Source organism: Fundulus heteroclitus, chromosome 12 (genome assembly GCF_011125445.2).
Source record: "Fundulus heteroclitus isolate FHET01 chromosome 12, MU-UCD_Fhet_4.1, whole genome shotgun sequence".
Classification (NCBI taxonomy): domain Eukaryota; kingdom Metazoa; phylum Chordata; class Actinopteri; order Cyprinodontiformes; family Fundulidae; genus Fundulus; species Fundulus heteroclitus.
This window is the reverse complement of record NC_046372.1, coordinates 37,818,968-37,947,033: the sequence shown is the minus strand read 5'-3', so window position 1 is coordinate 37,947,033 and position 128,066 is coordinate 37,818,968. Positions and strand designations below refer to the sequence as shown.

The 128,066-nt window shown below is 41.5% G+C and overlaps 6 protein-coding genes across 8 annotated transcripts; 4 read left to right on the top strand and 2 right to left on the bottom strand.

Annotated features, from left to right (window-relative positions):
• The first annotated feature begins 2,273 nt into the window (after positions 1-2,273).
• Positions 2,274-8,155, top strand: npy8br (neuropeptide Y receptor Y8b). 2 transcript variants are annotated; one of them, XM_012849456.3, is made up of 3 exons: positions 2,274-2,464; positions 2,693-2,880; positions 5,675-8,155. In XM_012849456.3, exon 3 carries the CDS (start codon positions 5,823-5,825, stop codon positions 6,924-6,926), a length of 1,104 nt encoding a protein of 367 aa, XP_012704910.2. In that variant the 5' UTR covers positions 2,274-2,464; positions 2,693-2,880; positions 5,675-5,822; the 3' UTR covers positions 6,927-8,155. The 2 variants fall into 2 exon arrangements, with proteins under 2 accessions (XP_012704910.2, XP_012704911.2); XM_012849457.3 differs by lacking the exons at positions 2,274-2,464; positions 2,693-2,880 and adding an exon at positions 3,770-3,788 and having other exon boundaries at positions 5,947-8,155.
• A 7,654-nt stretch (positions 8,156-15,809) lies between these two features.
• gnrh1 (gonadotropin releasing hormone 1) lies at positions 15,810-16,647 on the bottom strand. Its single transcript, XM_036143550.1, has 4 exons — positions 16,484-16,647; positions 16,225-16,369; positions 16,038-16,136; positions 15,810-15,890 (listed from the first exon to the last, which is right to left on the bottom strand). The coding sequence occupies exons 2-4, from the start codon at positions 16,366-16,368 to the stop codon at positions 15,843-15,845; spliced, it is 291 nt and encodes a 96-aa protein (XP_035999443.1). The 5' UTR covers position 16,369; positions 16,484-16,647; the 3' UTR covers positions 15,810-15,842.
• A 2,069-nt stretch (positions 16,648-18,716) lies between these two features.
• kctd9a (potassium channel tetramerization domain containing 9a) lies at positions 18,717-25,372 on the bottom strand. The gene is made up of 12 exons (XM_012849451.3): positions 25,181-25,372; positions 24,817-24,938; positions 24,688-24,731; positions 24,504-24,600; positions 23,488-23,546; positions 23,260-23,388; positions 23,087-23,154; positions 22,914-23,009; positions 22,679-22,828; positions 22,469-22,574; positions 22,259-22,392; positions 18,717-20,168 (listed from the first exon to the last, which is right to left on the bottom strand). Exons 1-12 carry the CDS (start codon positions 25,226-25,228, stop codon positions 20,052-20,054), a joined length of 1,170 nt encoding a protein of 389 aa, XP_012704905.1. The 5' UTR covers positions 25,229-25,372; the 3' UTR covers positions 18,717-20,051.
• Positions 25,373-26,245: 873 nt separating this feature from the next.
• On the top strand, positions 26,246-32,518 carry ankrd39 (ankyrin repeat domain 39). Its single transcript, XM_012849455.3, has 4 exons — positions 26,246-26,596; positions 26,742-26,845; positions 28,992-29,195; positions 29,294-32,518. The coding sequence occupies exons 1-4, from the start codon at positions 26,506-26,508 to the stop codon at positions 29,495-29,497; spliced, it is 603 nt and encodes a 200-aa protein (XP_012704909.2). The 5' UTR covers positions 26,246-26,505; the 3' UTR covers positions 29,498-32,518.
• A 5,124-nt stretch (positions 32,519-37,642) lies between these two features.
• LOC118565025 (fibroblast growth factor receptor 1-A-like) lies at positions 37,643-58,051 on the top strand. The gene is made up of 6 exons (XM_036144556.1): positions 37,643-37,828; positions 38,996-39,156; positions 44,087-44,259; positions 46,931-47,054; positions 56,090-56,280; positions 56,943-58,051. Exons 2-6 carry the CDS (start codon positions 39,069-39,071, stop codon positions 57,168-57,170), a joined length of 804 nt encoding a protein of 267 aa, XP_036000449.1. The 5' UTR covers positions 37,643-37,828; positions 38,996-39,068; the 3' UTR covers positions 57,171-58,051.
• An 8,959-nt stretch (positions 58,052-67,010) lies between these two features.
• Positions 67,011-123,159, top strand: LOC118565024 (fibroblast growth factor receptor 2-like). Of its 2 annotated transcripts, XM_036144554.1 has the most exons (11): positions 67,011-67,276; positions 68,972-69,127; positions 72,884-73,056; positions 78,262-78,385; positions 103,208-103,380; positions 105,445-105,568; positions 107,307-107,479; positions 109,526-109,649; positions 116,543-116,733; positions 116,820-116,879; positions 122,058-123,159. In XM_036144554.1, exons 2-11 carry the CDS (start codon positions 69,040-69,042, stop codon positions 122,256-122,258), a joined length of 1,431 nt encoding a protein of 476 aa, XP_036000447.1. In that variant the 5' UTR covers positions 67,011-67,276; positions 68,972-69,039; the 3' UTR covers positions 122,259-123,159. The 2 variants fall into 2 exon arrangements, with proteins under 2 accessions (XP_036000447.1, XP_036000448.1); XM_036144555.1 differs by lacking the exon at positions 116,820-116,879 and having other exon boundaries at positions 67,019-67,276.
• Positions 123,160-128,066: the final 4,907 nt, after the last annotated feature.

Sequence of the window (128,066 nt, the reverse complement as noted above, 5' to 3'; positions counted from 1 at the left end):
CTGTCTTCACTAGTGTGGAGACAGATAGATACAGGCACATGCTCAGATGGACCCCTGGTGGTGCTCAAGCACCCGCCCTTTTCCCCTGGATAAGAAAAACACCCTTTCTGTTGGAAGCAAAGGTTTTCTCCATTTATCAATATCTAAAAACGATGCACTCTGTCATCAATTCCCCCAAGGTGTTATGAAATCGGAGGAGAATTTATTCGAGTTGTTATGGGAATTCTGCCCCGACCTGATCCACAGCGTGGACAAGCCCCCGCCCTGCCCATCCCTCATTCCCTTATCCCTCATGCAGTGTTTCATCCAGCAGTATCAGACAGAGAGGTAATGACAGTGTTTGTGCAATCCGTAAGCACAAAACTTAACATTATATCACCACCGAAAACATTACGTGGCTATTGGCACAACTTTTCCTTTAAAAAAGGAAAAAGGTTGGGGGTGTAAGGCGTCTAGGAGTCACAACCGCTGGAAATATTTGCCTTTTCATACAATGGGACATGAAATATGACAGTGGTCTGCAATTAGCAGACTCCAGTCCAGATAGGGGAGACTTTAATCCTAACTGCGAGGAAGTGTGTAAAACCTTTTTTTTCCCTACTGCTAGTCGCAGGTGGTTTTTGAACAGGCACTGCAAGGACAGCAAAAAATGCATGGGACCTGTACCAAAAGCGGAGTAAAGTAACTAGACAAATGTCCGAAGCTCAGTGATTGGAGGCTGGGCATGTTAATAGACAAATGTGTCTTCTTAAATGTAAAGTTGTACTATTCTGTGAAATGTTTGCAAATATTTTAAAGTCACCGATGATTAACTTTTTAAGTTAAAGTGGGTTTCTGATTTAAAATGTGGATTAACTTTTTAAGTTAAAGTGGGTTTCTGATTTAAAACGTAAGGTTTGTAGGTTTGAAGTTGCCCTACATGACAGTCCAGTGAGGTGTAGTGATACTGATAATGGTATATTATTAGTTTAATACTTCCTGAACACTCCTGCTCCCATTACCTCTGTAGAGAGCCTCGCCTCCTTTGTAAATAGCTGTATTTTATATGATTTATTTAGTTTATTCAGAGCAGAGTCTTGAGGAGTCTTAAGTTACAATATTTTTCGATGATTATTTAATATACTATTTGTTTATTTAAATGTATGCACAATATGGACTTTTTCTTTCTGCTTTTGCCTGTTATTCATTTATTTATTCCATTTGGTTATTTGAGTTGCCTAACTTGATTAGAGGTGTTTTGATTGGGTTAACCAAAAGTATAAAATAAAATAGTTGAATACATATATCCTACAGCGTTTTTCATTTTAGGAATAATTTTTGTCAACGAGTGCCCTTATTTTGCCTTGAGCACCATGCCTCCCAAAAATGTATGTGCATGTGCCTGGATAGAAATGTAGATAGTCAGTTATAGATAAATCGTTAAACAGAAAGGTAAAGATAGGGAAGCATCATATGAGTTAAAGTGACTAGAAAGGGTTGGCCGATGAATTGATGCAGAATTTGAGAGAAATATCCAGGAGGAGGATGTAAAATAAGTTTTGGGTTGTCAAAGAACAAGGTGACTGGCTCAGCCGGATCCAGTCAGATTATTCTCTCACACAGCCCTACACGCAGCTGCATCCTCATATCGGATCCTTAAACAGAGGGATGAAACATCAAGGTGGGTGTTAGTTTTCAGAAAAAGAAAATGTTTGGGCCACATCACAACTTTGTATAAAATTTAGCCTTAACTTAGGCACTCACACATGTATGAACACACACCTATGCTTAGTGTGAAGGAAAGTCATTTAAACAGCCCACTGACTTAGATTTAGTTCAAACCAGTCTGTTCAAAATGGAAGTCTAATGAGGAAAATAAAAGAATAACGAGGCTTCTTCTGGTCTTGGTCAAAATGTTTGATTAAAAGGACCAAAGCTGTGCTTTTAAAGTGTATTTAGTCTAAGAGGTTGATTAGGGGGAAGATAACGTATACAGCTGACAAAATATGGTTTAATTCACTGCTGTAGCTACACTAAGTAGTACCTATGTAAATATTACATTAGCTGGATGATGAAGCGCCTTCTCATTCGGGATATTTTAAGTTAATGTCCCCCTTTTTCCCCCCCTGACGTCTTCACTGATACCTCTCTGGTCTTCAGGTGGGGTGAACGGCACCATGCTCAGCCTGCAAATTTCAGGCAACTCCATTTCCTCATTGGCCCCACCGTGTTCTGGCGCACGCGCAACGAGCGGCTGCGCCGCGCGTGTTCACGGCGGGCGCGCGCGCGCGCCGGTGCCTCGCAGAAGTTATTATGTAAGATGTTCCCAGTCAGTCACATCCCCGCCAGAGTCGGAGGCATGATGAGGGCGCTTTAAGAGAAAGCTCAGCTCCTGTCCGGGATCCTGGCAGGACACACACCTTCTGCTCCTCCGACACAACTCACCTGATGCACAGCAGAGTCCCCAGAGGAGAAGAACGCGGCGGTAAGACAACACAGCTAATTTGGCCGATAATAATAAAAAAATATTATAAATGAACATTTTACCATTGGTTTAAATGGGCTTTAATCTGTTTATAATAAACACCACCATAAACCTTAGGGCTTTTTTTTTTTTTTTTGTCCCCCGGTGCATATGGAGACTTACCTTTAATTAGACTACTGCCATTAATTTCGGGACCTGTCCTCTCTGTTTTACCTCTGATCATCACAGTCTTCTCCGCACAGCTCTCTAAAAGTGGAGAGCAAGTGGCTCCCGTTCAGCGGCCATCCATCAGGTGAAGTGGAAATAGTGTTGCGTCTCCTCCCTGACTCAGGGGTGTCCCATATCTGCCCCGGAGCTTTAAAAAGGTCCGCCCCACAGCGAGGAGACAACACCGTGGCGTGGATCCAGGAAGACGGGTAGGTCACACGCGCAGCAGCCGAGACTCGCCTCGCTGTCCATCGCCTCTTGTATTTGATGCTTACTTCAAATTAGATTTCTTTGATATAGCCTATATCAAGAAAAAAATCTTTAAAAAAAAATCAAAAACTAAAAAATTAAATTAAATTTTGCTCTTTATTTAACTGTACTGCTAAAAAAAAATTAAAGGGAGCACTTAAACAACACAGTGTAACTCCAAGTCCCTTTATTATTATTATTTTAGCAGTATATTTCCCCCCTGCAGGTTCTATTCCTTTGCGAAAATTACAAGTGCAATCTTCTAAGCTTCAGGTGACTGCTTTTGTAAATTTCCTTGCTTACACTGCTACTCCTGCCAGCAGCAGACACAACACACAGCACTGCATCGCTTTAAATGTCCAAATTCTGCTACAAATATTCAGCATCAAGGCTGCAGCGTGCGAGCGCCAGTCACACAGCCAGAAAATAGGCCAGGTTAAGCTCCAGATTGTTTTCTTTTCTTTCTTTTTTTTTTCCTGTCTCTCGATGGGAGGATTTTAAATGGTACTCTAACTTGTTTTGTGCGCGTACTTCTTTGATGAGGAACACTCAGTCTAATCACCACAAATGAAACAGCACATCCTAATAGGTCATTACAGCTCATAACAGAGACGGCCACAAGCCATTAATGTCCCACCTGTCAACATTTATCATCGTTAAGGAGTCATCTGTTAAATATGATAAATCCTGCAGATATAATTCTGTTTGCATAGCTGTGTTGCAAAACGACTAATACGGGGGAATGGAGCCATGGGCAAATCATATCAGCCTATCAGTAATGATTTTAGTGCTGTGCGTGCACTCTTAGAAATGGGCACGTAAATAAGGATATCTGCGCATAATATTCATATGCTCTCAGCCCTGGTTTGTTGAAACTGTATTTATGTGATGTTTATACTGTGGGTGCCTGTAAAGACCACATGTGCTGCCACACATGGGTGGGATCTGGTGCGACCGGGAACAGCGTTCGTTTCTGGGGAGAAACAAAATAAATGCTCACTATCAAAGGGAAGAAATACAGCAATAGGAAATGATTGTCGGGGAAAGTGCAATGATTATCCCCGTTATTGTGATGGAAATTTTAAATCAGTGGGCTATTATAGCAATGCTGCAAAATCTGGTTCTTTTGTTTTGCTTTGCTTTCTTGATGATCTCCCATGAGTGCATCAGTTATTCTTATAGTCTGCACTCAAGCAGAGAGAAAATCTGTGTTCCCCTCTCGCGGCCTCACATCTGCATACAAACCTTGTTCATTTCCATCATATATGTCCCATTATTCTAATAGTAAATCCATTGCCTCTCTGCACAAAATGACGTTTGTCTCTAAAATACATAGCAGCAGCTAGGCATGGGCCGGTATGAGATCCTCACAGTATGATAACCTTGAGTAAAAATAGCAGGGTTTCTTGGTACTCAGACTAAATGTATCTCATGATCCAATTGCTTTTATCTAAAATATGTATTCCTGCTGCTACGATATGTCACATTGACTAGTACAATTATAATAAAGTTATCCATCCATCCGTTGTTAATACAAAATGTAATTAATTTGCTGTATAAACCTTAGTAAAAATGTAAAAACCTGTTAAATTTAGCAGTAGTTCTCAAGTGCCTATTGTACTGAATTATATCCATTTCACCTGTACGGCTGTTTATGAAGGAAGGGAAAAAAAAAAAACATTACGACTTGCCTGTTGTTGTCCTTAGAGATGCTGCGATCCATCAGCTAAAAGATTAGAACCAATTTTCTTACAATTGGCTCTGATTGGTGACCAGCAAGCCGAATGTGGAAAAACAGATTTTCTTCCAATCCTATTCAATTGATGCGTTCACCATTTTTAGTACATACATGTATGAGTAAACATTATGTTCTGAGATGCACTTTTTTACAGGACTTGGTAAAAATCAAATAGTGGTTAGGGACAATTGTTTTGATGCATAAATAGAGTAATTATCTTATTTTTAGTTGTATTAAGAATAGAGGTGCACAATAATTTGAATTTCAACCCTGTATGTGCAATATTACAATGGCAAAAAAAAAACTGCATGGGTGCAATGTTGGTTCCCTATTATATTGGTGCAATCTATCAAAGCTAATCTTGCTGATAATATATTTGGCCAGCTGGATGGACTTTCCATGTCTTCTGTGTCCACAACAGCTTTAGTGACCAATATGCTGAGGTCAAGGAGAATAGTGAGGACTTTATGACGATGGAGAAGAAAAGACTGTTACTGTTTCCACTGTGTTTTTGTTTCCGCTACATAACATTTTATTTTAGTTTTTAGTGACCAGAAATATTTCCAAACGTCCAAAATATGTCATTGTTATAAGCAAGGGAAAAGTGTCACAGCCTTCTTTCAGCCAGCTGATCGACAGTGAGCAGCAGGAGGCGGGGGAGGGGCAGCGCTGTGTCACGTTTTGCTTCATAAGAACAGAGAAAACTTCAATCACTTTCTTCTTCACCTCATTAAAAGCACTTTAAACTGTAGGAACATTATGACGGGATATTTCAGAGGTTCTGAAAAAAAAACAAAAAACAAAAAAAAACAGTGTGGGTTGATTCAGGTAAACAGCCCCATGCAGAGCAGCAACAACAACAGAAAAAAAAAATGTTAGAAGGCATTAAAACCCGACCCGAACCAGCAGAATCACATGTGCTCATTTGATACAGCTGCAGTCACTGCATTTTTGCTCCTCTGAGAAACTTAGTCTCAAATGTGTTTCAAATAAACTGATTTCTCCTTTTTTTTTAGGCCACAAAGAAGACGAACACGAGCCTGAAACTATGGATCATGAGACGCTGAAATGCGCAAATAAAATTAGCGAAGCTATAACAGCAAGTTCGACAAAGTGAATCCATTTAGTCGCCTTTCTCTGACGGGAGCCGAGAGACGCGGCGCGATGGAGCTGGAGCACAGCACCAACTACAACCACGCCCTGTGGAAAGAGATACCGTGGGAGTCGACTGAGGACTGCTCGCTCTCAGTGGGCGGCACCACCTTCCTTATCATTGCTTACAGCACAGTGATGGCCGTGGGCCTCATTGGGAACTCCTGCCTGGTGTTTGTCATCATGCGGCACAAGGAGATGCAAAACGTCACCAACATCTTCATCGTCAACCTGTCCTGCTCTGACATTCTCATGTGCATCATATGCCTGCCGGTCACCATCATCTACACGCTGATGGACCAGTGGATCCTCGGAGATACCATGTGCAAGCTCACGCCCTTCATCCAGTGCATTTCTGTCACTGTCTCCATCTTCTCCCTCGTCCTCATCGCCATGGAGCGCTACCAGCTCATCGTCCATCCCACCGGCTGGAAACCGCTGGTGAGCCAGTCCTACGTGGCGGTGGCGCTCACCTGGACCGTGGCCTGTCTGATCTCGGTGCCTTTCCTGAAGTACAGCGTACTCACCCTGCCTTTCCAGAACCTCAGCCTCCCCATCCCTGTCAGCGACCACCTCATCTGCATGGAGCTGTGGCCCTCCGTTCAGAAGCGCCGCGCGTACACCACCTCCCTGCTCGTCTTCCAGTACCTGCTCCCTCTCACGCTCGTCCTGGTCTGCTACCTGCACATCTACCTGCGCCTGAGACGGAGGAAGGACATGGTGGAGCGCGGCAGGAACACCACTCACAAGAAGAACAAAGGCTCCACGAGGATCAACGCCATGCTGATCTCCATCGTGGTGGCGTTCGCCCTCTCCTGGCTCCCCCTCAACGTCTTCAACACGGTGTTCGACTGGAACCACGAGGCCATCCCGTCCTGCGGACATGACATCATCTTCTCCTTCTGCCACCTCGCGGCGATGGTCTCCACTTGCGTCAACCCGATCATCTACGGGTTCCTCAACAGCAACTTCCAGAAGCAGCTCAAGTCCACTGTGTTGCGCTGTCGCTGTTGGGGGGCGGTGGACAGGTATGAAATCGTGCCCCTCTCCACCGTCAGCACAGAGGTAACCAAAGGGTCTGTCTTCAGTAATGGATCTATCACCAATAACTCATAAGTCACGCTCCAAGAACAGGACATAGATTTAGTAGGAAGAGGGCACCTTACCCCAAACTGTGCCATCCTTTGGAGCTTTTGTGCTTTCTCTTTTTTGACTCTTTGAAAAGTAAAAAAAAAATCTATAAGGGACTGAAAAGCAAAATTGTGGACAGTTCATTGGTCTGGCACAGTTTTCCGGATACAGAGAGGGTTCCCGCTAAAGAGGAAGTAGATGACAAATGGTGCAAAGGTTGGTGCAAGTTGAACTGCTGCCGGACACTTAACATGGGCATACGGTGTACGGACCCTACAGGTGAATAGACAGCCTTTAAACTCTTAAACATGTTTTCTCTGTAAAAGCCTCGACATCTATTCTGAAGTCCGGAGTCACCAGAGGACGTCCGATCTTTAAACGGCTGTAAATGTGCGCAAACGACCATCGAGTACTGGAGAAAACGAAGCACATGTACCTTTCAGTCCAGTTACCTTATGTTAAATGGGACTGATGAAAAATATCAAGGGGATTGTAAACGGCGGCGTGTTAATGATTATCATCTGAGAAGCTTATCACCTAGCTGAAGGGTCAGTATTAGTGCTTTAGATGTGGCTCATTCAGTCCATATAGTGGCACCATCTTAATGCTTTTATTATTATCTAAAATCACCACCAGTGCTGTAACAGTGGTTCTCAGACAACCTCGGCTGGAGCGGTAAACGTCCCGCGCTGTCAGCCAGGCTCTAGACCCCAGCCTGTATATATATATATGTGTATGTGTGTGTGTGGGGGGGGAGGGGGGGATAGCATCTGCCATAAAATGTGCCATACAGAAATCGTATATCAGCTGCAATAAAACAAAATAAAAGTGACAGTAAAGGACTCTGTCAGAGCAGGTCTCCTCTGCTGTATATGTGTCACATGACAGAGTTATAGTTTATGGCGTGGTCTAAAGTAAAGAGCACTTTGTAGCCTAGCAAATATCTCTCGGTGACCTGTTGTTAGACACTTTGTGCATTTTTAATTGCATTAAATCGTATACGTTATCTTCTTTGATAAAAAAAAAAAAACCTGTGTTGTAATATTTGGGTTAGAACTATGTTACATTGAAACAATAAAATCCATTACACCGTGTTTTAACCGGATACTAGCAATTTTGCACCCTTGGTTATGAATTCAAAATAATAATAATAATAATAAAAAATGTCTGGGCCTACAATCTAAACTGTGTTATTAAAGTTGTACCCTAATTTACAGTGTCTTTTTTTTTTTTTTTTTTTTTACATTTCGTCCTGTTACAGTCACAAACTTCAAGGTATTATATTTGGATTTGGATTTTTTGAGAGAAGATAGTGCTTAGTTGTGAGGGGATACATGAGCTCAAGCTTAAATTGGATGGATGGTGCCTGTAAACAACAAGTTTCTACTTTCCAAAAGATTCTCAATTGAGTCTAGGTTTACACTTTGACTGGGCCATTCTAACACAGGGATATGCCTAAATCTGAGCCATAGCGTTGTAGCTCTGTCTGCGTTATCAGGGTCTACTGGAAGGTGAACCTACACCCCAGTTTTAAATCTTTTGCAGGTCCTAACAGATGTCCTGTGTTCAGCCCCGTTCATCTTCCCATTGACCCTAACCGGCTTCTGTGGGAATTGCATGTTTAGATTGTGCAGTTTTACTTTTCTGCCACAGGATTTTGCATTCAGTCCAAAACGGGCAGCTTTGGTGTCATCTGACCAGAGCACCTTCTTCCACGTGTTTCCTGAGTTGTCTACATGGCCTGTGTCACACTACATTATATGGCTTTCTCTCAACAGTGGCTCTCCTCTTGCCACTCTGTAAAGGCCAGATTTGTGGCATGCACGACTAAAGGCCTGTAAGTACGCCAGAAAAACAAAGAAATGTGTTCTTTTTCCCAAAGCTGCAAGAACAAAGTGACATTGTGTGATCTTTCAGCACTGCTTCGGGAGTTCCCTTGTTCTCGACTCAGAACGTTTCTCTTATGCGGCATCCGACAAATATTGAATGATTGATCAGATATGTGTTTTCTATAATCCACTGACCTAGAAAATGCTGCAGTGGATCCTGTAGTTGGGTTTTTGTGAAATATGAAATGTCCTGACCATATTTTTCTGTTCCCGTGGGTTATGTGTAAGCCTTTCTAGTTACCCTGTTAACATATTCTTCCACCCGAGCCGTGGGTCTCTACAGCTCCACCAAGGAGGCCGCGGCCTTCTTGACTGCTTCACTGATAAGTCCCTGCTAAGCCTGTTTATTTTGTGGTTTTTCACACAGTTTTCTTTTTTGGATGATGAATTGAACAATGCTCAGTCCAAAGCTTGGGATATTGTTTTTAACGCAGCCGAACCCCAAACCTCCCCACAACACCACCCCTCGCCTGTCTGCTGCGTTCTTTGGTCTTCTTGATGCTGTTTGTTTACTAATGTTCTCCAGCAAACCTCGGAGGGCGTCCCGGAACAGCTGGATTTATGCTAGCAGTTCTGTTTACTAATGTTTATGAATAAAATCCCTTCTGAAGGCTTTTGTTAGGTTTTTGTTGGCTTTGTCAAAGTAAAGGTGGGGAATAGAACTGCCTGCCAAACCTTTTTGATTTTGATTTTTTTTTTAATTTATTTATCCTTTTCCACCTCACAATTGTGAACAACTATTTTTGGTTTGCTACATAAAATCGGCATAGAATGTACTGAAGCTTGTGAACGTAGTGTGACTAAAGGTGAGAAGATTCAAGGTTTTTTTACTTTCTTTTTAAAAGAAAAATATTTTTGACAACTGATTCAGGTATAGCTGATGGTTTAGGAGAGGACATTGCAGTTAGTACATATGTACAGATGTTAAAAGCCCATTATTTTCATAAAATAAGTATATAAGAATTGCAATTAATTAATTAACAGGTAATTATTAAGATACTGATTGGATAAAAAAAAAAAAAAGATATTTGCAATTTTAAATGCTGAACATATCTAAGTGTGGAGTTTACACACCAACACTTTGAATATTTTAAATAATGTTTAAAACAAGAAAAAATAATTGCATATTACCATCCAGGGACATGACTCAGACATACCGTTAAATTTGGTCACCACCTGAAGAAATGCATGAAGCCTTTTAGATCAATTTAAATTTGGATGGAGGCATTTTAACCGTAAAATTATATAAACAAACAGGGGAAAAACACACATGGTGTGTGTGTAGTGCATGATTTAAATTGACACTGATTAACTGAAAGAGAAAATGGGGCCGGTGCATTTATCCATCATCCTATCAGCTTATGATTGATGTCAAAATGTTACAGCCTAATGCAGACCTCTATGTGTAAAAGATATAGATTATCTTTTTATGATATGAATATTTCAAGATATGTCTGAGGTCACGCTAAGTGTGCTGTCTCCGCTTGCATTATTCAGCAGGATGTCTGGGATGACAAACTTTTCAGGCACGCACGTGGAGTTGGAAACACTAGTGTTCGTTTCAGTGCGATAGATGTTGAACTGCAAAAAGGGGCCGGGGATGAAGATGTAAAAGAGATTAATTGGAACTGATGAAAAATATTATTACAGGAAAATCCCACCCGGACCAATATTTTTTGCTTTTGTGTCACAGCAGAGAAATCAATTTGAGGTGAAACAAAACGGAAATGTTTTAGTTGCCAATTGTGGTTTGCGACGTGTGTGTATTAAAAGGCATAACTGCAGGTTGTTTTCCAAGGAGAGTTTAGTCTGTGGGAGTGCTCTCATAGGTCCTTGTCATCACAATTAACCGTATGCTTCCGCTGTCATGGCCTGGACTGACCTTCAGACTCTAACCTCCTCTGATCCCACATTTCAGCCCTCTCACCTGCCTCTCTTTTATCCAGAGCTCTGCCAAAGTGAAGCAGCACTTCTTCTCTTGTGAAGACCGGAGCACCCTAGATGCCGGAGGTGAGGCCATGCTTCAGCGGCACTTGGCAGAGAGCGGAACTTGAGTTATGCCGTTTTGTGTTTTTTAACCATTGTAGCCAGGCTCGAGGCATTTTACTGCGCTATGAAATGAAGCTCAGCTGGAGAGCAACCCTTAATGAGTCCACCGGGCCAGACTCTCCTCGCCGGTGGAGCAGTTCCAGAAAGATTAGCATCTTGGCTCCCTTGCATTTTAATTTAGAGAGAGATTCTCTTATAAGCAATCTCACCAGATCACAGGAACAACATGAACTCGTTGGCTGAAGATTTGCTCAAGCTGTTGTTTTGAGCATTTAAAGTCTCCTTTTCTTTGCCTGCTTTTCTAATAAAAAAAAAAGTATGTTTCGTTTTTTTCTGCCTTTTATTTGTTTCTTTACTTTCATCTGTAATCATGTAAAACAGTTGCGTGCACATCTGATCCCTGTGAAAACAAACTGTTCTAGCAGACAAAACATCCAGGGGCTCTGAATTAGACTTAACCAACGAGTCAATTAAACAAAATAAGTAAAATCATTAAGTTGCTTGCTCGCCTCTCTTTCTCTTGGCCAGTGGTTCCCCCTCAAATCAGGTGCTTCCCCTTTCTAGAGATCTACAACAGACAGTTCACTGCAGCTTGTTGTTTTTATTGTTTTATTACCTTATATATGATATTAGAATGACACTGCTACAGCACACACAACCACCAGGCATGGGTCAGTATTATCTCTTCTACATGTTTCTGATTTTAAACTAAATGTGCGGATATATGGCATTAGTTGTTTGAGTTTTCACTGCTAAAACTATTACATTATGAGTACAGACAATGGTGATCCAGCCATACAAATGTACACTGTAAAACACATTATTTTTAGGTATTAAACATTTTGCCTTTAAAATGATGAACATTGTATTCAAGCAAACATTATTTTCTTTTTTTTAATGTATGAAATCCTAATGCTTTTCTGCATTTTATTTACCACATAGTTCGCAAGTCGGAATGACGTAATCTCTGAGTTGATGACGTTCCAGTTTCATGATTGTCTGAAAGTAGGAGAAAAACATGAGCGCTTACAGCAAAGCCTTAGTTAAATTTACAAATACAGCCAACCTGAGTCAAAGAATGCATTTTATTGTCACATTTCATTGCCATCTTTGTCTTTTTTATTTTTAAAGCCGTACAGAATTATTCAGTTGAACACGATACGTTAAACAACAAGAGGTGGGGATCCTTCATATGACCATTATGGGCGCTACTGCCACTTTTAACAACGCTGTTACAACAATAACAATGACACAATGTTCTAAGTGGTATTTTGTGCGTATAAACAACATTGGAACATCTTCTCTTATAAACACTACAAAACTACAAAATTAGTACACGTATGACTGACTAAATGTTACATAAATGATAAACAAGTATGAAGTTTTATTCAATGTTGATGCAATTAGCAGCCATCTTGAATACTGAAGTCGGGTACAGTCGTGTTGCTCCTACTTCCTGACTGGTAATTCTGACCTCCGAGGATGTTCCAGTTGAAACGTCCTTCTTGGAGGTCAGAAATTCTGACTTCTGAGTAAAACTGGAATGCAGCGTTAAACAAAATTTAACTGAAGATATTGGTTCAGTCGATCGTTATCCTCATTTGACATGACAAGGCTGGTATGTTTATGTGAGTAACATTATTAATAAATATTTCAACTTATTACAAATATTTCAACATTTACTTATAAAACGAAAAGAAAGCATAATTGCTGAAGTAGGAATCTTTCGCTAGTTCAACTACAGCATTGCTAACATATAACTTGTTAGCAAGCTACTCTATAAAAATAATTTTGGTGGCTTTGTAATCCAATACAATTTTATAAACTTAAATCAAATATATTAGTTTGTAGATGTAATAATTAAACATATTAAACGTTAAGAACTGCCTTGTGGCAGATAAGCCTTGTGGTTGGCACAGGTTTTGTGTTGGTGCATCTCCATCCAGCGTTAGCTAGTTTCAACGACAGTGCTAATGCTAGAGTCAAGGTTGGTACCAAGCTCCATTTTATTAGCAAACTTAATTTTCAAATTTCAATCAAGCAGATTTGTTTGAAAATGTTTAATAAAGTTTAAATTCTAAATTCGTTTAAGCAAAAAAAAAAAAAAAAAAAAATTTATTTGTGATGGTGTTTTCAGTCAATCATCAGGCCTATTCTCATTTGTTCTATTTTGAGTTCAACAAATGACAGTAAGGTTCATATGTCTAGATTTGCTGTATTAGAAATGTGTATAAACTTTGCAAACTCGCAAACTGTTCCAAGATTTGTAGTTGACAAAGTGTCTGTTTTGGAGCAAGAATCAAGGTTTCCGTCCAGGTTCAGCTTGTTCAGCAACGAGTTTGCTGCAGTCAAATCTTACGGCTGGCGGAGCTTTCTAACCCAGTGTCTGGCGTTGCCAATGATCGGCACGTCTTGGCTCTGGGTTTTCAGGGGAAAGGTTTATATTGAACCTTGTTACAAAAGATTTAAAACCTCAACCAACATTTCAGTAATGTTTTATGCCTTAATCACAGGCCAGTAATATTTTGTCTCTTTTATAACTTAGGACAAACACAATGATTACCAGAGTAATTAATTTTTTCCCACTGTGAATCCATTTTAATTGCTCCCTTGGTTTTAATGGGTCATTTTTTAACAGCTTACTTTATTAGTGTAGGAGTCTAACAGAAACAAACGTGCCTATGTACTGAAACTCTGGTCAGTGTTGACTCGGATTAGTTAAATGCATCTGACTGGTCTGAGTGAGACAAATTAGAAGTAATTATTGGACTTAGTAGCTGTGGGAGCCTCTGCTCAGCAGCGTGTGCATGTCTTCAGCTCTGATTGTGGCACATTACTTTCCTCTGCACCATTTAATATTTCAGATTAACTGCAGGCGACGATTGCGGTTTGCCTGATTACAAACAGAGGACTGGATTGGTACAGACTCATTGTTCATGATGGCTATTGCTTTTCATACACTGAATGTTTGTCAGATCCTTTCTAATAAAGCATACACTCTACACTCAGGCGGTGTTGGGCGTATATTGAGCGAACACGGGGGCAGACTCATCTGCAATGTGAAACCAATGGAAACGTGTTTTTTTTGCCATGTGTGTTTGCTAAGCAATGCCCGAGTGACAGATGGATTGAACTAATTTGTAAAAAAACACACTTTGCATTGAAGATAAGACTGTGCTCAGCCCATTTGCTTGTCAGCAGGATATTACCCAGGCTGTTACTCCCCAATGGAATCGCCACGATGAATCGGCTTCGATCTCTAATTCAGTTTGTTTAAATTTCATACCCCATTGGCAAACACACATGTAGCCTGCCTCAGATAATTGCCATGTTGATTAACCACTAATAAAACTGCTTTATATTCCACAGGAGATAGTATGTGAATTAAGAAAAGCAGGCAACACCCTAATAAACTGGCTTTCAGCCAACTTTGTCCTTACCAAGGAGCACAACAACAACAAAAAAAACATCAGGATTATAATTTACCGATACAGTCTCAAATCTGGTGCAGAGGTCACAGGGATCATGTGTGATTTTACAAATTTCTAAATAAGAATCCAACAAGTCCCATAGTAACAAAATGAGGAATTAGTTTTCTATTTATCTATAGTGCCATCTGGTGGTACAAAATAAAGCATTACAGCAAGTTATTTCTTTGGACAGGCCTCACAAGAATGACTTTGTTCTAAAAGAAAAAAAAATTATTTCACATTTCGCAGAATATCACAGTTATCATTGATATCTCCCCTGCGCATTGTGGCTGATGTAACCCAAACATGGGGTCCAGGTTTTGTTGCCGTACATTCCCTAGCCCCTGACCTGCTATACAATTCAGAAAACAAAACAAAACAAAACAAAAACTAATCTAGTCAGTTATCAGGCAGTCAACATAATTATGGTTGTCTCCAGACTGACAACTGCCCACTATATTGCACACATTTTGGGTTTTGTTGCAAAGACTGCACAAAAAAATGATCCACGCCAGCAAATCCCCTCTGCTGACTTCATCATCTTTTCATGTTTGGTACACACTACTGTTTGAAATGTTCTGATGGGTACCTTGATTAATTTAGTCTAGCAAGTAGGACTAATTACAATGCTTTGTAAAAGTTTTCACACCCCTTGAACTTTCCAGTGTTTTATCATGTTACTGTCATAAGTAGTTTTTATTATTAGTTTTTTTGGTTGACCAACACAAATTAATGTGAAGTTGAGAAGTGGGACAATTATTATTATTATTATTATTATTATTATTATTATTATTATTATTATTATTGTTGTTGTTGTTGTTGTTATCAATAACAATGTAACAGGTGTGCTGTGCGTAAATATCTCTTTTAACTTTACAATTATACACCGTGACCATACTTTGTGTTGGGCTATCAAAATAAAAATCTTAATGAAATACATTGATGTTTGTAGTTGTTAGATTTTGGAAATGTTCAAGGAGTGTGAATACTTCCATGAGGCTCTGTAAGCCAAACGATGCCAGTTCTTTTGACTGATGTGTACTAAAGTCTAAATAGTTCATTCTCTGCAGTGCATGAGTTTCACAACAAAGCTTACATCTGTTAACCATAAAGTACTTTTCAGGATGATGGACCTGTTCCTCAGAAAGAAACAGACCTGGCCAGAAAATTGTCTGGATCCCAGTCAATTTTACAATGTATGGTGGAAACAGATAAAAAAAATAGTTTGTGGCAAGAATCCATCTGTCAGCTGCTATACAAGAATGTTGCAACCTGACTGATGAAGAATATTGTTTTTCTTTACTGAGGCCCTTGCTTTAAAGAGTTCTAGCGATTGGAAAAGGCTTCAACTTTGTTGTTCTTCTTCTTTAGCAACAATCAAAACCCCCAAAAAACAATCAGAGTGAAGCAAGCGGTTGTATAACTTTTATTCACAATTGGGAGAAAGAGGATGCAGCAACTAATACAGCTGTAACATATCAATGCAGCAAAGATCATTGTTTTAACGCTTGGTGTCCGTGTTCCCTCTCATGTACCCTCACCTGCAGAGAAAAGAAAATACAAATGACAGAGCACAGATTTCATCACCACTATGACCACCATATATCTAACTTGTTTCTGGTTATGACATTATTGGCAGATCTGTCAGCAGAACACAAAAAAAAAAAGTATGAAAGTGCAGATCTTACAAGAAGTCCTTTCAGTCTGTGGAATTTGGCAAACGGTGACTCCTCTGCACAGCCCGGGACGCTGCAGGGCGCAGCCATGTGTGCTAAACCTTCAAATATCTGTGGCGGGAGAGAAAGCACAAGGAGGATGTGGGCAGAAACGGTTCAAAAGAAACGCTTTAAAAAAAAGAAACGCTCGGATGCTCACGCTGTCCAGCCTGTCGGGTGACACATCCAACTCCCTTTTCCCGCCTGGGCTCAGCCCGAACGACCAGTGCTGACAGCTGCCCAGCGACAGTAGGCCTACCGTCCACGCCAGGAGAAGCCACAGACTCAGCGTTTTTACAGCCATTCTGACAGAGAGAGAAAGAGAAAAAGAAAAAAAAAACAACCCTTTGTACTCTACACAATCATTTCATTTTACTTTTCTTTAATTGGTCACACCTCTCACCCCGTAAGAACTTTACCTTTTTGTCCACAAGCCAAGGAGCTCCTCCAGCCTGCCCTGTTGAGCTTTGGGAGTGGTGATGCACAATGTGCTTTATATAAGTCGCCACGGCTCTCTTACCTCCATCACCTCGCCGCAGGGGGCTGCAAAGTGGGATTAGGCATCACCAGGCTTTCACTGGCAACCCACAGAGCCGTTTAGGAAAGATTTTAGACACTACCGGTTTGATTTTTTTTTTTTTCAGTTCAGTAAAAATGTAAAGTTGCAAAGTGTTCCACTCACAGGGAGCTCCTTCCTGATGAAGTGCTTCAAAGAGCCCTCGTGGCCCTTCAACAATTTCGTTTCGTTACAGCTCCAACCTTCACTGAATCTTTTGAAAGACCTGCACTAAGTAGCTGCACAAACATCTAACAAGTGCGGCATGCATTTGGTAGTGAGCCCCTCTGGGTCAGTACCTTCCAGAACCACTGATGCAACTTGTTTGGTGTCGCACCTCTGCTAGTTGTCCGTCGTTACAGATCAGCGGTTTTGTCCTCTTTGCAAATGAGCCCAAACTCAGAGGGATTTGATGGTGAGCGCCTGTGAGCTTTATCAAGCCTCGCCAGGGATTCTCATTTGGATTTAGGCGTGGGCTTTGACCGAGCCATTAATACACATTAATATGATTTGATCTTCCTTTCAAACCTGACCTACTTCTCTGTCCCTACTGAAGAAAAGCTCTTCCACCTCAGGTTTTTTTTTTTTTTATAATGGGGGTGGTGTCAGCAGGGTGATGTGCTGTTAGCTTTCTACCATGCGCAGCATTTGGTATGTAGGCCAAAAAGTTGCATTTTTAGTCTCCTCTGACCTTCTACCAGTAGTTTCCCGTTTCCCCTGCACAGCTTGTGCAAACCGTCAACGACCCAATCGTTTTCCTCTTCCATTTGGTCTTCCATAAAGACCAAATCTGTGGTGCCCACAGCTAATGGTTGGCCGGATTTCTCCACGAGAGCTACGGATCTCTTCAGCTCCTGCAGAATTATGACGGGCCTCAGGTGTTTCCCTGATAAATGCTCGTCTCCTGGTCTGTAAGGTTTAGCTACACAGCCATGACCTGGAAGATTTGCAGCTGGCTGGGCCATTCCTCTTTCATTTTCAGATGAACAGAGCTCTGTCAGATGTTCAAAGGCTGGAACATCGTGTTGTTAACACGCTTCAGGTTCTTCCCAACTTCATACCGGACCTTTCCGGTGTGTTCCTCGGTCTTCACGAGGCAACTGGAGCTCGTTCTTCAATGATCTCCAGAGGCCTTCAGAGAACAGCTGGATTTACAGTGACATTAAATTCCACACAGATGGGCTCCGTTTACTGAGCAAAAAGCCTCTGAAGGTGTTTTTCGTTGCACTGGATTTCATTTAGGGGTATCAGAGTAAAGGGGACTAAATACTACACATTTCAGACAGGGAAATAAAACTCGTTCGGGGTTGTGGTTGTAACCTGACAAAATGTGAAAGGTGTTGATATCTCACTGTGATAAAGAACTCTTTCATAATGTCTCAGATGAGTTTAATTCCAGCAGTATTAAAAGCACATATACAGTGTGGTGTTCTTTGCTAATCGTCTGACTTCTGAGGGCTGCTGGGTTTTATTTAGAGGCGCAAGGGAGGCTGCATGGAGACGCATGCCATAACTTTTGGTTTTGATTCAGATGAATTGAGAAAACTTGACCGTACAGTACGTTCTCTTCCACTTCACATCCATCTGCTATCATCTGCATGTGTAGTTGTAAGGAGAAAAAAAAAAAAATCACTTTTCACGATTAATCAGGAGCTAAAACAGCGACATCTTGCAGCGGCATCGAAGAAGATATTTGGCATTGAAAAATTTAACATTGTTAGAAAGTAAGAACTTATGATGGTATTCTCATTTTATACTGCAGCTTTTTTTTAATGAGATGTTTTAAGTGTCACTACAAGCTGGCACTGTTTTGCCGTCGGGGGCGGGGCTAAAGTGAAGGCCTCTTCACAGGCCTTCCGTTTTTCCGGTACTCCTCATCATCTACCTGCTGTCGCTGCTTTAGCTCCATGTCAATACAGTAATTAGCTGTAAAAGCTAACGAAGATAACATTAATGAAAACAATACCCTTTCTTGTGGTCGAGCAGCGGTACTTGACATTCACTGCCGGTAGAAGATGAGTGACTCCATATCAGGAAAACACGTTAATGACTGAAACAACCTGAGCCAATAATAGGAAAAAAAAAAAAAAACACACTTTCCTCTTTATACCAGTTTATTCATAACAGTCGTTCATGGACGTATTTCCATGGTTGAGTGCAATAAGAGGAGATGACGTTACCGGACACACAAATCTTGACTGTGTTGCGTTCAGTGACACGTATTAAATAAATAACCTTAGCTCTTCCATCGACTTGACCTGTCAGGTATAAATACACAACATGATTGCCTTCACTATTCATTCTGAGAGGCCGGGTACCCATGGTCCGACTGAGCGAACGCTGTAGTATTGCATCAGAGCAGCTTTGAGCTGCAGCCAGAGAAACTTCACTGGTCTTCCACGAACAAAAGCTCTTCATACATGCTAACGGACACCGACTGTCTGGAAGTGAGGTGAGGAAAGCGGGACACGACACCGAGCGACACTCACAAAGCTTTGGAAGCACTGGATTCGTTTTACACATTTACATCACTGTACATCAAGAAACGCACCGGGATGTTTTTTTTGGTGAGAGGGTAGACCGGGCAACACGGACATGTGCAAACAGGTTGAAAGCATGATTAGGAACGAGTATATATGGAGCACTGTTCTGAACGCGCCTCAACGGCTCAGTAAGCCATGCAACATTCACATGCACGCCACTCTGGACCGCCGACACGCAAACGGTAGAGGAGGTAGATTCACAGAGCACTGAACAAATAAAAGCAACGCTGTAAGACGGCAACGGAGAAATCTTACAGCTCTACACGGTGTGTTGCATATTCAAGCTGTAGCATAGTTCTGCGGCGCACTGACAGCCTTTCAGGACTACGCTGCTGTGCTGTATGGCTTTGGCTTGCATTGCTTTGTTAAATCCAGCAACGTTAGGCTCCATATTTAAGGAGAGCTCCTTTGTATACGGACACAGTCATTGGTATAGTAACCCCCCCCCGCCCCGCCCCGCCCCCCCCGCCTTCTGCTTTTGCTACAGCAGCATCCGGTGAAGCTCAGCTTTGCTGCTCGCGTGTAATCTGATTTGAACTCCTATTAACATGTCAGGTAGAATAAAATAAATAAAACTTACAGGACACATCTAACGAGCAGAATCACCGGACCGCGTCCGGAAATGACACGCGCCAGGAAGATTGCTTAGTTTTGGTGATAAATGCAGCTGGACGTTTATGAAACATACACCGTCGACCCTGGAAACTTTCTAGTGCAAGATATTTAAAGCTAACGTAATACCAGCGGAATGCCAGGGGCCATGCACACCGCTACCTGCGCAGAGGGCAGGTAGATTGAGTGAGGGGGGGGGAATGTACTGTACGACACGCTGAAGGGGGAGGAGCGCAGAGAGACAGACGTAGAGAGAAAGCCGGTGTGGCAGCAGAGTTATCTGACACTCTGCGACATGTGCAGCGGGGTCAGCATCTCTTCAAAAATGGCCCCCTTTACGTTGGAGCCTCTCAGGTTGGCTTCCTGCAAATCGCAGCCGGACAAGTCGCAGTTCTGCACAAAGAAAAGACAAGCAGGGGGGGAGATGTTAAAAAAAATAAAAAATACAGAGACAATTAGGGCACAATCTACAGGGTGTTGATTGTTAACATGTCTTGTACTTCCGTCTCCATTTAAGTCTGAGGCTAGTAAATACGGTCAGATTAGTTTTTAGCCTATTCTGTTAAAACATAATTTGCTATACCATTTTATATCCGTATATATGAAATGCTCATCAGTGGGTCACATCTTTAAATACCGAGCACAACAACAACATTACATGTAAACACAGCATTATCTGATAATTGCAACTATTTGTTCCATGCAAGTAGACAGCAGAGACCAGACAACAGCTATTACAACCATGATGAGGGCAAACCATGCCGCTGGAATACGTTTTGTAAAAAAATTTAATAAAATCATAGCTTTTTCTTTTTAGAGCTGAATCAGAAGAGTTGTCTATACTCCAATGATTGTTCAGCCAATACATTGATATAATATTAAGTTACTATTACATGAATGTGGCCTGCCTACTTTGATGTTGGATCAAGTCGTGATGTAATAAAGCCAATTATTATTATAGTAACCCCCCCATTCTGCTTTTGCTACAGCAGCATCCAGTGAAGCCGAGCTTTGCTGCTGGCGTGTAATCTGATTTGATTCTCATTAACATGTCAGGTAAAATAAAATAAGTAAAACTAACAGGACCGCACCTAGAATGCAAAACTAGGTTTTCACATCCTTTTTACTGTGAAACTGCCCTTCTGCTTCTCTGAAGCCCCGTGCACACAGGAAACGAGATTAGTTGTATCCGCAAAAAGCATTTTGTCGCCACGGATCCAGCATTTTGGGAAGCCAAAAAAAAAAAAAAAAATTTTAAACCGGGTTCCAGCGGACGAATTTCAAAACACTGGTTTCGTGTTTCTGTGTGTTCGCCTCACTGCGTGACTTGCGTGAGCCTCACTCTCACAAATAACGTGTTGCGTTATGAAAAATTTACCGCGTACGCCTTTGGGTGGATGGGGCCTAAATAGCACACCTGAAATCCCCAGACAGGACAGGTGGGAAAAATGTATATATTATAGCATCTGCAAGTAATTAAAAAGTGAAATATTACTACTCAAAAAGTTGACAGACTCTCTAAAAAAGTAGGATGGGAGGCAGACCTTTTACTCATCAGGCTCCTCTGCTGTGGAACCCAGTCCCAGTTTTAGTCTGTGAGGCAGACACCCTGTCTACTTTTAACGCCAGCCTTAAAATCAGCCTTAAAATCAGCCTTGTAATCATCCGTTCATTTAAGTCAGGCGTGTGGCAGCAAGGAGACACCTAAAACACGCAGGACAGGAATACTGGGGGAACGGGTCGGGAACCACTGGCTTAGACTGCTGGAGGACATAAAGACCACTTTCCCTCACTCTGCTGCATTCTCCTACTACTCTCCAATTTAGCTCTTTTTGCAATAATTTCAGCTTTTAACTTAATGTTTTCTCTGTTATTTCTCTTCATATTGGCTACATCTGGCCAATATGAAATGCAAACAACAGCCCACTGTGGCTCCACGCTCATCCAGAGGGAGTGAACGCTGCAAGTCGATGAGTCGATGCAATCTGCTGGGTTTCCTTAGATACGAAACTTTTTAACCAATCTGTCTGTATAATTCGATAGAACTGATGTTGAGATGCCATTTGTTGTGAATTGGTGCTATATAAATAAATTTAATGGAGTTATTATTTATAAAGTAGAATTCTGTGTTTCTACCTGTATTTTGTATTTATTTGTAAACTTTGTAAAGAGAGGTTTAAAAACCCGTAAGATTTTTCTTTCTGTCTCACAAAGACCGTTTTTAAGCTTTGGATTTGCTGAGATCTTGTGTTTTTTTTACTGTGCAAATAAATGCAAAAAAGTAAGAACAATAGAGCTTCTATATCATCAGCGACAAGGCCTCCTTTGTTCATGCTATGTAGCATAATAAAGGCAGCCTGGAGATGAATTATGTTTTAGCCTCATGTTTGACCTTTAAAAACTGTCCATCACAAGCTTTCCCTGTGACTCAGCTTCTGCGGCTGCTTTTAAAAGATAATCCTCCTCCGACAGTGTCCTTTCACCTCCAGATCCGTCCCGGCTAGAGTGGCCCCCCGCAGGTTGCAGTTCTTCAGCTTTGCATTTTTCAGAGTGGCCACACGCAGGTTGATGCCGGTCATCTGGCTTCCTTCCATGTCAACGCCTTTCAGATTCGCACCTGATCATAAAAGCGAAGCGTTAAAGAGAGGCGACAGCACCGGACGGATTGCTCCTTTTGATCAACGAGGGCTTGCCTTCGAGGTTGGCCTTCAGTCCAGAGGGATCTTCAAAGTTGCATCCTTTTAGAGAAGCTCCCTCGGCGTTGCAGCAGAGCATCTTGACTCCTTGCAAATTGGCGCCCTTTAAAAGAACAAAGAAAAAAACCTCACAAAGGATTCTTTGTGTTCTTGAACCAACAGCAAAGGTTATTTTAAAAAAGAAAAAAGATTGATTTTTATACTTACATCCATGTTGGCTCCAGAAAGGTCAGCCCGCTCCAGATTGGAGCAACACAGATTAGCATGTGTCAGATTGCAGCGGCTGAGGTTAGCCATCTTGAAGTTGATATAACGCAGATCAAGTCGGGACAGATCAGCGCCGCTGAAGTTAAGACCCTAAGAACACCAAGGGCAGCACGGTGGAATATTTATTTCAGATAGCGATCCTGAGGAGAAATTCAACCACTTTGGTTTGCTTTACCTGACAGCGGAGCTCCGACTTGGTGGAGGATGCCAACAGAAAACGGACAAACTCCTTTCGCGAAATGGGAGAGTGGTCCTCGGGCGGCTGCGAGTTCTGTTTTAAAAGGTAAAAACTAGTAAACGGAACAAAAACAACACTGGGAAGGGATTGTGACGCACGGTTCACCCTACCTTGATTATTACCTCCAGCTGCTCGGCCAGCTGCTCGATTCCAAAGAACCGAGCCTCCTCCAGAACCCCTGAAAAAAAACCATTTATGCCGATCACATCGCTGCTTTAAAGACGGACTGCTGCAGGAAAACCCAGAGCATCCCCTAAAAAAAAAAAAAAAAAAAAAAGCTCACCTCGTATATTTATTCCTTCATTGACAATGAGCTGACCGTGTCTCAGGTAGTTGAGAATGGGCTCAAAGTATTCGGGGCTGCGGTCGATTAGGTAGGCCCCGTGCTTGTCCCGTTTGTTTCCCCACACATCTGAAGGGACACACACACACACATAAAAAGTAAAAATGGCTCGATTAAAGTTGTTTCACGTTAGAATCAACCGTTTGATGACCGGCACCGCGGCGCTACCTTTCTCACTGAACATGTGAGCAAGCATGCTCTCCGGCTCCTTGCTCACCAACGTACTCCTGGACACAGACAAGAAAAGGTTTAAAAAAAAAAAATGTTTATGTGTTATACTGTCTATAACACATATACAGAACAGTCCTTTGCAAACTATTCCAACCCCTCAGACCTTTCCCCTCCCCTCCCCTCCCGTCAGGGGCGGTTCTAGACAGAGGCCAACAGGGGCCCAGGCCCCAGTAAAAATGGTCCTGGCCCCTGTTATGGCCCCTGTACTAAATACATAACATTAAATACACTTCTTCTAATTATTTGCAATGGCAAAGAAACCATAACTGATTGGTCACTTTGACCAATTTTATTTTTTACCTATATAGCTTTACTCCAAGAAGAATTTAAAAATTAAGATGTTTCACGTTTAGCTTTATACACTGCAAAAAGGGAACTCAAAGTAAATACAATTTTCTTGAAACGAGTGTATTTTTTCCTTGAGTTGAATAGCTAAACAAGACTATTTGCCAATGGAATGAGTATTTTTACCCCTGAAATAAGATAATTAGATATGCTGCACTTAAAATAAGATGATAGAGATGAATTATTTTAAGATTTTAAGTGCAAAAATCTTGTTCCATTGGCAAATAGTCTTATTTACCTGCTCAAATCAAGGAAAAATACACAAACTTTAAAATTTTTTACTTACTTTGTGTTCCCTTTTTGCAGTGTAGCCGTATTAAGCTGGGGGCAAAGTTTTCAACTGCTAGATCAGGGGTCTAAAACCTGCAGTTCCAGAGCCACAAGTGGCTCACTTAATATTATTACACAGTTAAATATTGCCATTTTATTGTTTCATTTTTTTTGTTCTGTGCCCCTGTGAAAAAACACTGGCCCCACCTTGGCCCCCCTGGTAAATTTGGTCTAGAACCGCCACTGCCTCCCGTCCCACAGCATAACGGTTCCACCACCGTGCTGAACTGTGGGAATTAAACCATGTTCGACCGAATGATCAATGAAACCGCAGACACCTCGTGGTGGTAAAGAGGCGACCGCCGATGTTTAGGGTCAGCCAGTCGGTGTGTGCGCCGTGCTGATCAGACGTCACCCTGACTTCATGCTGCGGGTCTGTGAATGACAAAAAGCAAAGGCTTAACACGCGTCCACGCTCCGGCCCACAGCAGAGAAGCAGGCAGAGGCCACCCGGCTGCTCACCAATAAATGGATCGCCTTCCGACACGTACAGTACGTCATCATCCCTGGTGAGAGACAACACAAATGACCACATTCAGCACACAACATCCATGCCGTAATAACTAAGCGCTGGGGAATGAATGAGCTCACCGGATCAGGGCGATGTCATCTATGAGTCCACCCTTCCCGTTGTACAAACAGGAGGCCTTGATTCCCAGCTTGTTGCTCGCCACTGACAGCAAGTCGGACAAGGTGCCGTAAACTGCTACGACCTGGAAACGCAAAGAGTTACAGTCGAAAATAAAAGTGTAAGGGACCGAGCTAAGCTGTGAAACTCGCAAATTGGGCTACGTTAAGCGTGTGAACAACGTGCTTGAGCTAAAAGTTAACATTTAGTTCACGTAGCTACAGAATCGCGACAGTTTTCCCATTGTTGTACACCTTCTGTAGCTCTGTGGGAGAAAGCCAGTCATTCTGCGGCCCAGGCTCCCACACTGCCTGACTTTTTACCCACCTTGCCATTATTAGACGTCCCGTTAACAAACAGGGTGACTCTTCTCATCCTTCGCGCGCTTTGGTTCTAAATTACTTCATAGAAATTTGAGCAAAAATTTATATATATATATATGTATATATATTTTTTTTCAGCCAGTTCAACTTGCTCTCGGAAGCAGATGAAGCTGGTCAACTAGCTACATCAGACAATAACACGAGAAAAAAAAGATGCCTTCATGATCTCCCGGAAAAACCTGCATCGGTGTATTTTGTGTTCATTTTCATGAGTAGTAAATTCGACTTATTGGGTTGTAAGGGAAGTGTAGCGGTCTAGGAGTTGTGCTCTGGGGTACTGTAGTTTTAGTGCAACGAAACTCTGCTGACTGTTTGAAGAGAGCGAAATGGCTAAAATATGTTGCGCAAATGCCAGCGCGGTGGTTTACATGGACTGTCTTTTTCAAATAATATTATTTTTACATTCACTTGAATGCAGATTTGCTGCCTTGTAGCATATCATTCTAACAGCTAATTCAGTTATCTATGCGTATTCCTTTTTTAGACGGTCGCATAGAGTTAGTCAAAAAAAGTATACTGTACGTGAAGTATACTTTTAATATGACACCGCTATTGGCCGAGAGCAACTACGTAAGGACGTTGTATGCGTCAGACAGGGTGTACGCCTTAACAGTCAGCCGGGGGTTAAATCGGGTGGATGATCAGACTAGATCAGTGGGGCCACCATACATTTGATCGATGCAAAACAATTTAGTATTGACTTGTTCTTTCAGAAAATAACTTATTTTTGTAGATCTGAAAATTGGCCTCAGATGTTTGACTTAATATAATAAAAGGTATAGCACTCAAAATTATTCCAAGGGCCACAAATGACTCCCGGGTCACACGGTGGACACGCGTGGATTAGATTATGTATTCCAGTTAGGTCCTGGGTTTCGAACTCACTGGAACACACACAAACGGTAACTGTAGGCACTCAGAACAGAGAGATCTGAACAGAGTACCCGGCTGAGGCGTCGTTTACACAGTTCGCACCGGTTCCCTCGCCGGCTTGTAAATGGTGCGCACCCCGCACTACAACTAGCATTTAGCCGTTCCGAGCTTTCTCTTTTCGGGTTTTTTTTAAGTGCAGTCACTCTGCACAATGGTACAACCGTTCTCTGTTATATTATAGTATATGATGTAACGTGACTTTAATGATACGCGCCAATGCATCATTAAGTTTTAATCTTCAAGTGTGTCCGATGTTAACACGTTTTATGCCTTTCTTAGGTTCTAAAGCTGGGGTTTAAGCTCAGCTGTTAGTAAACTGTCCATCCCCTTACAGACATGTCTGACAAACACCATTGTTCATGTTGCTCCCATCCCGCCTCCTCCCCGAGTGTCCATCAAACTCTGGATGAAATGGATTTTGAAAGAGGTTTGCATTCATTTGTCAGACCTGTGGTGTCAGACTATTGTATAGTTATGGTGTCTCAACAGAGACAATAACAACAATAAAACATCTGGCTTGTGTTCATAGTAGCCAGCGAGGTACAGTGCTGTGCTGTCATCCCTCTCTGCAGGTATCTGGGCAGCTGCCATGGACGGAGACCTGCAGAGAGTAAAGCTCCTTGTCCAGAAGGGGGTTGACCCCAACCTGAGAGACTCAGCTGGTTACACCGCTCTGGTGAGTCTGCTGGTTAAAATATGACATTAACTCCTTTTGACAACAGGTGGGAATGAATTAGTGGACTAAGTAAACATATGCAAAATAAATAAATATTGACCCTTAAGTCTTCCTTTAGTTCTATCTAAAGTTTAATATGAGTTGGTTAATTTTGTTTTCCTTTAAGATTAATAAAGTTACTTTGAACTGAATTGAACTGCCTATCAGTCACTTGAGAAACGGAACAGAGTATGTGCTGTTTTTTTTTTTTTTAGATCATAAATACATACAAACATACATGTAATCACAGTACATATTGATTTTAAACCTCTCAAACTGTCTAAGAATTCATCATCAGGGTTTGAATTAGAGATGGGTCCGGTCCGCTCTAATATTGTTTGTCACTTAACAATGACAACATCCTAGGATCAGACATTTGCAGTTTTATATATTATGACATTTAGCACCTCAGCAAGGCCAAAATGGGCTTCTCAGAATCAAAATCAGCTGCATTTGGACATGACTGTGTGAATAATCAAGGAATTTAGCCTCAGTTGTAATGCTCACAGTGGACGGACATTAGGTATCAGTACATAAAGTATTTTTTTTTAATTTGTATTATGCAATGAAACAAAAAAAAGGGAGATTGTGAGATTAGTTTTAGAAAGTGAAAACTTTCTTTAGCGAGAGAAGCTGCTCCTCGGCCTCACCGGCTGTCATGAAGCTGCTGATCCACTGACAGCTGGAGGCGGGGTGAGCTTCTGGTGAAGGATGTCTGGGTTAATGATGAAGGCTGAGCTGAAATCCACAAACAGGATCCTGTTGTACGTCCCTGGGTGGTCGACGTGGTGCACAATGCAGTGTAGCCAACCTCTTTGCCCCTATACGCAAACCGCAGGGTGACTCTGATCTCCTTCTGAAGCTTCAACACCAGTCAAAGGATTTCATGACCACAGACAACAGGTCCTGGAGCTTTCCTGTTCTGATGCTAAAAAAACGATTGGCATCTTCCTCAGTGATATGTCGTAGGGGGTCAGAGGAGAGGGGAGGGGTTGTAGAGTTGTTGAAGGGAGCAGGTAGCCCTTTTTTGTGGGAGTGAGGCGTGAACGGCTGGACTTCAGATCCTCATCCTACAGAGGATGCTGTTTAGGATGTCCGCCAGTCGGGGGTCATCATAGCATGGGGGGATGGGCTCCTGTCGCTCGTCATGTTGTTTAAGCTCCACCAGACTGTCAAAGGGTCCATCAATACCCGAGAAGCTGCGTTTTAACTGCTCACTGTTTCTTGTCTTAGCTGCTGTGATTTCCTTGGTGAGTTTGTCCATGGCCTGCTTGTACGGGGCCAGGGACACACACACACACACATATGCTCAGAAAAACGGAGGTAAAATGTTACGGCATCAGTAAATGTATTCAGGTCAGTGGGTGAAGTTTCAAACACCCTCCAATCTGTGCACTGTGTGCAGTCAGTCTTCACAAGGATTAAAACTAAACTGAACACTGTTGTAAATGAAAGTATTTTCCTTAAACAATTGCAGAAGTAGTCTAGAGGGACGTATTTTGTGTCCCATCCTGTTTCAGAAACTTCTTTCTAAGAATCGTCTCTCACATTTGACATCTATTGTAGATTACGTTATTGTAGATACGTTTAGTAAGTGTCTCAAGACGTTGTAAGTAAGTGTCTCAAGACGTTGTTGGTTGTAAAGCAAATGTGTACTTATCTCTAGTTTTAAGAGCTGTGTTTTAAGCCCTTAATCATGTTGGGACATATTTTTTTTATGTTGTTTGGACACTAAATACTTTTATAGGAAAGAAAGGAAAGAAAGCATTCAGTGTGTTGGCTCCTACAGCGTGGAATCAGCTCCAGTCTGAGCTCAAGATGTCGGAAACTATTTCATTGGATTTCACTATTTCATTCGAGCGGTTCTTATGGATAGGCAACAAGCTTCTCTGAAACAGTGTCACTGCTTTTAAATTGTTTTTATTGTTTTATATTTGTGCATATGTATTAATTGGTTTTATTTTTGCAACCAGGTTGTAGTGTTTTGCCGATTTCTGCCCAGGTCCCCCTTGATAATGAGATCCAGATCTCAACGGGGTTTACCTAGTTAAATAAAGGAAATAAAAAAAATAGGTGTGAAATTGTTCTATTTTCTGTGCTTTTTCAGCACTATGGAAGCCGTAGTGGTCATCTTGCCGTGTGCACGTTTCTTCTCGAGAGCGGTGCGTGCCCGTCCCCTCAGACGCCAGGCGGGGCCACCCCTCTCCATCGAGCAGCTTACTGTGGTCATCTGGACGTGGTTGGTCTCCTTCTCCAGCACGGCGCAGATCTCACGCTCTGTGACGACGACGGCGCTAATCCTTTGCATAAGGTCCGCGGCTACCCGTGGTGGCATTCCACAGAAAACCAGCCGCCTGACCTTTTTTTTATCAACGCCTGTGACTATTTCTCTGTTTGACGCCTGAGCAGGCTGCAGAACGGGGACATGCAGACGTGTGTCAGCTGCTTCTCCACCGCCGCCCAGCTCTCTGCGGCCAGGCGAACAAGAGGCTCCAGCTACCCTATCAGCTGACGCAGCAGGGAGATCTGCAGGAGCTCATCAAACCGCCCCCCGTCATGATGGATGGAGAGGCTGCGATCGTAGAGATGTCACAAGACGAAGGCCATACATGATGACGACTGATAGAGTGTTGACTCACAGCGAACAAAGCACACCCTGTTAACTTCATACTACAATGCACTGTCCTGCTTTTTTGATATTTATTTATTAGTTATTATCATGAAAATAGTTCACAACCAGTACATTGTCTGTATGGGTTTGGGTTTGCTACTGCAGCAGGTGCACGGAGGCAGAACAAAGTTTCCTGGAATTTTAAAGATTAGTGTCAAAAACACCGATAAACAGTTATGTCCTCCAGCAGATCCAACGCTGCCACCGTTCCACATCGTTCTCCATCTTCAGGGATCATCACACCTCACTTGTTGGTATTTAACCCGCTGATCTGACAACGTTTTATTCTCAATGAGGATGAAAGTGTCACTTGGGTAGTTTGCACGCATTTCATGTGCATCTACAGTTACGTGTGACACAAACAGGAACATTTTACGGTTTACAGGCTGAGGTCGTTTCCATCATTTTTTACGTTATTATAACAGGCCAAATGTGATCTTTGCATGGGTAAAAACCATAAAAATTCAAACTCATGAAGAAAACATTGTGCTTCAAGCTTCTTGAGTTAAAGTTAAAGAGTTAAAGACTGAGTTGAGTTCAATCTCAGTGGATTCGGATGAGTTTCAGTACTTTGTGGTCTGGGATTGGCGAGAGAAGTTTGCGTTGCTGCCGTTCATCGTTAACCTGACTCGCCAGATACGGAACAAAGAGTCCGGTTAGTTCATTGTCACTGCAGGTCAGAAATGTCCATGGATTGCCGCACACTTCCACATAATGTTAATTATCTCTGCAGGCTGAGTTGTGTACATTGCGCTGCAAGTTTTTTGTGCACTCTTCCTACATGAGGCCCCTGGATTCCAGTTTTTAATCATGCCTATTTGGCTTTTTGATATTCTCTTCTTTTCTTTTTTTTTTTTTTAACTTCTTACCAGCGAGGCATTTCCCCACGGAGATTTTCTCTCACCAGAGACAACCTTGACCTCCATGGGAGCAATGGAATCAATGATGTCTGAAATTTTGGAATGGATGGTATCCACCAGCTCATTTGCTGAGTGACAGGACAACGTCACTCAGCAACGTGGCCTTGTAAATATAAAGATCCTTACAGATGATCAAGATGATCCTTACAGATGATCAAGACCAAAATGTGTCCCCATTTATCTGTTGGCTGTCTAACATGCCGAGTGAAGCCAACATTTTTAAGTATCACACAGTCCTTTTGCCCCTTTGTCTTGCTTTACTTCTGTCATGTTGCATTCATTAAATTACATAATGAGTTTTCTTGCAGTTCAATCCACAAAAATTACAACTTGGGTGAATCTCAACCATCTGGACAAGAATGTAGCTTAAGTGACGTTAAGGTCCAAATCTTTCTTGTAGCTCAGCTGCTGTGGGATGTGACCACACCCTTCTGTGTTTGGAACTGGACTCAGGTGAGCACAGTCCGCTCATCAGAATGGATTTTAATAGCAGGTATAAAAAGAGCAATCTAATGTGCTGTCTTTTTTTTTTTTTTTTGACAATCACCCTAATTTCATAACTTTATTTTTTTTACAACTCTTTCAGAATCTATTTAATCAGCATTTTCTAAAACCTTTTTATTGACCTTGAGAGTATTTATCATCAGATTAAATGTATTATTTTCTGTTTTTATCTTTCATCCTTCAGTATCTAATAAAGTGTATTGAAATTATGATTTCTTCCACATCCACATCAGTATGTTTTTTTTTACCGTGTTATTTTTATTTATTTATTTATTTATTAGGCCAACTGGTTGTTTTCAATTGTTTTTTAATCACACTCTTTTGCAGTGTTTATGTGGTATACAAATAATATTTATTGGCTGACTGAATGAGACAGGATGGATGTCGATGCCACATCTGAACAGTGTTCTCAGCAAACTCATTGCAGCATTAATGGTTGAGTACATTAACAAGTGGTATCATTTCTCATATAACAGTAAAATGTTACTTGTCCTGGTAGACTACTGTATATTGGTTTGGCTGTGCAGGAAGTGGATGATTGGTTTTAGTAGTTTTAATGTCAGACAGTAAGGGGAGCTATTGTCTAATAGAAGACAGTTATTCAGTCTTTTCTTCACACCACTGGAAATGTAATAGGAAGAAATACCATGAGTGCAACAGCTACAGCTCTAACAGTAAGATAGAGACACCAGTGTTCAGACAAAATGTAGCTACATGATTTGGTCCTGCAATATCACTCAAAGTATTTATTTATTCTTAAGTCATCAGACCATTTCATTTCTGAAGAATGTTTTGATTTTATACACAAATAGAGTATTGTTGTGCAGTGAATGCATGTAATTATTTCATATTTAATCCAGTAACCCTCTGTCTGTTACGTATTGTCCTGTGGATCCCAGCCCAGTTTGGTGATGGCACCATAGATAAAAGTGGGATTTGAGCTGTGGTATTTTCAAACAACAAAATAAAATAGTGACAACTTCTCTTCAAATATAAAAATTTACTAACAAAAATAATTAACATTAATAGAAATACTTCAACGTTGAGTTTAACACATCAATCAATCAATCAAAAACTTTGAATCGGCTGGTGAAATTTGGCTAAAACTACTAAGAAAAATTAAGATTAAAGAAAACTAATTTGCTATGTAAAAGGGCATCAATTAGGATTCTTTTCCCTTCCACTCCGATCTCAATACCTGCATTTTGGATATCTGCTAACACTGATATCTGCTAAATCAGAGCTGTTTGCTTTCATTTTATCGTAGTTGTTGATTTTTTTTAAGAGGCTGTAATAAACTCTTCTCTACAGGCAATGAATTATGATATATACGAGTGGCAGCATTTCTAATAATGTTACAACTGTGGCAGAGTGAGTTTCTCAGCGAAGTGATCTGAAGGTCCTGAGCAAAGAGATGTTCATCATCCTTGACATGTGGACAATATAGTTCAGGAATTCTGGGGGCTCTGTGGATTTTGGATACACTTTGACATCAAAACCTTCAACTTTACTTAACAGATAAATGAAATTCTCCCTCAATATTTCTGATTTGTTTTTCTGACGTCACCCAAGGCTTTAGTGTGTGTTAGAGGTGTTGCAATACTGATACTGCACTGCAAAAATGGAACTAACAATGAGCAAAATTTCCTAAAATAAGTGTGCTTGTCTTTGATTTGAGCAGCTAAATAAGATACCAGCATCAAGTCCTCACACTCGTACTTGTAAACATGATCTATAATAGGCTCTCTGAGATATCATATACAAAGATACAGTCATAGATCACTTCTGTGTTTTTCTTGTCACAGAAGTGTTTAATCCCACTCACAGCTCCTTTGCATAATATTAAGGTTTGAGGCCCTGTGGATCGCTCGTTCTCTGACCACTCAGGAAATACCATTAAGAACAAAGATTGTTGTCATAGTACTTTGGGAATTCCTGCCCTGAGAAAGGCATCCATTTAGTGAACCTAAAAATCAATAACCTTTGGGACACTTGATTTTGACTAGTTCGATTATTTCCCCAGGACATAATCCTGGTAATTTAGGATTTGGTTTTTTTTACCTTTTTTTGGAGTAATTCAGGAAGCTAGAGGGCGCTGTAGGCGAACAATTGACTGTAACCATTAGCATTATGAGTTAATCTTAAATTATGCAAAACACCATACATTTCGACGTTAATGTTCCATATTAATGCTGTACTAACGCTCATAGCACTAATGAACAGTGGCGGAGTGAAACGAAAACACGCAAACAAGCCGTAGTTATGTTTAACTATGGTTATTAGCAGTGCAGTCTCTAGCATGATAAGTTGAGAAGGGCACAAAAACTCAACACCTATTAGCTGCAACACATTTTTTTTTGTAAAGCATGCAACCGGACTTTGATCAGTGGTAAATTAAACAGATAAATTAGCATAAACCAACACACCAACATGCTAGAAAATCTATTTTATACAGTCATATGAAAAAATTTGGGCACCCTTATTAATCTTAATTATTTTTATTTCTAAATATGTGGGTGTTTGCAACAGCTATTTCAGTTTGATATATCTAATAACTGATGGACACAGTAATATTTCAGTATTTAATTGAAGTTTATTCGACTAACAGAAAATGTGAAATATGCATTAAAACAAAATTTGACAGGTGCATAAATTTGGGTACCTTAATCATTTTATTGATTTGAATACCCTTAACTACTTTTCACTGACTTACTGAAACACCAAATTGTTTTGGTAACTTCATTAAGATTTGAACTTCATAGCCAGGTGTATCCAATCATGAGAAAAATGTATTTAAGGTGGCCAGTTGCAAGTTGTTCTCCTGTTTGAATCTCCTCAGAAGATTCATCATGGGCACCTCAAAACAACTCTCAAATGATCTGAAAACAAAGATTGTTCAACATAGTCGTTCAGGGGAAGGATACAAAAAGTTGTCTCAGAGATTTAAACTGTCAGTTTCCACTGTGAGGAACATAGTAAGGAAATGTAAGACCACAGGGACAGTTCTTGTTAATCCCAATCCCCAGACCTGGGGTCCGTTCTTCGTACGTCGCTAACTCAGTTAGCTGGATTTCATTGTTGACGATTAGGCCTGATCTTGGATCGTTTGGTTCTTCGAAGCTCATCCCGGACTTGTTGTCATAGCAACATGTGCGCCAGCTTAAGCCTGCTCGAGAGCAGTCTTATTTCATGTAAACAGGATTAGATCGTAGCGGAGGAGATGGGGAAGTCTGTGTCTAGCCAGCGTACTTGGACAGAGGAAGGGACAGAATTGTGGAACACCATTTTTTTTTTTAATGTTCAATAAAAGACGAAACAAATAATGCTTTGTTCCTGTCGTTTTATTTAAACAATTATTTATAAAGAAAAGTCAGCAAGTCATCTTTTGCCTGCAGTAAGAGATAGTTATGTAAAGTCAGTAATACTACTATGTGTAAAATGGTGTATTAGAATTTACTCTGAACGTCCTTTTGAAGCAACTCGATCTCTAGTGCAGTTTTTCTCTTTTTCACGTTGTGGAGTTCAATTTCTCCTCTTAATTTGTATTTTCAGGACAAAATACTTTTTCTTTTGTTGAAGATGCCGTTAATATAGGGAACATATGGCACCTTGAGTCATTTTGTGAAAAAAAAAAATAATGAAAAATGAAAAAGGGTTAAATGTAAAAGTAAAAAGAACCCGGTTTTTTCAGCCTTCTTATTGGTGGCTGTTAAAAACAGACAAACACATAATTAAACAGTGGCTTTTAAAAAAAAAGAAGAAGTTGCTTTTTAAAATACAGTATAATAATTAAAGGCTATCATCTTGTAGAATTTTCTTGTACTTTTTCCCCATGTTCTAGTGGCTCCCATGGAGGCTCTGACATAAAAGAACAAAGTACTTATGAAATTATTAAAATACAAAAAATATATACTGTAGAAAGTGATAAACATCTAACATGGTCAGTATTTACAATTAATTTGTCTGCTGCTGTTTGCCAGCCCTCTCTCCTTGTTTTAGCAGACTTTGAGGGGTTCCCTGTCGTTTTAATTGACTCAAATTCGGCATAACCTTCCATTAAAAGCTCATGTTCTGCTAGAGAGGAAAACTGTGGGCGTTCTTTGGCCATGCTGAACAGCCAATAGTAGCGCTGCTGATCAATGTTTCTACTATCGATACATTTCCCCTTTTAAACAAAAGCATGAACGCGCAGTTGTCTCAGATAACTAAATCCAGTGATACTAATCGTAAACAACAGGTGTGTTCGAAGAACCCAATTAGCCGGATCATGATTAGCCGGATGAAATCTTCTTGGATGTATCATTTGATCTTGGATGTTTTAAGCAACGTACGAAGAACGGACCCCTGAATATCACTGAACATTTGTGGGATGATTTGAAGCAGGATGTCCATGCTCGGCGACCATCAAACTTAACTGGAATTGTTTTGCAAAGTACAATGGTCAAAAATCCCTTCATCCAGGATCCAGGACCTCATTAAAAGCTACAGGAAGCCACTTGAGGCTGTTGTTTTTGCAAAAGGAGGATCTACTAAATATTAATGTCTCTTTTTTTGCTGAGGTGCCCGTATTTTTGCACCTGTCAAAGTTTGTTTTAATGCATAATTCTGTTAGTCCAATAAACCTCAATTCAATACTGAAAGATTACCGTGTCCATAGCAAGCACCCAAATATTTAGAAATAAAAATAATTAAGATTAATAGTGGTGCCCAAACTTTTTCATATGACTGTATAAGCTAAATGTAATTTAATTATACATAAAATTATAAATAATTGAACAGAATAGATTCACATTTGATTTTTGTTTGCATTTACTTATGTTTTATTTTTGTTTAAATATTCCTACATTTTATTCCAACTGTTTTTTCCCTACTTGCTTTTATTGTTTTTATCTTAAATGTTTTAGTCATGTAAAGCACTTTACATTGTCCTTGTACTGAAACGTGCTATACAAATAAATTAGCCTTGCCTAGATGGTCGCACACTATCCGACAGAACGTAAACGTAACAAGTGCAATTCAGGTATCTTGACTGGGCAACCCGAGCTTAGGGCCACAGGTTTCGTGCCCCACCGCTACTGAGAGCGTTTTGGGCATGCACGCTACAATTTCAGATGTCCATTATTTAAACAAATGGTGGGTCGAAACCTAACGCTAACCCTCAAGAAGGGGCCTACTAAAGTCTGCCAGAATTCTGGCAGACTTGGATATATAGACACAAATATTTCTAACTGGCTTGTACTTGTATAGTGCTTTATCAAGTCCGACAACCCCAAAGATGTCCTTCATTCGTTCACTCACACATAGAACTTAACACATTAATGTGTATCTGACTGTCACAGGGCTGAAGATGCTTGCACAGATTCTACTCCAGAAACCCATCAGAAGTTGGGAAACACAGATACCAAATGAGAGCCAATATCAAGCAATCAAAATCTCTCTCTCTCTCTCTCTCTCTCTCTCTCTCTCTCTCTCTCTCTCTCTCTCTCTCTCTCTCCTCTCTCTATATAATATATATATATATATATATATATGAGAGTTAAGTTAGTTGTAAGGCTCTCCTGACAGGAATAAAGTAGACCAGGGTCTTGTATGGGTAAATGGTGATGTTAGGAAATATCTACTTGCACATTCCTGAAAACTGTTAACCTTAAAAATCTAATGGAAAAGGGTAACATGAAAGTCTAAGTGTCTCACATGCAAACTTAGGTCCACAATTTGGCCAAATATGAAAACTGGACACATTATAGCGATTAGTATATAGGCTCACCCATCTAAATAATGAAAAACATGTGTTCTAACCACTTTCATGGCCACAGCCAGATGTATACATATCCAGCACCAGACATTAATCTCACCATCTTACACCACATTTTTTCTTGTGAAAACAAATGGGTTTCTCAGGAGCCCATGAACAATACTGTTTCCCGCCACCTCGAAAATTACGGTCAAAGCCAGCCTCCATCACGAAAATTACACTGAGGTCAAATGAGCCAATATTTCGAAATACACGCCAGCCGACGCACGTTCTGTTGTAAAGATTAGCTTCGCGCTTACATGGTGCATTACGGTAATAAAGCAGCAGGGGTGGCTTTGTAGGCGAAAAAGAGAAATTAAGAGAAAAGGAGAAGCATAACCCTAACAAAATATATATTTATATATAAAAAAACTATTACTTTCACAATGATACTATAACCACAATAAATATTTCATAATTGTACTGCTTATTTATTTTACTGCTTATAAGTTTCTTATAATGCCTATATGAGATAAACTGGGCCTGATTTTAGCAATGTATTTCTCCAAAATCATAAAAGGTGACAACATACTGTCTTCATATTATGTTAAAGTGTCAGTCATAGTATAAACAGAATCAATATTTCATAGTAAGAAGAGTTTGTTGTGGCCTCTTCTGATTTAGGAAAAATAAATTACTGAAAATGAGACAAACACATCCAGAATAGGCATTGTAAGGAACTTTGACTTGTTTTTTATCCAAAACTCTACAGTGAAATTATGAAATATTTATTGCTTTTATTTTTTAAAAGATCCTCTCCGGCGTTACTACCTTAACTAGTTGTGTATGAGAGACCTAAAAAAAACGCGTGAGGGCTGACTTGGCTGTCTGAGGTTTCAAAAAAAAAAAAAGAAGGAAAAAAAAAGCGAGAGACATATATTGACACACGTTTCTGACTTGGAGCAGAGCTTTGTTAACAAGCCGCATTTTTAAGGGTGGACACGCCGCCTTTTATTGTTGTTTTTCTGGAAGTTTTCCTGCCTCCAATCTCAGCTCAGGATTGTCGCTTATCCCTCTGACAGATTCTGGCTGCTTCACTGCTCCCCGCCACCAAGGTGAGCTGCTAGTTTACGTTCCTCGCTCTTTGATTCCGCTTCATTTTGTTTTAATATTATGAAATGCATTAAGTGGCCAAAAGCTGGACGGAAAACGTGCGCGCCAGATCAGATGAAGCAGTGATGGATGAGACTGTAGGCAACCAAATAGTTGAGCACTAGACCGAATAAGGACCAATGTTTCCAAAATAAAATGATACAGATGTCTAAGGCTGTTGCTCAGGGACCCAGAGTGGCAGTGTGTGGGAGTTGAACTCAGAATCTCCGACAAACAAGAACAATGCCCTAGGGCTCAGCATACTGACACGTTACCTAAAATCTTTTTAATAATGTATATGTTTCTTCCCATGTACTGGTACGGGTCTCTGGTACTAACGACAGTGGATTAACGACTCACTGTATGCGCTTTGACAAAACAGAAATGTCTGTGTGAAAAAGGAGACAGGGCTCAACACACTCTGACCTAAAACTTGTCGGATCAATCACGACCAAGGAAGACTCCTGGTCTATTTTTGGTCTATTTGATAAGAAGAGATACACTTTGACAATGTAAAACACATCTGCTTCGGGGAAAATAGCTACTAAATAAAATCTCAAAACCGCAAGGTAAAACAAAATGCAAGTGATGTAAAAGTGGATTATGACTGAAGTTTTGTTTATATGTCATTTGCCGTTTTAATAGCACCTGTTGATGAAAAGTAAATAAGTTGATGGGTAATTTAGGAACGTCAGTCACATTTTATCTGGGAAGTCAGCGTCCTCCCACTTTATCGAATACCAGAGTGGGGAGAGCAAACCAAATCTCTTGACTGTTTTTAATGAAAGATTGATACTTCAATTTTAAAATGCCATTCACCACTTCAAAACGTATTGCTTTAATTCCTCTTTCATAATAGCTTTTTATTGTATGTTCTTTTTGATGTAATGATGTTTATTTCGCCAGATAAATTTAATTTTTTATTTGGTAATTTCCTTAATATGTTTTGGTGGTTTATTTTTAACTTTATTTCCCTTGCACTTTTATTTTTTTATTTATTTTTTGATACACTGTATATATGTGGACACATTGTATATACCTTATACCTTAATGCATCTTTTCCTCCTTTTGGCACCTTCTTTTGTTTATTAAGCCGATGTGTGACAAATTAATTTTTGCATTTTTTATAGTGTTGTGCTGCCCCAGGCATCTGAACAGAGTTCCAGTCAAGTAAAAGACAACAGTTGTGGCTCCCTCAGCAAGATGTTAACGAGGCCAAGTGTACTTCTGTTTCTGACTATCTTCACCCAAGTGTTAAGAACCCATTGCAAGCCTGCTAACACAGAAGAAGGTATGTTAGATGGAAACTTTTATTCAATATTACTCTGCTACTTCAACTTTGGGCTGCAACTCAGTAACCTGACAACAGCCAGCTGCATGTATCGCTCCGCCTAGCTCCACTCACATACATCTGGGACACGGCTCATTTAAAGTGATTTCCCCAACCAAATTTTTGGTCTGGCCAATCAGGACGCAGGGCGGGTGTTTCATGGATGTGACGTAGTGGAGAAGCCACCGTGAGATTCCAACAACAATGGCGGCTCGCATCGAGGAAGCAAGCGTTAGCATTGATGCTGCTATTTCTTCCGTGTTGTCCAATCTATCTGATATTGTTTCATTAAAAGAACATCAGAGAACGGCTCTGAAGGCTTTTGTTGGTGGAAACCATGTTTTCGTCCTTCTCCCGACCGGATTTGGCAAGCGGTTAGCCGCTAACGAGCGGTTAGCGGCTAACCGTTAGCGGTTAGCGCGAACCATGTTAGGAGGCCTTTAGTCCTCAACGCGGTCGGCCCGGGATGGACTCCGACCCGCGGCGCTTTGCCGCCTGTCTTCCCCCCTCTTCCTGTCAGCTCACTGTCAATAAAACGCTTGCCACTACAGTGTTTCCCGCACGAATTTGCTTATGCGAGGCGGACCGACTCGCGGGGGGGGGGGGGGGGGGGGGGGGAGGGGTGGACGACACGTTTTCCGCGGCCGCCTCGCCAAGATAGCGCTGCGGGAAACCCTGCACTAGAGCGGCAAACACATTAAAAAAAAAAAAAGTTGTTTTTTTTTCCTGCGTCGGTCTCATCAGCGTCACGGGTTAGCTTCGGTGTGAGTGGTTGAAATAGCACGTCGATAAAGATGACAGACAAGTGGCTTATCCAATCATATGCAAGGAGTTTTGATAAGGCCCAGCCTTCAGTAAAGGCAAGTCCTATGGCGGTGTCCCAGATGTATGTGAGTGGAGCTAGGCGGAGCGATACATGCAGCTGGCTGTTGTCAGGTTAGCAACTCAGTGGATGAGCTAGTAAATAACTTTCATTCTAAAGTCTTAGACATCATTGACTGCATTGGTCCAGTTAAAGCGAACGTTTTTTCACAAGAAACATTCTCCTTGGAGAAGTGCTTCAGCAGTTAGAAGTGGAAAAAAGGGAGGGTCAAAAAGCTGAACGCAAGTGGAGAAAGATGAGACTCCAGGTTCACTATGACATCTATAAAGAGAGACTTTACAGATATAACTTACAATTGAAAAATACAAGAAAATCTTTCTTCTCTGAGATCATCAAGAAAAACATTAATAATGCTCGTGTCTTATTTGCCACAGTCGACAGGTTAACAAATCCTCCTGTGTCCGTGACTTCTGAACTCCACTCCACCAGGGCCTGCAATGAATTTGCTAACTTCTTTACTGAAAAAATCCTAAAAGATTAGAGGATCAGTTTGTACATCCATATCAACTCCAGAATCAAAGCTGTATTCAGCTGGAACTTACCCTGACAAAATGTCCCAATTCAGCCAAATAAACTCCAAAAGCTTAGAGCAGATCATTCAGCAGCTAAGTTCCTCCTCAAGCTGTCTTGATGTTCTACCCACAGCTTTCTTTAAAAAAGTTTTACCTGTCATAGCGTCTGAGTTGACTCAGATAATAAACACGTCCCTTCTGTCAGGTGTTTTCCTCCAGTCCCTAAAAACAGCAATTATCAAACCACTGCTGAAAAAGAACAATTTAGACAAACTTCTACTCCAGAACTACAGGCCCATCTCAAACCTCCCCTTTATCAGTAAGATCATTGAAAAAGTTGTGTTTCAACAATTAAACACCTTCTTAACAACGACCAGCCGCTTTGACGTTTTCCAGTCAGGTTTCCGTGCTCACCACAGTACAGAGACCGCCCTTATCAAGGTGTTTAATGACATCCATATAAATACAGACTGTGGAAGAACCATCGTGCTGGTACTATTGGACCTCAGTGCAGCATTCAATGCTGTCGATCACTCCATTCTGTTAGAGCGCCTGGAGAACTGGGTCGGCCTCTCTGGTACAGCTCTCAACTGGTTTAAATCCTACTTACTACTGTCAGCCTGCTGTCAGTCTGCCACAGGGCAGCTGTTGCTACTTGCATAGTTCACCACCGTCAGGGTGTGAATGTGTGTGTGAATGGGTGAATGACTGAACTGTAGTGTAAAGCGCTTTGGAGGTCGTCAAGACTAGTTATACAAGTACAAGCCATTTACCATTTAAAGGACAGAGACTTTTTTGCGTCGGTAGGTAACTTTACATAACCTGACTCACGCCAGACGCATGTCGCTCCGCCTAGCTCCACTCACATACATCTGGGACTCCGCCATAGGAATTGCCTTTATTGAATGCTGGGCCGTATCAAAATTCTTGCATATGATTGGATAAGCCACTTGTCTGTCATCTTTATCGACGTGCTATTTCAACCACTCACACCGAAGCTAACCCGTGACGCTGATGAGAGCGACGCAGGCTAGTGCTCTAGTGGCACGTGTTTTATTGACAGTGAGCTGACAGGAAGAGGGGGAAAGACAGGCGGCAAAGCGCCACGGGTCGGAGTCGATCCCGGGCCGACCGCGTTGAGGACTAAAGGCCTCCTAATATGGTTCGCGCTAACTGCTAACCGCTCCGGGGCGTTTTCCGCAGCGGACGCGGACGTGCCCCGGAAAACAAAACTTGCCAAATCCGGTCAGGAGAAGGGCGCAAACATGGTTTCCGCCAACAAAAGCCTTCAGAGCCGTTCTCTGATGTTCTTTTAATGAAACAATATTAGGTAGGTTGGACAACACGGAAGAAATAGCAGCATCAATGTTAACGCTTGCTTCCTCGACGAGCCGCCATTGCTATCAAAACAGTCTCACGTCATGGTCGCGTCTCCACTACGTCACATCTATGAAATTCCAGCCCTGCGTCCTGATTGGCCAGACCATAAAATTGGTTGGAGAAATCACTTTCTATGGGCGATGTCCCAGATGTATGTGAGTGGAGCTAGGCGGAGCAACATACGTCTGGCATGAGTCAGGTTAAACTTTACATGGCAGACGACAAAAATCACATGTGGGGTTCCCCAAGGGTCCATCCTGGGTCCACTCCTATTCAACATCTACATGCTCCCCCTTGCTTAGACCATAAAAAACAACAACATCAGCTACCATAACTATGCAGACGACACACAGCTTTACATCACCATGTCACCAGGTGACTATGAACCAGTTCAGGCACTGAGTAAATGTTTAGAAGAAATCAATGCCTGGACGTGCCAAAATTTTCTTCAATTGAATAAAAACAAAACAGAAGTAATAATATTTGGACCAATAGAGGAGAGATCAAAAGTTAGCACACAGCTTCAGCTGCTTCAGCTAGGAACCACTGATCAGGCCTGAAATCTGGGTGTAGTGATGGACTCAGACCTGAACCTCCAAAAGCATCTAAAGACAATTACACGGTCAGCCTTCTATCACCTGAAGAACATTTCCAAAATTAAAGGACTGATGTCTCAGCAGGATCTGGAAAAACTAATCCATTTATCTTTAGTAGAATTGATTACTGCAACGGTGTTTTCACAGGTCTGCCTAAAAAGTGCATCAGACAGCTGCAGCTGATCCAGAACGCTGCTGCCCGCGTCCTCACTAAAACTAAGAAAGTAGAGCACATCACCCCAGTTCTAAAGTCATTACACTGGCTCCCTGTATCTCAGAGAATAGACTTTAAAATACTTCTGTTAGTTTATAAATCCCTAAATGGCTTAATTTCAATGTTAAACTATGGTAGATGGTAAATCCGCCAGTTACAGGACAACCTCCCTTAAGGGTCCCACTGTTGGCGTGCTGTTTTTATCCATCACTTTCAGTATAAACCATGTCTAAAAACGACAACTCACAGTATGTAAAGCAACCAGCTTAAATTTAGTAAGAAAAATGTTTTCTTACACCTTTTACTAAAAAAATATCCCTTTTTCCCCAATCTTGACATCTTTCATACGTCTTTATCCTTTCAATTATTTCTGTTTAGCTGCCATGAATACAACAACTATTCTTCATGATTGATTACTACACTGTAATTTCGGGTGTGTGTCATCAACTGTGTCTTCTCTTGTTTACTGCGTTTCCACTGGTTATATTGAGTACTGCTTCCTGTGTTTTTGGAGAATACGGCACCAATGTTTGCATCAAGTAAACATCTACAGCACTATATCGGCTCACAGGCGTCCGGACAGAGTTGTGCAACTTCTTAACACCCGAGTATATCTCAGGCTTAATGACTTCCATCTGTAGCCTGAGGGCCGCTCCACTGCCTAACAGCCCCTTCAACCCCTGCCTTGCTTCATACCTACTTCTTGACTCAATGAAAATAACTTTAAATCTAGAACTAGGAACATTTTGGGGTTTAATTTCTTTTCAGCCTAAATGTGAGACAGAGAGTTAATGAACACTTTATACTCAAATTTCACATCACTGTCTACCAATGCAATGTGTAACTTTATTCAGTGTTTATTTATTTATTTTTTACAAGTTGGGCTTCTGAGTAAAAGTTATAGCTGCTCTGTGGTGTTTCTAGCTTTATGAGTCAGTTAGAAGCAAACCATATCTGTGGATTACAGTAGGGAAATGACGTTGCTCTGCTTTAAGGCTCTGAATAAATATTTTAGATAATCTTCAAATACTATCATCCTACTGGTTTCAAGGTGTAAAACATCTCACCTGGAAAGTTTTAGGAAATATTATAGTGTTTCAAATATTTCTTTAATTACAGCTAAGGGGTGCTCTGATGATGATTTGTGTACATACATTTTTGTCCCCCAGTTTATTCAAAAATCTTCTTTTACATGTAGTGGGATATTTTATGTTCAAAATGTTCCCATCCAGTCAGATTTATTGCTGTGCAAATGAAAATATTTTAATAAATGAGTCATTTGTTTGTTTCTTTTTGTAATAATTAGCAATGGCCCCACAATGGACTCATCCAGAGGAAATGGAGAAAAAGCTTCAAACTGTCCGAGTCAGCAGGACCGTGAAGTTTCGATGCCAGGCCAGCGGCAACCCAACTCCCAGTCTGAAATGGTACAAGAACGGGAAGGAGTTCAAAAGAGACCATCGTGCTAGAGGCTTCAAGGTTAATATATTTTTAACAATATTCTTTTAACATCTTTATGTAGACTCTCTGAAGCAGGTTTCCACTGAACCAGCATCAGCTTCCTCACCAGAAGCAAGGACATGTTTGTAATGTCTCAATATTGGATCCCAACCCTCTCACCTAGAGTAAGAAACGCTTTCTGATGGTGAGCAACAGTGACAAGTTTCACCACTGACCTGAGAAACAATGCAAGCTGAAACTCAATGTCCCAAAAATGAATGCTGTGCCATAGTTATACCTCCAGGTGAGGTGGGCAATTCTAGCCATCCGTCTGGGTAAACAGAGATCTCAAAAATATTCACATTCATTACTCAGAAGTATTGCTACTATGGTTTAAAACACTTCTGTAGAAGTTGAAGTATCAACTCAAGCTTTTTAACTGAAGTAAAAATATTAAAGTACCAGTTTCAAAACTACTTAAAGTGAAAGTAATATAAGAAAAACTGCCGTTAAGAACAAAAGCCTAGACCATGTACGTATCTTCAGTTCCAGTCCTCGTGGTCCGATGTCTGCAACTTTTATATGTGTCCCTGCTTCCGGACACCATAGTGAAATAATGAGGTCTCTAGCAGGACTCTGGAGGAAAAGAATGCTGGATATGTACTCACAGTTCGGTTTTAAAATTGTCTGGCAGAGAATGGCTGTTTAAAGATGTGCTAACAGGTGGCACTAGAGGAGGAATCAGGGGTGAAGGCAGAGTCCAAGGTGAAGCTCATTCCAATTAGTGGAGTGGAGATGAGATGAGCAGATAATAGTATCAGGGAAACATCTAAAATCTGGCAGCCAACCAGCCCAAAAAATAACTTCAGCAGAGGTGCGTAGTAAGTAGTTACATTTACTGGAGTAAGTTTTGAACAAGTAGTAGTTTTACAGCACTGTACTTTTTAATTATACTTGATTCATATTATTATTCATATTATATCAAGTATCGCTGCTCTTACCTGAGTGAAATTTCTGGCTATTCCACCTACTTTTTGAATAAAGAACATACTTGTTTTAGCCAGAAATAGGCCAGAGAGACAAAAACCTAGTTTATGTTAAACAGTGACTTCCTATTTGTACACATTTGTTATTTTAATGTTATTTTCTATCTAATGAGCTAATTGAGCCATTTGGAGGTCAATGAAAGAACATTAAACAGTAGATATTGCCATTGGAAGTACTTTGGAGTATTCTAACGTACTGTATGTATATTAACCACTGTAAGTGTTGCTTTCAAACTTAATTTTAAAAATCAGTGATTTAGTTTCTTCTGCCTAAAATTGTTGTCTTGTAATTATAATATTCTTTGTATATGTTTTTTCCTTTAAAATACCAGAACTTGCGTATAACAAAACTTTTTTGTCTGTCAGATTTACTTTTAAAATATTAAATCATCAGCTGTTATGATTAGTTTCTCAAGAAGGTTGTAAGAAGGTTACTTGGGTAGCCTTCTTACAGATTTTTTTTGTATTCTTACGTGAGTAATTTCTTAGCTGACTACATTTTACTTTTAATTGAGTAAAAATATGTTGAAGTAGGGCTACTCTTACTTGAGTAAAATTTTTGGCTACTTTACTCACCTCTGACAGGCAGGAGTCATATATCAGAGCTCTGATTACCCCGTATGTTCCTAACAGAGCACTTCGCTCTCAGACTGCAGGTCTGCTGGTGGTTCCTAGAGTCTCTAAAAGTAGAATGGGAGGCAGATCCTTTAGCTATCAGGCTCCTCTCCTGTGGAACCAACTCCCAGTTTTGGTCCGTGAGGCAGACACCCTGTCTACTTTTAAGACTAATCTTAAAACTTTCCTTTTTGACAAAGCTTATAGTTAGAGTGGCTCATGTTACCCTGAGCTATCTCTATAGTTATGCTGCTATAGGCTTACACTACTGGAGGACATCAGGGCCTATTTTTCTCACTCTACTGATTTCTACTGTTCTCCAGTCTACTGGTTTCTAGTTTTGCATTGCATTGAAATGACTGTCTTCATTTCAGCTTTTAACTTTTTGTTCTCTCTCTTTTTTTTCTTCATAGTAGGTACACCTGGTCTGACGTTCTGTTAGCTGTGACATTATCCAGGGAAGACAGATCAACCGCTATTACCATCTAATGTAGAACAGATTACTGGATCAATGTGTGCTTCTGTGCTTTTTTGTCTCTCTTGTTGTGTCTCTGCTCTGTCTTCTCTAACCCCCAGTCGGTCGAGGCAGATGACCGTTCATACTGAGTCTGGTTCTGCTGGAGGTTTTTCCTTCCCGTTAATGGGGAGTTTTTCTTTCCACTGTCGCTTCATGCTTGCTCAGTATGAGGGATTGCTGCAAAGCCATGGACAATGCAGACGACTCTTCCTGTAGCTCTACGCTTCTCCAGGAGTGAATGCTGCTTGTCGGGACTTTGAAGCAATCAACTGGGTTCCCTTATATAGGAAATTTTTGACCAATCTGTATAATCTGACCCAATCTGTATAATATGTTTCATGAATTGGCGCTATATAAATAAAATTGAATTTAATTGAATTTATGATAGAATAAGATGACTTTTTTACCCTTGCCTCTGTCCTGACTAAAGCCTCCTATAGGTTTTCTTAGAATTTTTCATATAATAATATTATTAATAATAATAATATTTCTCTTACAGTTTTCTTGATTGTTTCTTTTCCACATCTTTCAGCTCCGGCACCATGTGTGGACTATCATAATGGAGTCTGTAGTACCCTCTGATAGCGGAAACTACACCTGCTTGGTGGAAAACCAGTATGGCAGCATCAATCATACCTATCAGCTGGATGTACTCGGTAATATCTTAAACTTTTATTAACACTTTTTAACAATCCATATGGCTATAGTTATATAAGGGGTGGTTCACAATTCTCAACATTTTTCAAGTGTAGAAAACAATACAAAACCCTTCCCACATCAGAATGGTGTAATCATGAATAACACCTTGCTTTAATTTGTTTATAACGTAATGGACTTTTGAAAACATACAGAATAAAAACATCTATCCATCCATCTTCTTCAGCTTATCCGGGGTCGGGTCGCGGGGATCAGAATCAGACATACTTTAATAATCCCAGAGGGAAATTGTTGTTTCAGTACCATCAACATTACATAAACATCACAATAGCAGCTTCAGTAGGAAGGCCCAGACTTCCCTTTCCCCAGACCTTCTGGGCCTCCTCCCGGTGGGACGTGCCTGGAACACCTCACCAGGGAGGCGTCCAGGAGGCATCCTGACCAGATACCCAAGCCACCTCAACTGGCTCCTCTCGACGTGGAGGAGCAGCGGCTCTACTCTGAGTCCTCCCCGGATGACTGAGCTCCTCACCCTATCTCTAAGGGAGAGCCCAGACACACTACGGAGAAAACTCATTTGGGCCGGTTGTTTCCGGGATCTCGTTCTTTCGGTCATGACCCAAAGCTCATGACCATAGATGAGGGTAGGAACGTAGATCGACCGGTAAATCAAGAGCTTCACAACGGACCAGTACAAGGCCCGCTTCAAAGCAGACGCAGTAATAATCCGCCTGTCTGATTTCCTGTCTGATATCTGAATGGTAAAATCTGTTTGTGTGTGGTGTGGTGCCGTACAAACCAACCAGTTTTATCCAAGATTTTTTTTCGTTACGTGTGGTGTCTCTCAGGCTTTGAAAATCGGCCAACTATTTTAAAATCCTGCTGTGTGAAGCAGCCTTTACTTCGAACCAGCCAGGGTTTGTCATGGTGCAGCCTTGCCTGCTGCACCATGGACATTTCAGGGCACTCTCAGCCTTCCATCTGGCTCCAGATCCCATGCTCCACCAATCACCTACACCTGTAAGCCACTAATCAAGCCAGGACTCTTTCCACCTGTCATCACTATTTAAACCTTCCTCAGTTAGGTCTCCCCTGTCGGGCCGTACTGTTTGCCACTGTATACCTTATCCTGTTTTCGTCCAGCCTGAGTCTCCGCCTGCCTGCTGTTATTCTGGTCCTGCTCTCACTCCAGTTCTGCAAGTATACATCCAGTGTGCTGCGTTCCTGCTGTGGTTCTGGCTTACTATTCTTCATTCTGCTGTGCTGCTGGTCTTGCCACCTCTGTGCTCCGGCTCTATCCTGTTTGCCAGCTCCAGCCATTAACTGCCTCCTGCTCCAGCCTGGTCTGGACTCTGGTCCTCATCATCCACTATTCATCCTTTTCAATAAACTCTCTTTAAACTTAACTCTGTGTGTGGTGTGTTCGGGTTCAGTCTACAAACCGACCACATGAACCCAACACACACACAGAGCCCTCATCAGGAAACAAGCCCGGTGGATCCAGAACCGCACGCCTTAAGCAGCTCCATGGATTCCTTATGCCAGGAACTGAGGGAGGGATTGGCCACGGTTACTGTCGCGCAGAATAGAGGCAGTTGTCTTGTTGCGAGACTTCTGGGAGGAGCGGGTCTCGGACCTGACCCGGAGGCTTCATGGACACTCCGCTGTGGCGGGCCTCTTGAGGGACATGGATTGGGACTATTGGGCAGGAGTTTCTCAACCTGGTCCACCACTCAGCAGTCCGTCTACTTCGGCTGCCGCCGAGAGCCATCCTGCTGTTGTTTCTGTCACCACTGTCTCCTCCACTGCCGTTTCCTCCGCTGCTGACTCCGCCATCAAGAGTACTCCTGCTGCTGCTTTGGCAGTTTCCACTTTTGCTGTTCCCTGTCGCCTCTTTCACCACCTCCACGACACTCGGTTGGCTCCTCAGGTGAAGCCTTTAGCTGCTGCTCCCAGCGCTGCTGCTTCTATCTTCTCCACGTCAGTAGCTCCTGCTGCACCTGCAAGCCTCCTCCACGTTATCAGGAAACTGGTCTGGTCTGAGAAAAAGATCGGGGCGAAGATCTGCCTCGACCTCCATAAACAAACTCGGGTCCGGATTAAAACCATGAGCGGAGCAAACACCGGAGTCTCTGGGTGAGTAACTCTCCCTTCTCATAACAAGGAGCAAAGTTTTAGCGTCCAGAACAATAATTCTCCCGGAGCGAACACTCCGAGCAGGAAGCGGGTTCATGTCGCTGCCTCTGGTTCGTGCTGACCGGTTCTGCTGCTTGTTAGCCGATGAATGCATGTTTTTGGCCGGATCATTCTGTAACGAACGGAACTGAACAGGTGGACTCAGTATTCAGGCCAACAAGCAGAATGTATGTGTTAAAGACGTTTTATTGCGCTCAGACTGGCAAGACAGGGACAGGCTCAATGGTCAAAATGGCAGTCCAAAAACTGGTACACAAAAAGCAGTCCAAAAACAGGCAGAAGTACAGACAGGGATAAAGCAAGCTCGGATAATCCTAGAACAGATTCAGGTCGGTGAAACAGTAAATCAGTCAGACAGGGCAGGAAAAACAGGTTCAGGGTCAGGCTGGCTCAGAATCAGGAGGCAATCGGGTTTGCATCGACAGGTCAATCAGAAAAAAGAACGCTGGAACAAAACTCACCATGGGCTCGTAAATGATCTGGAGGAGAACTGAAGACTGAGGCAGAACTATATAATGGAGTGCACAGATGAATTGAAGTGAAACTAATTACAAGAAGGCAGGTGGAACTAACCAGGGCAAGGGAGCTGACAGATTGCTGAGGGGAGACCAAACAGAGCTGATAAAGTGACAGGTGGAAAACAGATAACCTAAACAGAACAACACGTCTAAATCAAAGCCAAACAAGAAAGAACCCAAAAGCAGAAACTTAACTAATAAATCGGATAACATAAACCAAGACAAACCCCAAATCGTGAAAAAATCCTGGATCACCAGCGAGCTAAAGGAACTGTTAAACAAGAAAATACCCTTTAGGGAGCAAAACACAGCTCTGTACCAACTCGCAGACTTTTTGCAAAAAAATGCATAAAAATGCCGCCAAACTCGCTGGAAACCACTCATCTACCCAGCCGATCAGTACTTGACCGCGAGCGCCTGTTGGAGTTACGATCAAGTTGTGTTTTTGGACTTTTAAATACCACGCTCGACTGCTTACGTGACTGTGGCGTCCTACGGAGACCAGCCCCGGAGGCCTGTGAAGCGGCGGCCTCGACGAGCAGCTCACGCCGGAGGAGAGCGACGCGGAAGCGGTGTAGCCGGCCGAAGAAGCGCGGGTGCCGAGGAGGCTTAGCAGCGAGGCTAAAGGCTAACCCATTCAGACCGCCGCTACCATCCATCTGGCTTTCCAACGTTCGCTCACTGGATAACAAAATGGACCATTTTCAACTCGAGCTCTCTGCAAAGAGGGAGCTCAGGGACTGCTGCGCTCTCATTCTGACCGAAACATGGCTTTCATCATCAATCCCAGACAACGCCGTTAGCCTGGAGGGGCTAGCTACTTTCCGCGCCGACAGACAGACAGAACTCTGCGGTAAGACCCGAGGAGGTGGACTCTGCGTTTACACCAATAACACCTGGTGTAAAAATGCTAGATTAGTCACAAGTCTCTGCTCTCCGGACATTGAGCTTATGATTATTAGCTGCAGACCTTTTTATCTGCCTAGAGAGGTCACTGTTGTTATCATCGCAGCGGTTTACGTCCCTCCCAGCGCTAATACTAAAGATGCTATGGGTGTACTCTATCGGACTATCTCTGAGCTGCAATCTGCACACACAGAGGGTGTTTTCATCATTGCTGGGGATTTTAACCAGGCAAATATGAAAACTGTTCTCCCTCATTTTTACCAACACGTGGATTTTGCAACTCGGGGAGAGAACACTCTAGACTTAGTCTACACAAACATTAAAGGAGCATTCAGAGCAGTCCCCCGCCCCCACCTGGGCTCTTCAGATCACCTTTCTGTGATGCTAATTCCTGCATACAGGCCCCTGCTGATCAGAGCAAAACCAACAGCGAGGCAGGTGAGGGTGTGGACTGAGGGAGCAATGGAGGCGCTCCAGGACTGTTTTGAGTGCTCTGACTGGAACATGTTCAAAGCTGCTGCAACTTATGAGGACAAGATCAACATTGATGAGTACGCCATGACTGTGTCAGCCTACATCAACAAATGCATTGAGGACGTCAGCACCACCAAGACCATCATCACCCGAGCCAACCAACGACCCTGGATTACTGCGGAGGTCCGTCAAGCGCTAAAAGCACGGAACTCAGCCTTCAAGTCTGGAGACAAGGAGGCACTGAGGACAGCGAGAGCCAACCTGAACCGTGCCATCAGGCTAGCAAAGCGGAACCACAGCCAGAAAATCCAGGAGCTTTTCCATGACGCCAGCAACACCAGGAGCATGTGGAAAGGCATCCGGGCGATCACTGAATACAACACGCCCTCCCCCCCGGTGGGTGAAGTTGATGCTGACTTCCTCAATGGACTAAATAACTTCTTTGGGAGGTTTGAGGCACTAAACAGCACTCCAGCAGTGAAAGCTGTTCCCCATCAGGAAGAGGAGGTCCTCTGCCTTGACACCGCCGACGTGTGGAAGACTCTGAGGAGAGTCAACCCGCGGAAGGCCCCAGGCCCCGACAACATACCTGGGCGGGTGCTCAAGGAGTGTGCAGGTCAGCTGGCTGGTGTCCTTACAGACATTTTTAACACCTCGCTGGACCAAGCCACAGTGCCAGCATGCTTCAAGTCTGCCTCCATCATTCCGGTGCCAAAGAAACCTCAAGTCACCTGTTTCAACGACTACCGGCCTGTTGCACTGACTCCCATCATGATGAAGTGCTTTGAAAGGCTGGTAAAGGAACACATCGTCTCCAGTCTCGCATCAACACTCGACCCGTTCCAGTTTGCCTACCGACGGAACCGCTCCACTGAGGACGCCATCTCCTCTGCTCTTCACCTGAGCCTGGCACACCTGGAGGAGAAGAACACGCACGTGCAGATGCTGTTCCTGGACTTCAGTTCAGCGTTCAACACCATCATCCCACAACATCTGGTGGGAAAACTGGAGCATCTGGGCTTCAACACACCCCTACGAAACTGGCTGCTTGACTTCCTCACCAACAGACCTCAGTCAGTCCGGGTCGGACAGAACACCTCTGATGTCGTCACCCTCAGCACGGGCTCCCCTCAGGGCTGCGTCCTGAGCCCCCTGCTGTTCACCCTGATGACACACGACTGCGTCCCCAGGTTCACCACCAATCACATCATGAAGTTTGCTGACGACACAACGGTGGTGGGCCTGATCAGAGACGACAACGACCAGGACTACAGAGAGGAGGTGGAGCAGCTGGTGGGCTGGTGCAGAGACAACAGCCTGATCCTGAACGTGGAGAAGACGAAGGAGATCATCGTCGACTTCAGGAAGAACCGGCCTCACCACGCTCCACTGCTCATCAACAGCTCAGCTGTGGAGGTGGTCAGCAGCACCAAGTTCCTGGGGGTGCACATCACGGACAACCTCACCTGGACTGTGAACACCACGTCACTGGTGATGAGGGCACAGAAGCGACTGTACTTTCTGCGGAGGATGAGGAGAGCCCGCCTGCCCCCGCCCATCCTCACGACCTTCTACAGAAGCACCATAGAGAGTATTCTGACCAGCTGTCTCTCTGTGTGGTGTGGAGGCTGCAGTGCCTCCGACTGGAAGAACGTGAGGAGAGTGGTGAGGACAGCAGAAGGGATCATCGGGGCTCCTCTTCCCTCCATTAAAGACATTTCATCGCAGCGCTGTGTGTCTCGAGCCCATAACATCATCAGGGACCCCTCACACCCCCACCATAGACTATTCTCCCTGCTGCCCTCTGGAAAGAGGTTCCGCAGCATCCGCTGCAGGTCCACTAGGTTCTGCAAAAGCTTTTTCCCTGTTGCAATCAGACTGTTGAACTGCTGAAGTATAAAAGTGTACCACACTAGATTCGCTGATTTGCACATTTGCACATTTGCACATTGTATCGTATTCTGCAAAATTGATGCTGCACCTTAACCGGAAACGTACTGCAAAACTGTGTACAATGCAACTGTCTACTTTTAAATCACTGCTGCACCCTACTGCATATTTGTCTACATTTGGTTTACATTGTTTACATTTCAACTGCCTACTGTTCACTGCTGCACTTTATCCGGAAGTAAATTGAAATTTATCCTGTAAGTGACTGCGATTGATCACTGCACTTTATCCTGTACTGTAATTCACTGCAAGGTATCCTGTAGAGTTACTGCAATATTTCTGAGCTGTGTGAAAACGAAATTTCGTTCTGTATGCACTCTGTGTATACAAAATGACAATAAAGAAAGTCTAAGTCTAAGTATAAACAGAGCTCTCAACTCTCATGCAATGACCGTGTGACACGCATTTCCCTGACTTTACACGCCACACATGACATTTCTCATTGATAAAAATAAGGATGGACAATATGGCCCGCGGATGATCCGTTCACAGCACTGTCCATTCAGAGCTCAGTCTAAACCCCGCCTTCTGTGGAGCTGTTTCAGCTTTTTTTTTTTTCCACTTGTAACCATCAGTAATTATTCCTGCAGCTGTTTGGGTTAACAGAGGAGCAGCAACAGCGATCAGTTATAAATAATTTTGGTCTTAACCAGTGGTGAAAGTAAGCCGTACCGGTACTGCGTACGCAGGAGGTAAGGGGGGGTTGAGCAGCTGCCAGATAAAGCCTTCACTCAGTCAATTCAGTTGAGTAATGGCTGCACGTTGGATCAGAAAACAGATCCACTAACCAGATGCAGTCTAAAACACCACTTAGTCTGTTTATGAGTTTCTTTATTATTCATTCCAAATTGTTTCTGGACTACAGTATATCTGCTGTGTTTCTGTGCCTCAACGCTCTCACCCACTGCTCCTCAGCAGACTGACTCCAAATGGACAGGGTAAAGAGAGCAGAGGAAGAGGCCAAGAATGGAGCCTTGAGGCAGTATGCATGAGTGGGGCTGTTAAATTAAATAAAATAAGCTAAAAAAAAGTAGTTCTCCATTCTTCAAAATAGAGTGTAATAAATAATAAAAGTTCTCAGAACTACTTTACCCCCTAGTGTTAATTTTATTCTGTGATTATTTATACATCTGGGGTCAGTTACTTTTGATCCATTTATGTGGGCCTATCAAAAAAAAAAAATATATATAGTATAAGAATAAAGCAAACAGCTGGAATGGACTCAGGAAAGTGAAGTTTTTGTTACAGCAAACAGAATTTCTGGACACGAGTGACAATCAGAGCAAACTGTATTTTTGTCAGAAATCTGGAAACGACCACAAAGTCGTTTACTTGGTGGGAAGGTGCAATATTCAGCGTAAATGTTGTGAATGGAGATTAAACAGACGTGATTCTCCTCATATTAAGCAATCTTGGTATGTTGAAACAATCACGGGAGAACAGTTTTTCTTTTAAATAGCGATTTTAAATTGAACGAACAAATAAATAGCGTTTTAAAATTTTAAATGTTTTTATCATCTCCGTCTTTTATCTAAGGTAAAACCATTTTTATCTTTTAAACTCTTTGAGCAGGTTTTACACTCTTTTATTTCTAGCCGTCTGGACTACTGCAATGCCCTTTATTCAGGCATTAGCCAACGAGCTCTCTCCCGTCTGCAGTTAGTCCAAAATGCAGAGGCTCGTCTTTTAACAGGGACCAGAAAATATCAACATTCTTGCGTCTTTGCAATGGCTCCCTCTTCGTTTTAGAATTGATTTTAAGATTTTATTGTTTGTGTTTAGAGCCCTGAATGGGATGGCTCCTCAATAAATCACCAACCTCCTCCAGATTTATTCTCCGGCACGAGCTCTGAGGTCTGAGGGCCATCTTCAGTTAATAGTGCCTAAGACAAGGCTTAAAACCAGAGGGGACAGAGCCTGCTCTGTAGTTGGCCCCAGACTTTGGAATACTTTGCCCCTCCATGTACGGACTGCCTCTACGCTGGAGTGTTTTAAGTCTCGTCTTAAGACCCACTTTTACTCTTTGGCTTTTAACACCGCGTAGTTGTGTGGTCCTCTGTGTCCTTTTATTTTATTTTATTAAATTTATTTTATTTTTTGTTATGTACAGCACATTGGAAACTTTTTCTGTTGTTAAATGTGCTATATAAATAAAGTGGATTGGATTGATTGGATTCGTTTTGTGTTTTAATGTTTTAATCCACTAACTTGAACAATAAAGTGCTGACACTCCTCTTTCACTTTTTAACAAAAGTAAAGCATCTCTACTTCCATCTCTAGATTTCTAGTCAGTTAAAAATGAGTCGGAGTTGACTGGATCCACCGTTTCTGTGTCCTGTTGCGTTTTCACCAGAAAACGTCATGGAAATGGTGGCCATAGGTTTTTGCTATTGTATTCTGCACGTGCCATGCTTGCACAGAGCTGCCCAGACGGAGCTACATGTGGTGCTGCAAAATCCACCTTCCCTGTTGTCTCGTAATGATATGTGGGCAAGGCCAGTAAATATCAGAGTGTATTATCCCTCTGTTTCTCAGTTTAGGTGCATGGCCACGTCCTGATAGATTATACTGAGATTAAATTAGAAACAAGGGGTCTCTGTTTATAACTAGATAACTGTTAAAGGAAATTGATCACACTGGATTTAATTTGAGAGCTTCAGCGTAATGAGGATAATATGCATTCTACACTTTCCTGATTTTTATTTGTAAAATATTTTGAAAACCATGGGTTATTTTCCTTCCACTTCATAAACCTTATAGTCGGTCTATCACATATAATCTTAATAAATTACATTGAAGTCTGTGATTGTCAACCTTGGCATTTTCCAGTTTTATGCCTCAATGTGGGATTTTATTTACTTTGTGTTTGATAATCAGTCAGCCGTGTGTACTTTACATACAGATTTATTTGTCTTCATTGCTGAATATCTGCCTCACTGCTCACCAAAAGTCAAAACAAAGATATATTTGCCCTTCTACCTGTGTTGCAGAACGCTCTCCCCACAGGCCCATCCTGCAGGCTGGCTTGCCAGCCAATCGTACTGCAGTGGTTGGCAGCGATGTGGAGTTTGAGTGCAAAGTGTTCAGCGACCCTCAGCCTCACATTCAGTGGTTGAAACATATTGAGCTCAATGGAAGGCGCATTAGTCCTGATGGTGTGCCCTATGTCCGTGTCCTGAAGGTAGGAGCCTAATTGGCTTTTTTAATTCATTTTAATAAAAGGTTCATAATGCTTTTTGTAAATGACAGCTTTTATCTGCAGCATTTTTTTTATTTGTTTAGGTAAATTTGTATGATAGACACAGGGTTCCTATGCAATTTATGAAAGTATGGAATCTGACTATTTTCAAGAGTAGATTATTATTTGTATTATTACATAGGAAAAGAATTACACTAACAATGGAAGAAGCTAAGTAAATCTAAGTAAACATACAGAAAGCATAAAATCACAGTACTTAATTTTTCTATTAATAATAATAAAAAGCAAGGTAAATCCTAATAAGGGCCTGTCCTGCACTCTTCTATCGCTCTTGCTCCCTGAGGTTGGGTCCTAAGTGTGTCCTGTTCTCCTGAGGAGTCTTCCATGCCCATCTCTTGCATGCAGAGATGAGACTGAGGTATTTTAAGTGGTGATGGTGTGGCCCAAAGAGAGGTTCTGCAGTACAGGCTCAGTCTAACAACCTTTTCCCACTAACAGATACTGGAGGGCTCTTCCTGACAGAGCCCCCTGTTGGGTTTCTGGGTGTGTTAACTTTTGGGTCTAGTGTTGAGGAGGAGAACACTCCTTTCTCCTCTTTTCCCTCAGAATCCTGAACTACCCTTGTTACTTGCTTTATTTTCTAGACTGCTGGCCTTAACACCGCGGACAAGGAAATGGAAGTCCTTCAACTGAGAAATGTCTCTTTTGATGACGCTGGGGAGTATACATGCTTGGCGGGCAATTCTATCGGGTTCTCTCATAACTCTGCATGGTTGACAGTCTTGGAAGCTAGAAGTGGTTCTGTCTCTCTCTACAACTTTTCAGCGACATGTCTGATTAATTTACTTGCTGTGTGCATGGTACATCTCTGAGGTTAATTGTTCCAGTTCCTCTTGAATGTTTCTAGAACTAAATATAAACACTGGGGTGACTGGGCCTTCAGAAATGTGTTACCCAGCTTCTGGAAGCAGATGCTTCTGAGTCTCTGTTCAGGCACTGACCTGGACCTTTTTAAATTCAAACTTAAGACCCTGTTATTCTAGAGGGCTTTGAATACTTAGCCGCACTGTGGTCTTTTACTTCAGATTTCAAACTTTTATTTAATCTTTTACCTGTTTGTTTTGTTTGATGTTTTTGAATGTTTGTTCTGATATTATTGTAAAGCACTCTGGTTGGCTGCTGTAAAGGACTTTATAAATGAATGAATGAAATTAAAATGAAATGTCACACCAGTGTTTGGGTCACTGGCTCAGAGCTGATGGAGTACAAAGCCAAATGGAGAGGAACTGGTGGAGACTGGGTGGAACAAAAAGCTCAAGATAGCAGCCTCCACCGTCAGGAGTTCAAACGAAGACAAGCAGCTGTGGAGATCTGACATCGCTCTGAGGCAACAGAGTAAAACTGCGCTCAGACATCGTAACAGATATGATCAGACAAAGCAAGCAAAAACCTGAAAAAGGGGTCACATTTATTTAAACTGTCACACTTGTTCATGAAAAAATCTTTAAAAGTGATCAACTGCTTATGCTTAATAACCACCATGTTATCAGTGCTCCAGCTGATTGTTTATTTTCTATAAATATAGAATAGGTGTTCTGATGAGGATCATTGGTCAGAATAGTACCTTGAAAGTTACTTTTAAGCAGGTATTAAATATTTTTAATTAAACCTATATTATTTTTTGTTGGTCTGATATAACATTGTAATCTTATTAAGTGAAGCATTTTCATAATTAACAGAAATAAAGGCTTAAAACCAACCAGTCTGTGTGTAATTAATCTATATAATGTGTTTGTGTAAGCGAATGGGGCTACTAAAGAAAATTAACTCTTCACCCCTGCTGCGTAGCAGGGTTGCTTGAGCTAACCATGAGTTTGTCTAACTTTTTAGCTGAGATCTGCACAAGGATGTCAGGAAAGGCACATCCTTTTTCTGGAGGAGCCTGTAAACGCTGAAACAGAAATGCTCCGCAGAAATCTTTGCCGGTAGAGACAGATCAGACCCTGATTAAATGTCTTATCATTTCCATATGAATTCACTATTTTCAAGCGTTACCATTTTTTGTCGCTGTCAATGATTTATCCTAATATTCTCAGCCTGCACATTCCTTATATAACACAAGAGGAAGCTCTCAGTTCTTAACAAGTTCTTTGTGCTGCTCTTTGTTTTTAATCACTTTTATAAATGAGAGAAACCCTCTCTATATGACACTGGTTTATATAACATCACCTTTTTATATAATGTAGGTGACCCAGAACATCTTTCTAGGCAACTCTATGTCGCACTGTTAGGAAATTGCACTCCGTTACTTTATAGAGGTGTTCTGTAGTCACAGACTCACAAGACTAATAAATGAACGATAGAATGAAAATTTATTCCGCATCAATTCTTAAGGCTTCCACTGGTAGTTTTCAATTCATGTATTTTAGGTGTAATGGCTGCATAGATGGCACCCACACTCCTATCACTGTTTATTAAATAACGATTATGTGAATAAGATTTTCCATAGCAATAATGGATAGATAGATAGACAGATAGATAAAAAAATGCATATGGAGCGCTTGCTTAAGGGGAAATAATGTCCAACTATTTTGCTACACACACAAAAGTATAGAAAGGTAAGCCTGTTAGATTCACTTTTAAGCACCACACCTCGGTAAGCATCTGTGTCTGTGCCCTCTCTGTGGCGGCAGACAAAGTGTCATCATCATCATCATCATCATCATCATCATCATCATCATCATCATCATCATCATCATCATCATCATCCCATAATGAAAGATCCAAAACGGTCTTCACTCTAATCCATTATAAAACACAAACGGGGTATTAATACTACAACTCCAGGAGTTTTGGGCCACAAGCCCCCACAAGAGTCAGTAGACCATCCACAACTAAAAAGACAAAGATAAAACTGTTAAATTACACATCCACTCCATGCAAGTGAACCACTTCATTTGTTTTGGAGGGGCTTTTTTCAACACTGTTTGAGCCACAGCACATTTCTCCCCTTAAATAACATCACCTTTACTTCAACTTAAATTAAAAATATACATATGATATAGAATTATTTTAAAGCATGGTTAGCACAAATTATATACCTACAAGAAAATCAGTCTCAAATCATTTTTAGACTGATGGTGTCATAGAGCAACCCAGTCCCACAAGTTGGATAGAGCCAAACAGTGGCAAAAGGATGAATGAACATATCGGTTATTTCAATACATCACACCATCCCATCATTAATTGCTGAATATAGCCAATAAATGCTTTAGTTGGTAAGGATTAAACATAATAGCTTCTAACTGGACCTAAACTGATTAAACAGCATTTTTATATTTCATCTTGATATTTGCTGCACCGTCCTTTTTCTGTCTGTCAGGTTTTACCTTTACGTAATGATTGTGCACACACCCTTATTTCGGGGTCATTACTGAGTGTAGTGTGAGAATACAACTTCAATACTCCGTGAAATAACACGGAACTCTTGATTTTTTTTTCAGCAGCAACAGCATTGTTTCTTTTTGTTTAATATGTTAAGATTTCTAATTCCATTGAAAAGAAATACACATTAGGAGGCTTCTTACTTCCTGCCTTTGCCATGGTGAATTGAGTTATCTGCGTTTCATTGATGAGGACTTCTTTTATGCTTAACCCCTTTTGTCCTAGAATGAAGACCAGGATAGAATAGAAATGCAGGACAAGAGATAAAGCTAGGCTTGACCTAGTGTGAACTGTGCATCCTGGCTTTGTCCGTTCCACCAAGGTATATCCAAGCTCAGTAAGTGTGACTATGCCAAGCCAGGTTTAAGTAATTCAGGTAAATGCCCGCCCAAGGTTTTTTTTCAGGAGACCATGAGGTCGATCACAGATTCATTGATGCTACAATGGATAAGTCGCGTGGACCAAACTCCAAACCAAACTATCAAAATCTTTTGATAAAGGCTGCTGAAATTAAAGCACACCATACTTAGGTCAGGAAACACTTTGGAGTTACTTCTATAGCAAAATAAATAAATAAATAAATAAATGTTTAGCCATTTCGGTGATCTGATTCTGTGACTCTAGAGGGCGCAGTTTCGCAGACCCCGCCATAAATCTGGGAAGAAAAGCAGCAGATGGATGCAACTTTTTCAGCAGACAGCCTTTGGAAGATGATGTTCCCCTCATATCAGATTTTAATAGTGGCTTTAAATATTAATACAAAGATTGTTTGCATTCAGAACATTAAGCATAGACTAAAAAATAATACATGATATGCAATGAAATTACTTATCCACGATAAAATATATCAAATAACATAACATTTGTAACGGCAGTTATAATTACAGTTCAGATTTTCACCACGAGATGGAGATGTGACACTGTTGATGTCATGGAGAAAGTTAATTTGAAACTTCTGTTTTTGAGTGCCCTGTTTTCTATTTTTTGTAACATTTTGTAGCATTCATGAGAGAAATTAAACAACAATATTTATATTTGAGTGAAGCTAGAAAAAAAAAGCAGTCAGATTAAATATGTTAAAATATAGTATTCTCTTTGGAGCGTCATTCCTTCAAAACTCTTATGCAACAAGTGGAGTTTGCTTAAGAGGAAAAGAACCGAGGGTCCACCCGGCTGCTTAACCGCCAGCAAAATGCGGCAACTTTAACAAAGCATTAAATAGAATAAAAGAATGAGGTTTGTGATGCCAATTAATACATTTCAAATATGGGCATATGATACATCGGCTGGACAGATTGCTAACAGTGTGATAAAAGTGACCATTGCTTTATATATTTTAATGCATGCATCAATATTGATCCTGCTTTCACTGAATTCCTTATTCAAAGAAGAATTTTGAACGATCAGACCTCACAAAGTTTCTCCTTTCTCTTTGACCCTACCTTGTTGGATGCCATAATACAAGATGTGGACGTGTTTGTTTCATCTTTTAATATCAATTGTACTCATATTCTGGATCAAATAGCACCAGTGAAAACAAAAAAAGTCTACACTTGAGGTACATAGACTGCAACTCAAAGACCTAATTTATTCTCTGAGTGAGTTGCTACAAATGCAAGAACCAAATACTTTGCAAACCTCAGAGCTGCCAAACAAAAAAAAAATCTTAAAAGTTTAGTTTGGCGCATCTAAGAATTTGACAGCTCTGGTGTGCAGCAAAGCAAAGCTCTCCACCACCAGGAGGTCAGTGTACAAATGTATTGTTTCATATCCTTAAATTGTCACTAGAAGTAGTTTTAAATTGTTTTAAAGTGACAAAGTGCACTCCAAAACTGTGCAGTCAGTCGGTCAAGATAAAAGCCAGTGGCAGGCTATAAGCTGTGTATGCCAGGCTGTGGCGGAAGATGGACAGGTTACTGTGGTCAGATGAAGGACTCGGGATGCCAGCGGAGTCAGAGGAGCAGAGGCAGCCAATTATTCCTTTTTAACGATTTAAAAGCTTTATTTCGAGCTTTTATAGCTCTTTCACATTCCTTTGGCCACCATGGTATAATCTTACTTTTATGCTTACCTGCCTTCTTCTTTATTTACTTCTTTGCAGCCTCTAGAACAATTTTCCAAAATTAAATATTTAAATTTTCAGCATCTATATTTCTATCAATTCCTAGATCAATAATATTTCTAAATTTATCCTAGTCAGCACTACTGAATGAACATTTCTTCAACCTATTGTTTCATATTCCTCTTGACTCAATCCTACTACTGTCACAATAGGATAATGATCACTTCCTACTGTTGTCACCTGACTACTTCCCATGTACAAATGCCTGCTAATGAGTCTGACACTAATGTGAGATCTAGTGCTGTTTCTGTACCCTCTCTGATATTAAATCTTGTTCCACTTCCATCATTTAAACATCTCCATCACCTCCTCAATCACCATTAGCATCATTACCGTTATCCCTAATGTGCTATCAGCATTAAAGTCCCCACAGCAGATCACCTTCCCTACTTACTGTATCACCAGTTCCTCGAGCAACTCTAACGACAACTTTTTACATGGATTATAAAAGTTAACAACTTTAATATTTCCTTCTTTAGTCCATACTTCAATTATTAAATATTCCAACTCTTTTCCTTTCCCTAAAACTCTATATTGTGTTCTTTGTTTTATAAATATTATACATCCTCCTCCACTACCCTCCCCCTTATCTCTATGGATGCTATCATATCCTTTAATAACAAACTAATTCTGATTTAAGCCATGTTTCTTGAACACATATGATTTCTGTTTTTTTTTTTAAATCTTTAATAATTCCTTTAAACTCCTGACCATTTGCTATTAAGCTTCTTGCATTCCATTGTACAATAATCAGTTTGCCTTATCACCTGGGCCTCCCACTTTCCCATCTGCTTCAAGTCTTGTTTTGATATGCTCCCAAGATATATCTTTTATTCCCAAAAACTTCTCAGCTCCCTTAACTATTATTTAAATTTTCTCGGTTTTGTTTTGACTTTGATCAGAACAGTTGATCACATATGCCACAGACAAAATAATCTTATCCACTGACAGTTCTAGATTTGCTTTCTCTGTTTGACCTGGTTCTATTCTCGACACCTGGATAACATTGTCAGAATTCACCCTTCCTTTTTGTCCTTGTACTTTCTTCACTGCTTCTACATAACCTGTGTTGTTAAGTATTTTAACCAGTTGTATTTCCACAGCCCTCTTCCTGACTTCACATCCACCATATGTTACCCTGTGTTGGCCACCACAATTACAACATTTATCCCATTTTCCTTACATTCTTCCACTCTATGCTCACCTTCGCATTTAGGACATCTCTGCTTCCGTTTGCAGACTACTGCTATATGCCCATACCTCTGGCATTTGTAACAGTGTAGCGGTGGAGGAATGTAGGGCCTAACAGGAAAGCTCATGCATCCTATTTTCACTTTCTCTGGAAGTACGGACTCCTGAAACTCCAGAAGAACCGACAAGCTCTCAACCCTTTCACGATTTATTGTTCCCACAGTCTCTTAATTCTACTCACCTCACCTCCATTAATACTGCGCTTGAGTTTGTCTAAGTCTTCTTCTACAGGTATCCCTGTTATCCCTTGCTGTTCAAAACGTCAGTCCAAGCTGCAGTTAAGATCCTTTTATTATTGATCTTCAAAACACCAGTTGCAATGCAGCATAAAAACGAATCCAAAGGTTTGAGCCGTGATCAAAGGCAAGAAGAGAACAAAAAACATCCAAAGCTTGCGGTCAGCAAAAAGTAGACATACCCCATCACCCACTCACTGATACTCCGCAGGTGAGCAAAACAAGTGATATTACAATCGCTGCCGACACCACGTGATCAAGACTACGCCTATCCACCACATTTAGAATTATTTAATTTTAATTTTTAATGAATCTTTTTTATAAACTTTAAGAATATTTATCTTTAAGTTATACTGCCTATTTTGTTTCCTGTTATGTTTGTCTTTCTTCAGTGTCTGGTTAATAAAGTAGATAGAAATTATGATCTGTTTCACTAACCTGACCCTAGCCAGATGGACTTCGCTCCGCCTGGCACATCCATCTGGGAGCTACCCCATAGAGAGTGATTTCTTGGACCCATTTTATTGTCCAGCCAATCAGGACGCAGGGCTGGAGTTTCATAGATGTGACGTAATGGAGAAGCGACCGTGAGACTGGTTTTCATTCAGACAACAATGCCGGCTCAAATCGAGGAAGCAACCGTTAACATTGATGCTGCTATTTCTTCCGTGTTGTCCAATCTACCTAATATTGTTTCATTAAAAGAACATCAGAGAACGCCTCTGAAGGCTTTTGTTGGTGGAAACGATATTTTCGCCCTTCTCCCGATCGGATTTGGCAAGCTTTGGTTCCGCGGCGCGCCCGTGGCGGAGCGGTTAGCGTGAACCATGTTAGGAGGCTTTTAGTCCTCGACACGGCACCTGTCTTCCCCCCTCTTCCTGTCAGCTCACTGTCAATAAAACGCGTGCTACTAAAGCCGCAAACACATAAAAAAAAAAAGTTGTTTTTTTCCTGCGTCGCTCTCACAGCGTCATGGGTTAGCTTCGGTGTGAGTGGTTGAAATAGCACGTCGATAAAGATGACAAACAAGTGGCTTATCCAATGATATGCAAGGATTTTTGATAAGGCCCAGCCTTCAGTAAAGGCAATTCCTATGGATCAGTCCCAGATGTATGAGTGGAGCTAGGCGGAGCAAAATACATCTGACTAGGGTCAGGTTATTGTTTCACAGCAATTTATGTAAGGGTCTTTTTTGCAATAAAAAAAGTATTTTTATAATTAATATTTTTATATTTATTTATTTAGTTATTTTTGGCCGGTTGGTTAACTTCAATATGTTTGCACACCCTGTTGCAATGTAAATGTCGTGTGCACATAATATTTGATTGATTGACTGAATGAGTCAGGATGGATGTTAATGCCACATCTGAACAGCGTTGCAGCGTAGTCCTTAGTCCACTTTGTGCCACCTCAGCAAACACATTGCAGCATTAATGGTTGAGTACTTTTACATGTGGCATACTTTCCTTCATAACTTGGTAAAATTGTTGTTTCTCCTGGTAGACTACTGTATATTGGTTTAGCTGTATAGAATGTGGGTAACTGGTTCTATTTTTCTTAATGTGAGACAGTAGGGGGAGCTATTGTCTAATGGAACACAGTTCCTGTTTTTGTATACTATACTATACTATACAATACTATACTATAAATATTTATAGTATAAGTGACCCTTTAATATAATATGAAGAGAGTTTGTTGTCACCTCTTTTGATTTTGGAGAAATAAATTACTGAAAATGAGACAAATGAAGTCCATATTTACCTGAAAATTCTAATTAGGACATAGAGCAGCAAGAATGACACCCAGTCAAGTTGATGTATGTAAAACACAGTCTATTGCTTTTGTTTTTGAAAGACCCTCTACGGCATTACTAACTTAACTAGTGGTGTATGAGAAACCTAGAAAAAACGCTCTAAGCTCTAACAAACTTAAAAGACTGAGGTTTCAAAAAGAAAAAAAGAGACAGAGACAAATTGACACACGTTTCTGACTTGGAGCAGAACTTTGTTAACAAGCTGCACTTTTAAGGCTGGATACACCGTCTTTTATTGTTGTTTTTCTGGAAGTTTTTCTGCCTCCAGTGTCAGATCAAGATTGTTGCTTAGACTGTATTTTATGACATGCCAATACTACTCTATTTTACAGGTGTATTTATGCACTATGATTTGGTTGGGAAAAATGAGAACATGGTAAAACAAATACAGCCATAAGTTATTAGAAAAGAGTGGACCTATATATATATATATATATATATATATATATATATATATATATATATATATATATATATATATATATATATATATATATATATATGAGAGTATTGAAGGCTCTCCTGACAGGAATAAAGTAGACCAGGGTCTTGTATGGGTAAATGGTGATATCTACTTGCACATTTCTGAAAACTGTTAACCTTAAAAATCTAATGGAAAAGGGTAACATGAAAGTCTAAGTGTCTCACATGCAAACTTAGGTCTACAATTTGGCCAAATTTGAAAACTAGACACATTATAGCGATTAGTATATACGCTCACCCATCTAAATAATGGAAATCATGTGTTCTAACCACTTTCATGGCCACAGCCAGATGTATACATATCCAGCACCAGACATTAATCTCACTATCTTACACCACATTTTTTCTTGTGAAAACAAATGGGTTTCTCAGGAGCTCATGAACAATACTGTTTCCCGCCACCTCGAAAATTACGGTCAAAGCCTGCCTCCATCACGAAAATTACACTGAGGTCAAATGAGCCAATATTTCGAAATACAGGCCAGCCGACGCACGTTCTGTTGTAAAGATTGGCTTCGCGCTTACATGGTGCATTACGGTAATAAAGCAGCAGGGTGGCTTTGCAGGCGAAAAAGAGAAATTAAGAGAAAAGGAGAAGCATAATCCTAACAAAATATATATTTATAAAAAAATATTACTTTCACAATGATACTATAACCACAATAAATATTTCATAATTGTACTGCTTATTTATTTTACTGCTTATAAATTTCAGCTTATGATTTTGTATTTCTCCAAAATCATAAAAGGTGACACATTACTGTCTTCATATTATGTTAAAGTGTCAGTTATAGTATAAATAGAATCAATATTTCATAGTAAGAAGAGAGTTTGTTGTGGCCTCTTCTGATTTAGGACAAATAAATTACTGAAAATGAGACAAACACATCCAGAATGGGCATTGTAAGGATCTTTGACTTGGTTTTTATCCAAAACTCTACAGTGAAATTATGAAATATTTATTGTATTTATAGTATAAGTGACCTGTAAACATAATGAGAAGAGTTTGTTGTTACCTCTTAAGATTTTTGAAAAAGATATGACTGAAAATGAGACAAATTAAATTCTTAGATAATAAGGAGCTTTGACTTGGCTTTTCTCCAAAAATTTACAGTACAATTATGAAATATTTATTCGAGTAATAGTATCAGTGACCTTTTAACATAATATGAAGAGAGTTTGTTGTCATCTCTTTTGATTTTGGAGAAATAAATGACTGAAAATGAGACAAATGAAGTCCATATTTACCTGAAAATTCTAATTAGGACACAGAGCAGCAAGAATGACATCCAGTCCAGTTGATGTATGTAAAACACAGTCTATTGCTTTTATTTTTGAAAGATCCTCTCCGGCGTTACTACCTTAACTAGTTGTGTATGAGAGACCTAAAAAAACGCGTGAGGGCTGACTTGGCTGACTGAGGTTTCAAAAAGAAAAAAAAAGCGAGAGACACATATTGACACACGATTCTGACTTGGAGCAGAGCTTTGTTAACAATCCGCAATTTTAAAGCTGGATACGCCGCATTTTATTGTTTTTCTGGAACTTTTTCTGCTTCCATTGTCAGATCAGGATTGTCGCTTATCCCTCTGACAGATTCTGGCTGCTTCACTGCTCCCCGCCACCAAGGTGAGCTGCTAGTTTGCGTTCCTCGCTCTTTGATTCCGCTTCATTTTGTTTGAATATCATGAAATGCATTAAGTGGCCAAAAACTGGACGGAAAACGTGCGCGCCAGAGCAGATGAAGCAGCGATGGATGAGACTGTAGGCAACCAAATAGTTGAGCACTAGACCGAATAAGGACCAATGTTTCCAAAATAAAATGATACAGATGTCTAAGGCTGTTGCTCAGGGACCCAGAGTGGCAGTGTGTGGGAGTTGAACTCAGAATCTCCGACAAACAAGGACAATGCCCTAGGGCTCAGCATACTGACACGTTACCTAAAATCTTTTTAATAATGTATGTTTCTTCCCATGTACTGGTACGGGTCTCTGGTACTAACGACAGTGGATTAACGACTCACTGTATGCGCTTTGACAAAACAGAAATGACGGAGTGACAAAGGAGACCGGGCTCAATTCGGTGAACACGCTCAGACCTAAAACTTGCCGGATCAATCACGACCAAGGAAGACTCCTGGTCTATTTTTGGTCTATTTGATAAGAATAAATACGCTTTGACAATGTAAAACACATCTGCTTTGGGGAAAATACTAAATAAAATCTCAAAACCGCAAGGTAAAACAAAATGCAAGTGATGTAAAAGTGGATTATGACTGAAATTTTGTTTATATGTCATTTGCCGTTTTAATAGCACCTGTTGGTGAAAAGTAAATAAGTTGATGGGTAATTTAGGAATGTCAGTCACATTTTATCTGGGAAGTCAGCGTCCTCCCACTTTATCGAATACCAGAGTGGGGAGAGCAAACCAAATCTCTTGACTGTTTTTAATGAAAGATTGACACTTCAATTTTAAAATGCCATTTACCACTTCAAAACGTATTTGCTTTAATTCCTCTTTCATAATAGCTTTGTACTGTATGTTCTTTTTGATGTAATGATGTTTATTTCACCAGATAAATTAAATTTTTTATTTGGTAATTTCCTTAATATGTTTTGGTGGTTTATTTTTTAACTTTATTTCCCTTGTACTTTTATTTTTAATTTTTTTTTGATACACTGTATATATGTGGACACACTGTATATACCTTATACCTCATGCACCTTTTCCTCCTTTTGGCACCTTCTTTTGTTTATTAAGCCGATGTGTGACAAGTGAATTTCTACACTGTGAGAGCAATAAAGCCTATCTTATCTTATCTTATCTTATCTTATTTTATGTTTTGGTGGTTTATATAAGGGACCTGTCCAGAGTATCCTGCCTCTCGCCCCCATTTAAAATGCTGGGGATAGGCACCAGAACCCCTTACGACCCCATGAGGGATAAAGCGAGTATGAAAATGGATGGATGGTTTATGTAAGGATTACACATTTTTCTTTGCAAATTTGTAACCTTGGGAAATGTGTTGTAGCTCTTTTTTGAGTCAGCTGACTAGCATTTTACAGCAATAGGTGGAGGGTGGGTATTGTTGAGTGCCCTATTCAGCTGGTTTAGCTGTTTACAGCCTTTGTTTGGATCTCAATACCTGGTCCATGCCCGACATAGTGGAGTAAGTCTTAGTCTGGAGTGAATTGTATCTCAAGGTTAGGCGTCCTTCAGCACAACTGCAGTACATACCTTTCTTCTTAGATAATTTTCTTCTTTTTTATTTTCCTTGTAGATATTAGCATTAACACATTGTGTTTTGTTTGTATTTTTTATAGTGCTGCCCCAGGCATCTGAACAGAGTTCCAGTGGAGTAAAAGCCAACAGTTGTAGCTCCCTCAGCAAGATGTTAACGAGGCCAAGTGTACTTCTGTTTCTGACTATCTTCACCCAAGTGTTAAGGACCCATTGCAAGCCTGCTAACACAGAAGAAGGTATGTAAGATGGAAACTTTTATTCAATATTACTCTGCTACTTCAGCTTTGTGCTGCAACTCAGTAGATGAGGTAGAAAATAACTTTCAGTCTAAAGTCTCAGACATCATTGACTGCATTGCTCCAGTTAAAGGGAACATTTTTTCCGGGAAGAAAAAATCTCCTTGGAGAAGTGCTTCAGCAGTTATAAGTGAAAAAAGGGAGTGTCAAAAAGCGGAACGCAGGTGGAGAAAGAACAGACTCCAGGTTCACTATGACATCTATAAAGAGAGACTTTACAGACATAACTTACAACTGAAACATGCAAGAGAATCTTTCTTCTCTGAGATCATAAACAAAAACATTATTAATGCTCGTGTCTTATTTTCCACAGTCGACAGGTTAACAAATCCTCCTGTGTCCGTGGCTTCTAAACTCCACTCCACCAGGGCCTGCAATGAATTTGCAAACTTCTTTACTGAAAAAATCCTAAAGATTAGAGGATCAGTTTGTACATCCATATCAACTCCAGAATCAAAGCCGTATTCAGCTGGAACTTACCCTGACAAAATGTCCCAATTCAGCCAAATCAACTACAAAAGCTTGGAGGAGATCATTCAGCATCTAAGTTCCTCCTCCTGCTGCCTTGATGTTCTACCCACAGCTTTCTTTAAAAAAGTTTTGCCTGTCATAGCGTCTCAGTTGACTCAGATAATAAACACGTCCCTTCTGTCAGGTGTTTTCCTCCAGTCCCTAAAAACAGCAATTATCAAACCACTGCTGAAAAAGAACAATTTAGACAAACTACTAGTCCAGAACTACAGGCCCATCTCAAACCTCCCCTTTATCAGTAAGATTATTGAAAAAGCTGTATTTCAACAATTAAACACCTTCTTAACAACGACCAGCCGCTTTGACGTTTTCCAGTCAGGCTTCCGTGCTCACCACAGTACAGAGACAGCCCTTATCAAGGTGTTTAATGACATCCATATAAATACAGACTGTGGAAGAAACACAGTGCTGGTTCTGTTGGACCTCAGTGCAGCATTCAATACTGTTGATCACTCCATCCTGCTAGAGCGCCTGGAGAACTGGGTCGGCCTCTCTGGTACAGCTCTCAACTGGTTTAAATCCTACTTAAAGGACAGGGACTTTTTTGTGTCAGTAGGTAACTTTACATCCCAGATGACAAAAATTACATGTGGGGTTCCCCAAGGGTCCATCCTGGGTCCCCTCCTCTTCAATATCTACATGCTCCCCCTAGCTCAGATAATAAAAAATAACAACATCAGCTACCATAACTATGCAGACGACACACAGCTCTACATCACCATGCCACCAGGTGACTATGGACCAGTTCAAGCACTGAGTAAATGCTTAGAAGAAATCAATGCATGGATGTGCCAAAATTTTCTTCAATTGAATAAAAACAAAAGTGAAGTAATAATGTTTGGACCAATATAGGAGAGATCAAAAGTTAGCACACAGCTACAGCTGCTTCAGCTAGAAACCACTGATCAGGCTCGAAATCTGGGTGTAGTGATGGACTCAGACCTGAACCTCCAAAAGCATCTAAAGACAATTACAAGGTCAGCCTTCTATCACCTGAAGAACATTTCCAGGGTTAAAGGACTGATGTCTCAGAAGAATCTGGAAAAACTAATCCATTTATCTTTAGTAGAATTGATTACTGCAACAGTGTTTTTACAGGTCTGCCTAAAAAGTGGATCAGACAGCTGCAGCTGATCCAGAACGCTGCTGCCCGCGTCCTCACTAAAACTAAGAAAGTAGAGCACATCACCCCAGTTCTAAAGTCATTACACTGGCTCCCTGTATCTCAGAGAATAGACTTTAAAATACTTCTGTTAGTTTATAAATCCCTAAATGGCTTAATTTCAATGTTAAACTATGGTAGATGGTAAATCCGCCAGTTACAGGACAACCTCCCTTAAGGGTCCCACTGTTGGCGTACTGTTTTTATCCATCACTTTCAGTATAAACCATGTCTAAAAACGACAACCCACAGTATGTAAAGCAACCAGCTTAAATTTAGTAAGCAAAATGTTTTCTTACACCTTTTACTAAAAAAATATCCCTTTTTCCCCAATCTTGACATCTTTCACACACAACCGGTGAACATACGTCTTTTTCTACGTCTTTAATCTTTCAATTATTTCTGTTTAGCTGCCATGAATACAACAACTATTCTTCATGATTGATTACTATACTGTAATTTCGGGTGTGTGTCGTCAACTGTTTCTTCTCTTGTTTACTGCGTTTCCACTGGTTATATTGAGTACTACGTTTCTGGAGAATACGGCACCGATGTTCACATTTAGTAAAAATCCACAGCCCTATATTTGGTCACAGGCGTCTGGACAGAGTTGTGCAACTTCCCAACACCCGAGTATATCTCAGGCTTAATGACTTCCATCTGTAGCCTGAGGGCAGCTCCACTGCCTAGCAGCCCCTACAATCCCTGCCTTGTCTCCTACCGACTTCTTGACTCAATAAAAATAACTTTAAATCTGGAACTAGGAATATTTTGGGGTTTAAGTTTTTTTCTGCCTGAATGTGACACTGAGAGTTACTGAACACTTTATACTGAAACTCCACACCACTGTCTACTAATGCAATGTGTAATTTTATTCAGTGTTTATTTATTTTACAAATTGAGCTTCTGAGTAAAAGTAATGGCTGCTCTGAGTTTTTTCTAGCTTTATGAGTCAGTTATAAGCAAGCCATGTCTGTGGATCACAGTAGGGAAATAACGTCACTCTGAATCAGAGGACCTTTGCTACCTCAATGACAGCTTTTACGTGATTTATGTCTGCAGCAGCCACCGGGCATGGGAAGGATACAGACCCAGAGTTTGTTCCCTCTCTTATCTCCCAATGAAGTTGAAATAGTACAGCTTCACTCTACTGACATATTTTCTATTCAGTTTTATCCTTTAGTTTACTGGGTTGGTTCAGGGGGACAGGGTAGTCAACAATCTAATGGAAGTGTAGGTGGTCCAAAATCTCTTGTCAAAATGAAGTTGAACTGGATGCTTCAAACTGATGTTATTACAATACTAACAGTCAAGTCTCAAGAGAAACCAAATTAAATCAATATTTTCTATGGAAAAATGCTTTCCATCCAATGGCAATGTTTGCTTTTGATCATTTTGATTGTATGAAATCACATTTATTCCTGCAATTTATTTAAAAGTAAAATTGTCCCCAAGTCTAGTATAGCCAGAGTGCTTCATGTTTTAGATGTGTTTCAACCAAATTACCTCCTCAAGTTCGGCTGGTGCCTCGCAATGAAGCTTTCATTTGATTCTGACGTGTTACACCAGGGGTAGATTACAAACACGCAGGACAGCAACTCTTGATGATTGGAGGGGTCACGCCTGATGTAGACGGGATAAAAAAGTCTGTAGAATAGCTCAACAGTCTAAACTGTCCAGGGCTTTAAGGCTCTGAGTAAATATTTTAGATAATCTCAAAGTACTATCATCCTACTTGTTTTAAGGAGTAAAACATCTCACCTGGAAGGTTTTAGGAAATATTATAGTGTTTCAAATATTTCTTTAATTATAGCTAAGGGGTGCTCTGATGATGATTTGTGTACATACATTTCTGTCCCCCAGTTCATTCAAAAATCTTCTTTTACATGTAGTGGGACTTTTTTTATGTTCAAAATGTTCCCATCCAGTCTGATTTATTGCTGTGAAAATGGAAATATTTTATTAGAACATGTAATTTGTTTGCCTCTTTTTGTAATAATTAGCAATGGCCCCACAATGGACTCATCCAGAGGAAATGGAGAAAAAGCTTCATGCTGTCCCAGTCCGTAAGACTGTGAAGTTTCGATGCCAGGCCAGCGGCAACCCAACTCCCAATCTGAAATGGTACAAGAACGGGAAGGAGTTTAAAAGAGACCATCGTGCTGGAGGCTTTAAGGTTAATATATTTTTAACAATATTATTTTAACATTCTCTGAAGCAGGTTTCCACTGAACCAGCATCAGCTTCCTCACCAGAAGCGAGGACATGTTTGTAATGTCTCAATATTGGATCCCAACCCTCTCACCTAGAGTAAGAAACGCTTTCTGATGGTGAGCAACAGTGGCAAGTTTCACCACTAACCTGAGAAACAATGCAAGCTGAAACTCAATGTCCCAAAAATTAATGCTGTGCCATAGTTATACCTCCAGGTGAGGTGGGCAATTCTAGCCATCCGTCTGGGTAAACAGAGATTTCAAAAATATTCACATTCATTACTCAGAAGTATTGCTACTATGGTTTAAAACACTTCTGTAGAAGTTGAAGTATCAACTCAACCTTTTTAACTGAAGTAAAAATATTAAAGTACCAGTTTCAAAACTACTTAAAGTGAAAGTAATATAAGAAAAACTGCCGTTAAGAACAAAAGCATAGACCATGTACGTATCTTCAGTTCCAGTCCTCGTGGTCCGTTGTCTGCAACTTTTATATGTGTCCCTGCTTCTGGACACCATAGTGAAATAATGAGGTCTCTAGCAGGACTCTGGAGGACTTGACTGAGGAGGGAATTCAGCCATTTAATCCTGGTGTGTTGGATCAGGGACACATCTAAATGTTCCAGGACACCGGACCTCGACGACTGGAATGAAGACCACTGGCATTAGCCGTATCACAGGGACCTATGATGCACCACCCCAACCCCCAAAATAAATTTTTCTTAGGGCCATAAAAACTATAATGTTGTATTAATATGTTAATGTTGAAAAATGTGCACGAGGCCACCTGTTTAACTCGCATCTATGTCCATTGCAAAAGACAAATTTTAGTACAATGTACATATCAAGCAGCAATCCTATACAATCTCTGCATTTCTGGTAATTTCACATTCCATTTTCTGTAGTGATCAACGACAGCAGCAGGGTAGGTTGCTACAGGATCTTACTTTTTTCTGCTCTAATCGTCAGCTTCAGTCTGGCTCCACTATAACCTGTGTTGTTATTAGCCACATCGCCGCCAATGACTTTACAGCTAAACTGAGGAGTGGAGGCAGGGGAGGCAGGTTTCCCTGTGTATCAGTTCATTACAGACAGGAAACCTGGTAATCGAGGTGGACATAGTGTTGCACTAAAATATTTATTAATAAATAAAACAGACAGGCAAAAAGACCAGAAAGCTGTATAGATGGCAGGCAGAACACAGCAGAAGGTAATGGGTAGACTAAGCTGCGATCTGTGAGACAGACGAGGGTCCTACATGGAAGGCAGGCAGGAGAGGAGATGGCTAACAGAGCCAAAGTGCTTGGCTTGAATCAGGTTCATGAAACAGTCCAGGTTGTGTCCAGGAAATCAGAGAGCCAATGAGGTTTCTCATGAGAGCACGGCAACAACAGGAAATCCAGGAGGTATAAACTTGGTCAGAAAACAGGCTTTGCAGGAAAAGAATGCTGGATATGTACTCACCGTTCAGTTTTTAAATAGTCTGGCAGAGAATGGCTGTGGAAGGTGGGCATTTAAAGATGAGCTAACAGGTGGCACTAGAGGAGGAATCAGGGGTGAAGGCAGAGTCCAAGTCCCATCATTCCAATTAATGGAGTGGAGATGAGCAGATAATAGTATCAGGGAAACATCTAAAAGCTGGCTGCTAGCCAGCCCAAAAAATAACTTAAACAGTCAGCAGAGGTGCGTAGTAACTAGTTACATTTACTCATTTACATTTACTGGAGTAAATTTTTGAACAAAATGTACTTTTAGAATCTATCTAGTGAGCTCATTAAGCCAATTGAAGGTCAAATGAACGGATATTAAACAGTGGACATTTGAAGTAGGGCAGACCGGGGCTAGTTGTCACACTTTTTACACTCATACACAAATATTGGAATCTAAACACCATATATAAAAGACATATGTACCAGATGAAAGAGCAAAGTCTCAGGTATATATTTTGTATTCGGGTATTTTTCATATCTTATTTCTGTGCAGAGTTATAAGCGATCTAATTGAGATTGTCACCATGTGACAAGTTGCCCTTCCAAAGGGTAAGATGTCACACAGGATTTTGCAACCAATAGAATAAGGGCTAAATTTATTTTGTTGTTATTTTTTAATATTAAGTGAAAAAATGACAATAACTTACTTTTACTACTTATGAAAAGTAGTAAATTAATATATTAAATTATTTTTGAAAATTGTCATTTTGGTGTAAGTTACATGTGACAACTTACCCCTAAATGACTGTGACAAGTTGCCCCAAATGACCATGTTTGCTAATGCTAGCTCTATCTTAATGTTAGGCTAAATCAAAACAATGACTGAAGTATGACTGGGTGCCTTAATATCTACTTTAATAAGTCCATATGTATAACTGCTAGAATTTTTATCTGAATGAAGGTTATTTTAAAAAATATAGAGTTAATATTTTTTACTTTGGGTAGTGGAAAATGGTCAATTGGTGCTCAGCTCAGCTTACAATGTCTTGTCCTCTTCTCACTCAGTCCGTGAGACCTGACCATGCAAAGGAAGAAAACTAGTGTTCCACTTTTTGGTTGCACCCTCTGATGGAGAAGATAATTGCAATATGACAACTTACCCGTGTGACAACTAGCCCCGGTCTCTCCTACTTTGGACTATTCTAATGTACTGTATGCAGTGTGCGATTTGCAAAAAAAAACAGGGGGGGATCATTTCAAGTGTTTTACAAATGAACATAACAACAAGGTTATGTGGCCTGCTTGCTGTCTGGCTCGAGACAGCATGTAACCTGTCCTGGGCGGGAAGGTGGAGAAATCGGCTGCTGCTGCTGCTTCTTGTCTTGTGACGCTGCCTGCAAATCTTCATCATCCACAAAAAGTTTGTCCTGCAACATTACCATGGCTGTTTGTCCCGTCATCTTCTCTTTACCTTTTCTGTTGATTTTTCGGGCCGAAATATGACAAAATACTTCTCATATGTTGACGTTCATGCTGCCACACGTTCTCATTCATTACTTGGTTAGCTAGCAGCTGCTCTTTCAGGTAGATAGCTAGATCCAGTAGGTTAGATTGCACCATCCACTGTCTGGACTCGGGGGTGGGTATTAGTTTACTTCAACCGCTTTGAGCAGAAAACACATTAATACTCTTTAAAAACAGACAACAAAAAATTTAATTAACAAATGTGAAGGACACAAGACATGTATTTATATTAGGGCTGTCAAACGATTAAAACGATTGGATTTGAATCGATTAATCACAAAATGTCAATAGTTAACTCGAGATTAATTGCAAATTAATCACACGTTTTATTCTTTTATTTCTGAAAGTGTAATAGCCTGTTTGGGCATTTTAATGTGCAATTTTGCAATAAATGACACTAATAAGATACATGCTTGTACAAAAAATATTTTTATTTTGTTATTTTTCAAGCACTTTTCAGAATTGGGATGAAAACATCCTAGTGCCAAATGTTAAACTCTGGACTATAATGGCTAAATGACTAATCATGACGCCCTGATGTTTACACAACGTGTAAATAAATTTGTAAATAAATACTTATTTTCATGCCAATATATTCTTTTTGCCTCTTAAACAAAGATAGACATGGTATTAGGCATATAAATTAATAAAAAATGTACATTTCAATAAAGTCATAAGTTTTATTGTTCGTTTTTACTCTCTCTGAGCTTTCACACCAACAACAATATTTTTGCTTGCTGTTTATACCCATATTCATACAGTTTAAGCCTGGAAAATGGTTTTAAATTTCTAGGTCATTCCAGTCTTACACTTTGCTTGCGACTGGCCAGGAGCTTAGTACCCCGAATGAGACTGTTTAGCAACTGTTAAGTAACTCCAGGTCCTTTGTTTGGCAACGTAATTCAGCCTTAGTTTGTCAAATACAGAGAAAACTAATTATTAAGCATTAAAGTACGGTTTGTGGGTTGGGTTTCTGCATTTTTATCAGCATGTTAAAAACTTATCTTAAGAACCAATGTCTGCTCAAAATGGCGATCTGCACCAACTAATCTACTTTCAGCAGTTATCACCGGTTATTGCACCGTAAACTGCAGAAAATACGTGCAGAGTTGCTCTGTCTGTCTTTACTACCATCGGCTCCTATGGCGGAGGGATATTTCAGCTGGATACACTCAAAGCGTCTAGTGAAAGCAAGTCTCTTAATAACCGCTGTTTCGTCACTTATTTTAGAGCCCAAATAAGCGATTTCACTTTCAGAAACGTGCCCAAAAAAAGAAACACAACCCGTGACTTATCAAATTTACAAGCGCCTTTAGAATAAAACAAGCCCAAAGTCGCATGAAATAAACAGTCTGTGCAACAGTGAGCGCGGGTCTGTTTTGATAACAGTCTCTAGCACTCTTGAAACTACGGAAAGCGCTGAGGGTAAAAGAAACACAGTGCGGAGAGCACGGCGGGGAAAAACATTAGGGAACGGTGTGTGTGTTTTGACACGCAATTAACGGCAACAAAATAAAAATGTCGGCGTTGTGGTCTAACAAAGTTAACGCGTTAAAACTGACAGCCCTAATTTATATACATTTTTAAAAATCCATAATATTACTTATGCAGACCAGAGGGGGGGAGGAATGTATCCCCCCCGGGATAAAACATGAATGACCAGAGGGGGGTCATCACAAACAGGGGGGGGGGGGGGGAAATCCCCCCTGGCAAATCGCACCCAGACTGTATGTATATTAACCACTATAAGTATTGCTTTCAAGTTTAATGTCGAAAAACAAAGATTTATAAAAGTGTTTCTTCTGCCTGAATTTGTTGTCTTGCAATTATGTTTTTCTTTGTATTTATTCTTTCTTTAAAATACCAGAACGTGCATATATCAATACATCTATGTCTGTCAGATTTACTTTTAAAATATTAAATCATCTGTTGTTAGTTTCTCAAGAAGGCTGTAAGGTTACTTGAGTACCCTTCTTACAGAATTTGTTTTTACTCTTATGTGAGTAACTTCTTAGCTGACTACTTTTTACTCTTATTTGAGTAAAGTATTTGGCTACTCTACCCACCTCTGACAGGCAGGATTTATGACAGAATAAGATGACTTTTTAACTCTTGCCGCTGTCCTAACTAAGGCCTCCTATAGGTTTTATTAGTATATTTTATATAATATGTCTTTTACAGTTCTCTTGATTGTTTCTTTTCCACATCTTTCAGCTCCGGAAACACATGTGGACCATCATCATGAAATCTGTAGTACCCTCTGATAGAGGATACTACACCTGCTTGGTGGAAAACCAGTATGGCAGCATCAATCATACCTATCAGCTGGATGTAGTCGGTAATATCTTAAACTCTGATTAACACTTGTTAACAATCCGTATGGCTATAAGGGGTGGTTCACAATTCTCAACATTTTTTAAGTGTACAAAACAATAAAAAAAATTATCTTTTTAAATGTTAGAATGGTGTAATCATGAACAACACCTTGCTTTCATTTTTTTACAATGTAAAAAGGGACTTTTGAAAACATTAAAATTGAAACATTAAAAATGTAAAGACTAACAAAAACAAAAAACACATTAACTCATGCTTTAGGCTGGTTATTGCTAGTGGCTCTGTTTTCTAACCCCTAACCCAGTGCGGCTGTGACGGGTTCTGAATGAAGGCTTTACAGCAGGGAGCCTCTCTCCTGTCACAACCCTTGTGCTGATGAAGCGTCTCTGAATCTTTTAGTAGTGCATTACCGCTACCTGCAGTTTATTTTCTTCTTCTGTGTTTTTTTAAATAGTTGGCAGCCATATTGTTGTGCCTGTGTGCATTAAATTCTACTGAACTTAATGCACACAGGCATTAAGTTCAGTAGAACTTAATGCCAGTGTGCATTAATGCTGTGGGAAAAAAGAAAAGAGAAAAAACACCAAAAAAAAAAACAGAAGACGCTAAAGCCACAAGCACAAACATTTGAAATTTCTTTATCCAACCTGTTGCTCTTCGTGTCATGTACAGTAACTATATCCTTCATAGCATGTGGATATATGCTGACTATTAAAGAAGAGGGAAAAAAAAAAAAGTTCTACTGATTACTGTCTTAAGGCTGGTTCACACGACAGGATTTTTGGCCCGATTATCCCCCCGACCCTCCCCTTCCGAGAGGAGCTGATTATTGCCGTGTCTATTAAGATAGGACCTGACTGCAGACCTCCACTGTCAGGCCCAGAAGTGAGGATGTTTTTTTGAGGGGGTGGGAAGGTGGTGATGACAGTGTGTGTGTGTGTGTGTGTGTGTGTGTGTGTGTGTGTGTGTGACTGTGTGAGTGAGTGAGAGCGAGAGAGAGAATAAGAACGAAAAGAAGACGACGAGTGGACTTATTCTCCAAGTAGCGGTGAGTTTCAGATTTTTATTATTACATGTTACTTGTTGGTTTGGGTTGTCATTTTAAAGCTAAGTGGGCTCAAAGTTTACTTTGACCAATGGTTAGCATCAACCCCCAAGGATTCTTAACTTTTTAGTGCATAACGTAAAGTAACTGTTCAGATTTCTTTGTATGTAACGTTATGAAATATTTTTGTGAACCCTCCATGCATTAGTGGGGCATAATCACAGAGCTGAAAACATCTCTGTTACGTACATCTCATACATTTCTTGGCTTTAGGTTTTCTATGTCAGGATGTATTTTCTTCATCATAACATAACGTATTAAATTTCTTATCCCATAAGAACCCATGGTGAAACCAAAAGCACTTTGAATGTCCCAGACTCTTCCTTACAAAGCTTTATGGCTGATATGTGTTATGGAATGCAAATAAAAACTGTCAGGTGTACTTATTTTCAAAATTAACATTTGTTGAGCTCTCTAAAAGGTCTAGCTAGACCTATTAGAGAGAAAAGATCCCATCATTGCCCTTTTGGGGCTTGTGTTTTTTTTTTAAATATTACAACTGATCATTTTGGTTATCTATAAGCTATGGTACAGACATCTTTCTTCCTGTTCTTTCCATAGGACTTGGTTGAAGACAGCATTTTTCACAGTTGGGAAATGCAGCAGAGTGGGTTGAGGCCAACAAAACACTGTTCTCTGTTAGTGGACCTGCCTGATGTTCTGTCATGGGGGAGGAACCAAAGGCAGTCGCTGCTTCACAATATGGGAGGTTGTGCAAGGAAGAACTGGAAGAGAACGAAAGGGAATCGATCTTGAAACTGTTTAAATTTATGCTTCACAACCCTGACGGCGTAGAGATTTTGTGAAGAAATAATGGACAAAATTTTTTTGTGTGAGAGTAAAGCTCTACTGTCATGATCTCGGCACTGATGCCTGGTTTGATTACTCTTGTTACACACCAGCTTAGCTCCGCCCATTCCTCATCACCTCAGACCTGTTCCACCTGCTCCCACTAGTATATTACCAGCTTTCAAACCAGACATCAGTGCCAGATTATTTTGAGCTCTTGTGAGACTTATTCCAGCGTTTGTTCTGATTACCTGATCCCGACCTATCTGCCTCTCGACTTCTGAGCCTGCCTGTTCCCGTCTGATTCTGATTTGCTTGATCTGTGTTCTGACTTCTGTCTGACCTGACTACCTGCCTGATCTCTGCCCACTGTGTATCGACCGGATTAGTTTCCTGACTACCAAATCATGTCTGCTGATCTGTGTATCGAACCTGGAACTGTGACCCGTCTCCGTCCTTGATTGTCCTTCGGCACCTCACTGGCTCTCTGATCACCTGGCTCCGTCCATCGACTACGTCCCCGACTTCGTCTTTGGTTTCGCTCTACGGCTCATCCTGCTCACGTTCGCCCTCACGGTTCTGATCTCCTGCATGTCCTCTGACCTCCGATTCACCTGCCTCTGGGACTCTCTGAGCGGCAACCACCGCGCCGGATTGGTGACTCGCCAGCTGGGATCTACCTTTGCTACTGGATCTGAACTGGACATTAAGACCAGGTTAGTGACCGACACGTTTGTGTGCAAGCACTTTCAGATAAACGTGGTCTCTAACCTGTTGTCTCCTCCTGCAGAGGCTCCCGCTGTAGACGCTGACGCCTCCCGCTCCGTGTCTGATCTTAATAAACTGTTAAACCCTAACTGTTTGTCTGCCTCGAATACTGGGTCCTCCTGTTCTGAGCCTAACATCTACAGAATGTTGATCATGTTATGACTTTGTGTGTTTGCTTTCTCGTTACCTAATAATTTGACATACTGTAGATGTGCAGTTTTTGCCTGCTGCACCCTGAGCATTTTCCAGCACCTTCCTTCTTCCATCCAGGCCTAATTCCACTCTCCCTTAATCACCTACACCTGTTATCAATCATCCTGGACTCAATCCACCTGGAAGCCTTACTATAAAAGCTCACCTCAGTCTCCTCTTCCCCGCCGGTTTGTCTCTCATCCTCCCTCGTCAGAAGGACTCTCGCCTTCCTGTGATGAAAGACTTTACTTCTCCTGGCCGCACTCCTCCCTTGGCTCTCACGGATTCCCCTCCGGGCTCTGCTCGGGTCCCGTACCGAAACTTTCTAGCCAAGCTCCGCTCGGGTTCCTTCCCGAAGCTCACCTGCCAGCCTTGGGCTCACCTGCGGTCCTTCAGCTCCCTCCTGTCGGCCTGATCCTGCACTCATCATCCACCTGCTCCAGCCCGGTAAAGACTCTCGTTACCTTCCTCCACAGCACTTCGTCCTTCAATAAACTCACAAAACGAACCTCCGTGTGTGGTGTGTGTGTGTTCGGGTCATCTCAACACATCATGACAGTAGATATCATGAGTTATTAATATTTAAATAATTTTATTTAACAGCGCCTTTCTTGACACTCTTTATTGTCACTTTATAGACAATAAAAATTAAAATACAAAAATACAAATACAGGAACATAAAAACAGTTATGAAGAGGGACAAGAGCAGTGTATTTACAAATAAGCGAGCTGGAACAGGTGGGTTTTGAGTCTGGTTTTGAGTAAGGGGAGAGAGTCAATTCTGCGGAGGTCAGGTGGGAGTGAGTTCCAGAGCTGGGGAGCAGAGCGGCTGAAGGCTCTGCTCCCCATGGTGACGAGTCGAGCTGGGGGTACAATGAAGTGGATGGAGGAGGATCTGAGGGAGCGGGAGGAGGTGGTGATGTGAAGGTGGTCTGATAGATATGGAGGAGCAAGGTTATGGATGGCTTTGAAAGTATACAGAAGGATTTAAAATTGTATTCTAAACTAAACTGGGAGCCAATGGAGTTGCTGAAGGACAGGGGAAATATGATGAAAAGAGGGGGTTCTGGTAATGACACGAGCTGCTGAGTTCTGAAGAAGTAGGAGTTTATGGAGGGATTTATGAGGGAGACCGAAAAGAAGAGAATTACAATAATCAAGACGGGAGGTGATGAGGCTGTGGATAAGGACAGAGGCAGTGTGCGTGGTAAGGGAGGAACGGAGGCGGTTTATGTTGCGTAGGTGGAAGTATGCAGACCGGCTAATGTTATTTATGTCTGACTGAAAGGAAAGGGAGGAGTCGAGGATGCCACCCAGACTCTTGACCTGAGGGGAGGGGGAGACCAAGGAGTTGTCAATGGGTAGTGAGAAACTATTGATTTTGGATAGGGTAGATTTGGTGGCGACGTGGAGGAGTTCGGTTTTATCAGTGTTTAGTTTAAGGAAGTTTGAGGTGAACCAGTCTTTAATTTCAAGTAGGCAGTAAGGGACAGGGGGGCGGTGTGGAGTGAGGAAGTGGGTTTGCTGGATAAATCAAGCTCGGTGTCATCCAAGTAACAATGAAAATGAATGTTGAATTTGCAAAAAATACTTCCAAGGGGAAGGAGGCAGGTGATGAAAAGGAGGGGGCCAAGAACTGAGCCTTGAGGGACACCAGTAGTGACAGGGGAAGGGTGAGATGTGAAAGATTTGAGTTGAATAAACTGAGTGCGGTCAGAGAGATAAGAGCACCCAGTCAAGAGGGGATAATCTGTTGTGGAGAATGGAGTGAGAAATGGTATCAAAGGCTGCACTAAGATAGAGGAGGATGAAGATGGATAGGAGTTGTTAAAGATTGGGTTTACCGGCCTGCTGTTACATGTCTATTGAAAACCCATCTTATCCCGGTTCCAGATTTGGCCGCAAGTGAGAAAACATTAATCAAGAGGTAGAACAGTTTAATATGCATATTTAATTCATAGAAATTAAATATGGAGACAGAGTTTACATTACCAATCAAGATGATTTCACCGCGCGGTTGCGAAGTCTGTCTGAAGTAAGTTTTACCAAGACATTCCTTTTTATCAACTTTATAACTCCTCCTACTCGCTCAGGGGGAGGATGACTGACCCCCTGTCCTTCTGACCACACCCCCCGGGGGCAATAAAACTCCATGTTTATCTTACGCTGGAGCAGGAACAGACAGACATCACTCTGCTTGACTAAGATATTTTCTTAACAGAGTCCAGAATCAGCAGCTATGATGAGATCTTTTGTGATCTCCTGGGTTATATGTAGTTGCTGGTAAATGGAGCTGATTCTTTTATTAAAAAAGATTATTGATGAATTACAAGTCTGACTTGAATACATGTGAGAAGGCAGGGAATCAGGGGGTAAAAAATCTTGTGCATTATTGAGAAGAGAGACTGAGAGTTGCCATCATTGGAGCAGATAAGATCAGAATAGTAGTTTGATTTAGTTATGGCTATTGAGTCGGAATAGTGAAGAAGATGAGTTTTATGCATTTCTTTGTGCATGGAGAGACCAGTTTTGTTATGGAGGCCATTTGGCCATTTGGCTTTCATAAGCCGGAGCTCAAGAGTAAACCAAGGGGCAGAGTGGGAAAAGGACACAGACCGGGTTTTGAGAGGTGCAAGGGAGTTGAGAATGTTGGACAGTACAGAATTGTAGTGGGTGACAAGACAAGGTGGTCCGGAGAGGAAAGAGCAGGGATTGAGATATTGTCAATGTGGAAGGATAAAATGTCTGTGTTTATGTTCTTAATTTTGCAAAAAGAAATCTGGCGGACTGGCTTGATTATGAAAAGAGACAGGGAGACATTGAAGGACAGAAGAAAGTGATCAGAAATAATGAACATCATCAGCAGAACAGATGGAGGGGATTAAACCAAATCAAGCGAATCTCCTTTTATGTGGGTGGGGAAATCAACATACTGATGAAATCCAGAACTATCAAGGCAGGAGGTAAAGTCTCTGGTGAGTGAAAGTTTTATACTGTCCATATGAATATTAAATTACCTAGGAGAATGACATTAGGAGAGAGAGTGGTCAGGTGGGTGAGTAGTATGGAGGCGCAGACAGAAGCCCGCGGAGCAGGAGGAGATCAGCCCCTGTATACTGCGATAAACGTGCCCCACGTTGATGTAGAGTGGAAAGGACAGTCCAGAGGAGGATACACCAGATGTAAAACTTGGAGGCCGACATTATGAACGGCAGCGGGTGGTTAACCAACAGCAGCAACGGCGTAGAGTCGGCAAGACAGGTGTAGAATCAGGTTACTCAGACACAAAATATCGGGATGGCAGCCGTAGTCAGGACTATTGAAGCGAAGGCAAGTGCTTTTACTCTCACTTGAGTGTAAATACACGGCCCAGTGATCCGTAAAAACGTTAAAAATAACTTAAAAACAGGTAGCAGAGACCAGTGACTGTGGGCCGCGCCAGCGTCCACTCAACCGCGTCAATCTGTGTTGGGTAGTTAGGGTAGTATTTACTGCTACTTAGGTATTCCAGCAGCACAAGAACGTAATTAGCATTATGAGCTGTTATCTTATGAATATGAGCAATAGTTCACAATATAAAATGTGTACATTGACCAAACAAGTTTACTTATACACATTAAACCAATATATACAACAGACTGGGAATTGATAGATTTGATTATTTTTTTACTGTTTACATGACAACGGAACGGATGTTTTTGAACCCTTTCACTCTGGAACCCATTCATACCTGAGTGTGTGACTGACTAATTAGAACTTCTGTGTTGACAACATCATCCCCACCAAAGTGTTGAGATGCTTCTCTAATAACAAACCCTGGATCACCAGAGAGCTAAAGAACTGTTAAACAAGAAAAGACCCTTTAGGGAGCAAAACAGGGAGTCATTGAGAAGTATGTACAGAGCTCTCAACTCTCATGCAATGACCGTGTGACACACGCATTTCCCTGACTTTACACGTCACACATGACATTTCTCATTGATAAGAATAACGATGGACAATATGGCCCGCGGATGATCCGTTTACAGCACTGTGTCATGATTTTAGGTTCTGTCTTAGTTTTGAATTATGGAATAGTTTGGGTTTGATTTTGGTCTTTGTTTTATATTATTCTGTCAGGGTTCTGCAAGCTTTCAGTTCAGTTCTGTCTTGTTCCCTGCCACTATTCCTGTCAGTCTTTCAGCCACTCCTTCTCCTTGTGATTACTTCCACCTGTTCTCTTTAATTGGCTCTCCCTCTCTCCTTTGTTCTCCTGCCTTTTTAAGTCTGTCTCTTTTGCTGCTTCCCTGCCAGAACGTCATTTCTCATGCCGCACATGTTTACTCACCCGTTCTCCAGCCCCTCGGTAAGAGCTCTCCAGCATTCTGTATTTTTTGTATCTGACCTGTTTGCTTTTTTGACTCTGCCCAGTTCCTGTTAGTTTTTTGCTTGGATGTTCTGCTCTGTACCCAGCCTGGATTGTTTTTTGCCTGCCGGATCCACCTCCTCATCACTTCAAATAAATACTGTTAATCTCTACCTAAGTGTCTGGCTGAATACTGGGTCCTCATTCTGAATCATTACACACTGTCCATTCAGAGCTCGGTCTAAACTTCTTCTGTGGAGCTGTTTCAGCTTCTTTTACCGCTTGTAACCATCAGTAATTATTCCTGCGGCTGTTTGGGTTAACAGAGGAGCAGGAACAGCGATCAGAGTTATAAATAATTTTGGTCTTAACCAGTGGTGAAAGTAAGCCTTACCGGTACTGTGTTACGCAGGAGGTAAAGGGGGGTGAGCAGCTGCCAGATAAAGCCTTCACTCAGTCAATTCAGTTGAGTAATGGCTGCACGTTGGATCAGAAAACAGATCTACTAACCAGATGCAGTCTAAAACACCACTTAGTCTGTTTATGAGTGTCAAGTTTTCTGGCCTCTACAAATCACCTTAGCTTCTGCCCAAACTTGACAAGGGCTTGCTCCCATCAAAGAAATCCAGGACCAACTCTTCTCAGTGTCATCTTTTCATTTTATTTCTCTTTTCTCTTTTTTTTCTTTAAATCCTTGTACTTTTCAATACATGACACCCAAGCAGGTTGAAAACCTACAAACAAACAAATCACAAATTACTTTTAAGTCATCAAGAAAATAAACAAAATAAACTACTTTCCCATTTTTGTAAAGCCAGCTAAGTCCTCCGAATACAGGTTTAAAGTTCAGTTCCTACCAGTGGTATTTCTGCAGGAGCTTGAAGATGAGGTCTTTGTTTGTAGAGGTTCTTTCAACACAGGTGTGCTGAGTAGACTTATAGGCTCTTGAAGGCCTGAGTGAGAGACGGGTGTGCTTGATTTCCTGTAGGCCACGTGCCAGCTGGGTGGAGATGGTATTGCACTCACACAAATACACCAATTGCTGTTTTAACTTGACAATGAGTTTCTTTTTTATTCATTCCAAATTGTTTCTGAACTATATGTGCTGTGTTTCTATGCCTCAACGCTCTCACCCACTGCTCCTCCGCTGACTGACTCCAAAGGGACGGGGTAAAGAGAGCAGAGGAAGAGGCCAAGAATGGAGCCTTGAGGCACTCTGCATGAGTGGGACTCTTTAATGAAATAAAATAAAATAAAAAAGCAGTTCTCCATTCTTAAAAAAGAGAGTGTAATAATACCAGCAAGTTCTCACAACTACTTTCCCCCATAGTCTTAACTTTATTCTGTGATTATTTATACATCTAGGGTCTGTTCCTTTTGATCCATTCATGTGGGCCTATCAAGAAAAAATATATATATTATAAGAATAAAGCGGACAGCTGGAATGGACTCAGGAAAGTGAAGTTTTTGTTGCAGCAGACAGAATTTCTGGAGATGAGTGACAATCAGAGCATAAATGTTGTGTATGGAGATTAAACAGACTCATATAATCTTAATAAATTACATTGAATGTATGGTTGTAACATGAGGTACTATGTCAGGTCAACCTTGGCCCTTTTCCGGTTTTATGCCTCAATATGGTATTTTATTTAGTTTGTTTGTTGATCAGTCAGCCGTGTGTACTTTACCCACAGATATATTTATCTTCATTGCTGAAAATCTGCCTCACTGCGGACCAAAAGTCAAAACAAAAGTTTCTTTGCCCTTCTACCTGTGTTGCAGAATACTGTAACGGTGGGCCGATGCTGCAGGCTGGTTTGCCAGCCAATCGTACTGCAGTGGTTGGCAGCGATGTGGAGTTTGAGTGCAAAGTGTTCAGCGACCCTCAGCCTCACATTCAGTGGCTGAAACATTTTGAGGTCAATGGAAGCCGCGTTGATCCTGATGGTTTACCCTATGTCCGTGTCCTGAAGGTAGGAGCCTAATTGGCTTTTTTAATTCATTTTAATAAAAGGTTCATAATGCTTTTTGTAAATGACAGATTTTATGTGCAGCATTTTTGTATTTGTTTAGGTAAATCTGTGTGATAGACACAGGGTCCCTTTGCAATTTATGAAAGTATGAATTCCGACTATTTTCAAGAGTAGATTATTATTCGTATTAGGGAAATATTACATAGGAAAAAAAATTACACTAACAATGGAAGAAGCTAAGTAAATCTTAAGTAAATATACAGAAAGCATAAAATCACAGTACTTATTTTTTTCTATTAATAATAATAAAAAGCAAGGTAAATCCTAATAAGGGCCTGTCCTGCCCTCTTCTATCGCTCTTGCTCCCTGAGGTTGAGTCCTAAGTGTGTCCTGTTCTGCTGAGGAGTCTTCCATGCCCATCTCTTACATGCAGAGATGAGACTGAGGTATTTTAAGTGGTGATGGTGTGCCCTAAGAGAGGTTCTGCAGTACAGGCTCAGTCTAACAACCTTTTCCCACTAACAGATACTGGAGGGCTCTTCCTGACAGAGCCCCCTGTTGAGTCTCTGGGTGTGTTAACTTTTGGGTCTAGTGTTGAGGAGGAGAACACTCTTCTCTCCTCTTTTCTTTCAGAATCCTGAACTACCCTTGTTACTTGCTTTATTTTTTAGACTGCTGGCCTTAACACTACGGACAAGGAAATGGAAGTCCTTCAACTGAGAAATGTCTCTTTTGATGACGCTGGGAAGTATACGTGCTTGGTAGGCAATTCTATCAGGATCTCTCATAACTCTGCATGGTTGACAGTCTTGGAAGCTAGAAGTGGTTTTGTCTCTCTCTACAACTTTTCAGCGACATGTTTGATTAATTTACTTGCTGTGTGCATGGTACATCTCTGAGGTTAATCGTACCAGTTCTTCTTGAATGTTTCTAGAACTAAATATAAACACTGGGGTGACTGGGCCTTCAGAAATGTGTTACCCAGCTTCTGGAAGCAGCTGCCTCTGAGTCTCTGTTCAGGCACTGACCCGAACCTTTTTAAATCCAAACTTAAGACCCTGTTATTCTAGAGGGCTTTGAATACTTAGTAGCACTGTGGTCTTTTACTTCAGATTTCAAACTTTTATTAAATGTATTACCTTTTTAATTTGTTTGATGTTTTTGAATGTTTGTTCTGATGTTATTGTAAAGCACTCTGGTTGGCTGCTGTAAAGGACTTTATAAATTAAGGAATGATATTAAAATGAAATGTCACACCAGTGTTTGGGTCACTGGCTCAGAGCTGATGGAGTACAAAGCCAAATGGAGAGGAACTGGTGGAGACTGGGTGGAACAAAAAGCTCAAGATAGCAGCCTCCACCGTCAGGAGTTCAAACGAAGACAAGCAGCTGTGGAGATCTGACATCGCTCTGAGGCAACAGAGTAAAACTGGGCTCAGACATCGTAACAAATATGATCAGACAACACAAGCAAAAACCTGAAAAAGAGGTCAAATGTACTTAAACTGTCACACTTGTTCATAGAAAAATCTTTAAAAGTGATCAACTGCTTATGCACAATAACCACCATGTTATCGGTGCTCCAGCGGATTGTTTATTTTCTATAAATACAGAATAGGCGTTCCGATGAGGATCATTGGTCAGAATAGTTCCTTGAAAATCACTTTTAAGCAGGTATTAAATAATTTCCATTAAACCCATTTTACTTTTTTGTTGGTCTGATATAATATTGTAATCTTATTAAGTGCAACAATTTCATAATCAACAGAAATAAAGGCTTGAAACCACCAGTCTGTGTGTAATTAATCTATCTAATGTGTTTGTGTAAGCGAATGGGGCTACTAAGAAAATGAACTCTTCACCTCTGCTGCATAGCAGGGTTGCTTGGGCTAACCATGAGTTTGTCCAACTTTTTAGCTGAGATCTGCACAAGGATGTGTCAGGAAAGGCACATCCTTTTTCTGGAGGAGCCTGTAAATGCTGAAGCGCAAATGCTCCGCAGAAATCTTTGCCAGTAGAGACAGATCAGACCCTGATTGCATGTCTCATCATTTCCAGGTACACTATTTTCAAGCGTTACAGTTTTTTGTCGCTGTCAACGATTTATCCTAATATTTTCAGCCCACACATCCCTCACGTAACAAAAAGGGGATGCTCTCAGTTCTGAACAAATTTGTTGTGCTGCTCTTTGTTTTTATCAGTGTTATAAATAAGAGAAACTCTCTCTATATGGTGCTTGTTTATACATTGCCTTTTTATATGATGTAGGTCAGTGGTCCCCAACCCACAGGCCGGTACAGGTCCGTGGAACAATTGGCACCGGGCCCCGGCCGCCCAAGTAATAATTCATTTTTCCGTTAAATTTATTCTCCGAGTCTGAACAGTTTTTTATTTTGTAGGATCTTTTATTGTGAAAGATGACTGGATTACTTCAGGTCATTTCGGAGGGGAGCAGGGCAACACACCAGCCCGCGAATGCACAATGCCTGGAAACTGCAAGATACTACTTAAGAACCCTAGGGCTATCTTAATATGATAGAAGCTGATATAACATCTGCTTACGTATCACGGAGAATTGTTTATGAGTGCAACCCAGTGTGCGATTTGCAAAAAAAAAAAAAAAACAGAGGGGGGGATCATTTCAAAAGTTTTATTAATGTATAAAAGTTATATTAATAATGGTTAGCTAGCAGGTGCTATTTCAGGTAGCTAGCTAGGTCCAGTAGGTTAGACTATTGTTTTTAAACTTGCGCCATCTACTGTCGGGACTCAGGAGTAGGTATTAGTTTACTTTAATCGCTTTGAGCAGAAAATGTAATAATACTCTTTAAAATCAAACAAAAAATAAAATTTACAAATGTGAAGGACACAAGACATGTATTAATATAAATTTTGACGTTCCCGGGGCCGTGGACGTCATGCCACCTTAGTAACCTCATTTGCTTATTGTGCAAAGTCCACTTTAACCAAATCTGGTAGTTCCATTTACAATTCCTGTATCTCTCCCACCTTCCAGCTTCAGAGCCTTGGCGCCATCCTTGGACAGCCCTCTACATAATCTCCTTCACTTTCCACATCCATAACATCACCTGGTTAACTTTCATATTTGCAGCATCAAGCAAGTTCTTCTTTCGCACTTTTGCCAAACTGGTCCACAGTCCACTCACCTATCCCCTTTACAATCTCAAAACCCTCCATAAACTGCAGCTAATTCAAAAGACAGCAGCTTGCATCATTACATCATCTTCTTCACACCTGTACATTAACTCCACAGTCACATTCAATATAAATCAATCCTGTGATCATACAAGGCCAACAACAGCCATGGACAAAGAGGGACACATAACCAACACTATCATGAGATCATACATTTTAATTTGACACAGATCCCACATTACAATAATCAGTCTCTGCTTTGCCCGTTATTGCTCACCAACTAATATCACTACTCATGAGTTTATAAAAAGGCATTAACTTTTTTGAAGTTTATAAAAACGGTTATATTTTAGCCCAGTGACATGTCCAGGGTGGACTCTGGGTCCCCACCTCTCGCTCATTGACTGCTTGAGATGGTCAACAGCTCCTCCACGACCCTGTGTTACGTCAAGCCGCGTTTCCCCATCAGATACGGCATGACGTAAAACCTGTACGGAAAAGCAGGTATAGAAAATCCATGGATGAGAGGTTAAATTTTTAAAAAGTTTAGTACAATTGCTTAAAGTTTATCAGAAAAAAAACTTAACTTGCTTTTAAAGATGAACACTTTTATTAGAAAAATGTTATTATACTTCTGCGTTAAGTTAAATATTGTTTAAGGTAATCTTGGCTGGTTTAGCTTGTCTGTCTGGCAGGTGTTTTTGGGTTGGAGTAAAATGAGTCCATAGATCCACAGGAGGCTTTTTCACATGTTTCTGGTGCGACTCGCTTCACATCGCGCTCCACTCCGTGTAAAAATAACAAATAACTACAAAACTTTCTGAGAATTGCCTTTCTCCAGTCTCACACAGTTAGAACCCGTTCTCCAGTCCATGTTGTAGCTGCAGTTTATTTGTTTTATTTTTGATGTAGTTTCCATAATAATCTGTATGCATCAAAATCCTTGTGATTTAATTTAACGAGTGTCCTGGTTCAGCTGCTCGTGAGGTGGAGCTGCTGCTTATTGACTGACAGCCGCTCTGACTGCAGCTCTGACTTCTTTGTTACAGAAAAGCGCAGGTGGAATAATATTTATGATTTTTTTTACTTTTTCTGAATCAGACCCAGTCAAACCGGGACACTGTTTCACATTCCGATCTTTCTTAAAAAAAAAAAAAAAAAGCGTGTCATGCTAAACTAGCTGAGCTAGAGCGTTACTCTTTGAGTTTTATTAAACATATCAGTGAATCATGGGGAGATCCCTGGTTAGTCGCTGCGTTTATCAGCTAAATTACTGGAAGCGAGGAAGTAAACACTGACAGGTGACATGGCCACAGGTGGAAATAACTCATCAATTAACTGCAGGAGCAGCGACAGATATACTTGACGAGGGAGGTTGTTGTCAGATGTTCTATCCACCGAACTTTATGACCTGCTGGTTCGCATAAATCCAAAGAAAACCTTTGACCACCGCTACTTTCATTCATACTGTCTGTGGTCAGTTTGAGATGTTCTTCCAAAAGTTAAAATGATTGAACACCGATAAACCTCAGACTGGCAGATCTCCGCTTTGCAAAGACCCGCCTTACTCTCTTTCCAATTGGCTAACGTCCTGGCTCTGCCAGATTTTATTGGTTGAGCGCAGCTTCTGTTTAAAATCTTGAATAAAAAAACTACACAGAACATTTTGCACTCATTTTCCAGATGACGGAAATCCGTCGCGACAGAGAACTTTAACCCCTGATAATATAACTTATTCAGATCAGAGGGGGGAGGAATGTATCACCCCCCAGGGATGAAACATGAATGACCAGAGGGGGGGACGTCACAAACAGAGGGGGGGTAAATCCCCCCCAGCAAATCGCACCCAGGTGCTACCACAGTAAGAACTCAGTCATGGTTTCTGCAAACAGTAAAGGACTGACTGATTTTAGTGATGCAGTAGCTGTAAAATGTTGAATAAAATGTTTTTCTGCATGACTGGCTTTATTTTCACTCTTATATTTAACTTTATGAGGCAAATTTTCAAGTGGATTGCCATTTTCTCCAAGTATATTTTGGGTGAAACTCATTATCACCAACCTTCCACCAACTTCATCTTCGGTCACTTGGCAGCAGATTGTACACTGAGTGGAGAATTTTTAACGACTAAGCTAGCATGAGCGCTTCATATAAGTATAAAAGTGGAACGGGAAAGCGAAAAGAAAAGGAAAAAAGAGAGCAAGTTACAAAAACTGGACACATATTTGTTCGCTGTCCAGGAGATGAACCTGATTTATTTGGCAGCGATTGAGCCCCACCTAATCACAGCGAGGGAGGAGAGTTAATTACATGTAGCCAAACTAACTATCACTATTTATAATGTGTGAATTTGCTGTAGACTGTTGGTGACTGTAAGTTGTAGCAGCCCAGGCGCTTAGCTTATATCTCCTTTTCTCTGTCTCGAAGGTATAGGGGTGATGTCAGGGAATCAGGAGTTGCTGCTCCAGTGTAGAGCCAGACCTGGTGCTGACCAGCAGGCCCCCCTCCTCACCTGCGTTGGATACTGAAAATGAAGCAGCTGCAGGTCTCATCTAGCGACAGATGACAGGCAGGCGCGGGATGATGAACATCCTCATCTGGAATGTTTTCCGACTGATCGAGCCCCGGAGTTAAGCAGTTCTATGACACTACAGAGCCTGTACAACTTTTTTGGTCACAGTATAAAATGATGGGCGCTCCCTGGTGAGTTAATCATGGCAGAGAGCAGAACTTTCACAATAAAACGCTTCTGTCCCACTCGCTGCTCATCTCCACATGCTGCGCGTTCTGCGTTGAGGCACAGATATGGTGAGATTATAAAAGCTCTCATCAAAATATCACTGACCTGTGACAAAAAAGAAGACGCGTAGTGAGGCAAGTGCACTCAAACATGGCGTAAGCAAATTTAATAAATGAATGACACAATGAAAGCATTAATTTATTTATTCCGCACCAAATTTTAAGGCTTCCACTCTAGTTTTCTATTCATATATTTTAGGTGTAATGGCTGCATAGATGGCACCCACATTCCTATCACTATTCACTAAATAAAGATTATGTGAATAAGTACATTTTCCATAGCAATAATGTGCAAGAAGATAGATAGATAGATAGATAGATAGATAGATAGATAGATAGATAGATAGATAGATAGATAGATAGATAGATAGATAGATAGATAGATAGATAGATAGATAGATAGATACTCTATGGTTGCATATGTTTTTTTCTAACTTTGCTCTGTGTTTCCAACTACAGACGCTCCAATGACATCACGTCGTGTCCATGTCTCCACCCACCAACCACCAACCATTGTCACGGCCAATCTACCCACCTCAACTCATTCTCGCCCTCTTCCCGTGTGAAGACTACAGCTATGCTCCCTCAGCACACTCAGGCTAGCTTGGACCTGTTTAACTGTTCTTCGGCTTTCCTTAAAGGAAAACATCGCGAACGCAGGACCAGGACTGACCTGTACCACGCAGGCTAATTTTCTAGGAACACAAACATTGGGAGCAGCGACCGCGTGAAGGCGCGCTGTTCCTATATCTACTCCGTTTTAATTAACAGAATAGAGAGCGTTTTTGTCGCCAAGCTAACACGTAAATGTGGGCTTGGTTTTTGGTTAGCAATGTATGACTAGCATAACAGTCCTGCTGACGTGTGGTGGCGGGCGGACTTAATCTCATTTGAGAGCTAACGTGTAACGATGAGCTCCGTGTTTGTCTATTATCACGGCTGCGGCTCCTACCACTGCCAAAGGTTCGGAACCGAAAATTAAAGAGGCTGTACCCCGCCTATGCCCAGCGTCATACAGGGCATCTATCTTGGGGCGGGACCCTCATCCGATGTGCATTACATGCATTGGCGCTAAACACGTTCAGGCATCGCTGGCTGACCCTCAGGGACGCCAGCACTGTGCGTCGATGCCGGAAAATATTCTGGAGAGGCGGCTGAGGGTGGCTGTCGCTAACAGCCAGGATCTGTGCCTCTCCTCACCTTCAGCCATTGCGGCGGGTGATAACCATCAGCCATTGAGTGGTGGTCGCCTCTCAGTACGTCCCAGGGCAAAACTTCTCCAGATGATCGGTGGTCTTAGGACAGAAGGGTCAGAACCGTAAGGATGATCGTGTACCGATCGTTCCAAGATCGGTACACGGTCAGGCTTACGGGCTAGACGAGGTCAGGAAGGCTCGGTGGTAATAATAATAATTGAACTTTATTGATCTCACAATGGAAAAATTCACTTCTGCATCTCAACCATCCCCTTGGGGAGCAGTGGGCTGCCACTCTGTGGCGCCTGGGGAGCAATTGGGGGTTAAATGTCTTGCTCAGGGACCCAGAATGGCAGCTTGCGGGAGTTGAACTCAGGACCTCTGGGACCGAAGCTCTGTGCTCTAACCACTCAGCCACCACTCACCCCAATTTGAAATCCAATGCATCGATTCTTGACGGCACGTATCGATTATTAATTTAAAAATATAGGATGATAGGATGGCTGATTGGGTAAAGCATATTGCATTACTTGTATACTATTTACGTTGCAGTTTCGAGATTTTATTCAGTATTTTCCCCAAAGCAGATGTGTTTCACTTTGTCAAAGTGTCTCTCTTCTTTGTCAACCATCCCCTTGGGGAGCAGTGGGCTGCCACTGTGCAGCGCCTGGGGAGCAATTGTGGGTTAAAGGTCTTGCTCAGGGACCCAGAATGGCAGCTTGTGGGAGTTGAACTCAGAACCTCTGGGACCAAAGGTCTGTGCTCTAACCACTAGGCCACCACTAAGGGAGTGGTGGCCAAGTGGTAGCAGGTCCGATTCGGTACACACGCAGGCAGGGATCAGGCAGGCGGTCAGGCAGAGGTTAGAAAGACGGGTCAAGCAATCAGGTCAGGCGGGATCAGGCAGGCTCAGAGGTCGAGAGGCAAAACAGGTCAGGATCAGGTAATCGGACCAAAGAACGCTGGAATAGATCTCACCACTGGCTTGAAATAAACTGGCACTCAAGTCTGGTCAAAAAGCTGGTAGTGTGAGCAGGTGGAACAGATCTGAGGTAATGAGGAATGGGTGGAGCTAAGCAGGTGTGTGGCATAAGAAATTAGACCAGGCTTCAGTGCCGACATCATGACAGAATAATAAAAATCATGTGTTCTAACCACTTTCATGGCCACAGTCAGGTGTATGAATATCCAGCACCAGACATTAATCTTCCCTGTCAACAGCCATCACCATCTACAACAACTCGCTAAAGAAACCCCTGCAACATGAGTAACACCAGCATCTAATTTCCATTTGGGATTAATACAGTATTTTTTTATTGAATTGAAGACTGTTTCTACAGACCTTTGTGAAAAAAATGGGTTTCTCAGGAACTCATGACCAATGCTGTTTCCCACCACCTCGAAAATTCCAGACAAAGCCAGCCTCCAACACGAAAATTACACTGCGGTCAAGTGAGCCAAGGAAATACACGCCAGCCGACCCACGCTATGTTGTAAAGATTAGCTTCGCGCTTACATGGTGCATTACGGTAATAAAGCAGCAAGGGTGGCTTTGCAGGCGAAAAAGAGAAATTAAGAGAATAGGAGGAGCATAACCCTTGCAAAATATATATTTATGAAAAACTATTACTTTCACAATGATTTCATAATTTACTGCATATGTTTGAGAAAAAAAGTCAAAGTTTCTCATAATGCCTATACGAGATAAGCATGGCCTGATTTTAGCTATGTATTTCTCCAAAATCATAAAAGGGGACGAAATAAATCACTGAAAATGAGACATCACATCCAGAATTGGCATTATAAAGAACTTAGACTTGGCTTTTCTCGAAAAATCTATAGTGAAATTATGAAATATTTATTCTAATTATAGTATAAGTGATCCCTTTTGCATAACATGAAGAGAGGTTTTTATCACCTTTTAGAATTTTGGAGAAATAAACTACTGAAAATGAGACAAATTAATATGTTGGATATGCATAAGGAACTTTGACTTGGCTTTTCTCCAAAAATCTAAGGTAAAATTAGGAAATATTTATTCTAAGTATAGTATAAGTGACCGTTTCACATAACATGCAGAGAGCTTTTTGTCACCTCTTTCGATTTTGGAGAAATAAATGACTGAAAATGAGACAAATGAAGTCCATATTTACCTGAAAATTCTAATTAGGACACAGAGCAGCAAGAATGACACCCAGTCCAGTTGATGTATGTAAAACACAGTCTATTGCTTTTATTTTTGAAAGATCCTCTCCGGCGTTACTACCTTAAGTAATGTTGTATGCGAGACCTACACGGACCTGGCTTGACTGTCATTTTCGGGGTGGAGGCAGCTCAGGTAAGATGCAACAGCACGCTCTAAGCTCTAATAAAATTAAAAGACTGAGGTTTCAAAAAGGAAGAAAAAGCGAGAGACACATATTGACACGTTTCTCGCCCTGACTTGGAGCCACATTAATCCCGCCTATCGCTGAAGTTTGGCTGGGAAATGCGCAAAGTAGTTTTTTTTTAAGTCGGTAGCTAAAGGCAGCAGAGCTTTGTTAACAAGCCGCAATTTTAAAGCTGGATACGCCGCATTTTATTGTTTTTCTGGAACTTTTTCTGCTTCCATTGTCAGATCAGGATTGTCGCTTATCCCTCTGACAGATTCTGGCTGCTTCACCGCTCCCCGCCGCCAAGGTGAGGTGCTAGTTTACATTCCTCGCTCTTTGATTCCGCTTTATTTTGTTTTAATATTATGAAATGCATTAAGTGGCCAAAAGCTGGACGGAAAACGTGCGCGCCAGATCAGATGAAGCAGCGATGGATGAGACTGTAGGCAACCAAATAGTTGAGCACTAGACCGAATAAGGACCAATGTTTTACAAAATAAAATGATACAGATGTCTGACCATTATAAAACTTAATGATTGTGACAAAATAACTAATTGATACATAATTTATCATCTACGAACAGTCTCAAAGCGAGAATTAAATCTGTGTTAACAAAAGTATTTTGTATAGATAAATGTTATTGCAGACTCGTCCATAAAGCGTGACATAACAGACAATAAATAAAATTACATAAAAATACATCTATCCTTTTAGGAGGCAGTCATGTTTCCAGATTACAGATGATTGAACTGAGTGGGGGGAAAAGAGCCGGTAGTCATATGATTAATATTTATATATAGATCTATCTATTTATCTATAGATCGAAAGGTTTTATTGTACAGAAACTCAAAAGAACAAAGCCAGTTCTAAATCAGATCCTCATGAGCCAAATTCAAAGTGTCATGTCACTTTTATTAACTTCAAGTCTCATGGCGTTAAGTTAGACATGAAAAATAACATTGAAAAAATACAAACATAAACTGTAAGATCTTTAAAAAACAAAAAGAAGTCTGACTTGAGATTTTAAGAAGATTATTATTAATAAGGTTTCCTTCTGTGAAATATATTTATTGTCAGTATTAGGCACCTCGACAAACCCATGCCACTTTAGGCCCAGTTCCACCGGCTCTTTCCACTCACATTCCAGTGTTTCCTCTCTGCTGATGATCTTGGTCAAACCGTGCTGACTCGAGAGGAGTTTTGAGTGAACACACTTCTTTTCAGTGATTGGCCGAGGTGTGTGGAAAAAAGCGAAGGTTTTCTCCGAGGAAGTCCAGAAGCAACAACATTATTGGGGGAATGGTGGCCTAGTGGTTAAAGGAATGCACTTGAGCTCTGATAAGGTTGCAAGTACCTGATTTGATCTGGGGCTAAGGGTCTTGCTTAGAGAGCCAGACTGGCAGTTTGTGGGTGTTAAACCCAGAACATCTGACACAAAAACACAATGCTCTAACCGTTAGGCCACCACAGGCAGAGATATTACCTCAAGTTCTTTTTAACGATGTATGTGTTTCTTCCCATGTTATTTTCTCCATTTTCTGGTGTTGACAACAGCGGATTAACGACTTACCATATGTGCTTAGACAAAACAGAAATGTTGCTGTAAAAAAGTAGGCGGGGCTGAATATGGTGAATACACTCTGGCCTAAAACTTGCTGGACCAATCGCTGCACGAGAGGTGGGAGTTTACCATGTGTCACTTTTTAGCCTTATTGTAGCAGCGCTTTTCTAGAACCATATCAGTCAATTTGCTGATTGCAATTGAGCGATGTTTTAATTATGACCTTTATTGCGTCCTGAATGAGCCAGATAGGCCTATGCCTTTAAACTCTACTACGCTACTCTAAGAGCTAAAACAGGCATGTTGTTTGCTGTTTGGGTCACATCCATAGTTATCTGATTGGTTCTAGCCTTTTGCTACTGACCCTGTTAGTACCGCGTTTGAAATTGGGTTCTACCGACTTTTCAGACTGACTATTGTTTGCGACATAATTCAGTCAGTCAGTCTGGCTGGCCAGGCTAGTACTGCATAGCTCTGATCAAGGATGACTCCTGGTCTATTTTTGGTCGGAGCTGTGCAACAATTTGAGAAAGAAGAGAGACACTTTGACAAAGTGAAACACATCTGCTTTGGGGAAAATACTGAATAAAATCTCGAAACTGCAACGTAAATAGTATACAAGTAATGCAATATGCTTTACCCAATCAGCCATCCTATCATCCTATATTTTTAAATTAATAATCGATACTTGCCGTCAAGAATTGATGCATTGGATTTCAAATTGGGGTGAGTGGTGGCTGAGTGGTTAGCGCACAGAGCTTCGGTCCCAGAGGTCCTGAGTTCAACTCCCGCAAGCTGCCATTCTGGGTCCCTGAGCAAGACCCTTAACCCCCAATTGCTTGATTGTGAAATCAAAAAAGTTCAATTATTATTATTATAATAATATTAGAATCGAGATGCATTGTCATGACGATTATTTTGCACACACAGATTGTCATTGCCACTGTTTCCCTATCCTGTTTTTGACGCATTCAGACTAACTTCTATGTAAAAGTGAATTATGACTGAACTTTTGTTTATATGCCATTTGCCGTTTTAATAGCACCTGTTGGTGAAAAGTAAATACGTTGATGGGTAATTTAGGAATTACTGAATACCAGAGTGGGGAGAGCAAACCAAATCTCTTGACTGTTTTTAATGAAAGATTGCCACTTAAATTTTAAGATGCCATTCACTACTTCAAAACGTATTGCTTAAATTCCTCTATCATGATAGCTTTTTACTGTATGTTCTTTTTGATGTAATGATGTTTATTTCGCCATATGAAGTTAATGTTTAATTTGGTAATTTCCTTGATATGTTTTGGTGATTTATGTAAGGAATAGGCATTTTTCTTTGCAAGCTTGTAACCTTGAGAAATGTGTTGTAGCTCTTTTTTGAGTCATCTGACTAGCATTGTACAGCAATAGGTGGAGGGCGGGTATTGTTGAGTGCCCTATTCAGCTGGTTTAGCTGTTTACAACCTTAACTTTTTACAGCCTTTGTTTGGATCTCAATACCTGGTCCACGCCCAACATAGTGGAGTAAGTCTTAGTATGGAGTGAATTGTATCTCAAGGTTAGGCGTCCTTCAGCACAACAGCAGTAAATACATTTCTTTTTGGGTAATTTTCTTTCTTTTTTTTTTATTTTACTTGTAGATAGTAGCATTAACACATTGTGTTTAGTTTGAATTTTTTATAGTGTTGTGCTGTCCCAGGCATCTGAACAGCGTTCCAGTCGAGTAAAAGCCAACAGTTGTAGCTCCCTCAACAAGATGTTGACAAGGCCAAGTGTACTTCTGTTTCTGACTATCTTCACCCAAGTGTTAAGGATCCATTCCAAGCCTGCTAACACAGAAGAAGGTATGTTTGCCTTATTTTTGCACAATGCCATATCCCCCCCCATGTCTTAATTTCAGTGTTAAATGGTAAATCCACCAGTTACAGGACAACCTCCCTCGAGGGTCCCACTGTTGGCGTACTATGCGCATACTGAAAGCTGCGCGGATTCCAAGCTGAAGCTGCAACTACACACACAGAAAGAGGAGAATAACAGTATTTATCAATGTTTTTCTCTTGATTACAAAGATATGTTCTCAATTTTTGTGCTTTGAACACAGTTGCTGTAAGATGACAGATACCATTTTTTGGTAAATCCCTAAACATTTTTTGCAACAACATGTTGCAATAACACTTTGATCAGTGAATTTTAGTTTATTTTAAATGTCATTCCTAATTTTCCCTCAGGATAGGTAAGGTATCCATTAGGGATGCAAACAAATAATCGACTTATGATTAATTGTCTGATTAATGGTTAACTAGATTAAAGTTTGTCGCATCTGATTAACTGCTAATGTCCACTTAGACCTTCTTTCAGTGTTGTAGTATGGCTGCCATACAGCATAGGCTAAAAGAAAAAAGGAAAGGTGGATGCAACATGAAGAAGTCCAAGCCGAGTCTGGTGTGGGACTACTTTGGCAATGTTTGATGTGGATGGAAAAGGCTCTTTATGCAGTTCTGTTTTTAAATATAAACACTCAACGAGTTCCTTATGTTGGCAGCTAAATATCGCTCATTCGGCCGGGCTGCCTAGCGGAGTAGATTTTTTCAGAAGGCGAGGATGTAATCACAGAAAAAGAGGTTTTTACGTGGCTCAACTTTAACTACTATGTGGTTTGTTCTGTGATTGAAAACAGCATACACATATCATTGGCAAGCTTTCAGGGGTGAGTTTATTGGCCAAGTTTGTGAGTATAAACAAGGATATTATCTTCTGTTTCCATCACTTGCAGTATAAATCTAGTCTAAAACAACAACCCACAGTATGTAAAGCAACCAGCTTACATTTAGTAAGCAAAATGTTTTCTTACAGCTTTTACTAAAAGATATCCTTTTTTTTCCCCCATTCTTGACATCTTTCCATATGCAACAGGTGAACATATGTCTTTTTCTACGTCTCTAACCTTTCGATTATTTCTGTTTAGCTGTCATGAATACAACAACTATTCTTCATGATTGACTACTATACTGTAATTTCGGGTGTGTGTCGTCAACTGTTTCTTCTCTTGTTTACTGCGTTTCCACTGGTTATATTGAGTACTGCTTCCTGTGTTTTTGGAGAATACGGCACCAATGTATGCATCAAGTAAACATCTACAGTGCTATATCCGCTCACCGGAGTCCAGACAGAGTTGTGCAACTCCCGAACACCTGAGTAAATCTCGGCCTCAAATGACTTCCATCTGTAGCCTGAGGGCGGCTCCACTGCCTACCAGCCCCTACAATCCCTGCCTTGTTTCCTACCTACTTATTGACTCAATAAAAATAACTTTCAATCTAGAACTAGGAATATTTTGGGGTATAACTTTTTTTCAGCCTGAATGTGACACTGAGAGTTACTGAACACTTCATACCGAAACTCCACATCACTGCCTACCAATGCAACGTGTAACTTTATTCAGTGTTTATTTATTTTTTTTTACAAATTGAGCTTCTGAGTAAAAGTAATGGCTGCTCTGAGTTTTTTCTAGCTTTATGAGTCAGTTATAAGCAAGCCATGTCTGTGGATCACAGTAGGAAAATAACGTCACTCTGAATCAGAGGACCTTTGCTACCTCAATGACAGCTTTTACGTGATTTATGTCTGCAGCAGCCACCGGGCATGGGAAGGATCCAGACCCAGAGATCGTTCCCTCTCTTATCTCCCAATGAAGTTGAAATATTACAGCTTCACTCTACTGACATATTTTCTATTCAGTTTTATCCTTTAGTTTACTGGGTTGGTTCAGGGGGACAGGGTAGTCAACAATCTAATGGAAGTGTAGGTGGTCCAAAATCTCTTGTCAAAATGAAGTAGAACTGGATGCTTCAAACTGATGTTATTACAATACTAACAGTCAAGTCTCAAGAGAAACCAAATTAAATCAATATTTTCTATGGAAAAATGCTTTTCATCCAATGGCAATGTTTGCTTTTGATCATTTTGATTGTATAAAATCACATTTATTCCTGCAATATATTTAAAAGTAAAATTGCCCCCAAGTCTAGTATAGCCAGAGTGCTTCATGTTTTAGATGTGTTTCAACCAAATTATCTCCTCAAGTTCTGCTGGTGCCTCGCAATGAACCTTTCATTTGATTCTGACGTGTTACACCAGGGGTAGATTACAAACACACAGGACAGCAACTCTTGATGATTGGAGGGGTCATGCCTGATGTAGACGGGATAATAAAGTCTGTAGAATAGCTCAACAGTCTAAACTGTCCAGGGCTTTAAGGCTCTGAGTAAATATTTTAGATAATCTCAAAGTACCATCATCCTACTTGTTTTAAGGAGTAAAACATCTCACCTGGAGAGTTTTAGGAAATATTATAGTGTTTCAAATATTTCTTTAATTACAACTAAGTGGTTCTCTGATGATGATTTGTGGACATTCATTTTCGTCCCCCAGTTTATTCAGAAATATTCTCTTACATGTAGTGGGACTTTTTTTATGTACAAAATGTTCCCATCCAGTCTGATTTATTGCTGTGCAAATGGAAATATTTTAATAAAATATGTAATTTGTTTGTTTCTTTTTTTACTAATTAGCAATGGCCCCACAATGGACTCATCCAGAGAAAATGGAGAAAAAGCTTCAAACTGTCCGAGTCAGCAGGACCGTGAGGTTTCGATGCCAGGCCAGCGGCAACCCAACTCCCAATCTGAAATGGTACAAGAACGGGAAGGAGTTTAAAAGAGACCATCGCGTTGGAGGCTTCAAGGTTAATATCATTTTAAACAATATTCTTTTAACATTCTCTGAAGCAGGTTTCCACTGAATCAGCATCAGCTTTCTAACCAGAAGCGAGGACATGTTTGTAATGTCTCAATATTGGATCCCAACCCTCTCCCCTAGAGTAAGAAACCCTTTCTGGTGGTGAGCAACAGTGACAAGTTTCACCTTTAATCTGAGAAACAATGCAAGCTGAAACTCAATGTCCCAAAAATGAATGCTGTGCCATAGTTATATTGAAGACCACTGGCATTAGCAGGATCACAGGCACCTATGATGCACTACCCCAACCCCCAAAAATATTTTTTTCTTAGGGCCATAAAAACTATAAATAAAATAATAATTGAACTTTATCGATCTCACAATGGAGAAATTCACTTCTGCATCTTAACCCATCCCCTTGGGGAGCAGTGGGCTGCCACTGTGCGGCGCCTGAGGAGCAAATGTTGTATTAAGATGTTAATGTTGAAAAATGTGCACGAGGCCACCTGTTTAACTCGCATCTATGTCCATTGCAAAAGACAAATTTTAGTACAATGTACATATCAAGCAGCAGTCCTATACAATCTTTGCATTCATGGTAATTTCACATTATATTTTCTTTAGTGATCAACGACAGCAGCAGGGTAGGTTGCTACAAGATCTTACTTTTTTCTGCTCTAATTGTCAGCTTCAGTCTGGCTCCACTATAACCTGTGTTGTTATTAGCCACATCGCCGCCAATGACTTTACAGCTAAACTGAGGAGTGGAGGCAGGGGAGGCAGGTTTCCCTGTGTATCAGTTCATTACAGACAGGAAACCTGGTAATCGAGCCAGACACAGTGTTGCACTAAAAGATTTACTATTAAATAAAACAGGCAGACAAAAAGACCAGAAAGGAGCTTAAGTCAAGCTGTATAGATGGCAGGCAGAACACAGCAGAAGGTAATGGGCAGACTAAGCCACGATCTGTGAGACAGACAAGGGTCCTACATGGAAGGCAGGCAGGAGAGGAGATGGCTAACAGAGCCAAAGTGCTTGGCTTGGATCAGATTCATGAAACAGTCCAGGTTGTGTCCAGGAAATCAGAGAACTAATGAGGTTTCTCACGAGAGCAAGGCAACCACAGAAAATCCAGGAAGTATAAAATTGGTCAGAAAACAGGCTTTTCAGGAAAAGAATGCTGGATATGTACTCACAGTTCGGTTTTCAAATTGTCTGGCAGAGAATGGCTGTGGAAGGTGGGCATTTAAAGATGAGTTAACAGGTGGCACTAGAGGAGGAATCAGGGGTGAAGGCAGAGTCCAAGGTGAAGATCATTCCAATTAATGGAGTGGAGATGAGCAGATAATAGTATCAGGGAAACATCTGAAAGCTGGCTGCTAGCAAGCCCAAAAAAATAACTTCATTGGCCAGCAGAGGTGCGTAGTAAGTAGTTACATTTACTCATTTACATTTACTGGAGTACATTTTTGAATAAAATGTACTTTTAGAATCTATCTAATGAGCTCATTGAGCCAATTGAAAGTCAAATGAACGAATATTAAACTGTGGATATTGTCATTGGAAGTACTTTGGACTATTCTAATGTACTGGATGTATATAAACCACTATATAATGTTGGGAAAGCGGTGATTTAGAAAAGTGTTTCTTCTGCCTGAATTTGTTGTCTTGCAATTGTTATTCTTTGTATATATTTTTTTCTTTAAAATACCAGAACCTGCATATATCAATACATTAATGCCTGTCAGATTTACTTTTAAAATATTAAATCATCTGTTATGAGTTTCTCAAGAAGGCTGTAAGGTTACTTGAATAGCCTTCTTACAGAATTTGTTTTTACTTATATGTGAGTAACTTCTTAGCTGACTACTTGTTACTCTTATTTGAGTAAAATTTTTGGCTACTCTACCCACCTCTGACAGGCAGGATTTATGACAGAATAAGATGACTTTTTAACTCTTGCCGCTGTCCTAACTAAAGCCTCCTATAGGTTTTATTAGTATATTTCATATAATAATTAGAATATTTCTTTTACAGCTTTCTTGATTGTTTCTTTTTCACATCTTTCAGTTCCGGAAACACATGTGGACCATCGTCATGAAATCTGTAGTACCCTCTGATAGCGGAAACTACACCTGCTTGGTGGAAAACCAGTATGGCAGCATCAATCATACCTATCAGCTGGATGTAGTCGGTAATATGTTAAACTTTGATTAACACTTGTTAACAATCCATATGGCTATAGTTATATAAGGGGTGGTTCACAATTCTCAACATTTTTCAAGTGTACAAAACAATGAAAAATCTTCCCTTTTAAACGTTAGAATGGTGTAATCATGAACAGCACCTTGCTTTCATTTTTTACAAAGTAAAAAGGGACTACAGAATAAAAACCATTAAAAATCTAAAGACTAACAAAAAAAAAAAAAAAAACACATTAACTCATGCTTTAGGCTGCTTATTGCTAGTGGCTCTGTTTTCTAACCCCTAACCCAGTGCGGCTGTGACGGGTTCTGAATGAAGGCTTTACAGCAGGGAGCCTCTCTCCTGTCACAACCCTTGTGCTGATGAAGCGTCTCTGAATCTTTTAGTAGTGCATTATCACTACCTGCAGTTTATTTTCTTCTTCTGTGTTTTTTTTAATTATTGGCAGCCATATTGTTGTGCCTGTGTGTATTAAGTTTTACTGATTACTGTCTTAAGGCTGGTTCACACGGCACGATTTTTAGCGCGATTTTCATCTCGACCCTCCCCTTCCGAGAGGAGCTGATTATTGGCGTGTCTCTTAAGACAGGACCTGACTGCAGACCTCCACTGTCAGGCCCAGAAGTGGGGATGTTTTTTTGAGGGGGTGGAAAGGTGGTGATGACATTTTGAGAGAGAGAGAGAGAGACAGAGACAGAGACAGATGAGAGAGCATAAGAACGAAAACAAGAAGACGAGTGAACTTATTTTCCAAGTAGCGGTGATTTTCAGATTTTTATTATCTCCAGAATGTAAATGCATGGTTTCTTGTGTTCTTCGGAAATATAGTTGCCGTTGTATAGGTAGTGTTATAGAAGTAATTAAATACGCAAATTGCCCACGGCCTATTAGTGGGTTGGTTCGGCCTATTAGTGGGTTGGTTCAGGGGGACAGGGTAGTCAACAATGTAATGGAAGTGTAGGTGGTCCAAAATCTCTTGTCAAAATGAAGTAGAACTGGATGCTTCAAACTGATGTTATTACAATACTAACAGTCAAGTCTCAAGACAAACCAAATTAAATAAATATGTTCTATGGAAAAATGTTTTTCATCCAATGGCAATGTTTGCTTTTGATAATTTTTATTATATGAAATCACATTTATTCCTGCAATATATTTAAAAGTAAAATTGCCCGCAAGTCTAGTATAGCCAGAGTGCTTCATGTTTTAGATGTGTTTCAACCAAATTACCTCCTAAAGTTCTGCTGGGGCCTCGCAATGAACCTTTCATTTGATTCTGACGTGTTACACCAGGGGTAGATTACAAACACACAGGACAGCAACTCTTGATGATTGGAGGGGTCACGCCTGATGTAGACGGGATAATAAAGTCTGTAGAATAGCTCAACAGTCTAAACTGTCCAGGGCTTTAAAGCTCTGAGTAAATATTTTAGATAATGTCAAAGTACCATCATCCTACTTGTTTTAAGGAGTAAAACATCTCACCTGGAAAGTTTTAGGAAATATTATAGTGTTTCAAATATTTCTTTAATTACAACTAAGTGGTTCTCTGATGATGATTTGTGGACATTCATTTTTGTCCCCCAGTTTATTCAGAAATATTCTCTTACATGTAGTGGGACTTTTTTTATGTCCAAAATTTTCCCATCCAGTCTGATTTATTGCTGTGCAAATGGAAATATTTTAATAAAATATGTAATTTGTTTGTTTCTTTTTTTACTAATTAGCAATGGCCCCAAAATGGACTCATCCAGAGAAAATGGAGAAAAAGCTTCAAACAGTCCGAGTCAGCAGGACCGTGAGGTTTCGATGCCAGGCCAGCGGAAACCCAACTCCCAATCTGAAATGGTACAAGAACGGGAAGGAGTTTAAAAGAGACCATCGCGTTGGAGGCTTCAAGGTTAATATCATTTTAAACAATATTATTTTAACATTCTCTGAAGCAGGTTTCCACTGAATCAGCATCAGCTTTCTAACCAGAAGCGAGGACATGTTTGTAATGTCTCAATATTGGATCCCAACCCTCTCCCCTAGAGTAAGAAACCCTTTCTGGTGGTGAGCAACAGTGACAAGTTTCACCTTTAATCTGAGAAACAATGCAAGCTGAAACTCAATGTCCCAAAAATGAATGCTGTGCCATAGTTATATTGAAGACCACTGGCATTAGCAGGATCACAGGCACCTATGATGCACTACCCCAACCCCCAAAAATATTTTTTTCTTAGGGTCATAAAAACTATAAATAAAATAATAATTGAACTTTATCGATCTCACAATGGAGAAATTCACTTCTGCATCTTAACCCATCCCCTTGGGGAGCAGTGGGCTGTCACTGTGTGGCGCCTGAGGAGCAAATGTTGTATTAAGATGTTAATGTTGAAAAATGTGCACAAGGCTACCTGTTTAACTCGCATCTATGTCCATTGCAAAAGACACATTTTAGTACAATGTATATATCAAGCAGCAATCCTATACAATTTCTGCATTTCTGGTAATTTCACATTACATTTTCTTTAGTGATCAACGACAGCAGCAGGGTAGGTTGCTACAGGATCTTCCTTTTTTCTGCTCTAATTGTCAGCTTCAGTCTGGCTCCACTATAACCTGTGTTGTTATTAGCCACATCGCCGCCAATTACAGCTAAACTGAGGAGTGGGGGCGGGGGACATCGGTTTCCCTGTGTGTCAGTGCATTATAGACAGGAAACATGGTAATCGAGCCAGACACAGTATTACACTAAAAGATTTATTAATAAATAAAACAGGCAGGCAAAAAGACCACAAAGCTGTATAGATAGCAGGCAGAACACAGCAGAAGGTAATGGGCAGACTAAGCCACGATCTGTGAGACAGACGAGGGTCCTACATGGAAGGCAGGCAGGAGAGGAGATGGCTGACAGAGCCAAAGTGCTTGGCTTGAATCAGGTTCATGAAACAGTCCAGGTTGTGTCCAGGAAATCAGAGAACTAATGAGGTTTCTCATGAGAGCAAGGCAACAACAGAAAATCCAGGAAGTATAAACCTGGTCAGAAAACAGGCTTTGCAGGAAAAGAATGCTGGATATGTACTCACCGTTTGGTTTTCAAATTGTCTGGCAGAGAATGGCTGTGGAAGGTGGGCATTTAAAGATGTGCTAACAGGTGGCACTAGAGGAGGAATCAGGGGTAAAGGCAGAGTCAAGGTGAAGCTCAATCCAATTAACATAGAGAAGATGAGCAGATAAAGGTTTCAGGGAAACATCTAAAAGCTGGCTGCTAGCAAGCCCTAAAAATAACTTAATCGGCCAGCAGAGGTGCGTAGTAATTAGTTCCATTTACTCATTTACATTTACTGGAGTAAATTTTTGAATAAAATGTACTTTTAGAATCTATCTAATGAGCTCATTGAGCCAATTGAAAGTCAAATGAACGAATATTAAACTGTGGATATTGTCATTGGAAGTACTTTGGACTATTCTAATGTACTGTATGTATATAAACCACTATATAATGTTGGGAAAACAGTGATTTAGAAAAGTGTTTCTTCTGCCTGAATTTGTTGTCTTGCAATTATGTTATTCTTTGTATATATTTTTTTTCTTTAAAATACCAGATTGTGCATATATCAATACATTAATGCCTGTCAGATTTACTTTTAAAATATTAAATCATCTGTTATGAGTTTCTCAAGAAGGCTGTAAGGTTACTTGAGTAGCCTTCTTACAGAATTTGTTTTTACTCTTATGTGAGTAACTTCTTAGCTAACTACTTTCTACTCTTATTTGAGTAAAATTTTTGGCTACTCTACCCACCTCTGACAGGCAGGATTTATGACAGAATAAGATGACTTTTTAACTCTTGCCGCTGTCCTAACTAAAGCCTCCTATAGGTTTTATTAGTATATTTCATATAATAATTAGAATATTTCTTTTACAGCTTTCTTGATTGTTTCTTTTTCACATCTTTCAGTTCCGGAAACACATGTGGACCATCGTCATGAAATCTGTAGTACCCTCTGATAGCGGAAACTACACCTGCTTGGTGGAAAACCAGTATGGCAGCATCAATCATACCTATGAGCTGGATGTAGTCGGTAATATGTTAAACTTTGATTAACACTTGTTAACAATCCATATGGCTATAGTTATATAAGGGGTGGTTCACAATTGTCAACATTTTTCAAGTGTACAAAACAATACAAAATCTTCCCTATTCCCCTTTAATCATGAACAGCACCTTGCTTTCATTTTTACAAAGTAAAAAGGGACTGCAGAATAAAAAGCATTAAAAATCTAAAGACTAACAAAAACAAAAAACACATTAACTCATGCTTTAGGCTGCTTATTGCTAGTGGCTCTGTTTTCTAACCCCTAACCCAGTGCAACTGTAACGGGTTCTGAATGAAGGCTTTACAGCAGGGAGCCTCTCTCCTGGCACAACCCTTGTGCTGATGAAGCGCGTTTGAATCTTTTGGTGGTGCATTACCACTATTTGCAATTTATTTTCTTCTTCTGTGTTTTTTTTAATTATTGGCAGCCATATTGTTGTGCCTGTGTGTATTAAGTCTTACTGATTACTGTCTTAAGGCTGGTTCACACGGCAGGATTTTTAGCGCGATTTTCATCTCGACCCTCCCCTTCCGAGAGGAGCTGATTATTGGCGTGTCTCTTAAGACAGGACCTGACTGCAGACCTCCACTGTCAGGCCCAGAAGTGAGGATGTTTTTTTGAGGGGGTGGAAAGGTGGTGATGACATTTTGAGAGAGAGAGAGAGAGAGACAGAGACAGATGAGAGAGCATAAGAACGAAAACAAGAAGACGAGTGAACTTATTTTCCAAGTAGCGGTGAGTTTCAGATTTTTATTATCTCCAGAATGTAAATGCATGGTTTCTTGTGCTCTTCGGAAATATAGTTGCCGTTGTATAGGTAGTGTTATAGAAGTAATTAAATACGCAAATTGCATGTTACTTGTCGGTTTAGGTTGTCGTTTTAAAGCTAGTGGATGAGTTCAAAGTTTACTTATACCAATGGTTAGCATCAACACCCAAGGATTCTTAACTTTTTAGTGCATAACGTAAAGTAACTGTTCAGATTTCTTTGTATGTAACGTTATGAAGTATTTTTGTAAACCCTCCATGCATTAGTGGGGCAGAATCACAAAGCTGAAAACATCTCTGTTACGTACATCTCGTACATTTATTGGCTTTAGGTTTTCTATGCCAGGATGTATTTTCTTCATCATAACATAACGTATTAAATTTCTTATCCCATAAGAACCCATGGTGAAACCAAAAGCACTTTGAATGTCCCAGACTCTTCCTTACAAAGCTTTATGGCTGATATGTGTTATGGAATGCAAATAAAAACTGTCAGGTGTACTTATTTTCAAAATTAACATTTGTTGAGCTCTCTAAAAGGTCTACCTAGACCTATTAGAGAGAAAAGATCCCATCATTGCCCTTTTGGGGCTTGTATTTTTGTTTTTAATATTACAACTGATCATTTTGGTTATCTATAAGCTATGGTACAAACATCTTTCTTCCTGTTCTTTCCATAGGACGTGGTTGAAGACAGCATTTTTCACAGCTAGAGAAATGCAGCAGAGTGGGTTGAGGCCAACAAAACACTGTTCTCTGTTAGTGGACCTGCCTGATGTTCTGTCATGGGGGAGGAACCAAAGGCAGACGCTGCTTCACAATATGGGAGGTTGTGGAAGGAAGAACTGGAAGAGAACGAAAGGGAATCGATCTTGAAACCGTTCAAATTTATGCTTCACAACCCTGACGGCGTAGAGAGTTTGTAAAGAAATAATGGACAAAAAAATTATTTGGAATATTGTGGATTTGAATGAGTTTTTTTGTGTGACAGTAAAGCTCTACTGTCATGATCTCGGCACTGATGCCTAGTTTGATTACTCTTGTCACACACCTGCTTAGCTCCGCCCATTCCTCATCACCTCAGACCTGTTCCACCTGCTCCCATTAGTATATTACCAGCTTTCAAACCAGACATCAGTGCCAGATTATTTTGAGCTTTTGTGAGACTTATTCCAGCGTTTGTTCTGATTACCTGATCCCGACCTATCTGCCTCTCAACTTCTTAGCCTGCCTGTTCCCGTCTGATTCTGATTTGCTTGATCTGTGTTCTGACTTCTGTCTGACCTGACTACCTGCCTGATCTCTGCCCACTGTGTACCGACCGGATTCGTTTCCTGACCACCGAGCCTGCCTGCCATCCTTCAGTCTGTCTGCTGATCTGTGTATCGAACCTGGAACTGTGACCCGTCTCCGTTCTGGATTGTCCTTCACTGGCTCTCTGATCACCTGGCTCCGTCCATTGACCATGTCCCCGACTTCGTCTTTGGCTTCGCTCTACGGCTCATCCTGCTCACGTTCGCCCTCACGGTTCTGATCTCCTGCATGTCCTCTGACCTTCGATACACCTGCCTCTGGGACTCTCTGAGCGGCAACCACCGCGCCGGATTGGCGACCCGCCAGCTGGGATCTACCTCCGCTACTGGATCTGAACTGGGCATTAAGACCAGGTTAGTGACCGACACGTTTGTGTGCAAGCACTTTCAGATAAACGTGGTCACTAACCTGTTGTCTCCTCCTGCAGAGGCTCCCGCTGTAGACGCTGACGCCTCCCGCTCCGTGTCTGATCTTAATAAACTCTCCCTTAATCACCTACACCTGTTATCAATCATCCTGGACTCAATCCACCTGGAAGCCTTACTATAAAAGCTCACCTAAGTCTCCTCTTCCCCGCCGGTTTGTCTCTCATCCTCCCTCGTCAGAAGGACTCTCGCCTTCCTCTGATGAAAGACTTTACTTCTCCTGGCCGCACTCCTCCCTTGGCTCTCTTGGATTCCCCTCCAGGCTCTGCTCGGGTGAAGGCTCTGCTCCCCATGGTGACGAGTCGAGCTGGGGGTACAGTGAGGTGGATGGAGGAGGAGGATCTGAAGGAGCGAGAGGAGGTGGCAATTTGAAGGAGGTCTGACAGATATGGAGGAGCAAGGTTATGGATGGCTTTGAAAGTATACAGAAGGATTTAAAATTGTATTCTAAATTCAACTGGGAGCCAATGGAGTTGCTGAAGGACAGGGGTAATATGATGAAAAGAGGGGGTTCTGGTGATGACACAAGCTGCTGAGTTCTAAAGAAGTAGGAGTTTATGGAGGGATTTATGAGGGAGACCGAAACGAAGAGAATTACAATAATCAAGACGGGAGGTGATGAGGCTGTGGATAAGGACAGAGGCAGTGTGCGTGGTAAGGGAGGAACGGAGGCGGTTTATGTTGCGTAGGTGGAAGTATGCAGACCGGCTAATGTTATTTATGTCTGACTGAAAGGAAAGGTAGGAGTAGAGGATGACACTCAGACTCTTGACCTGAGGGGAGGGGGAGACCAAGGAGTTGTCAATGGGTAGTGAGAAACTATTACTTTTGGATAGGGTAGATTTGGTGGCGACGAGGAGGAGTTTGGTTTTATCACTGTTTGGTTTAAGGAAGTTTGAGGTGAACCAGTCTTTAATTTCAAGTAGGCACTAAGGGACAAGGGGGGGGGGGGGGGGGGGGGGGCTCGGTGTCATCCGAGTAACAATGAAAATGAATGTTGAATTTGCAAAAAAATACTTACAAGGGGAAGGAGGCAGGTGATGAAAAGGAGGAGGCCAAGAACTGAGCCTTGAAGGACACCAGTAGTGACAGGGGAAGGGTGAGATGTTAAAGATTTGAGTTGAATAAACTGAGTGCGGTCAGAGAGATAAGAGCACCCAGTCAAGAGGAGATAATCTATTGTGGAGAATGGAATGAGAAATGGTATCAAAGGCCGCACTAAGATGGAGGAGGATGAAGATGGATAGGAGTCCAGAATCAGCAACTATGTGGAGATCTTTTGTGATTTTTATTTGGGTGGTTTCAGTACTATGGAAGGGGCGAAAACCAGACTAGAAAAGGCTCATAAAGACTGTTGAGGGTAAGATAGGCGTGGAGTTGAGCCGACACTATTTTCTTGAGTATTGTAGAAATAAAGGGAAGATTTGAGATAGGACGAAGATTATGTGGGTGACAAGGTGGTCCGGAGAGGAAAGAGCAGGGATTGGGATATTGTCAATGTGGAAGGATAAAATGTCTGTGTTTATGTTCTTAATTTTGCAAAAAGAAATCTGGCGGACTGGCTTGATTATGAAAAGAGACAGGGAGACATCGAAGGACAGAAGAAAGTGAACAGAAATATGAACATCATCAGCAGAACAGTTGGAGGGGATAAACCAAATCAAGCGAATCTCCTTTTATGTGGGTGGGGAAATCAACATACTGATGAAATCTAGAACTATCAAGGCAGGAGGTAAAGTCTCTGGTGAATGAAAGGTTTATACTGTCCATATGAATATTAAATTACCTAGGAGAATGACATTAAGAGAGAGTGGTCAGATGGGTGAGTAGTATGGAGAATTCGTTTAAAAAGTCCCTGTGTGGTTTGGGGGGACGATAGACTATGGCAATAAATATCGGAGTGGACCAGACAATTCAATTGCAGAGCATTTCCATAGAGTGGAAAACTGGATTGGAAACTGGCGACATCTTCTACTTCTCGCGATGGAGTAGTGCGACCTCCCCTGCAGCCAGAGCCACAAGGAAGAGAGTGGTAAACAAACCCAAGTGGAGTGGAGGCGTTGAGCTGGGAGAAGTCATTAGTCATGGGGCGACTGTGGCTTGAGGGTTGAGTAGTCGTCTGGCAACCATAAAGTTGTGGGTTCGATTCCAGCTTCCCTTTGCCACATGTCGATGTGCCCATGGGCAAGGCACTTAACCTTCCTACCGAGCTGCGTCTCGGTGTATAAATGTGTGCACGTTAGTGAGAGCGACTGAGTGAATGTGGCTATAGTGTACAGCGCTTTGGGTGGTCAGCATGACTGGAAAAGCGCTATATACGTTCAGTCCATTTACCATTAGGTTGCCAGGTCTCCGTAAGACAGAGGAAGTCCGGATGAGCTGACCCTTGTTTGTGAGACCAAAGTTGACAGTATGGCCGGGGGACTGTGGCTTGATGGGTTGAGTAGCCGTCTGGCAATCAGAAGCGCCTGAACTCTGGGTCCCTGAGCAAGACCCTTAACCCCGCGATGCGGAGACCGCTGCTGGTGGTGAGGCAGCAGCAGAGGCGAAGGTCGATGAAGGTACGTGTGCACCCACGCAGTGGGCGCCTCACATGGCAGCCCACTGCTGTGATTGGTTAAAAGCAGAGAAAAAATTTCGTTCTATATTACTTACTATTACTAAACCCGCCTTCTGTGGAGCTGTTTCAGCTCCACAGAAGCTGTTTAACCGCTTGTGACCTGCTGCTGCTTGTGTTAACAGAGGAGCAGGAACAGCGATCAGAGTTATAAATAATTTTGGTTTTAACCAGTGGTGAAAGTAAGCTGTACCGGTACTTTATACGCAGCAGGTAAAGGGGGGCGGGGGGGGGGGGGGGGGGGGGGGGGTCAGCGGCTGCCAGATAAAGCCTTCACTCAGTCAATTCAATTGAGTAATGGCTGCACGTTGGATCAGAAAACAGATCCACTAACCAGATGGAGTCTAAAACACCACTTAGTCTGTTTATGAGTTTCTTTTTTATTCATTCCAAATTGTTTCTGAACTATATGTGCTGTGTTTCTGTGCCTCAACGCTCTCACCCACTGCTCCTCAGCTGACTGACTCCAAAGGGACGGGGTAAAGAGAGCAGAGGAAGAGGCCAAGAATGGAGCCTTTAGGCACTCTGCATGAGTGGGACTCTTAAATTAAATTAAATAAAAAAGCAGTTCTCCATTCTTAAAAAAGAGTGTAATAATACCAGCAAGTTCTCACAACTACTTTCCCCCCTAGTCTTAACTTTATTCTGTGATGTGTGATGTATTTATACATCTGGGGTCTGTTCCTTTTGATCCATTCATGTGGGCCTATCTAGAAAAAAAAAATATATTATAAGAATAAAGCAGACAGCAGGAATGGACTCAGGAAAGTGAAGTTTTTTGTTGCAGCAGACAGAATTTCTGGAGATGAGTGAAAATCAGAGCATAAATATTGTTAAAGGAGTTTAAACAGACATGATTCTCCTCATATTAGGCAGTCTTGGTATATTGAAACAATCACGGGAGAACAGTTTTGGGTTTTTCTGTTTTAACCTACTAACTTGAACAATAAAGTGTTGACACTCCTATTTCACTTTTTAACAAAAGTAAAACATCTCTACTTCCATGTCTAGATGTCTAGTTGGATTAAAAATGAGTCGGAGTTGACTGGATCCACCCTTTCTGTGTCCTGTAGCGTTTTTACCAGAAAACCTCATGGAAATGGGGGCCATAGGTTTTTGCAACTGTATTCTGCACCTGCCATGCTTGCACAGAGCTGCATAGACGGAGTTACTTGTGGTGCTGCAAAATCCACCTTCCCTGTTGTCTCATAATGACATGTTTGCAAGGACAGTAAAATGTGCTATAATATCAGACAGTATTATCCCTCCGTTTCTCAGTTTAGGTGCATGGCCACGTCCTGATAGATTATACTGAGATTAAATTAGAAATAGGGTGTCTCTGTTTATAATTAGATGACTCTTAAAGATGATCACACTGAATTTAATATGGGAGCTTCAGAGTTAAGGGGGATAATACATATGCATTCTACACTTTCCTGATTGTTATTTGTAAAATATTTCGAAAACTATGGGTTATTTTCCATCCACTTCATAAACCTTATAGTTGGTCTATCACATATAATCTTAATTAATTACAATGAATGTATGGTTGTAAGATGAGGTACTATGTCAGGTCAGCCTTGGCCTTTTCTGGTTTTATGCCTCAATGTGGTACTTTATTTAGTTTGTTTGATGATCAGTCAGCCGTGTGTACTTTACATACAGACTTATTTGTCTTCATTGCTGAAAATCTGCCTTACTGCAGACCAAAAGTCAAAACAAAGGTTTCTTTGCCCTTCTACCTGTGTTGCAGAATACTGTAACCACAGGCCGATCCTGCAGGCTGGTTTGCCAGCCAATCGTACTGCAGTGGTTGGCAGCGATGTGGAGTTTGAGTGCAAAGTACTCAGCGACTCTCAGGCTCACATTCAGTGGCTGAAACATTTTGAGGTCAATGGAAGCCACGTTGGTCCTGATGGTTCACCCTATGTCCGTGTCCTGAAGGTAGGAGCCTAATTGTTTTTTTTTTATTCATTTTATTAAAAAGGTTCATAATGCTTTTTGTAAATGACAGATTTTATGTGTGACAGGGTATGAGGAGGCGAGGACCTAGGCGGCAACAATGCAGAGACAGCAATGGGATTAAACAGGTAATTTTAATGAAACAAGAGACTTACGGCAAAACTTGGGAGCACATGAGAACGAGGAACACAGGAGGACCAGAAGGTCCGTCCGTCCGTCTTCTTCCGCTTATCCGGGGTCGAGTCGCGGGGGTAACAGCTTCAGTAGGGAGGCCCAGGCGTCCCTCTCCCCAGCCACTTGGGCCAGCTCCTCAGGAGGAATCCCAAGGCGTTCCCAGGCCAGCCGGGAGACATAGTCCCTCCAGCGTGTCCTGGGTCTTCCCCTGGGCCTCCTCCTGGTGGGACGTGCCCGGAACACCTCTCCAGGGAGGCGTCCAGGAGGCATCCTGACCAGATGCCCGAGCCACCTCAACTGGCTCCTTTCGACGTGGAGGAGCAGCGGCTCTACTCTGAGTCCTCCCCGGATGACTGAGCTCCTCACCCTATCTCTAAGGGAGAGCCCAGACACACTACGGAGAAAACTCATTTCAGCCGCTTGTATCCAGGATCTCGTTCTTTCGGTCACGACCCAAAGCTCGTGACCATAGATGACGGTAGGAACGTAGATCGACCGGTAAATCGAGAGCTTCGCCTTTTGGCTCAGCTCTCTCTTCACCACAACGGATCGGTACAGCGCCCGCTTCACAGCAGACGCTGAACCAATCCGCCTGTCGATCTCCCGCTCCATCTTCCCCTCATTCGTGAACAAGACCCCAAGATACTTGAACTCCTCCACTAGGGGCAGCACATCCTCCCCAACCCGGAGAAGGCACTCTACCCTTTTCCGGTTCAAGACCATGGTCTCTGATTTGGAGGCACTGATTTTCATCCCGGCCGCTTCGCACTTGGCTGGGAACCGCTCCAGTGAGAGCTGTAGATCACGCCCTGATGAAGCCAATAGGACCACGTCATCCGCGAATAGCAGAGACGCAATCCTAAGGCCACCAAAACGGATCCCCTCAACACCTTGGCTGCGCCTAGAAATTCTGTCCATAAAAGTTATGAACAGAATCGGTGACAAAGAGCAACCTTGGCGGAGTCCAACTCTCACCGGAAACGAGTCCGACTTACTGCCGGCAATGCGGACCAGACTTTGACACCGGTCGTACAGAGACCTGACAGCCCTTATTAAAGGGTCCGGTACTCCATACTCCCGGAGTACCCCCCCACAGGATCCCCCGGGGGACACGGTCGAATGCCTTCTCCAGATCCACAAAGCACATGTAGACTGGTTGGGGAAACTCCCATGCCCCCTTAAGAATCCTGCTGAGGGTGTAGAGCTGATCTAGTGTTCCACGGCCAGGACAAAAACCACACTGCTCTTCCTGAATCCAAGATTTGACTATCCAACGGACCCTCCTTTCCAGAACCCCTGAATAGACCTTACCAGGGAGGCTTAAGAGTGTGATTCCTCTGTAGTTGGAACACACCCTCCGGTCCCCCTTTTTAAATAGGGGGACCACCACCCCAGTCTGCCAATCCAGGGGAACTGCCCCCGATATCCACCCCCGGGGCCTTGCCACCGAGGAGCTTTTTAACAACCTCGGCAACCTCAGCACCAGAGATGGGAGAACCCGGCCCAGAGTCCTCAGGCTCTGCTTCCTCAATGGAAGACGTGTTGGTGGGATTAAGGAGGTCTTCAAAGTATTCCGCCCACCGACGCACGACGTCCCGAGTCGAGGTCAGCAGCACACCACCCCCACTGTAAACAGTGTTGGTACTGCACTGCTTCCCCCTCCTGAGACGCCGGATAGTGGACCAGAATCGCTTCGAAGCCGTACGGAAGTCTTTCTCCATGGCCTCTCCGAACTCTTCCCACGCCCGAGTTTTTGCTTCGGCGACCAGCCGAGCCGCCTGCCGCTTCGACTGGCGGTACACATCAGCTGCTTCCGGAGTCCCACAGGCCAAAAAAGCCCGGTAGGACTCCTTCTTCAGCTTGACGGCTTCCCTCACCGCTGGTGTCCACCAGCGGGTTCGAGGGTTGCCGCCGCGACATGCACCGACAACCTTGCGGCCACAGCTCCGACTAGCCGCCTCAACAATAGGCGTGGAACATGGTCCATTTAGACTCAATGTCCCCCGCCTCCCTCGGGACGTGTTTAAAGTTCTCCCGGAGGTGGGAGTTAAAGCTCCGCCTCACAGGGGACTCTGCCAGACGTTCCCAGCAGACCCTCACAGTGCGTTTGGGCCTGCCCGGTCGGACCGGCTTGCTCCCCCGCCATCGGAGCCAACTCACCACCAGGTAGTGGTCGGTGGAGAGCTCCGCCCCTCTCTTCACCCGAGTGTCCAAGACATACGGCCGCAGATCCGATGAAACGACAACAAAGTCGCTCATTGAACTGCGACCTAGGGTGTCCTAGTGCCAAGAGCACATATGGACACCCTTATGCTTGAACATGGTGTTTGTGATGGACAATCCATGACGAGCACCAGAAGGTAAAACACAGAATGACCCGACGACGGGGAAACAAACTCAGGCAACTTATATACACGCGCACACACAACGGGGATAATTAAACACAGGTGAGTCCAATCAACAGAAACACAACACAAGATCCTGACATTACCCCCCCCCCCCCTTAAGGGCGGATCCCAGACGCCCACTAGTGTCCAATCAGAAAGGGAAAACAACCCGGCCAGGGCGGGTGGAGGGGGTCTAGGATGGCGGGCTAGAGTCGAACAAAGAGGTAAGGTGGCTCAAAACGGTGGCTTGGGAGTGCTGAACTGCGGCAGCAACGACTTTGGGACCAGATGGGGCCGGCGGAGGACGGCCCGGGCGTGGCAAACGGCGGAGTAGAAGAAATATCTGCAGGCGATGTGGAGGGCGACGGAGCAGCAGGGTCCTCGGAGGGCGCCGTGGAGAGCGACCACGGCGATGGAGCAGCAGGGTCCTCGCAGGGCGCCGTGGTCTCCCTCCACGGCGCCCTGCGAGGACCCTGCTGCTCCATCGCCGTGGTCGCCCTCCACGGCGCCCTCCGAGGAACCTGCTGCTCCGTCGCCTCCACGGAGGGTGCCGTTGAGGGCGACCTCGGCGACAAGGCAGATTCAGCCGGCGGCCAGGCAGCTGGGTCACAGGCGGCCGGGGACGGAACTTCATCTGGGTCCTCCTGACGTGGAGCTCCAGAGCAGGACCCTCGGAGAACTCGGGAGCGATGACTGGAGGCGGGTCCCCCTGGACAGCCTCGCGGAACTCGGGAGTATCGTGGAAGAGAGGCGGATCCCCCTGGACCCCCTCTCGGGTCTTGAGAGCGTCGGCGGCCTCGGACTGCGGCGGGACATCAGCGAAGGCCGGCGGCGGCGGGATGTGCACACCAATGCAGGTGGAGCAGGATCTCTAATGGCTGGCGGGACTGAGCTTTCTTCGGCGGCCGGCGGGAACTTAGAGACAGCTGGCTGTACAGGTACGCGCACACCCACGCAGGCTTGGGCCGTGGCGTGTGCAGCGGGATCTTCAGCATCGGCCAGTGGGATTGCGCTTTCTTTGGCGGCCGGCGGGACTGGGCTGTCTTCGGCGGCCAGTGGAGCGGGGAACTTGGAGACGAACGCGTCTGGCTGGGCCTCGAGGGAGGTTCTGTGCTGGCGAGCCCGGCGTCTGCGCCGGGGGAAGCCAGACTGCGATGCGGAGACTGCTGCTGGTGGTGAGGTGGAGACAGCAGCAGAGGCGACCACTAGGCTTTGGCCGTGGCGTGCGCAGCAGGAGCCTTTGGTCCAGCCAGTGAAGGTATGTGCGTACCCACGCAGGCTTTGGCCGTGGCGTGCGCAGCAGGAGCCCTAGGTCTGGCCGGTGAAGGCATGTGCGCACCCACACAGGCTTTGGCCATGGCGTGCGCAGCAGGAACGGTCCAGCTGGGGAACAGATCATCTCTGTCTCCATAGAAGAAGTCCCACCGACTGGATTCCTCCACGTGAGGCGCTCTAGGACAGCGTGGAACTAAAGCAGGCTGGTCATCCCAATCATCCATTTCGGAGTGGCTGGACGGGGACTGCTGCAGGGGCCTGGGCACCATCCTGAGATTTCCTTTATACGCCCCTGCTTTCCCCGCAGACCGGCCGATGAGAGGCTGCTGCTTGCCGGGCGGAGGTGGTGTGGTCGGATGCCTCGGAGCCGGGGTGAAGGTTGTTGGGCGGCAGTGAAGGGAAGCAAAAAAAAGAGTTGGCGACGGTGACTGACCCTCACAGGAGGAATGCAGGGCGTCAGCCAGGCACGACGCAGGGTTTCCTCTTCTTCGCCGTCCTCCATGCCTGCCTCGTGCCGGTGGCTGACACCCGCGGGAAGTTTGCGAAGCGTTAGTCCAGCACGGCTCGGAGACCTTCTCCTTCTGTCTCCAGAGCTGATTAAACAGCCCGATTATTTCCAGCCCCGTTGCCTGGCCCTCTCTTGGTCTGGTCATTACTGTCAGGGTATGAGGAGGCGAGGACATAGGCGGCAACGAGGCAGAGACAGCAATGGGATTAAACAGGTAATTTTAATGAAACAAGAGACTTACGGAAAAACTTGGGAGCACAGGAGGACCAGAAGGCAAAACACAGAATGACCCGACGACGGGGAAACAAAGTGTGGCAACTTATATACACGCGCACACACACAACGGGGATAATTAAACACAGGTGAGTCCAATCAACAGAAACACAACAAGGGATCCTGACAATGTGCAGCAATTTTTTTATTTGTTTAGGTAAATCTGTGTGATAGACACACCGACTATTTTCAAGAGTAGATTATTATTCGTATTAGGGAAATATTACATAGGAAAAAAATTACACTAATAATGGAAGAAGCTTAGTAAATCTAAGTAAACATACAGAAAGCATAAAATCACAGTACTTATTTTTTTCTATTAATAATAATCAAAAGCAAGGTAAATCCTAGTAAGGGCCTGTCCTGCCCTCTTCTATCGCTCTTGCTCCCTGAGGTTGAGTCCTAAGTGTGTCCTGTTCTGCTGAGGAGTCTTCCATGCCCATCTCTAGAGATGGGCATGGTAATCGTGGTAATGGTGTGGCCCAAATAGAGCTTCTGCAGTACAGGCTCAGTCTAACAACCTTTTCCCACTAACAGATACTGGAGGGCTCTTCCTGACAGAGCCCCCTGTTGAGTCTCTGGGTGTGTTAACTTTTGGGTCTAGTGTTGAAGAGGAGAGCACTCCTCTCTCCTCTTTTCCCTCAGAATCCTAAACTTCCCTTGTTGGGTCTACTTGCTTTATTTTTTAGACTGCTGGCCTTAACACCACGGACAAGGAAATGGAAGTCCTTCAACTGAGAAATGTCTCTTTTGATGACGCTGGGGAGTATACGTGCTTGGTGGGCAATTATGTTGGGTACTCTCATAACTCTGCATGGTTGACAGTCTTGGAAGCTAGAAGTGGTTCCGTCTCTCTCTACAATATTTCAGCAACAGGTTTGCTTAATTGACTTGCTGTGTGCATGGTACATCTCTGAGGTTAATTGTTCCAGTTCCTCTTGAATGTTTCTAGAACTAAATCTAAACACTGGGGTGACTGGGCCTTCAGAAATGTTAACCAGCTTCTGGAAGCAGATGCTTCTGAGTCTCTGTTCAGGCACTGACCCAGACCTTTTTAAATCCAAACTTAAGACCCTGCTATTCTAGAAGGATTTTAATACTTAGCAGCACTGTGGTCTTTTACTTCAGATTTCAAACTTTTATTAAATGTATTACCTTTTTAATTTGTTTAACTTTTTTGAATTTTTGTTCTGATTTTATTGTAAAGCACTCTGGTTAGCTGCTGTAAAGGACTTTATAAATGAATGAAGGATATTAAAATGAATTGTCACACCAGTGTTTGGGTCACTGGCTCAGAACTGATGGAGTACAAAGCCAAATGGAGAGGAACTGGTGGAGACTGGGTGGAACAAAAAGCTCAAGATAGCAGCCTCCACCATCAGGAGTTCAAACGAAGACAAGCAGCTGTGGAGATCTGACATCACTCTGAGGCAACAGAGTAAAACTGCGCTCAGACATCGTAACAAATATGATCAGACAACGCAAGCAAAAACCTGAAAAAGAGGTCAAATTTATTTAAACTGTCACACATGTTCATGAAAAAATCTTTAAAAGTGATCAACTGCTTATGCTCAATAACCACCATGTTATCGGAGCTCCAGCTGATTGTTTTCTATAAATATAGAATAGGTGTTCCGATGAGGATCATTGGTCAGATACCTTGAAAGTCACTTTTAAGCAGGTATTTAATACTTTTAATTAAACCCATATTACTTTTTTGTTGGTCTGATATAATATTGTAATCTTTTTAAGCACAACATTTTCATAATCAACAGAAATAAAGGCTTGAAACCACCAGTCTGTGTGTAATTAATCAGAATCAGAAATACTTTAATAATCCCAGAGGGAAATTGTTGTTTCAGTACAATCGCCATAACAAACAAACAAACATCACAAACACTACAGGGGGAGACGATTTACTGAGGCCTTGCTGCCAAGGTCACCACACGGTGTCCACAGGGCGCTGCCATTACTCTGTGAAAAGATAGGTCACAAAAAAGAAGGAAGGTGGGAGGGAAAAAACATAACTCATACTTTATCCTATAACAGGATACAGTTTGAGATATCAAAAAGCCTCGCACAAAAAGCACAAATAAGACGAGACACAGAAGGTAAACATTTGAGACCAGTTGTGTGTAAATTCATCAGTTTATATGAGCATCAGTTATGTATGTCTGTTTGGATGAAAGTGTTTATAAGATAAGCTTTATATTTCCGTGAACACTCTCCAGAGGCCATTGTCCTCGATGTTATCAGCCGGCCAACAGTTCAGAAAGCATCCACTGTCCGAACGTTACATATGCAGCCGGCAGCCTGATCAAGGCCAAATAGCTACCGACATCCGCTGTATTTGCTGATACATCAAAAATCCACAAAAACCAATAAGTAGAAATCCAAGTATCCTGAATCCAAACATGCAAACATTTCAAACATCCAGGAATGACAAAGTCGAAAGACACCGTTTTCCATCCCAGAACATAGGGTGTATCCCACAAAATTAGTCAAATCAGGACCGGACTGGTCCCCCTTTCGTTGCCTACCCATCGAAAAAAATTGGATCAATAGTATTGAGAGACCAGCTTACCAGATCCATGTTTTTCAGAGTTTGGTTGATATGAATAAAGTGCTCAGAAAGACAAGACATGGCAAAGCAGTAGAGGGGGGGGGGGGGGGGGGGGGGGTATGCCTTGGGGTTCCACCAAGGCATATCCAAGCTCAGTAAGTGTGACTATGCCAAGCCAGGTTTAAGTTATTCAGGTAAATGCCCGCCCAAGGTGTTTTTTCAAGAGACCATGAGGTTGATCACATATTCATTGATGCTACAATGGATAAGTCGCGTGGACCAAGCTCCAACCCAAACTATCAAAATCTTTTGATGAAGGCTGATGAAATTAAAGCACACCATACTTAAGACAGGAAACACTGCTGCTATTACAAGGGGAAACACATTTGTTTGGAGCTACTTCTATAACAAAAAAAAAGTTTAACCATTTAATTGTGACTCTAGAGGGCGCAGTTTCGCAGACCCCTCCATAAATCAGGAAAAAAAAGCAGCAGATGGATTCAACTTTTTCAGTAGAGAGCCTTTGGAAGATAATGTTCCCCTCATATCAGATTTTAATAGTGCCATTAATTATTAATACAAAGATTGTTTGCATTCAGAACATTAAGCATAGACTCTTAAAAAAAAAACAGGATACATGATATGCAATGAAATTACTTATCCATGATAAAATATATCAAATAACATTTGTAATGGCAGTTATAATTTCAGTTCAGTTTTTCACCACTAGATGCAGCTGTGACACTGTTGATGTCGTGGAGAAAGTTAATTTGAAACTTCTATTTTTAAGTGCCCTGTTTTCCATTTTTGTAACATTTTGTAGCATTTATGTGAAAAATTAAGCAATAATATTTATATTTGAGTGAAGCTATGCTGGTAAAATTGTTTTGTTTAGTTTAAGAGCACGGTGACAACACTTCCGGTTTTTCGTCAAGCTCACCGGACAGTGACGTAAAGTGAACAGAGACGAAAAAAATAAGCTTACCAGTTTGTCCACTAGCAGGCCAAAGTGGTATCTTTATTTTATGTTTTGTAAATAGTTTATTTTATATAAGTTGAAACAACTAATGTTCTCTTCATCCTCATGTTTCATCAGTTCTACGGTGTAAAACAAGAATCAAGACCAAAGTAAACATCAGTCAAAGGTGTCTTTCTTGAGTGTGAACAAGCTGGCAAAAACATTCTTCCCTTAAGGGTTGTTAAGTCACTTAGCCTTATGGTCTGTATATTTCTTTTTTTCCTTTTGGGGCTGTGAAATTTAGTATTTTGTGCACTTGAGGGAAAATATGTAGTTTTTTTCTCCGGACGAGTCAGCAAAACAGCAATCCCTAGAGTCGCAGAATTTCGTGGAAGATGGTCTAACCCCTGACTATTTACAACACCTTTGCTTCTTCATCAGTAATTTATCTAATCCCCTCAACACATGGAATGATCTATTAAAGGGCTTTCTGCCAGTCTTAGAATAAAATCAGTCTTCAGAAACACAATAAAAATCAGTCTTCAGAAACAAATTATATATATATATATATATATATATATATATATATATATATATATATATATATATATATATATATATATATATACACACACACACGCACACACATTTCTGCATTAGGTATATGTAATATGTTTTTCTTTAAATAAGGGGCCATCAGAACTCCCCACCCCAACATAACATGGTTTGACCATTAGGACACCGGCTGGCTGCAACTTTGAAAGTTCGTTCAGTTGCAAACTAAGAATCACAGGTGCACAGAAGAAAAAAGAGAAGATGAGATGAAAGGCTTAAGGAATTTTATTAGTAAATATTTTTTAAAAACTGAGGATGAGTCAGGAACAGGTAGGAACGGAAATCCAGAGGAATGATGCCCATCCAGACCCTCTGTGGGTTCAGTGTGTTTCTCAGTCTCATCAGTAGATTTGGAGCCTCAATTAATAAAATAATTCTGCCCATTCCTGTTAAAACTGTGATAGTTTAGGACATCATAGACTGAGAAAGACACTGTCAATAATGTTGCATGCACACTAATATTCAGTTAATTATAGTATTTATGGATTATGCTGCTGTCAGGGCAAACCCCTTGTGTCCTATACTGTTATTTTTCAGGAACTGACCAAATAAATATTGGTTTTTAAAAAACCTCAGACATCAAACTTCATATATTTTAGTTATTTATTACACAGATACTTCATAGCAGCTCTGTCCATTTTACCTTTTACCTGTCCTGTTTATCCTGCTGCCTTGCTCCGGTTCCCCTCTGCCTTACAGAAGAGCCTGCTGCCGAGCTCTGGTGGGTTCTCCCCTGAACTGTCAATTCTTTTCCGAGCTGTGGACCCTGCTGTCTGTTCCTGGTTCCAAGAAGTCTCTCTCCGGTCCGTCAGCTCCTGCCAACACCATCACCCTGTTCCTGTGCAGTTCTACCTCGCTGGTTACATCACCCTCCATCCCATCAAACCTTCAATAAAGACTTTAATTTTAAGTCCCTTGTGTGTGGTTCTGGGTTCATCCATAGACAAATTAGACTTAGACAACTTTATTTGTCATTATGTATGCACAGAGTGCGTACAGAACGAAATTCCGTTTGCATACAGCTTGAGAATTACAGTAAATTACAAGATAAAGTGCAGCAGTGATTTAACAGTAAACAATTGAAATGTAAACAATGCAGGAGAAAGAGACAGTGTGCGATCACAGTGTACAGGTGAGTATTTTTAAAAACCATTTGTATGTGCAGAAATTAATTTATCAGATTAATTTCCTTTCATTAACAAATTTATTTTGACAGCTCTAATAAAAATGTATGTGGTGAGCCACTGAAATTATCTTGGGAATGGCTAAATAAACTTATAACTCAATTATCTTTAAGAAAGAAAGATGGAGTTTAATTTGTTAAAGACCACTTGCAGAAACGTAGGTGTCCTCGGAAGAGAAGTGCTGACTGCAGACGTAAGTGCTGCTGCGAAGGATTTTAAAATTTGGCCCCTCGTCTCTTATTGCCGTCACCCAACGGGCTCCAGTCTCAGCATCAGCCGGGAAGTCGTGAAAACTGATATATGGAAAGTTTTTTTTGTTGTTCGAACACTGTGGGACACTGCAGTAGCGGTTTCTCTGTGATTGTGCCATGCTTGGTGGATATGATGCTGCTGAGAGATGGACACAAGGGGAGAAAAAATAGAGTAATTATAATACTTTTTAAAACCTTTATTTAACCAGATAAACTCCCATTGAGATGAAGATCTCTTTTTTAAAGGTTGATCTGACTAAGAGGTCAGCAGCACATGTCATTACTAATACAGTATAATAAAACAATTTCAGGCTTCTACTTAAAATATACAGTATTTTGCACAAAAACTAAAAAAAAGTGCATTAATATAAGTGCAAATAATATTATGAAGAAAATTCATTATAATACACAAAATTCAGAAACAGAAGTACTGTCCAATAGACCCACGGTCATTTTTTTTAGGAATGAACAAAAAGATTCAAATGGAATAAGTTATTTTTAATTCAGTGACTGCAATTATATATATATATATATATATATATATATATATATATATATATATATATATATATATATATATATATATATATATATATATATATATATATATATATATATATATATATATCTCATGTCACCATAATCAAGTAAAGGGAACAATGTAGCAGATAAATGTCGCTTTTTTCACTCGGTGAACTTGATTTATTTCTATAATAGCCAAGCTACAGTAATCATTTTCTAACATCTACATCAGATTAATGACAGGTAAAGTAAGCTAACAAGCTGCTGCATGTTAGCTTTGATCTTCATGTTACTGTCCCAATCAAAGCATCTAAATAACAGCAATGATCACTACAAATACTAAGGAAAATAAAGATAGTCAATAAGACACGTTTAATATTGTGCTCTCAGTCTTACCTAATGAAATCACGCTGATTACTGATGGGTAAAAGTCTGGTAAGGTAAGCTAACAAGCTGCTGCATGTTAGCTTTGATCTACATGTTACTGTCCCGATCAAAGCATCTATATAACAGCAATGATTGCTACCAATACAAAGGAAAATAAAGATAGTCAATGCGACACATTATGGTCTCAGTCTTACCTTATGAAATCGCGCTGATTATCA

Bases quoted from the DNA above. Each gene is read 5' to 3' on its own strand.
- kctd9a (XM_012849451.3), bottom strand. From the start codon at position 25,228: ATGAGAAGAGTCACCCTGTTTGTTAACGGGACGTCTAATAATGGCAAG. The intron at 24,732-24,816 runs GTGAGCTCATTC...GTCTCTCACCAG, and splicing joins GATGACATCGCCCTGATCCG to GGATGATGACGTACTGTACG. The intron at 23,155-23,259 runs GTGAGCTTTTTT...GTTTTTTTTCAG, and splicing joins TGAAGGAATAAATATACGAG to GGGTTCTGGAGGAGGCTCGG.
- gnrh1 (XM_036143550.1), bottom strand. From the start codon at position 16,368: ATGGCTGTAAAAACGCTGAGTCTGTGGCTTCTCCTGGCGTGGACGGTA. The intron at 16,137-16,224 runs GTGAGCATCCGA...CTCCCGCCACAG, and splicing joins CACCCGACAGGCTGGACAGC to ATATTTGAAGGTTTAGCACA. The intron at 15,891-16,037 runs GTAAGATCTGCA...TTTTCTCTGCAG, and splicing joins ACAGACTGAAAGGACTTCTT to GTGAGGGTACATGAGAGGGA.
- LOC118565025 (XM_036144556.1), top strand. From the start codon at position 39,069: ATGTTAACGAGGCCAAGTGTACTTCTGTTTCTGACTATCTTCACCCAA. The intron at 44,260-46,930 runs GTTAATATATTT...CACATCTTTCAG, and splicing joins ATCGTGCTAGAGGCTTCAAG to CTCCGGCACCATGTGTGGAC. The intron at 56,281-56,942 runs GTAGGAGCCTAA...TTTATTTTCTAG, and splicing joins CCTATGTCCGTGTCCTGAAG to ACTGCTGGCCTTAACACCGC.
- LOC118565024 (XM_036144554.1), top strand. From the start codon at position 69,040: ATGTTAACGAGGCCAAGTGTACTTCTGTTTCTGACTATCTTCACCCAA. The intron at 103,381-105,444 runs GTTAATATCATT...CACATCTTTCAG, and splicing joins ATCGCGTTGGAGGCTTCAAG to TTCCGGAAACACATGTGGAC. The intron at 105,569-107,306 runs GTAATATGTTAA...TTTACTAATTAG, and splicing joins CTATCAGCTGGATGTAGTCG to CAATGGCCCCAAAATGGACT.
- ankrd39 (XM_012849455.3), top strand. From the start codon at position 26,506: ATGTCTGACAAACACCATTGTTCATGTTGCTCCCATCCCGCCTCCTCC. The intron at 26,846-28,991 runs GTGAGTCTGCTG...GTGCTTTTTCAG, and splicing joins CAGCTGGTTACACCGCTCTG to CACTATGGAAGCCGTAGTGG. The intron at 29,196-29,293 runs GTCCGCGGCTAC...ACGCCTGAGCAG, and splicing joins GCGCTAATCCTTTGCATAAG to GCTGCAGAACGGGGACATGC.
- npy8br (XM_012849456.3), top strand. From the start codon at position 5,823: ATGGAGCTGGAGCACAGCACCAACTACAACCACGCCCTGTGGAAAGAG.